Source organism: Crotalus tigris, unplaced genomic scaffold (genome assembly GCF_016545835.1).
Source record: "Crotalus tigris isolate CLP2741 ecotype Arizona unplaced genomic scaffold, ASM1654583v1 scf7180000018291.410847, whole genome shotgun sequence".
Classification (NCBI taxonomy): domain Eukaryota; kingdom Metazoa; phylum Chordata; class Lepidosauria; order Squamata; family Viperidae; genus Crotalus; species Crotalus tigris.
This window is the reverse complement of record NW_024096925.1, coordinates 159,953-279,593: the sequence shown is the minus strand read 5'-3', so window position 1 is coordinate 279,593 and position 119,641 is coordinate 159,953. Positions and strand designations below refer to the sequence as shown.

Sequence of the window (119,641 nt, the reverse complement as noted above, 5' to 3'; positions counted from 1 at the left end):
ACTACTAGCCAGTGGCATTTGATCACAAGGCAAGGAGGCATGGAGAAATGTCACACACACACACACACCCGTTGCATTTGAGCATCCAAGAAGATAGACAGAGATAGAGAAAGGAAAGAGGAAAGAAAAAAGAAAAAAGAAGAAAAGAGGGGGAAGGAAGAAGGAAGAAAGGAGAATAAAGAGGGAAGGAAAAAGAAGAAAAGGGAGGGAGGGAGGGAGGGAGGGGACTACAATGAGAGAGAGGAAGGGTCTGAGGGAAGTGCTGTCTTAGCATTTGGCCACCAGCAGCCCTGTTATCCTTTTGCCATTTCCCCTTGTCTCCTCATCTTGATCTCTCCTGGTGGTCTCCCATCCTATTGCTGAGCCTACTTTAATTACAAAGCCAGGTTTCCCCATATGGAGAGAGAGCGGGCCTCCCTCTGACCCACATACTTTGCCCTCCCACACACATCATGGCCAAGGAGAGCAAGAACAGCAGCAGCAGCTTCGAGGAGGAGACAAGCACAGCAGGGCGCCCTCTTGCGATAGCAGGGCCGGGCTGGGCTGTGGGAGCTTGAGGATTAGACTGGATCCCCCCAGCCCTGCCCAGACCACTCAGGTGCCCCCCAACGCAAGCGATGTTGAGCTGGCCATGCCCACCCTGACCACACCCACCCTGACCACGAATACCCACACACACACACCCCCGAGGTCAACCACAACCCTGATGTGGCCCTCAGTGAAATTGAGTTTGACACCCCTGCCCTATACCATTTCACTGCCGGCTGGGGGAGTCTGGGAGTTGAAGTCCACACATCTTCAACTTGCTAAATTTGAAGAGCACCGGTTTGAACGCAGAGTTGGAAAGATCTACAATGGGATGAGGGCAAAATCTTAGAAGGTTGAGAGGCAGCCTGGTCTGCGATGAAACAGAGAAGCAAGGAATGATGGGAATTTTGCATATTAATTAAGCCACTGAAAACATGACACAAGTGGGCGTTTTTTGCACAGGCCCTGCAGGGCGTAACAGCTGACTGGGATGCACCATTCAGCATATTATTTATTAGCAATAGTGTTTGTTAAATTTATTTGGCCGCCCAGCTTACCACAGGAGAACACTGTGTTGCCAATAAATCTGGTACATGTTGTTATTTCCTCCAACAACCCTCCACCCAGGCATACACACACGCACACACGCACTGCTACAGGTAGCAACGGCTACAATGGAGCCCAAAATTTATGTTGCAAAGTGAGACATTTGTTAAGTGAGTTTGCCTCACTTTATGACTTTTCTCTCCACCATTGTCAATTGCCACAGGTTAAGTTAGTCAAACGGTCGTTAAGTGAATCACGCTTCCCCATCGACTCTGCTAGTTGCAGAAGGGGATTGTCACGTGACCCGGGATTCTGCAACCGTCATAAATATGAATCGGTTGCCGAATGTCTGAATTTTGATCACATGACCACAAGGATGCTGCGACGGTCGTAAGTGTGAAAAACGGTCGTATGGGCCGTCACATTTTTCAGCGATGTTGTAACTTTGAACCATCACTAAATGCGACTTACAATCACTCACTTAGTGGTGGTTTGAAGTTACAAGGTCACTCAAAAAAACGTAACTGATGACCAGTTTCCACGCTTACAACCTTTACAGCCTCCCTATAGTGACGTGATCAAAATTTGGGTGCTCAGCAATTGACTTGTATTTATGATGCTTGTAGCACAGTGTATGTGGGGGGGGGGGCGATGTTTCATCATTTGTAACTTTCTCAACTGGCTTCTGACAAGCAAAGTCATAAATGACTTAGATGAGGGAATTGAAGGGGAACTTGTAAAATTTGCAGATGACACCAAACTGGCAGAAGTAACCAACACCCCAGTAAACAAACTCAGGATTCAAATGGATCTTGACCAACTTGAACAATGGGCCCTATCCAACAAAATGAGTTTCAGCGTGGAGAAAAGCAAAGTTTTACATTCAGGCAGGAGAAACCAAAGGCACAAATACAGATTGGGCAAGACCAGGCTTAAAAACAGCAACTGTGAAAGGGACCTTGGAGTCCTACTGGACGATCACTTGACCACGAACCATCAGTGTGCAGCAGCAGCCAAAAAAGCTAACACAATCCTGGGTTGCATAAAGAGAGGCATAGAATCAAGATCATACGAAGTATTAGTACTGCTTTATAAAACCCTAGTAAGGCCACACCTGGAATGCTGCAGCCAATTTTGGTCACCATACCACAAAAAAGATGTTGAGAGTTTGGGAAAAGTTCAGAGAAGAACAACTAAGGTGATCCAAGCCAAAGATGTTACCCCAAAACTACAAATAGAACTCCAATTGATCAACCTACAAGCCAAAAAACAACAGAAGAGGAACAAATTAATACTAAAGAGGATTCTACACAACTGGACACACAACACATTGAGAACTTTGACAACCAAATACTGATTTCAACTAAAGTACCTGTAACTCCAGAAGCAACAGGAACTGAACAACAAACACAATACATTGAGAACCTAGGCAACCTAGACAATCAATTAACAACTACAACACCGGACATGACTTTTTAGTCTAGTCAGATGAAACTGGAAGAAGAAGAAGACCAGACTGAACTAACAATAAACATTTTAAACCAAACATGGAGATTGGAATTATTAGGGCAAAAACCTAATAATTACAAAGGGGCCAGTTCCTTTGAAAAATTGATAACTGGCTATTCTCCCTTGATTCAAACAATATGTGTAGGAATAAAGGGAGGCCTATTTGAGGATTTAAAGTCACTGGTATGGAAACCTGCCTGGCAAAAAAAGAAAGCCAGAGTTAGGTTTAAAAATGGGACTCTTTTCTTTTGTCTTTTTTCTCTTTTCTTTCTTCTTCTCCTTCCCTTCTTGACTGATGATGAAATAGCTTAAAATTCTATTTAACAGGTTAAGGAGATTTTTAGAGATATTCATTCATTTAATATTTAGGACCTAGATTTATAATGGAAACGAAAATTGTTAAATTATAGTTTTGAATTGTAATATGGAAATGGGTTTGTGACACTGAAAGATATTTTATTAGCAAATAAGGAGCTATCAGGATGAGAAATAGAATATATTTGTGAAATAAAGTAAGAATTTAATTTTTGGAATAATATGTGTATTCTAGACACAATAATTATTTGGTAATGAAATGAAGGAAATTGGGGTTACCCAAAGTTTAATTATTACGGTTATTAATGGCTAAATTGGAACATGGTAATTGGAATCAAGTAAAATTTAAAAAACAGGATTTGGATATGTATAAGTAAAATTTTACTGATAATTCTATTGATTGATTGAGCTCTATCTAGAAATGTATTAATTTGAACATGATATAAAAATTAAGGGAAATAGAGAGGAAACTTTTAATGAGGTAACCTGAGATATATATGAATGATTCTGTTATTGGATTTTTGATTACCCTATCACCACGCTGCTTCCTAATTACTTGGACGTAAAAATTGAAAAATTAATAAAACTGGTTTAAAAAACAACAACAAATGTCTCACTTCGCAACATAAATTTTGGGCTCTGTTGTGGCCATCGCTACCTGTAGCAGTGTGTGTGTGTGTTTGTGTATGTGTGCCTGTGTGGACAGCTTTGAAGAAAATAACAACACGTACCAGATTTATTGGCAACGCAGAGTTCTCCTGTGGTAAGCTGGGCGGCCAAATAAATTTAATAAACACTATTGCTAATAAATAATATGATGAATGGTGCACCTCAATCAGTTGTTATGCCCTGCAGAGCTTCTGCAAAAAACGCCCACTTGTGTCATGTTTTTAGTGGCTTAATTAATATGCAAAAATTCCATCATTCCTTGCTTCTCTGTTTCATCGCAGATCAGGCTGCATCTCAACCTTCTAAGATTTTGCCCTCGTCTTATTGTAGATCTTTCCAACTCAGCGTTTAAACCGGTGCTCTTCAAATTTGGCAAGTTGAAGTTGTGTGGAGTTCAACTCCCAGAATTCCCCAGCCGGCAGTGAAATGCTATAGGCTCTTCTCCTTGAGCAGGGGGTTGGACTAGAAGACCTCCAAAGTCCCTTCCAACTCTGTTGTTCTGTTAAAGCTGTACAAAGGCAGTCACCCAAGTTCAGCTGTCTTGCTAAAGCTTCTTGTGGTTTATTCTGAGTGTTGGCAACTTCCTTATCTTCTCTCTGGATTTAGGGAGAGACTTAATCAAAGTCACCTTAACGCACAAGAAGGCTTAACATAATTAGGATTCACAGAGGAGAGAATGAGAGAGAGAGAGAGAGAGAGCAAAAGAAAGAAAGAAAATGAGAGAGAAAGAAATAAAATGAGAAAGAGAGAGAGAAAGAAAGAAAGAAAGAGAGAGAGAGAGAGAGAGGGAGAGAGAGAAAAAAAGAGAGAGACAGAGTGAGAAAGAAAGAAAGAAGAAAAATAAGAGAGAGAAAGAAAAAGACACAGAGGGAGGGAGAGAAAGAAAGAAAGAAAGAAAGAAAGAAAGAAAGAAAGAAAGAAAGAAAGAAAGAAAGAAAATGAGAAAGGAAGGATGGAAGGAAGGAAGGAAGAAAGAAAGAAAGAAAGAAAGAAAGAAAGAAAGAAAGAAAGAAAGAAAGAAAGAAAGAAAGAAAATGAGAAAGGAAGGAAGGAAGGAAGGAAGGAAGGAAATGAGAAAGGAAGGATGGAAGGAAGGAAGGAAGGAAGGAAGGAAGGAAGGAAGGAAGGAAGGAAGAAAATGAGAAAGGAAGGAAGGAAAAAAGAAAGAAAGAAAGAAAGAAAGAAAGAAAGAAAGAAAGAAAGAAAGAGGAAGGAAGGAAGGAAGGAAGGAAGGGAGAGAGAGAGAAAAGAGAGAGAGAGTGAGAAAGAAAGAAGAAAAATAAGAGAAAGAAAGAAAAAGACAGAGGGAGGGAGAAAGAAAGAAAGAAAGAAAGAAAGAAAGAAAGAAAGAAAGAAAGAAAGAAAGAAAGAAAGAAAGAAAGAACGAGAAAGATGATGACTATACTAAACTGTCCACAAGAAAACCACCAAGCTCAGAGAGCACCAAGGACCCTCAGTTCAGCCCTGGGCTACAAAGATTCTCTTCTACTTCATTCTTCCAGCTGAGGTTTGTTTGTTTGTTTTGTTGAGATGCTGACCCCCTATAATTTCCAAAACATAATATCAGATGAATTGTGTTATTTTCTTCACAAACCCAGGATTCTGAAACCAAGACTCAGAGCTATGCCTGAATGTAGGCTTCCTTCCCCCCTATTTCCAGAAAACCCATAATCATGGTTGAGGTGGCGGTTTTGGTGAAGCTTTTGTCTAATTTTGGAATCCCCCTCCAGAGAGGGGTGTCCCGAACTGCAGGTAAACAAGCTTTCAAGGATACCGGTTGAACCAGATCTGCATAATGGCAACTAAATCATGTGATGAACGGTTGAGGGAGCTAAGTATATCTTGTCTATTGAAGAGAAGGAGTGGAGGGAGCAGGATAGCTGTCTTCCACTACTTGAGGGTGTAGGAAGACAGCTCCTTCCAGAGAAGGAAATAGTTTGGGGGATATCAAAAAAAAGCAGAATATATTTCCCCAAAGGAATAATAGAAAATCTTAGGCAGAAACCACTACCACCTCTCTGCCCCAAGCAGGGGCCAACTCTGTAGAAATGCAGATTTGATCATCCTTTCAGAAAGACTGGAGCCAGGAAGCTTGGAGCTGATGGGATTAAAAAGACAAAGATCCCTAGAACCAACAACCCCTCACCCATCTAAAACAGGACATAGCCATCAGCCACAGCCCCGGGGAAGCAGGACATGACCTTTAAGACATAATAGGATTAACTCACCACCATCAGAATACCAAAAAGGCCACGCTCAAAAGCTCAGGTCAAAGTTCATGCCACAGGAACAACTCCAAACACAAAAGCCCAAGAAGGTATAAAAACCCACCACTCCCAGCACCATGTGGTCAGCTGCTCCAGAGCCACATGTCTTGTGGTTCTGCTCTTCAATAAACTACAACCTTTTTTCTAAAGCAAATTCCATTTTCTTTATTCCCGGCTTGGACTGGACCCTGGTGAAGATTTTTTTTTCAACAAGGAGCTGTCTCAGAGAAGAGGGGATTGACTTATTCTCCAAAGCAGCTGGGCAGGACAAGAAGAAACGGGTGGAAGAGATACAATCTAGAAGTAAGGCAAAATGTCCTGATTGTAAGAACAATCAATCAATAGAATAGCTTGCCTCCTGGATTTGTGGGTGCTCCATCACTGGAAGTTTTCAAAAATAAACTGGACAACCACTTGACCAGAATGTTACAAGATCTCCTACCCTGAGCAGTGGGTTGGATTAGAAGACCTCTGAGGTCTTCCAGTCCTGTGATTCTATGTTGAGATATGCAGAACAGAAGAAACAGTTCTTTGTAGCAATGCCACCCATTAATTACCAATTGTAATTAGAAATTACAATGCCCCGTTGGCTTAAGCCAATCGGGACTATCTCTTGCTTCATCAAAGAAGTGTTGAAGCTGCAGGTGGAGTTCTGCATGAGATCCACCGAGGAATCAAAAAGCTCTCGGAAGAAGCATGGACCGGTCACTTCAGGCAGAGCAAGGACAAGACCAAGCAGGAGAAGAAGCAGAAGCAGAGAGAAGCATCGGTGTGGAACTTCTCTCCTCCAGCTTGCAGATCCAACTCAGGATCTGAACTACATCTCCCCACTCCAGGCAGACCATTGATTTTTTTTGCAACATGTCGGTGTTGATGCTCATCCTATTCTCAGCTTTCTCTTTTGCGGTCGCCTTCACCTTCCTGGATGCTTGGTATCTAATCTACTTTATCATCATATACCTTCGTTACAGATTGGCAGACCCCAAAATCAAAGTGCTGGAAGAAGGACTAAGGTACAGCTGGGTTTTGCCTTCCGATCTGGACATGTTGGGCCACATGAATAACAGCCGCTATGCCCGGGAGGCTGATTTTGCCCGATATCTGTACATGTTCCAATGTAGGCTGTTGCAGACCATCTGGAACTGTAAGTACACCACAGTGCTGGTGGCCTCCTCTTGGCGTTTCCGGCGGTCTTTGAAACTGGGGGAACACTTTGCCATCCGGACACGCATGTTAGGCTGGGACGACCATTCTTTTTACCTGGAGCAACAGTTTATCAGTTGCCAAGATGGGTTCGTTTGTGCCGTTTTGCTGGCTCGCCATCACGTGACCGGCATATCTCCAAGCAAAGTCCTCCAGATTCTTTACGGGAGGCAGGTAAGGCTTCCAAACTTATTGAAAAGGGGGTGTGTGAAGGGTGAACCTCTAGGCGCCTGTCCATCATATGGGCCATCAACTTGGACAGAATTCAGACAGGGTCAGCAGCTAGGAGTTTCTTTCACTTCCTAAAATGGTGAATACGTTCCCGAGCGGAAATGTACAGAAAAATCTGTACAGATTCCGCGAAACCACGTTTTGAAGCTGCTTCTAAGCAGCTTTGAGGAGAGAAGCAACCTAATGAGGAGACATTTAGCCTCCAGTCCCTTGATCATCTTTGTTGCTCTTCTCTGTCCTTTTTCCAGAGTCTCTACTTGGCTTCTACGTGGCTTCTGTTCTTCCAAACAAGACCCATGGAGTCTTCTTTTCCTTTGTTGCAAATTCCAACTCTAAAACGGGGCCAAGAAAGAAGCATAAAGTAGCCGATAATTCTATGGAAAACATGGACGTTTCCCCAGATAGTGAGGAGACATTTCCTGACAGTCAGAACAATGGATCAGTGGAACGGCTTGCCTCCAGAAGTCATGGAGATTTTTAAGAAGTAATTGGACCGCCCTTTGTTTGAAATGGCATAGCGTCTCCTGCTTGAGCACAGGGTTGGATTAGAAGACCCTCAAAGGTCCCATTCAAATTTGTTATCCCGTTATTTTGCTTCCTCCAACTTGGATAGGCATCTCTTGGGCCCCTGAAAACTCTTTTCCTAAGGTTACGTCCATTCCTGACTTGGAGAAAGAGGAGGAGGGAACGGGACTGATCAAAACTGCTTGGGATCTAACCCTGGTTGAGATAGTGAGCTGCCAAGAAGCAGTTTTCAAACCCAACTTGATGTAGGCTGTGCTGACATGGGAAGAAGGCAGAGACAAATGCAGGATTTTTTTCCTAGAAAATAGGCCATAGGGTCAAGCATTAGGAAAGAAGTGGCTTATTTGTAATCATGTATGTATTTACATGCTACTTGCTCAAGAGAATTTTTGGCAGCTAAGAATAATACATCAGATCAGATCCAAAATGTGGAAAACTGATTTCCCAATAGAAGGGAGTTTTCACCTGCTTCCTAAAAGATAAAGGGGAGAGGGAAAAGAGAAGGAGGGAGAGAGAGGGGAGAGAGGCAGGAGAGGGGGCAGAGAGGAGGGAGAGAGGGAGGAGAGAGAGAGGATACAGAGAGGGGAGAGGAGAGGGGGAGAGGAGGGAGAGAGAGGACAGAAAGACAGGAGAAAGATAGCAGTGAGGAGAGAGGGGAGAGAGGCAGGAGAGGGGGCAGAGAGGAGGGAGAGAGGGAGGAGAGAGAGAGGATACAGAGAGGGGAGAGGAGAGGGGGAGAGGAGGGAGAGAGAGGACAGAAAGACAGGAGAAAGATAGCAGTGAGGAGAGAGGGGAGAGAGGCAGGAGAGGGGGCAGAGAGGAGGGAGAGAGGGAGGAGAGAGAGAGGATACAGAGAGGGGAGAGGAGAGGGGGAGAGGAGGGAGAGAGAGGACAGAAAGACAGGAGAAAGATAGCAGTGAGGAGAGAGGGGAGAGAGGCAGGAGAGAGGGCAGAGAGGAGGGAGAGAGGGAGGAGAGAGAGAGGATACAGAGAGGGGAGAGGAGAGGGGGAGAGGAGGGAGAGAGAGGACAGAAAGACAGGAGAAAGATAGCAGTGAGGAGAGAGGGGAGAGAGGCAGGAGAGGGGGCAGAGAGGGGGAGAGGAGAGGGGGAGAGGAGGGAGAGAGAGGACAGAAAGACAGGAGAAAGATAGCAGTGAGGAGAGAGGGGAGAGAGGCAGGAGAGGGGGCAGAGAGGGGGAGAGGAGAGGGGGAGAGGAGGGAGAGAGAGGACAGAAAGACAGGAGAAAGATAGCAGTGAGGAGAGAGGGGAGAGAGGCAGGAGAGGGGGCAGAGAGGAGGGAGAGAGGGAGGAGAGAGAGAGGATACAGAGAGGGGAGAGGAGAGGGGGAGAGGAGGAGAGAGAGAGGACAGAAAGAGAGGAGAAGAGATAGCAGTGAGGAGAGAGAGAGGAGAGATACAGGGAGAGAGGAGGGAGAGAGAGAGGAGGGAGAGGAGGAGAGAGAGAGAGAGAGAGAAAGAGAGGAGACAAGGGAAGAGAGAAGAGAGAGGCAGGAGAAAGGGGAGAGGAGAGAGAGAGGAAGGAGAGAGAGAACACAGAGAGAGAGGAGAAAGGAGAGTGAGGAAAGATATAGGGAAGAGGAGGGAGACAGAAAGAGGAGAGAGAAAGAGGAGACAGAGAGGAGAGGGGGAGCGACGAGAGAGAAGAGAGACAGAGGCAGAGCAATAGAGAGACAGCTAAGCTGTACTACAGTGAGAAGGGCTGCTGCTGTGAAATTCATTTTCCAAGCCCTCTTCTCCCTGATCTTTGTACCGTTATGTGTAAGAGGAATCGTGGACCTCTAGTTAATCACAAGAGCCAGTCACGCCACAGAGCTGCACATAAGGCGAACATGATTTTAGGCTGCCTCGGCTGACATTCGCTTTCATTAAAAAAAAGGACATTTACCATTGCTTGATTCTTCTCATTGGCCAGAATTTCTTTCTGGAATCTGAAAGCAGATTCCAGTCGAACATTAGGAAAGCATTTTCTAATATTATAGCTGGTACAACCTGTGGTTCCTTGTAGAAAATGTGATTTATTTATTTATTTTTGCATCTAGACATTTTTTTATGCCTTCTCTAAAAAGGCCACTTGTTCGTTGGTGGTTACTAAACAATCCATGACTGATTGGGCCATCAGTGCAGAAATATTTCCTTACCGCAATCTTAATGCCTTCAACACAGACAGAACTTCTAATATACTATTTCTAATATACTAATATACTGGGGGGGGGGGAAACGGGATATATTCAGAGATGTATCTGCCTTGAAAATAGCCCAGATTTGGGATGGGTTCTGCAAATTAGAGTTGAGGTCCCTTGGTTTAAAAATCTCTGCTTTCACCCAATTAAAGGTTACAAGAGCAAGAGATTTAATAGTATATAGATTAGCTAGCCCACAAAGTAAAGTATGAATTCTCCTGAGAATGTTTTTGTCTCATTAAATGAAGAACATGAAGACACTTGGTTGCAGTGTAAATGATCTGTTTCCCTGAATCATGCCTGGGAAAAAACACTCCGCCTTCGGATATATTTCTCAAACCTCATTACGCAAAATATTCTAAATTCCCTGTGTATAAAATTTTTTATCATTTAAACTTTGCATGGTGTGTTTTCTTCACTCATTCTTCACCTCAGGTGCTTTGGAGAATAGCTTGACTCCCTCTTCTTTGGGGCAGCCCCTGAGATATTGGAACACTGCTATCATGTCCCCCCTCGTCCTTCTCTTCGTTAAACTAGACATATCCAATTCCAGTCGCCGTTCCTTACATGCTTTAGCCTCCAGTCTCCTGATCATCTTTGTTGCTCTTCTTTGTACTTTTTCTAGAGTCTCTACTTGGCTTCTACATGGCTTCTGTTCTTCCAAACAAGACCCATGGAGTCTTCTTTTCCTTTGTTGCAAATTCCAGCTCTAAAATGGGGCCAAGAAAGAAGCATAAAGTAGCCGATAATTCTATGGAAAACATGGATGTTTCCCCAAATAGTGAGAAGCACCCGGGTTCCAATTTTGCATGCCTCTGCTTAGGTCCTCCTGGCCTCCATTCTCCCTCTCTGCTTAATTTGTGTGATTTGATTGTGTGTTTTAATTGCAGGTAGACTCTCCTGAAATCCCCGAAGATGTCCACTACTGGCTGAAAAGTAACCAAATCAACAGCGAAAGAGTAAAGAAGGAACTCCAGCAAATTAACAAAAACAAGTAGAAGGTTTCTTCAGATCTGCTGATGGGCCATCTTCAGAAATGGTTGGGCAACCTGTTCTTCTGTATAAAGCCAAAGAGATGTTATTCATAACCGTATCTAGTGTTTGTCATGAGTATCCAAGGGATTGGGGAGGGGGCAGGAGGGTCAAGTACACCCACCATGATCACACTATGCAAAGACGGACACAAACTACATAATTTACATCGTTTGAGAAAGGACACTGATGGACTTCCTCATCGTGGTTTCTACCAGATGCCGCCATATTCTGTGGACTGAAAGAACAGCAGGATCAGCCCTAACGAATGGAAGGCTATAGCTCTGAAGAAAAACAAAAGGAACTTTTGATCTGATACCTATAGAAGGTTTAATTAGATTTGAAACTTGCAAAGACACCTCACTGGATCAGTTGGTGCCAACATCATTCCTAGGATGAAGCCCGGGACTGTGTCCTCATCTTACCGCGTTTCCAAACGCTAATTTCATAGAAGGGCAAGTTGCATAAATTGTGGTTAGAACTTTCATCAGAGTTTTTGCAACGCCGTTCTGCAATCAGAGCCGTTGTGCAACGTTGCCTGCAGAGGCAGCCAATACGCACATTTTAAAAGTGGTCACCTTAACCTGCCCAAGTTAGGAGCAGTTGAGTTTGAGGCCTGCTTGGGAGATCGTGGGGTTAATTGTGCAGGATCCAATCTGGGTCGGTTGCTGGGACCAGATGGTTTAGTCTCCTGAGCTTAGAGACGCACGCTGGAGCCCATCCTCAAGGAACTTCCTTCTAGCAGAGTGTGTGCTGCTCTCTGTGTGGTATTTATATGGTGTATGTGGATTTTTAGACGTTGATTGATGTGTGTTTATGGCTGGCTTTTAAGTGGTTGGCTGTCATTCGCTTGTGCTGCCCAGCCCCCATCTTCTAAGTATTTGATAAGCTGGTGGTAAATCAGTACTCCTATTGCCCTTCAAGGGGCCCATTTCCCAGGCTTCAATCACTTCCCCTGGCTGCTTTTGTGCCTGCTCGACCAACAATCTTAGTAGCTTATTGCCCCATCAATATGTTCCTCCTTTGAAGCCCAGTTGAAATAATTTCCCTGTCTGTTTTTGTACCTGCTTGGCCAACAATCTTAGTAGCTTATTGCCCCATCAATATGTTCCTCCTTTGAAAGCCCAGTTGAATTAATTTCCCTGGCTGTTTTTCTGCCTGCTCGGCCAACAAACTTAGTAGCTGCAAAATTGAATGTGTGTCCATGCTCATTGTCTCCTTGTCTGACTCTTCGAGGAGACATAAACTCATTAGTAGCCTCACACAGCAATGAACAAGGAAACGTTCAATTTTGCAGCTACTGAGATTGTTGGCCAAGCAGGCACAAAAAAAGCTAGGGAAATTACTTCAACTGGGCTTTCAAAGGAGGAACATATTGATGGGGCAATAAGCTACTAAGATTGTTGGCCGAGCAGGCACAAAAAACAGCTGAGGAAGTGATTGAAGCCTGGGAAATGGGCCCCTTGAAGGGCAATAGGAGTACTGATTTACCACCAGCTTATCCAGCACTTAGAAGGCGAGGGCCAGGCAACACAAGCAAATGACAGTCAACCGCTTAATAGCCAGTCATCAATACACCCAATGAACATCTAAAAATCCACATACAACAGGCACCATATAAATATCACACACAGAACAACACACACACTCTGTTAGAGAGAAGTTCCCTGGAGATGGGCTCCAGCAGAATCTGAAAGCTCAGAAGACAAAACCAACCCAGATTGGATCTTGCAACATTATCCTGGGACGTGTATATTTGCTTTTATTCGTGGGGTTCAATGTGTTGCTTTGCAACCATCAAGGTCTATACTGTGTTGACAAATCAAAACATAATAAAGATTCTCTGGAAATTTTCATGTGTGTGTCTTTGAAACTCAGGATACCAAGTATGTCTTCAAAAATTCAGTCTTGCCCAAGCCTATACAAGTAGTTCTCATCTGACAACCACAACTGGGGGCCAGAATTTCCATTGCTAAGTACAACGGATATTAAGTGGGTCATATCCAATTTTGTAACCCCTTTTTTTCCAAAGAAATCATTGCGGTTGTTAAGGGGATGAAGCATTAGCTCCTGTTGACTTTGCTTGTGCTTATAACCACAATTGACTGCCCCACATTTCCGCTGATAAGCCAGACAGTTTTTAAGCCAGTTGTACCCCATTTTACAACCTTTCTTGGTGCAGTTGTTAAAGCGATCCCTGCCGTTCTTAAGTGAATGAAGCAGTCATTAAGCGAATCCAGCTTCCCCCATTGACTTCATTTGTAGATTTCCTGAATTTTGATCACGTGACCATAGGGATTCAGCAATGGTTGTTAGTGGGAGGTCAGGTCATAACTTGGCTATAAATTTAGGGAGTCAAGCTATTCTACAAAGAAAAAACAATGGTTGGAAACTAATCAAGGAGAGAAGCAACCTGGAATTAAGGAGAAACTTCCTGACAGTGAGGACAATCAACCAGTGGAACAGCTTGCCACCAGAAATTGCGGGTGCTCCATCACTGGAGATTTTTAAGAAGAGACTGGACAGTCACCTGTCTGAGATGGTATAGGTTCTCCAGGTTGGGTAGGGGGCTGGACTAGAAGACCTCCAGGATCCCTTCCAGATTCTATTCAATTCTATTCAATTCTATTCTATTCTATTCTATTCTATTCTACTCTACTCTACTCTACTCTACTCTACTCTACTCTACTCTACTCTATTCCTATTCTATTCCTATTCTATTCTATTCTATTCTATTCTATTTCACTCCACTCCACTCCACTCCACTCCACTCCACTCCACTCCATTCCATTCCATTCCATTCCATTCCAGTCCATTCCATTCCATTCTATTCTATTCTATTCTATTCTATTCTATTCTATTCTATTCTATTCTATTCTACTCTATTCTACTCTATTCCAGGTTGTCTTGCTTGAGCAGGGGGTTGGACAAGAAGACCTCCAAGGTCCCTTCCAACTCTAGCTATTCTGATATCCCAGAATTCCCCAGCTGGCTGGAAAATTCTGGCCGTGAGTTGAAGTCCACAGCTGTTCAAGTCGGCAAGGTTGAGCAATATTAACCTAAAGCATGTGATGAGCTGGTTAAAATCCAGAGTATGTCTCTGTATTTCCACTGAGAATGAAGGATAGCGCCTGTAGGTCAGGTCCCCTGAAACAGCCATAAATCCCGTAGAGAAGCTTTTAAAGCCCATGGGGCTTATGTTGAGCACGCTTCAAAATTTAATTCATGGAAAGCAGCTTTTCAGATATGGCTGAACTGTGATTCTGGCTAGCTCTCACAAGCATAGTTTGCAGTGATCTGAGACCAGGGATACATACCTTGGTGTGCACTCTTATGGTTTCTGAGTCACCCATTGGAATTTACCAGTTAGTAAAGTTCATGGTTTTTAATTTGGTTTTTTTCAATTCCTTTTCTTCCCAGATACAAATGTTATTTGTCTGGTTTTATCTATTTCTTAAGAAATGTAAAAGCGTGAGATGGCTCTAGTTTAACAAAGAGAAGGACGAGGCGGGACAGGATAGCCATGTTCCAGTATCTCAGGGACTGCCGCAAAGAAGAGGCAGTCAAGCTATTCTCCAAAGCCCCTGAAGGCAGGACAAGAAGCAACGGAGGGAAACTCATCAAGGAGAGAAGCAACCTAGAACTAAGGAGAAGCTTCCTGACAGAACAATTAATCAGTGGAACAACCTGCCTCCAGAAGCGGTGAATGCTCCAACACTGGAAGTTTTTAAGAAGAGACTGGACAGCCATTTGTCTGAAATGGTGTAGGGTTTCCTGCCTGAGCAGGGGGTTGGACTAGATGACCTCCAAGGTCCCTTCCAACTTTATTATTATTATTATTATTATGGTGGATCATCGCACAGTCAGCCAGATGTTCAGACTGGATTTGGCATTTTGTCTACCTATCGAGTCCTTACCCAGGACCTGGGATAGGCAGATGTGGATGTTTGATGGTATTACAGGTATCGTCGCAGGATGGAAGCAGTTCCTACTAAGGCCGCCTTTTGCAATTGATTAATAGCGAATTTGTCAATACCAATGGTGTTCAAGTGGTGCTCCAGTTGCTTTGGGATTGCACCCAAGGAGCCTATTACTATTGGTACTACCCTTGCTTGCTTTTGCCACAGTCTTTCTATTTCTATTTGTAGGTCTTTGTATTTTGTTATCTTCCCCAGTTCTTTCTCGTCTATTCTGCTGTCCTCCAGGCACTGCCACGTCCACTATCCAGACTTTTTTGTCTTTCTTATCGACAATTGTTAAGTCTGGGGTGTTATGTTGCAGGTGCTTGTCTGTTTGAATTCTGAAGTCCCAGAGCAGTTTAATTTTATCATTTTCTATGACTTTCTCTATTTTATGATCCCACCAGTTTTTGCTTACAGGCAAATGATATTTTTTGCAGATCTTCCAATGCACCATTGTTGCTACTTTGTCATGCCGCTGCTTGTAATCAGTCTGTGCAATCTTCTTGCAACAGCTTACCAAGTGGTCCACTGTTTCTTCAGCTTCTTTGCATAGGCGGCACTTACTGTCTGTTGCTGTCTTCTCAATTTTGACTTTGTATGCATTTGTCCTTAAGGCTTGGTCTTGTGCAGCCAGAATTAGTCCCTCGGTCTCTTTCTTCAATTTTCCTGCTCTTAGCCATTGCCAGGTTTTATTATTATCTGCTTTCCCAGCTATTTTTTTCATGTATTGGCCATGTAGTGCTTTGTCTTCCCATGCCTCTATTCTGTTCTTCATTTGGTCTTTCTTGTAGGCCAGTTTGGTCTCTCCAGTAGTTAGTAAGCCTTCCTGATATACTAATTTCAGTGCATCTTCATCATTGTTCTTCAGATATTCTTCCAAAGCCATTTTTTCTTCTTCAACCATCTGATGTACTTGTAGCATTCCACGCCCACCTATTTGCCTTGGTAGATAAAGTCTATCAATGTCACTGCGTGGATGAAGGGCGTGATTCATTGTCATTATTTTTCTGGTCTGCCTATCCATTGCTTTTAGTTCTGCTTGAGTCCAGTCCACTATTCCAGCTGTGTACCTAATGACTGGGATTGCCCAGGTGTTGATTGCCTTTATGGTATTTCCTCCATTGAGTTTGGACTTTAAGATCTTCTTCACTCTCTTGATGTATTCACCTCTAATCTTTTTCTTGACTTCAGTGTGCTTGATGTTGTCAGCTTGAAGGATACCCAAGTATTTGTAGTACTCTTCCTCATCCAGACTCTTAATGTTATTTTCGTGGGGCATCTTGATTCCTTCAGTTTTCACTATTTTTCCTTGTTTGATAGTAAGTGTGGCACATTTGTCCAAGCCAAACTCCATTACAATATCTTGGCTATATATACGGACAGTGTTGAGCAGCGATTCTATTTCAGATGATGTTTTTCCATACAGCTTCAGATCATCCATGTAAAGGAGGTGGGATAGTCTAGCAGATGTTTTTGATGTTTGATAACCATGTCCTGAGTTATTCAGTATTGTTGACAGAGGAAACAGTGCAATAACAAATAGTAATGGTGATAATGAATCTCCTTGAAATATTCCTCTCTTGATATTAACCTCTCCCAGCTTCTCACCATTGATCTGCAACTGTGTCTTCCATTGTGCCATCGATCTTTGCACAAATTTTCTGATGTTTCTACTGACTCCTGTTATTTCTAGGCACTTGATTATCCAATCATGTGGCAGAGAGTCAAATGCCTTTTTGTAGTCAATCCATGCCACATTCAGGTTGGTCTTCCTTCTCTTGCAGTTTTCCAAGATCATTTTGTCTATTAGGAGTTGATCTTTTGTTCCTCTGCTATTGGGGCGGTTTCCTTTCTGCTCAGGTGGAAAGAGATTGTTTTCAACTAGATGCTGTTGTACTGCATCAGCTACCACACCAGTTAGTAATTTGAAAGTTGTTGGTAAGCAGGTAATTGGCCTGTAGTTACCTGGTGTTGCCCCTTTTGCTGGATTTTTCATTATTAGGTAGGTTTTCCCAGTTGTTAGCCACTTTTCAATTTCTCCTCCTTGTAGTATATTGTTGAACTGCTTGGCAATGAGTGGGTGTATAACAGTTAGATGTTTCAACCAAAACCCATGCAGTTCATCTTCACCTGGTGCTGACCAATTTTTGATTTTCCTTGCTCTTTTTTCTACCATTTTTGTTGTTATTACTAGTTCTTTCATTTCAACTTCTGTTTTATTTGCATCCACCTCTTTTAACCAAGCCGCATCCTTGTTGTATTTCTTTGGGTTATCCCATATCTGCTTCCAGAACTGCACTGTTTCTTCCTTGTCAGGTACTGACTGATTCCTTGCAGTTTCTCCATTGATGGATTGGTAGAAACGTTTCTGATTGGATTGAAATTGGAGGTTCTGCCTATAGTTTGCAATTCGAGCTTCATATCTACTGATTTTCCTGGCTATAGCTGTTATTTGTTGCTTTATTATTTCCAATGCTTCCTTGATCTTCCTTGTTTCTAAGTGGTATTTCTTGATTAGGTATTCTTTGGTCTTCTTGTTCTTCAGCTTCTTTTCTTTCATCTGTTCTAGCTTGCTTGCATGTGATCTTAACTTGCTGATCTTATTTTCTAGTCTAACCTTCCATTTTTCTGGTGTACTGTTTGTTTGTTTTTCTTTTTTGTTGATTTTACATCCCAGGTATTCTGTTATAACTGCAGCTGTGCTGTACATTAGTTGGTATTATTATTATTATTATTATTATTATGGATCATCGCACAGTCAGCCAGATGTTCAGACTGGATTTGGCATTTTGTCTACCTCTCGAGTCCTTACCCAGGACCTGGGATAGGCAGATGTGGATGTTTGATGGTATTACAGATCTTGTCGCAGGATGGAAACAGTTCCTAGTAAGGCCGCCTTTTGCAATTGACTAATGACTATTATTGTTGTTGTTGTTGTTGTTGTTGTTATTATTATAAAACTGGGATTAAATGGTCATAGGGATGAAAGCCAGGGCCACTACCATCAACACATATTCTTAACAAGCATCCAGGAAAGTAACCATGAATAACCCACAAACAGCATATGCTTATTTAATGAGGTGATCAAACTAACTACTAAAATTATTGCGTTTATGTGGAACTCTCTGTCTGCAATTGTGATTCTTTCTTGTTTTCCCCTATCTTTCCCTTTTCTGAATAAATTCTTTTCTATCCTTGTTAATGTATCTGCCTTCATTGATCTCAGAATGGAATTTCCCAGCAAAATCTCTCTCTTAGGAAGATGGACAGTTTCACAGGTACCTCATTATCTTTCTGGATTCTGAATAAGGTCCTGCATTCCTGGGCTGTCAGGAAGGGAGGGGAAGGAGGTGGTGGTGGTGGTGGTGGAGGAGGAGGAGGAGCAGGAGGAGGAGCAGGAGGAGCAGGAGGAGGAGGATTGTGGGATCCTTGGTGCTCCTGAGCTTGGTTATTTTTGTGCAGATGTTTTAGTACCCAACTAGGTAACATCATCAGTGCTAGAAGGGAGTGGGGTGTGGGGAGAGGAGGAGGAGGGTGGAGGAAGAAGAGGAGGATTGTGGTGTGCTTGATCTTCACTGGGCTTGGTTGTTTTTGTGTAGATGTTTCATTACCCAACTAGGTAACATCATCAGTGCTAGAAATGAGTGGGGTTTGTGGAGAGGGAGAGGAAGAGGAGGGGGAGGAGGAGATGGATCGTTGGTAGTGTCTGAGCTTGATTGTTTTTGTGTAGATGTTTCATTACCCAACTAGGTAACATCATCAGTACTAGAAGCAAGTGGAGCTTGCATAGAGGAGGGGGAGGGAGGAGGAGGAGGAGGAGGAGGAGAGGAGGAGGAGGAGGAAGGAGGAAGAGGAAGAGGAGGACGGTGGGGCCCTTGGGGCTCTCTGAGCTTGGTTATTTTTGTGCAGATGTTTCAGTACCCAACTAGGTAACATCATCAGTGCTAGAAATGAGTGGGGTTTGTGGAGAGGGAGAGGAAGGGGAGTGGGGAGGAGGAGGAGGAGGAGGAGGAGGAGGAGGAGGAGGAGGAGGAGGAAGAGGATAACGACTATGGAGTCCTTGATGCTCTCTGAACTTGGTTGCTTTTGTGCAGACATTTCATTACCCAACTAAGTAACATCATCAGTTGGCCCTCGGCTTACAATCCTTTGTTTAGGCTCTGTGCCACAACCTTCACCCCAACCCCCGTTTGGTAGTGTGCTTTGTAATAGATTGTCTATCCGTTCAGTCAATCTGTGCTCCAGTCTTGACTGGAAGACGGATTGAGCAGGACCTGGGCACAATTCCAGAGATTGCAATTTGGGATTCAGACAGCAGGACCAGTCCAGGAAAGGTAGTTTGACTTCTGTCTTTCTCACACCCAAGATTGCTTGAGCAATGGCTAGAGGCAACTGAGGGAAACCAGAAAGACAGGCTGAGCACACAAAGGCAGTCAGAAAACCAAGGCAGAGAGGATAGGGATAAATAAGGAGCAAATCAAGAAAACAGTAACCCTTAGCTTCAATATAAACTGTCATGTTTTTTTTCTCTCAAAGCCAAAGGGCGTACTACCTCATACTTCATCTACACCAAAATAACAAGCACAAAAACAAGCACAAAGAGCCAGAAAAAAGGACAGCAAAATAGGCAAAATCACCCAGAACAGAGAAACTAGAAACAAGGCTAACAGCAAAGCACATCCACCAACCAAAAAGAGGGACTATCAATCAACAAACTCACGGAACAGGTGACTGATACTATTGCGGTATGCAATACACATTCCATGTATGATTCCCAAAGAACATCCAAACTATACATGCATCAGATGATGATGATGATGATAGTAATCATAATAATAGTAAGCATAATAGTAATAATAATAATAATAATAATAATAAAAGCAATGGATAGGAAGACCAGAAAAATAATGACAATGAATCATGCCCTTCATCCACGGAGTGACATTGACAGACTTTATCTACCAAGGCAAATAGGTGGGCGTGGAATGCTGCAAATACATCAGATGGTTGAAGAAGAAAAAATTGCTTTGGAAGAATATCTGAAGAACAATGATGAAGATGCACTGAAATTAGTATATCAGGAAGGCTTACTGACTACTGGAGAGACCAAACTGGCCTATAAAAGACCAAATGAAGAACAAAATAGGGGCATGGGAAGACAAAGCACGACATGGCCAGTACATTAAAAAAAACAGCTGGGAAAGCAGATAATAACAAGACCTGGCAATGTCTAAGAGCAGGAAAATTGAAGAAAGAGACCGAGGGACTAATTCTGGCTGCACAAGACCAAGCCTTAAGGACAAATGCATACAAAGTCAAAATTGAGAAGACAGCAACAGACAGTAAGTGCCGCCTATGCAAAGAAGCTGAAGAAACAGTGGACCACTTGGTAAGCAGCTGCAAGAAGATCACACAGACTGACTACAAGCAGCGGCATGACAAAGTAGCAACAATGGTGCATTGGAAGATCTGCAAGAAATATCATTTGCCTGTAAGCAAGAACTAGTGGGATCATAAAATAGAGAAAGTCATAGAAAATGATAAAATTAAACTGCTTTGGGAGTTCAGAATTCAAACAGACAAGCACCTGCAACATAACACCCTGGATTTAACAATTGTCGATAAGAAAGACAAAAATGTCTGGATTATGGACATGGACAGCAGAATAGACGAGAAAGAACTGGAGAAGATAACAAAATACAAATACCTACAAATAGAAATAGAAAGACTGTGGCAAAAGCAAGCAAGGGTAGTACCAATAGTAATAAGTGCCTTGGGTGCAATCCCAAAACAACTGGAGCACCACTTGAACACCATTGACATTGACAAATTCGCCATTAGTCAATTGCAAAAGGCAGCCTTACTAGGAACTGCTTCCATCCTGCGACAATATCTGTAATACCATCAAACATCCACATCTGCCTATCTCAGGTCCTTGGGAAGGATTCGATAGATAGACAAAAATGCCAAATCCAATCTGAACATCTGGCTGACTGTGCAATGATTAATAACAACAACAACAACAACAGTAATAATAACAGTAATAATAATAATAACAGTAATAATAATAATAACAATAATAATAATAACAATAAAAATAATAATAACAATAATAAAATCAAACTGCTCTGGGACTTCAGAATTCAAACAGACAAGTACCTGCAACATAACACCCCAGACTTAACAATTGTCGATAACAAAGACAAAAAAGTCTGGATAGTGGACGTGGCAGTGCCTGGAGACAGCAGAACAGATGAGAAAGAACTGGAGAAGATAACAAAATACAAAGACCTACAAACAGAAATAGAAAGACTGTGGCAAAAGCAAGCAAGGGTAGTACCAATAGTAATAGGCTCCTTGGGTGCAATCCCAAAACAACTGGGGCACCACTTGAACACCATCATCGGCATTGACAAATCCACCATTAGTCAATTGCAAAAGGCGGCCTTACTAGGAACTGCTTCCATCCTGTGACGATACCTGTAATACCATCAAACATCCACATCTGCCTATCCCAGGTCCTGGGTAAGGACTCGATAGGTTGACAAAATGCCAAATCCAGTCTGAACATCTGGCTGACTGTGCGATGATCCATAACAGTAATAGCAACAACAACAACAACAATAATAATAATAATATTGGAAGGGACCTTGGAGGTCATCTAGTCCAACCCCCTGCTCAGGCAGGAAACCCTACACCATTTCAGACAAATGGCTATCTAATCTCGTCTTTAAAAACTTCCAGTGTTGGAGCATTCACTGCTTCTGGAGGCAGGTTGTTCCACTGGTTAATTGTTCTAATTGTCAGGAAATTTATCCTTAGTTCTCGGTTGCTTCTCTCCTTGATGAGTTTCCATCCGTTGCTTCTTGCCCTGCCTTCTGGTGTGTTGAAGGAAAAGTCTTCATCATGGTTCAGTCCAAGCTGGGAATAAACAACATGGCAACTGCTTTCGAAAGCACCCCAGACTGCAGCCCCCCCCCAAAAAAGAAAGGAGAGTTTTGGTAATAGGATACTCTATCCTCAAAGGAGCGGAATCATCCATCTGCAGGCCAGATATACAATCCAGGGAGGTATGTTCTCACCCTGGAGCAAAATTCTAAGACGTGGCTGAGAACCTAACCAAAATAATTAGGCCCACAGATTACTACCCCTTCCTCCTCCTCCACTTTGGGACAAATGACACAACAAACAAGCTGAGTACAATAGTTGTTGTTGTTGTTAGTTGCAAAGTCGTGTCCGACCCATCGCGACCCCATGGACAATGTTCCTCCAGGCCTTCCTGTCCTCTGCCATCTTCTGGAGTCCATTGAAGCTCACGTCTCTTGCTTCAGGGACTCCATCCAGCCACCTCCTTCTCTGTTATCCCCTTCTTCTCTTGCCCTCCATCTTTCCCAGCATCAGGCTCTTCTCCAGTGAGTCCTTCCTTCTCATTAGGTGGCCAAAGGACTTGAGTACAATAGTGAGAGATTACGAACAACTAGGCAACAAAGTTAAAAAAGCTAGGAGCACAAGTAGTGTTCTCATCTGTTTACGAGAAACAACCAAGCTCAGAAAGCACCAAGGACCCCACAGTTGTTGTTGTCCTCATCCTCCTCATCCTCTTCTTTTTCCTCCTCCTTCTCTTTTCCTCCATTCCTCAAATCCTACTCCTTTCTAGCACTGATGATGTTACCTAGTTGGGTGATGAAACATCTGTAAGAAAACAACCATGTTCAAAAAGCACCAAGGACTCCTCCTTCCCTTCTCCTCCCCTCCCCTCCACAAACCCCACTCTCTTCTAGCACAGATGGTGTTACCTAGTTGCACATTGAAATGTCTTCAAGAAAACAACCCAGTTCAGAGAGCACCAAGGACCCCACAGTCCTCCTCCGCCTCCCTTTCTCTCTCTCTCTCTCTCTTGGACTCCACAAACCCCACTCCCTACTAGCACTGATGATGTTGCCTAGTTTGGTAATGAAATGTCTGCAAGAAAACAATCCAGCTCGGAGAGCACCAAGGACTCCTCCTTCCCTTCTGCTCCTCCTTCCCTTCTCCTGCTCCTTCTCTTCCCCTCCACTCCACAAACCCCATTCTCTTCTAGCACTGATGATAATCCTGACAGTCAGAACAATTAACCAGTGGAACAACCTGCCTCCAGAAGCGGTGAATGCTCCAACACTGGAAGTTTTTAAGAAGAGACTGGAGAGCCATTTGTCTGAAATGGTGTAAGGTTTCCTGCCTGAGCAGGGGGTTGGACTTGATGACCTCCAAGGTCCCTTCCAACTTTATTATTATTATTATTATTATTATTATTATTATTATTATTATTATTATTAATATTAATATTATTATGGATCATCGCACAGTCAGCCAGATGTTCAGACTGGATTTGGCATTTTGTCTACCTATCGAGTCCTTACCCAGGACCTGGGATAGGCAGATGTGGATGTTTGACGGTATTACAGATATCGTCGCAGGATGGAAGCAGTTCCTAATAAGGCCGCCTTTTGCAATTGACTAATAGCGAATTTGTCAATGCCGATGGTGTTCAAGTGGTGCTCCAGTTGTTTAGGGATTATTATTATTATTATTATTATTATTATTATTATTATTATTTTGCCTACTTTCACTTTCAAATGTCTTCAAGAAAACAACCCAGCTCAGAGAACACCAAGGACCCCACAGTTCAGCCCTGAGCTACAAATATTCTTTTCCATTTATGTTTGCAGTAACTTTCAGACCGTTTCTGTTCCCATTTTCTTTATTTGAGACAAACAGGTGTCCAGGAATAGGAAGAGAAGACAACCCATCGTTGAACCCATGTTCTAGGAAAGTGAAGTAGGCTCTCTGCCAAATCATGGAGAAATTCAGTCTCAGCTGAGGAAGAGGAAGAAAGAAGCCAGAATTCCCCCCAACAGGGTGTAGCTGATCTCTAGCCAGGAGGCCCCATCATGGTTGCAGAGGTTGGTGTGGCAACAGGTCACCAGACGCGTGGAACCAATTTCATCTATCTCGGAAAGGTTGCACGACCGAGAACAAGACCGTGTGACGGTGAGTTCACCCACAAAAGGGTAGACTGCCAAACAACAACAAACAAACAGAAATTTCAGAGAATTTGGGCATTTCTTTATGGCACATGCCCACAGAGACCCATGTATCATGCTAAAATTGATCCCATGTCCTCCAATGTCTTCTAATAAATTATCTGAAAAAAACTCAGAGAACAGCAACTAAGATGCTCCAAGGCCTGGAGACCAAAACATACGAACAACGGCTGCAGGACTTGGGTTTGGCTAGTCTAAAGAAAAGAAGAAATAGGGGAGACATGATAGCAGCATTCCAGTATTTGAGGGGCTACCACAAGGCAGAGGGCGGTCAGGTTGGTCACCAAAGCACCAGAGGGCAGGACAAGAAACAATGGTTGGAAACTGATCAAGAAATTAAAGAGAAAGTTCCTGACAGTGAAGACAATCAATCATGGATGCTCCATCACTGGAGATTTTTAAGAAGAGACTAGACCAACGGTTCTCAACCTGTGGGTCGGGACCCCATTTGGGGTCGAACGACCATTTCACGGGGGTCACCAAACAACGCAGTCCGCCATTTTTTTCCCCTTTTCCTTAGCTGTGCTACTCCCTTTTATTCTATTGGCTTTTGAAAGCCAATAGAATAGACTCTCTTGAATAGAGTCTAATTCCATTGGCTTTCAAAAGCCAATAGGAATTGTCCAGGCTGTCTCTGCCCTGCTGAGCCTGCCAAAAGTCCCATTCTGCAAACGGTGCTGCACCCGTTGAGTAGTCCTCGACTTACGACCGGTTGAGTGGTCCTAGACATACGACCGGTTGGGGGTCATGGCATTAAAAAAGTTGAGAACCACTGGACTAGACAGTCACTTGTCTGAGATGGTATCGGTTCTCCTGCTTGAGCAGGAGGCTGGACTAGAAGACCTCCAAGGTCCCTTCCAGCTCTATTTTATTCTAAATAATTTCTGGACCACCTTGGAAGGATGAGAACTGTAGGACATCTTCTCTGATGGATACTCAGATTAGGGGAAACCTAACGAACAGAGGCTTAAAATTATAGAGATCCATTCAGGTATTGCTTAGGGGGGTTGACTCCAATTCACCACCGCCAACTTACAGGAGCCAACTTGCCATGGTCAACTCGCTGCAAGAAAAAAACTAGCTGTGGGACAACCATTTCACTAATATCAAAGACATAGTGGAATAGAATCATTAAAGAAAGGATGCAAAAGGAGGGTAAGAATGAAGTGTGAATGACAAAAATTAACATATTTTTTAATTTACTTTAAATAATTAAATAGAACTGTCCAATTGTCCTGCAGCATCCAGTTTTGGTCACCACGGTGTAAAAAAAGATGTGGAGACTCTAAAAAAGAGCACAGAGAAGAGCAACAAAGATGATCAGGAGACTGGAGGCTAAAACATATAAAGGTTTCTGGAGGCCAGTTGTTCCACTGGTTAATTGTCTTCGCTGTTAGGAATGTTCTCCTTAATTCCAAGTTTCTTCTCTCTTTGATCAGTTTCCAACTACTGTTTCTCATCCTGCCTCTGATGCTTTGGTGAATAATGTGACCCCCTCTTCTTTGTGGCAGCCCCCCAAATACTGGAACACTGCTATCATGTCACCCCTATTTCTTCTTTTCTTTAGACTAGCCAAACCCAAGTCCTGCAGCCGTTCTTCGTAAGTTTTAGTCTCCAGACCTTGGATCACCTTAGTTACCCTTCTCTGAATTTTTTCCAAACTCTCAACATCTTTTTTGTGATATGGGGATCAAAATTGGTTGCAGTATTCCAAGTGTGGCCTCACCTGGGTTTTATAAAGTGGTACTAATACTTCGTGTGATCTTGATACTATGCCTCTATACAACCCAGGATTGTGTTAGCTTGTTTGGCTGCTGCTGAGGAAGTGAAGGTGGATCTGTGGGTCTTCTTCTGGGGAGGATTGGGCACACCTGGGCCCTCAAGGCTCATTCTGAGCTGACTTCCTCAAGACTTTGCAGGTGGACGGACAGATTTCCTGTTTGGAGTTCCCCCTGCCCCCCAACTGATACTTCCAGATGTGGCTTCCCACCCAGGTGGCCCAGCTTCTTCTAACACGCTCACTAGGTTTCCTCTTTCTGTTCCCACTGTTGGAAAACGTCTATTTCTCCCAAATGCGCTTTTTTTCAGGAGGCAACTGGACTTTCTTGTTTTTAGCTTCTTGTTAGCTTCTTCAGTTCCGACTGGATGGATGAGAAGCGAAAGGTCTTCAAAGAAAAAACAAAGGAAGTCTAGTTGCCTCCTGAAAAAGCACCTTTGGGACAATTTGGGACAATTCTCTATAGAGAATCTCCATAGACATTTATCCTGACGATAAGGAGAAAAACCATCCACTCAATTTTCCGGCTCACCAACCTGAAAAAAAAAATTTTAATTTTTTTTTTAATTTTATTAAGTACAAAGAAAAGAAAAGATTAAAAACATTGAACATGGTAAATTGTCTTTGACTGACATCTCAGTCCATATTGTACCTTAATTACATATAAAATACCTATATACAACTATACATTTCTAGTCTCCGTCTCAGTGTATCTCTTTACTGTGACCTCCATTTTTCTTTCCCTCCATCTATAAAATTTATTCCATATTCGATAAAGTTCTGTTTCTTCCTGATTTTTTTATCTTTTAGTTATCCTATCTAGTTCTGCGCAATACATAATTTTCTTTATTAGTGCTTCCCCACTCGGCACTTCCATTGCTTTCCACTTTTGAGCAAATAGTATCCTTGCTGCTGTGACCACATGGATAATTAAATATATGTCCTCTTTATTTACATTTTTCTCTAGTATTCCTAATAGTAGTGTCTCCGGTTTGTATTGAATGTTTTGCCTAGTCATTTCTATTGCCCAATCCCAGACCATACGCCAGTACATCTGTGCTTCTCTACATGTCCATCATACACGAAAAAAGGTGCCCTTTTCTTTTTTACATTTCCAACACATAGACGAATATCCGTTATACATTTTGGCTAATCTGGCTGGAGGGAGATGCCATCTGTAAACCATCTTATACAGGTTTTCTTTATATGATGTCGCCACTGTGATTTTGTTATTTCGCTCCATACTTGCTGCCATTGATCCATATTTATATTATATCCTAGATCAGGGTTAGGCAACCTTGGCTCTTTTATGACTGGTGGACTTCAACTCCCAGAATTCCTGAGCCTGCATGGCTAAGCATGGAAACATCTCCCTTTCCCCTCAGCATGGCTGGCTCAGGAATTCTGGGAGTTGAAGTCCACGAGTCATAAAAGAGCCACGGTCGCCTACCCCTGTCCTAGATCTATTGCCCATGTCACCATTGTTTCTTTAACCTGCTCCTCATATAGCTTATATTCCAACAGACCAACCTGGAAATGTTTGAAAAGACAGGTGGGCCTACTTCTGCACTGTATGCTGCGTTAAATTTGTGTCCTGTACCATATTTTTTTAAAAAATATATGATATTTCTCGCATGAGAAAAGCACATCTTCCTTCCCCTGTCCTGGCCACTTTCTACAGGAGGACATTTGAGAACATCCTGTCCTACAGCATCACAGTCTGGTTTGGAAGCATCCCTGCTTCAGAAAGGAAGGCGGTGCAGAGAGTGGTGAGGACGGCAGAAAAGATCATTGGCAGTTCCTTCCCTCCCATTCAGGACATAGCACAGAAGCGTTGATTGGGCTGGGTCCATAAGATTCTCTGCAAAGGATCGACACATTTTGTCGTGTCCAGGCTCGAAGGGTATGTGAGGATGATCCAGAGGCACACATTTTTAATCACTTTTTTTTCTTAGAATGAGGAGCGAGGAGGAAGAGGAGGAAAAGGCTACTCCATTTGATCTTGACCTGCAGAAATTGAGACTTGGGTTAATTTTGCCCTACCACCTCACCTTCTTCAAGAGAGTGCATGATCGTCATACACATGGTTTGGTTCGGCATACACTTAGCCACACTTAGGCATTTCTCCGGTCTGGTGGGCTCCCGGCAGAAGAAACATTGAAGCGTTTGGGCTGTTGTGAAAAAAAAAGAATTACATATAAGTACCTAGCACAGGGGTAGGCAACCTTGGCTCTTTTATGACTCATGGACTTCAGCTTCCAGAGTTCCTGAGCCAGCATGGGGGAAACTATGGCCCCTTCATGACTCGTGGACTTCAACTCCCAGAATTCCTGAGCCAGCCTGGCTCAGCTTGGAAACCTCTCCCTTTCCCCTCAGCGTGGCTGGCTCAGGAATTCTGGGAGTTGAAGTCCACGAGTCATAAAAGAGCCAAGGTTGCCTACCCCTGATCTAGAAGTATTAAAAGAGGAGAGAGAGAGAGAGAGAGAGAGAGAGAGAGAGAGAGAGAGAGAGAGAGAGAGATGCAACTGGATTAATGTTCATTTAATCTTCCTTAGATAGGACACAGAACAAAAGGGTTGGAAGGGACCTTGAAGGTCATCAAGTCCAACCCCCTGCTCAGGCAGGAAACCCTATACCATTTCAGACAAATGGCTGTCCAGCCTCTTCTTCAAAACTTCCAGTGTTGGAGCACTCACACCTTCTGGAGGCAGGTCATTCCACTGGTTAATTGTTCTAACTGTCAGGAAGTTTCTCCTTAGTTCTAGGTTGCTTCTCTCCTTGGTTAGTTTCCATGCATGACTTTTTGTCTTACACTCTGTAAAGCAGTGGTTCTCAACCTGTGGGTCGGGACCCCATTTGGGGTTGAACGACCATTTCATGGAGGTCGCCAAACAACGCAGTCCGCCATTTTTTCCCCCTTTTCCTTAGCTGTGCTACTCCCTTTTATTCTATTGGCTTTTGAAAGCCAATAGAAGAGACTCTCTTGAATAGAGTCTAATTCTATTGGCTTTCAAAAGCCAATAGGAATTGTCCAGGCTGTCTCTGCCCTGCTGAGCTCGCCAAAAGTCCCATTCTGCAAACGGTGCTGCACCAGTTGAATAGTCCTCAACTTACGACCGGTTGAGTAGTCCTCAACGTACGACCGGTTGGGGTTCGCGGCATTAAAAAGGTTAAGAACCACTGCTGTAAAGAAAGGGGGAAAAGGGAAAGGGAAGGGGAAAGGGGAAAGGGGGAAAGGGGGAAGCGGAAAGGAGAAGAGGAAAAGGGGAGAGGGGAAGGGGAAGGGGAAAGAGAAAAAAGAAGGGGAGAGGGAGAGGGGGAGGGGGAAGGAGAAGAGGAAAAGGGGAAGGGGGGGAAAGGAAGGGGAAAGGGGAAAGGAGGGGGAAGGGGAAGGGGGGGAAAGGAAGGGGAAAGGGGGAAGGAGAAGGGGGAAGGGGGAAGGGGTTGGTGCATTAAGGGGATTCCCTATGGAAATTCTCAGTCATCCAAGTCCTGGCTGTCTCAAATGTGCTTTTGCAAAAGGCAACTGGAACTGGGTTTTTGTTTGTTTGTTTGTTTTTGAGGAGGAAGAAGAAGTCATTTCACTTCGCATCCAAGGAGCTTCTTCAGTTCTGACTGAAGATGGTTGGGATGATGGAGAAGGATTAGTTCTGACCAACTAATGTCAGAACTAACCCTTCCATTCTCCATTCTCCCCCTTCCCCCTCTCCCTCCCCTCCCTACCATCCAGTCAGAACTGAAGAAGCCTCAGTTAGGTGGGAAGTGAAAGGTCTTCAAGGAATAACCAAGAAAGCCCACCTCCGTTTGGGAAATGCCCCGTTGAGATATTAAAGGGGGGGGGTGTTAATTTCTAATAGACCTGTTGTCATTCAGCGAGGGGGTGGATCTGACCTCTGAGAACAGAGCTTGAAGCTACTCGTCTACACAATGGTTTCTTTCATCTTTTATCAGTGTGTGTATCAATCACTGCACCCTTCTCACAAGGCTAAGATAGGACGCAAAAAACTTGTGGTCTGTAATTATTGTCAACAGCGAATCACATAAATGTGTCAATGCCAAATCTGGCTCCAGGTGGAATTTGCAAACAGAGAGCCAGATCTGAAATGACCACAAGCCGGTAAAAATTTCAAGGCCAACACCACAACTTCCAAGATGTGAAGTTTACGTTTTGAAGAACTGGAGCATTCTTGATGGTTTTGACTGTCTTGGGGTTTGGTGAAACCCTGGGAAGGTCAAGGATGTAGCCAGATTGTCCATGCAATTTTCTTGTGGTTATGTATGGTCAGGATTCAGTGTAAGATCCTCCCAACACCCTTATCTAAATCAGGGACAAGCCAAATACACCAACATATTATTAAGGAAGGGTGTCACCGCTGCTAACATCGGATGTTTTGCATAGACAACAGATGGAAATGTAGCCATCTTTTTCCCCTTTCACTTTTAGAGTTAGATGATGCTGGGGGGGGGGTGTAATGTGAATGAGAGTCTAGCTCAGTGGTTCTCAACCTTTCTAATGCCGCGACCCCATAATACAGTTCCCCATGTTGTGGTGACCCCCAACCACTTATACATCACTGGGTGCCAGGGGCGTGGCCAAAGAAAAGGGGGGAAAATGGCGGACAGCCTTGTTTGGCGACCCCTGTGAAATGGTCGTTCGACCCCAAATGGGGTCCCGACCCACAGGTTGAGAACCACTGGTCTAGCTAGACATAACAACACTAAACTTAGCATGAGAATCAAGGTTACTGTAGCCAGAGCTGATAAAGAATTGGCTGGAGAGCTGGAGAGGAAGCCCGAGCTTCAAGCTAATTGGGGAATGTGATTTATGACTGTTAATTGGGGGAGGGAATTATGCTTTGATACTAGGTGCCCGGGGGGAGGGAATTCAGTTTTTGGGTTTGATTATGCAGTGCCGATATTATGCTACTCGAATAAAAGATTCTTTAAGGTAAACAATGCCTCGAAGTTCTTTTGAAGAGTGTCATCTGTCAGAACCATGACATTGGGCTTGGAAGTTAAAATTTGCTGTCCCAAAGGTGCTTTTTTTTCCCCAAAAAGGCAACTGGACTTTCTCTGTTTTTATTTGAAGGCATTTCCACTTCTCATCTAAGAAGTTTCATTCAGAACTGAAGAAGCTTCTTGGATGAGAAGTGAAACATCTTCAAGGAAAAAAAGAGAAGGTCCAGTTGCCTTTGGGATAACCATGACCTGGATGACTTCCATAGATATTAACCTTTGCTGTTGATTTAACAGCTAACTACTCTCTTTTTATATATAGTAGGTAGAGGAATCAGCATCAGAATAGAGCTGGAAGGGACCTTAGAGGTCTTCTAGTCTAACCCCCTGGTCAAGCAGGAGACCCTACACCATCTCAGACAAGTGGCTGTCCAGTCTCTTCTTTAAAACCTCCAGTGATGAAGCACGCACAACGTCTGAAGACAACTTCTATTCCACTGGTTAATTGTCCTCGCTGTTAGGAAGTTTCTCCCTAATTCCAGGTTGCTTCTTCCTTTGATCAGTTTCCAACCGTTGTTTCTTCTCCTGCCTTCTGATGCTTTGGTGAATAATGTGACCCCCTCTTCTTTGTGGCAGCCTCTCAAATACTGGAATATTTGGGTATGGAATTGGGTATGTCTAGTTTAATAAAGAGAAGGACAAGGGGTGACATGATAGCAGTCTTCCAATATCTCAGGGGCTGCCCCAAAGAAGAGGCAGTCAAGCTCTTCTCCAAAGCACCTGAAGGCAGGACAAGAAGCAACGGATGGAGACTAACCAAAGAGAGATCCAATCTAGAACTAAGGAGAAATTTCCTGACAGTAAGAACAATCAACCAGTGGAACTACGTGCCTCCAGAAGTTGTGGGTACTTCATCACTGGAGGTCTCCAAGAAGAGATTGGACAGCTATTTGTCTGAAATGATCTAGGGTTTTCTTCCTGAGCAGAGGGTTGGACTAGAAGACCTCCAAAATCCCTTCCAACTCTCTATTCTATCCTATCCTATCCTATCCTATCCTATCCTATCCTATACTATTCCATTCCATTCTATTCTATTCTATTCTATTCTATTCTATTCTATTCTACATTCCATTCCATTCCATTCCATTATATTCTATTCCATTCCATTCCATCCCATCCCATCCCATTCTATTCTATTCTATTCTATTCTATTCTATTCTATTCTATTCTATTCTATTCTATTCTACATTCCATTCTATTCTATTCTATTCTATTCTATTCTATTCTATTCTATTCTATTCTATTCTGCATTCTATTCTGCATTCTATTCTATTCTATTTCAACAAGGCCATCTCAAAGTAGCCATGGGACAGCTTGCCATGGAAAATTCCACACAGGATAACTCAATGTTATCCACCACTGATTCTTGGACATAATTTCCATGTGGGCAGGGAGGGAATGATATTTACCACACTGAGTTACCCCACATGGAATTTTCTTTGACCAGTTGTCCCAGGGCGAGTTGGTCATAGTGAGATGGCTGTGGTGAATTGTTCTAAACCCATAGTGTCTAGTAGCACTTTTCATCTCCTCTCAACCTTGGCAACAATTTTAAGGTATGTGGACTTGAGCTTCCAAAATTCTCCATGAAATTCTTGGTGCTCTCTGAGCTTCATAGTTTTCTTGCAGGCATTTCATTACACAACTAGGTACAGTAGTGGCCAAAATTGTGAAAACCATTTGGGAAAAGTGTATTTTTGAGATCGGATGGCTAATAACACCACTTTTTTGGGGGGGAGTAGTGCCGTAAAATTATATATCAATGGAAAGATAATGTAATCAAGAATGTAATGCAACATAGTTTATTCAATTATCTGTATTGTATTCTATGAAAAGTTATAGCCAAATAACCAGGAAAAAGGAAGCACAACTTGCTTAGGTTGATCTCAGGTAGCTTTCCTTCATCTGATTGTAGCCAATGAGCCTGAGTGTTTAGAGAGCCAATCGGGTGTTATCTTGTTTTAATAATAATAATAGTAGTAGTAGTAGTAAAGTTGGAAGGGACCTTGGAGGTCATCTAGTCCAACCCCCTGCTCGGGCAGGAAACCCTACACCATTTCGGACAAATGGCTGTCCAGTCTCTTCTTAAAAACTTCCAGTGTTGGAGCATTTACTGCTTCTGGAGGCAGGCTGTTCCACTGATTAATTGTTCTCACTGTCAGGAAGTTTCTCCTTAGTTCTACGTTGCTTCTCTCCTTGATTAGTTTCCACCCGTTGCTTCTTGTCCTGCCTTCAGGTGCTTTGGAAAATAGCTTAATTCCCTCTTCTTTATGTCAGCCCCTGAGATATTGGAATACTGCTATCATGTCCCCCCTTATCCTTCTCTTCGTTAAACTAGACATACCCAATTCTAGCAACCGTTCCTTATATGTTTTAGCCTCCAGTCCCCTAATCATCTTTGTTGCTCTTCTCTGTACTCTTTCTAGAGTCTGAACCTCTTTTTTACATCGTGGTGACCAAAACTGGATGCAGTATTCCAAGTGTGGCCTTACCAAGGCATTGAAGAGTGGTATTAATACTTCACGTGATCTTGATTCTATCCCTCTGTTAATGCAGCCTAGCACTGTGTTGGCCTTTTTGGCAGCTGCAGCACACTGCTGGCTCATATTTAAGTGATTGTCTACTAGGACTCCGAGGTCCCTCTCACAGTTACTACTATTGAGCATGGTGCCACCTATGCTGTACTTGTGCATTTGGTTTTTCTTGCCTAAATGTAGAACCTTGCTTTTTTCACCATTGAATTTCATTTTGTTAGTTACTGCCCAGTGTTCAAGTCTGTCCAGATCCTTCTGTATCTGAAGCCTGTCTTCTGGAGTGTTGGCTATTCCTGCCAGCTTGGTGTCGTCTGCAAATTTGATGAGTTCCCCATCTATCCCTTCATCCAAAGTTTTGGCCATGAGCCAATCAGATCACAGTAGGATCCAGTGATTGATGTCACGTATTGAAGCTGAGGGGAGGACATTGCTCAGTGTGTTGTGTGATCAAAACTGGACGCGCTATTTCAAAGGTTGTCTTCAAAAGTGGTAGTAATATTTCTCCTGACTGCAACTCAGCCACAAGACCTTGCAGATTCTGCGCCGATAAAACCTTTGCATTGGGATCAGTCTTGTTCGCCCGTGATACGAAATAAACATTTTTTATTTATTTTTTTGGGCAACTTTCCTTTCTCCCCGACAGTGTTTATTTCCTGCAATTTGATCTTCCCTGTTCCTGGTCCATTCTTTAGCGATTAGCTGCTCTGTTAACCAAGTTTTTTTGTTGACCTAACTTAAGGGATTGCAACAGCTCTTTAGAGCTCCACTTGCGTAAGAGACGATAGGTGCAGAAATTCTTAACGATTTAAGCTGGCAGTTCTCAAGGGAAGATTTTAATCCTGGGATTATTGGGAGCTTAGAAGGTAGAAATGGAAGCATTTAGTGACCGTTCGAAGTCACAACGGGACTGAAAATCGGGACTGGTGACTGTTTTTCCCACTTATGACCATTGCAGCGTCCCCACAGTCATAATGATAATAATAAAATTGGAAGGGACCTTGGTGGTCATCTAGTCCAACCCCCTGCTCAGGCAGGAAAGCCTTCTGGAGGCAAGTTGTTTGATTGTTAAAACAGGAAGTTTCTCCTTAGTTCTAGGTTGCTTCTCTCCTTGATTAGTTTCCATCCGTTGCTTCTCGTCCTGCCTTCAGGCGCTTTGGAGAATAGCTTGACTCCCTCTTCTTTGGGGCAGCCCCTGAGATGTTGGAACACTGCTATCATATCCCCCCTCATCCTTCTCTTCATTAAATTAGACATACCCAATTCCAGCAGCCTTTCCTTATATGCTTTGGCCTCCAGTCCCCTAATCATCTTTGTTGCTCTTCTCTGTACTCTTTCTAGAGTCTCAACCTCTTTTTTACATCGTGGTGACCAAAACTGGATGCACTATTCCAAATATGGCCTTACCAAGGCCTTGTAAAGTGGTATTAATACTTCACGTGATCTTGATTCTATCCCTCTATTAATGCTGCCCAGCACTGTGTTGGCCTTTTTGGCAGCTGCAGCACACGGCTAGCTCATATTTAAGTGATTCTGGATACTGGAAGGCTGCTATCATGTCCCCCCTCATCCTTCTCTTTGTTAAATTAGACATACCCAATTCCAGCAACCGTTCCTTATGTGATCAAAATTCGGACACTCAGCAAGTGACTCATATTTATGACATTGCAGTGTTCTGGGGTCCTGTGATCCCCTTTTGCGACTACCTGGGTAGGGCATAACATTTATCTTTTGGTGTCCCAGAGGATGATCCAATCTGAACTGCAAAACCTAGGGCAGCCCATTCCTTGAGTGTGTAGCTCTCTGTTGCTCTCTAGTGATGTTTACAGCTCAGTTTTGGTAGCTGTAGAAGAGTGTTTGTCAACCGTGGGACGTTCAAGTTGGATAGACTCCAAATCCAAGAATTCATCAGCCAGCCAAAAGAATTCTGGGAGTTGAAGTCCACCCAGCTTAAAGTTGCCGAGGTTGGCAAACACTGTCCTAAATAAAATAAGTAGAATTTAGAGATAACTGTGTCTACAGGAAAAACATTCTTAAGGCATTTAATTGTTGTATTAAGGGGTCATCATTGGTGCTCTCTGAGCTTGGTTGTTTATTTGCAGATGATCCATGACCCAACTAGGTAACATCATCAGTGCTAGAAGGGAGTGGGGTTTGCAGGAGGGAGGAGGAGGAGGAGGAGGAGGAGGAGGAGGGGAATTATGGAGGCCTTGATGCTTTCTGAAGTTGGTTGTTTTCTTGCAGACGTTTCTTTATCAAACCCTACTCCTTACTAGTACTGATGATATTACTTAGTTGGGCAATGACAGGTCTGCAAGAAAACAACGAGAGAGAGAGAGAGAGAGAGAGAGAGAGAGAGAGAGAGAGAGAGAGAGAGAGAGAGAGAGAGGGAGGGAGGGAGGGAGGGAGGGAGAAGGAGAAAGAAAGAAAGAAAGAAAGAAAGGGAGAGAGAGAGAGAGAGAAAAGAGAGAGAGAGTGAAAAAGAAAGAAGAAAAATAAGAGAGAAAGAAAAAGACATAGAGGGAGGGAGGGAGGGAGGGAGGGAGGGAGAAAGAGAGAAAGAAAGAAAGAAAGAAAGAAAGAAAGAAAGAAAGAAAGAAAGAAAGAAAGGAAGGGAGAGAGAGAGAAAAGAGAGAGAGAGTGAGAAAGAAAGAAGAAAAATAAGAGAGAGAAAGAAAAAGACACAGAGGGAGGGAGAGAGAAAGAAAGAAAAAAAGAAAGAAAGAAAGAAAGAAAGAAAGAAAGAAAGAAAGAAAGAAAGAAAGGAAAAAGAGGGAAAGAGAGAGAAAAAAGAGAGAGACAGAGTGAGAAAGAAAGAAGAAAAATAAGGGAGAAAGAAAAAGACACAGAGGGAGGGAGAGAAAGAAAGAAAGAAAGAAAGAAAGAAAGAAAGAGAAAGAAAAGAAAGAAAGAAAATGAGAAAGGAAGGAAGGAAGGAAGGAAGGAAGAAAGAAAGAAAGAAAGAAAGAGGGAGAGAGAGAGAGAGAAAAGAGAGAGACAGAGTGAGAAAGAAAGAAGAAAAATAAGAGAGAGAAAGAAAAAGACACAGAGGGAGGGAGAGAAAGAAAGGAAGGAAGAAAGGAAGAAAGAAAGAAAGAAAGAAAGAAAGAAAGAAAGAAAGAAAGAAAGAAAGAAAGAAAGAAAGAAAGAACGAGAAAGATGATGACTATACTAAACTGTCCACAAGAAAACCACCAAGCTCAGAGAGCACCAAGGACCCTCAGTTCAGCCCTGGGCTACAAAGATTCTCTTTTATGAGACAGCGTACTTCATTCTTCCAGCTGAGGATTGTTTGTTTGTTTTGTTGAGATGCTGACCCCCTATAATTTCCAAAACATAATATCAGATGAATTGTGTTATTTTCTTCACAAACCCGGGATTCTGAAGCCAAGACTCAGAGCTATGCCTGAATGTAGGCTTCCTTCCCCCCTATTTCCAGAAAACCCATAATCATGATTGAGGTGGCAGTTTTGGTGAAGCTTTTGTCTAATTTTGGAATCCCCCTCCAGAGAGGGGTGTCCCGAACTGCAGGTAAACAAGCTTCAAGGATACCGGTTGAGCCAGATCTGCATAATGGCAACTAAATCATGTGATGAACGGTTGAGGGAGCTAAGTATATCTTGTCTATTGAAGAGAAGGAGTGGAGGGAGCAGGATAGCTGAGAGAGAGGGGGGGGGAGATGGATGTGTCTGTGGAGTTTCTGAGTCATCTAGCTCATAGTTGTCTCAAAGCTGGGGTGAGATTCAAATACGTGAATAACCGGTTCTCTGTATGGATGTCACTTCCGGAAGTCCATTCAGGGCCTGGGCAACAAAAAATTAGCTACCCAAGATTGTGGAAGACACAGACCAACTGTAGGGATGAGAATAGGATTTTTATCTGTCTGTCTATCTCTCTCTACTCTATCTCTATTTCTCTATCCCAAGAATGACATCTTTGTCCCAAAAAATGCAGTGCCAGGAAGAGCTAAAATTCTGCGGACAATCCTCAAACTCTCATGGTTCTGACTGAGGTAGACACAGGAATTGGATATGTCTAGTCTAATGAAGAGAAGGATGAGGAGTGACATGATAGCAGCGTTCCAGTATCTCAGGGGTTGCCCCAAAGAAGAGGGAGTCAAGCTATTCTCCAAAGCACAGGCAGGACAAGAAGCAACAGATGAAAACTGATCAAGGAGAGAAGCAACCTGGAAATAAAGAGTGCAGAGGAGAGAAACAAGGTTGATGAGGGGACTGGAGACTAAAACAACAACAACAACAACAATAATAATAATAAAGTTGGAAGGGACCTTGGAGGTCTTCTAGTCCAACCCCTTGCTCAAGCAGGAGAACCTATACCATCTCAGACAGGTGAATGTCCAATCTTTTCTTAAAAATCTCCAGTATGGAGCGCCCACGATTTCTGGTGGCAAGCTGTTCCACTGGTTGATTGTCCTCACTGTCAGGAAGTTTCTCCTTAATTCCAGGTTGCTTCTCTCCTTGATCAGTTTCCAACCATTGTTTCTCTTTGGAGAATAGCTTGACTCCCTCTTCTTTGCGGGCGCCCCTGAGATATTGGAACACGGCTGTCATGTCACTCTTCGTCCTTCTCTTCATTAAACTAGACATCCCCAATTCCAGCGACCATTCCTTGTTTGTTTTACCCCCCCAGTCCCCGGGTGATCTTTCTTGCTCTTCTCTGTACTCTTTCTAGTGTCTCAATGTCAGGAACAGTTGCAGGAATTGGGAATGTCTAGTCTAACAAAGACAAGGATTAAGGAGGACATAATAGTAGCAGTCTTCCATTATTTGAAGGGCTGTCACAGAGAAAAGAAGCTTCTTGGAGAAGAAGCGAAAACATCTTCAAAGAAAACCAAGAAAGTCCAGTTACCTCTTGAAAAAGCACCTTTGGGACAGCCAAGACTGGGATGACTGAGAATCTCCATAAACAAATGCATCGGCATAGGTTACGTGGTACCTGGCTCAACAGTAGTAATTCTAAGAAGGCTCTTGGATCCTAGTGGGACAATCTGTAAGGACCCACCCCACTTTGCAACTTAAGAAGACAGAACTCTTGGAATAGTTCTTCCAACAGGCATCCTTTATTAAGAGAAAATGGTTGCAGGCGTTCTAGACAAGACTTGGGGTCCAAGCTCTCCCATTCAAGGTTTTAAGGGGGTCCCCAGTAGCCCCACCCAATCACCCCCTTCTTCCAGCGACAGTCTCAGGCATTACACTCCCACCCCCTTTTCCTTACTGCTGGCTGGATGGAGACTTCAGAGAGAACTACATGAAAGGTAATAGCCCCCTTTGTTATGGTTAGTCCTTTTGGTGCTATCCATATCCAGTCCCTTTGAAGTGTACTGAAGGAAGTGAGAGCCATAAAGCCCCTTTGTTCACCCCCCTTCCCTTCATCGTATGACAGAATCCAGAGAAGGCAGAAATGGGGTTTTCTATAGTTGATAACTAGAGATGAAATATAATTGGATTCTGACACAATCACTGAAACATGAGCCAGCCACATGCTGCAGCTGCCAAAAATGCCAGTGCATTAACAGAGGGACAGAATCAATATCACGCAAACAATTAATACCATTTTATAAGGCCTTGGTAAGGCCACACTTCCAGATCCTGAAGTCGAAACTCAAATACTTTGGCCACCTAATGAGAAGGAAGGACTCACTGGAGAAGAGCCTGATGCTGGGAAAGATTGAGGGCAATAGAAGAAGGGGATGATAGAGAATGAGGTGGCTGGATAGAGTCACTGAAGCAGGAGGCGTGAGCTTCAATGGACTCCAGAAGATGGTAGAGGACAGGAAGACCTGGAGGAACGTTGTCCATGGGGTTGCGATGGGTCGGACACGACTTTGCAATTAACAACAACAACAACAAAGGCCATACTTGGAATACAGCATCCAGTTTTACTCACCACTGCATTAAACAGAGGGATAGAATCAAGATCACACGAAGTGTTAGTACCAGTTTATAATGCCTTGGTAAGGCCACACTTGGAATATTGCATCCAGTAAAGGTTGCCAGGATATAAATAAAGATATTGAAACTCTAGAAAGAGTGCAGAGAAGAACAGTTGATTAGGAAGGCTAAAACACTGAAGAACGGTTGTAGGAATTGGGAATGTCTAGTTTAACGAAAAGGACGAGGGGGGACAGGATAGCAGTCTTCCAATATTTGAGGAGCTACCATAAAGAAGAGGGAGTCAAGCTATTCTCCAAAGCCCCTGAAGGCAGGACAAGAAGCAACGGATGGAAACCAATCAAGGAGAGAAGCAACCTAGAACTAAGGAGAAACTTCCTGACAGTGAGGACAATTAACCAGTGGAACAACCTGCCTCCAGAAGCGGTGAATGCTCCATCACTGGAAGTTTTTAAGAAGAGACTGGACAGCCATTTGTCCGAAATGGTATAGGGTTTCCTGCCTGAGCAGGGGGTTGGACTAGATGACCTCCAAGGTCCCTTCCAACTCTGTTAGTCTGTTAGTCTGTAATTTTGAAGGGAAGATTATGCTTCTCCTACTTGATCTCCTGTTTACACCTCTCTCACCTTTTCCCAGATTTTAAGTGCACCTCTGTTTTACGATGATCAATTCTCATTCCAGTTCTGCCAGTCACTACATTGCCAAGCGGTGGTGGTGAATCGGTTCCATTGCCCGAGCAAAATGACTAGAGACCTCATTGACAAGGGACAGTGCAGTGTACTTGCAACGGCCCAGAGTAACAACAGAATAAAATATTTGTCTCTCAGGGTTGAACTGCAGGGTCCTTGGTGCTCTCTGAGTTTGGCGGTTTTGTTGAGGACGTTTCATGATCCAACTAGGCAACATCTTCAATGCCAGGAGGGGGTGGTGCTGACTCTCTCGGTGTGTGTGGGAGTGTTCTTGGTGGTTCCTTGATTGAACTTGATTACTGTTGATTATTGATTAAGCAATAGATATCAGCCTAATCAAGGAACAATGAACAATAAACAGAGATCAAATCCCCAGTCCCTTCCAGCACTGATGATGTTAGCTAGTTGTGTAATGAAATGCCTGCAAGAAAACTGTCAAGCTCAGAGAGCACCAAGGACTTCTTGACCTGCCTCCAGGTGCTTTGCAGAATAGGTTGACTCCCTCTTCTTTGGGGCAGTCCCTGAGACACTGGAATGCTGCTATCATGTCATCCCTCGTCCTTCTCTTCATTAGACTAGACATTGCCAATTTCTAGGAGAGATCTGTATCTACCTCAGTCAGAGCCATGAGAGTTTGAGGATTGTCCGCAGGATTTTTGCTATTCCTGGCACTGCATTTTTGGGGGGACAAAGTCAAAGATAAAAATCCTATTCTCACCCTTATGGTTGGAGAAATTTCCTGACAGTGAGGACAATTAATCAGTGGAACTCCTTGCCTCCAGAAGCTGTGAATGCTCCAACACTTGAAGCTTTGAAGAAGAGACTGGACAACCATTTGTCTGAAATGCCATAGGGCAGTGGTTCTCAACCTGTGGATCGGGACCCCATTTGGGGTCGAACGACCATTTCACGGGGGTCGCCAAACAACGCAGTCCGCCATTTTTTCCCCCTTTTCCTTAGCTGTGCTACTCCCTTTTATTCTATTGGCTTTTGAAAGCCAATAGAATAGACTCTCTTGAATAGAGTCTAATTCTATTGGCTTTCAAAAGCCAATAGGAATTGTCCAGGCTGTCTCTGCCCTGCTGAGCCCGCCAAAAGTCCCATTCTGCAAACGGTGCTGCACCAGTTGAGTAGTCCTCGACTTACAACTGGTTGGGGGTCGCGGCATTAAAAAGGTTGAGAACCACTGCCATAGGGTTTCCTGCCTGAGCAGGGGGTTGGACTAGATGACCTCCAAGGTCCCTTCCAACTCTATTATCCTATGTTATCTATGTTCTATGAGTGAGAAGAAGTTGAGAAGTTCTCTGTTTTCTTGATTACAATTCCCAGCATTCAAAGTGCCTTAAAGTCTCCAGATCTTCAATGTTTGATGCAGCTTTAGAAGATGGGAGAATTCTGGAAAGCAAGTAGGCTTTCCATGAGTGTTTTATCTGGAATATCTTTCCATCTTCTAGATCAAGGAACTTGCAGACTGGGAGATCAAACGGTGACGTGTTGCAAGTCCCTTAGAGTTACTTCAACTTGGGCTATGGCCGCAATACATTCCATCTGGATGGAGAAATGGTCAAATGCTTCCTCGTAATCCAATCAGTCCAAACTAATGTACAGTTTGGTAATTGAAGTTGCCAACACATCTTTCCCTTTGTGTCCTAATGTAACTCCTAAGCACCAAGCCTGGTAAAGAATTCTTTCCTTTGGGAAAAAAATGCTCCCTCTACCCAGATGTCTCCTAACTGGAGGTTTTCCAGAAGAGACTGGACAGCCACTGCTCCAGGATGCTATAGGGTCTTCTACCATGGACCCAGGGGTTGGACTAGAAGACCTCCAATGTCCCTTCCATTCCTATGGTTCGATGTTCTTCTGGTGTGCCTTGTGATCTTCTCTGTGAACTTTGCCAACTTTAGCTCTGAAACGTCTTCACAAAAGAAGAACCTTGGAAGTATATCTCATTTTTCTTTCCAATGCTGCTACAAATGCAATAGAAGGCCATCTCGTATTTCTTCTTCCTAATCAGAAAAGGAGCGATTGATTTAAATAAAAAGTTCTTACCGAACTCCGCAAACAAAACAGCTGTCAGCAGAACGGTCACCACCACCACCCTGCCTCTCGTACGGGTCTTCACCATCTTAGATTCCAGTTTGCTGCCCACCGATCTTCAGGCTGTACAGTCCCAATCCTTTGTTCTTCTCCCTTGCAAATGAATTCCCCTTGTGATACACAAATACTGTGCAGTGGGGGAAAAAGTTGTTTTTCAGTCTGGAAGGATTAGATGATCCAAAACCAAACAGACACACCTTCTCTCTTTGTTCCCTAGTCACTCTTGTGCAAAAAACATTGGTTAAGATTTCTACACTGTTCACAAATGATCCGTTCTTTCTGTCCTCATCAACCTCATCATGTATTGCTATTTACCCAATGAATTATCTGATCATGTTTTGCAATTTTGACTATTCGATATTTCTCAAGGATCTTCTAAGGAAATTAAAGATGTTATCGTAATATACAATACAATGTTTTGTAGTTGATGAGTTGAGATTCTATCTGTTCCTGTTGGCTCCTGGTACTTTTCAGAGCTTTTGAGATGGCACCAAGTGTAGTAACCTTTAGTAGATTTACTACAACTGTCTTTCAATGTATCTGTTCCTGTTGGGTCCTGGTACTTTTCAGAGCTTTTGAGATGGCACCAAGTGTAGTAACCTCTAATAGATTTACTACAACAGTCTTTCAATGTATCTGTTCCTGTTGGGTCCTGGTACGCTTCAGAGCTTTTGAGATGGCACCAAGTGTAGTAACTTCTAGTAGATTTACTACAACTGTCTTTCAATGTATCTGTTCCTGTTGATTTCTGGTAGTTTTCAGAGTTTTTGAGATGGCACCAAGTGTAGTAACCTCTGGTAGATTTACTACAACTGTCTTTCAACATATCTGTTCCTGTTGATTTCTGGTAGTTTTCAGAGTTTTTGAGATGGCACCAAGTGTAGTAACCTCTGGTAGATTTACTACAACTGTCTTTCAATGTATCTGTTCCTGTTGTGTCCTGGTACATTTCAGAGTTTTTGAGATGGCACCAAGTGTAGTAACCTCTGGTAGATTTGCTACAACTGTCTTCCAATGTATCTGTTCCTGTTGGGTCCTGGTACGCTTCAGAGCTTTTGAGATGGCACCAAGTGTAGTAACTTCTAGTAGATTTACTACAACTGTCTTTCAATGTATCTGTTCCTGTTGTGTCCTGGTAGTTTTCAGAGTTTTTGAGATGGCACCAAGTGTAGTAACCTCTGGTAGATTTCTACAACTGTCTTCAATGTATCTGTTCCTGTTGTGTCCTGGTACTTTTCAGAGTTTTTGATGGCACCAGTGTAGTAACTTCTAGTAGATTTACTACAACTGTCTTTCAATGTATCTGTTCCTGTTGATTTCTGGTAGTTTTCAGAGTTTTTGAGATGGCACCAAGTGTAGTAACCTCTGGTAGATTTACTACAACTGTCTTTCAACATATCTGTTCCTGTTGTGTCCTGGTACATTTCAGAGTTTTTGAGATGGCACCAAGTGTAGTAACCTCTGGTAGATTTACTACAACTGTCTTTCAACATATCTGTTCCTGTTGATTTCTGGTAGTTTTCAGAGTTTTTGAGATGGCACCAAGTGTAGTAACCTCTGGTAGATTTACTACAACTGTCTTTCAATGTATCTGTTCCTGTTGGGTCCTGGTACATTTCAGAGTTTTTGAGATGGCACCAAGTGTAGTAACCTCTGGTAGATTTGCTACAACTGTCTTCCAATGTATCTGTTCCTGTTGGGTCCTGGTACGCTTCAGAGCTTTTGAGATGGCACCAAGTGTAGTAACTTCTAGTAGATTTACTACAACTGTCTTTCAATGTATCTGTTCCTGTTGTGTCCTGGTAGTTTTCAGAGTTTTTGAGATGGCACCAAGTGTAGTAACCTCTGGTAGATTTGCTACAACTGTCTTTCAATGTATCTGTTCCTGTTGTGTCCTGGTACTTTTCAGAGTTTTTGAGATGGCACCAAGTGTAGTAACTTCTAGTAGATTTACTACAACTGTCTTTCAATGTATCTGTTCCTGTTGATTTCTGGTAGTTTTCAGAGTTTTTGAGATGGCACCAAGTGTAGTAACCTCTGGTAGATTTACTACAACTGTCTTTCAACATATCTGTTCCTGTTGTGTCCTGGTACATTTCAGAGTTTTTGAGATGGCACCAAGTGTAGTAACCTCTGATAGATTTGCTACAACTGTCTTTCAACATATCTGTTCCTGTTGTGTCCTGGTAGTTTTCAGAGTTTTTGAGATGGTACCAAGTGTAGTAACCTCTGGTAGATTTACTACAACTGTCTTCCAATGTATCTGTTCCTGTTGGGTCCTGGTACATTTCAGAGTTTTTGAGATGGCACCAAGTGTAGTAACCTCTGGTAGATTTGCTACAACTGTCTTCCAATGTTTCGTCCATTTTATTTGAAGGTGTGTTTCTCCAACAGTTTTTTTCCTTATTTTTTTCTCATTTAATTCTTCTATCTCCAGCTACTATGGTGTTAATTATCCACACTTGCTTCTTTGTAACTACAATCATATATGGTTTATTAATGTTTATTGACTGTTTATCAATCTGCACCTGGAAATCCCTTTGGGATCGTGTAAAAAAAAGGTTCAATCAATCAATTTCAACTTCTCGCAAAGTTGGATTTGATTGACTGAACTTTTTAGTCCCACCCAGTCTGCCGTTACCACTGAAGCCACGCCCACCCAATGGGCCATGCAATTTGGGCACTCGGTCTCTAGAAGGTTTGCCATCACTACCCTATACTATACCTGTACATTTGTTTTTTCTTGCCTAAGTATAGAACCTTACTTTTTTCACCCTTGAATTTCATTTTGTTACATAGCGCCCAGTGTCCAAGTCTGTCCAGATCCTTCTGTATCTTAAGCCTGTCTTCTGGAGTGTTGGCTACTCCTGCCAGCTTGGTGTCGCCTGCAAATTTGATGAGTTCCCCATCTATCCCCTCATCCAAATCATTGATGAAGATGTTGAAGAGCACTGGGCCCAGGACAGAGCCCTGGGGCACCCCACTACACACCCTTTGGTTCTTGATCACTTTTTCCATATTGTGATTCTACCAATTCTCCACTGCTGGTAAGTTATAATTCTAAAATTCCAGTCCAACGGCCACTGTGTTGTGTCTTTCCAAATATACCATTTGGTCAATCATTTTACATTGCTATCTTCTTAAAGTATTATTTTTAATCACTAGATAGATAGATGACAAATGGGACTTTTCCAAAGCGCCTGAAGGCAGGACAAGAAGCAGTGGGTGGAAACTAGCCAAAGAGAGAAGCAACCTGGAACTAAGGAGAAACTTCCTGACAGTTAAAACAATTAATCAGTGGAACAACTTGCCTCCAGAAGCAGTGAATCTCCAACACTGGAAGTTTTTAAGAAGAAAGTGGACAGCCATATGTCCAAAATGGTATATGTTTTCCTGCCTGAGCAGGGGGTTGGACTAGATGACCTCCAAGGTCCCTTCCAACTTTATCATTATTATTATCTATCTATCTATCTATCTATCTATCTATCTATCTATCTATCTATCTATCTACATTTTTAATTGTACCCATTGTACATTTTAACACACACACTCACATATAGCAAAGTATATAAAATACATGTATGTGTGTGTTCGTATGCGTCTATCTATCTATCTATCTATCTATCTATCTATCTATCTATCTATCTCATTGTGCCCATTTACACTTTAATACACACACAAATATATAGTATTTTTGTTTGTTTGTTTTATGTGTGTGTTTATCTATCTAATTGTATCTATTGTACACTTTAATACACACACACACACATATACATTAAAGTTCACAATGGATACAATTCACACACACACATATCTTAACAAGCTCTCTCTCTCTCTCTCTCTCTCTTTCTCTCTCTCTCTCTCTTTCTCCCTCCCTCCTTCTTCTCTCTCTCTCTTTCTCTCTCTCTCTGTTTCCCCCTAAGCAAATAAATGGTTGATATATTGCATGCATTCAGCTGGAGTGATTCAGAAGGAATTGCTCAAACAAACCAATCCAGGTATGTCTTATGCTTTGATTCTTCAACTCAAACCACAAGGCATTGCAACCTCAGGTGTGGAGGCCGATTTGCTCAGAGAACTTTCAAAATTCTCGTTGCATGAAGATGTTCTAGCACTTTGCTCCAGGGTAAGTTTTGAGTTTGGGCCAGAATACAAGATGTGGACATAAACATGATCAAACCTCATTTATAAGCCCAAGAAGGCAGCTAGTCACAGTTGGTATCAAACTACCTGATGGCAAACTTTAGTAAGTAGGTAGACCTAGGTGAAACACAACATTAAAAAAAAAAAAAACTAAGATTCTGTCCCCAAGGTAATTTTCAGGAGGCAACTGGACTCCTTTCTTTTTCTTTCAAGAAGTTCAAAGCTGAAGAGCCGAAGAAGCTTCTTGGATGAGAAACGAGGTGTCTTCAAAGAAAAACAAGGAAATCCAGTGACCTCCTGAAAAAGCACTTTTGGGACAACCGAGACCTGGATGACTGAGAATCTCCATAGATATTTAGCTATGCATTTTGGGATGGATGGACCCCTTTTAAATGGTGCGGAAGGATGAACGGATCTCCAGAAAGTATTGCAGGCTACAGGAACCATTTGTGCTTCAGTTTGAGATGCAGACAACACATTGGCGCTTGTCTTCAACCATGAAGGGCCCCAAGGCAGAAAACATTCTGCAGCCAGGAAGGCTCCACACCCATGTAATAATTACTAGGAACTGCTTCCATCCTGCGACGATATCTGTAATAACATCAAACATCCACGTCTGCCTATCCCAGGTCCTGGGTAAGGACTCGATAGGTAGACAAAATGCCAAATCCAGTCTGAACATCTGGCTGACTGTGCGATGATCAATAATAATAATAATAATAATAATAATAATAATAATAATAGTAGTAGTAGTAGTAGTAGTAGTAGTAGTAGTAATGAAACTCAAATACTTTGGCCACCTAATGAGAAGGAAGGACTCACTGGAGAAGGGCCTAATGCTGGGAAAGATGAGGGCAATAGAAGAAGGGGACGACAGAGAATGAGATGGCTGGATGGAGTCACTGAAGCAGTAGGTGTGAACTTAAATGGACTCCAGAAGATGGTAGAGGACAGGAAGACCTGGAGGAACGTTGTCCATGGGGTCGCGATGGGTCGGACACGACTTTGCAATTAACAACAACAACAATAGTAGTAGTAGTAAAGTTGGAAGGGACCTTGGAGGTCATCTAGTCCAACCCCCTGCTCAGGCAGGAAACCCTACACCATTTCGGACAAATGGCTGTCCAGTCTCTTCTTAAAAACTTCCAGTGTTGAAGCATTTACCACTTCTGGAGGCAGGTTGTTCCATTGGTTAATTGTTGTGTCAGGAAATTCCTCCTTAGTTCCAGGTTGTTTCTCTCCTTGGTTAGTTTCCATCCGTTGCTTCTTGCCCTGCCTTCAGGTGCTTTGGAGAATAGCTTGATTCCCTCTTCTTTATGGCAGCCCCTGAGATATGTATAATAAACTAAATAAATAATATGTACAATAAACTAACTAAATAAAATTCCCTAGGATACTGTAGATTCATGCCTGATCTCCACGTTATTTCCTCTTTTTCCCCTTCCAGGGTTTCCCTCAGTGCGAGGGACTATTTAAATACAGATTATTTTTCTGACTCTACCAAGTGCCATGGACGTGACTGACGGTCCAGTGGAACCGAATCAATCAAAAGAGCTATTTTTTTTTGTCTTCTCCAACTGGGTCTTCTTCAGCAAGGAAAAAAAGCAACAAGATGACCAGTTCTTGCCCCTCAAAGGGCCTCTCCTGTTCTTCAAACAATAAGACAAGGAATCTTAGTTGAGCAATAGACAACTTGGTTACTGGAGAAGCCAGCTCAGATTCTCTTAGCAAGAAAAGAGAGGACAACCTGGCCCCTTTGCGGTCAGTTGATGAAAACAATAAAGAAGGATCTAATTTCCAAACAGTTTGAATGAATCATCTGAGACCATTCCAGACAAACCACCTTCTTCTAAACAAAGGTCTCTCTGATGGTTCATTAAACCTGAAAAGCCAAGACTTCATGTGTGTTACAAAAGTTTTTTTTCACTTCTCTGAGATTATCCCATCATCCTTTGACCAGTTTGAGCCTACTTCAACTTTTCCGGCCAACAGCCCAGAGGAGCCTTGGAAAGATCTCCTTGGATATGCCAGCTAGGGAAGATGGGAATTGTGGTCCAAATGCCCCTGGAAGGAGAGAAACTTTTGGACATGTTGGCTAGGGAAGATGGAAATTGTGGTCCAAATGCCCCTGGAGAAAGCTTTGGACATGTTGGCTAAGGAAGATGGGAATTGGGATCGAAACACCCCAGGAAGGAGAGAAATCTTTGGACATGTTGGCTAGAGAAGATGGGAATTGTGGTCCAAATGCCCCTGGAGAAAGCTTTGGACATGTTGGCTAAGGAAGATGGGAATTGGGATCGAAACACCCCAGGAAGGAGAGAAATCTTTGGACATGTTGGCGAAGAAAGATGGGAATTGGCATCCAAATGCCCCTGGAAGGAGAGAACTCTTTGGACATGTTGGCTAGAGAAGATGGGAATTGTGGTCCAAATGCCCCTGGAGAAAGCTTTGGACATGTTGGCTAAGGAAGATGGGGGCTCGAAAACCCAAGGAGAGAAATCTTTGGACATGTTGGCTAGGGAAGATGGAAATTGTGGCCCAAATACTAGTGGAAGGAGAGAAACCTTTGGACATGTTGGCAAAAGAAGATGGGAATTGGGATCCAAATACCCCAGGAAAGAGAGAAACCTTTAGACATGCTGATTAGGAAAGATGGAGGTTGTGGTCCAAATGCCCCTGAAAGTTCAGGAAGACTGGATTAGCCCTCAACTGTATTCTTAAACAGCCCTACTTTTGCCCCACACAGATCCCAACTAGACATGACACTCACAAAGCTGGCTGGTGTGGCAGTACTGAATGTCAGGAGGTGCCATTTCATAACAAAAAGTCAATAAGTTCCAACTAGATACTGAATCCACAACCTAAGCCTAACCCGTGTAATGTATACCTCTGTGACTCTGTAACCTCAATAAAATTTGTCATGATTATTTCAGAATAAAGAAGGATACTTGTACTTCCGCAGGTCAAAATATTGTTGAAAGGTGTAGAGGCTTTGAGGAAGACTAAACAAGAATAGATGTTTACTACAAAGCACCTGAAGGCAGGACAGGAAGCAACAGATGGAAACTAATGGAGAGAACCAACCTAGAACTAAGGAGAAGTTTCTGGACAGTGAGAACAATCAGTGGAACAGCTTGCCTCCAGAAGTTGCGGGTGCTCCAGCATTGGAGGTTCCAACAAAAGATTGGACAATCATTTGTCTGAAATGGTATGGCGTTTCCTGCTTAAGCAGGAGGTTGGACTAGAAGACCTCCAAGGTCCCTTCCAACTCTTATTCAGTTATTCTATTAATATAAATTGAGTTCTCCCTTTGATGGGTCCTTTTTAGGAGAACATCTCACTTATCCTGAGTGAACTCCTAATTTTCTTCTAGATTCTTTCCAGCTAGACCTTATTCCTCAAGAATAAATCACTACCTTAGTATATTTCTTATGATAGGACCCATATTTATCTGCTAACAAATTGCTATGCTATTCTTGTAGGGAGGCTTCACCGTTTCAGGAAGCAAAATTACTCCTGCCAACCATTGTTTTCTTAACATCCCTTCTTTTTCTCCTTCCATTCAACCATTTCTGATTCTTAGAGTCAAATCCCTGCAATTTCCTTGGCAAGGCTTTTCAGAGGTAGTTTGCCATTGCCTCCTTCTCGGGGCTGAGAGAAAGTGACTAGCTCAAGGATATCCGGCTGGCTTTGAGCATAAGGCAGGACTAGAACTCACCATCTCCTGGTGATTGCCCCAAAGTCACCCACCATCTCCAGCTGGCTTTCATGCTTAAGGCAGGACTTGAACTATAATAATAATAATAATGATGATGATAATAATAATAATAATAATAGTAGTAGTAGTAAAGTTGGAAGGGACCTTGGAGGTCATCTAGTCCAACCCCCTGATCAGGCAGGAAACCCTACACCATTTCGGACAAATGACTGTCCAGTCTCTTCTTAAAAACTTCCAGTGTTGGAGCATTTACTACTTCTGGAGGCAGGTTATTCCACTGATTAATTGTTCTCACTGTCAGGAAGTTTCTCCGTAGTTCTAGGTTGCTTCTCTCCTTGATTAGTTTCCACCCGTTGCTTCTTGTCCTGCCTTCAGGTGCTTTGGAAAATAGCTTGATTCCCTCTTCTTTGGGGCAGCCCCTGATATATTGGCAGACTGCTATCATGTCCCCCCTTGTCCTTCTCTTAGTTAAACTAGACATACCCAAATTCTAGCAACCGTTCCTTATATGTTTTAGCCTCCAGTGTCTCTTGGTGATTGGCTGAAAAAAAAATCACACAGCTGGTTTTCATGCCTAAGGCAGGGCTAGAACTCTCAGGGGGTTGGACTAGATGACCTCCAAGGTCCCTACCAGCCCCTGTATTCTATGATTCTATTGTGGTCCACAATCCTCCGTGCCGTGAAATTCTCAATCCCCTTTTTAATTATGAAGGCACAACTGTGACTTCTGTTCCAGCCTGGCTTTTCCTGAGAAAATTATCTATGGACGTTGCCGATGGGGCCTGCCTGTCCATCACACCTCATTTCCACTTTGTCAGCTTTCAGAAAACCACACGAAAATGAGATGGTTACCCGCATCAAATTCCTGGGTGTGCAGCTAACGAACAGGCTGACTTGGTCACTCAACAGTGAGAAATTGGCGAAGCGGGCACAGCAGCGCCTGCATTTTCTGCATCACACGAGAAAAGCACAGCTTTCTTCCCCTGTCCTGACCACCTTCTACAGGGGGACGATTGAGAACATCCTGTCCTATAGCATCACAGTCTGGTTTGGAGGCATCCCTGCTTCAGACAGGAAGGCGGTGCAAAGAGTGGTGAGGACAGCTGGAAAGATCATTGGCAGCTCCCTCCCTCCCATCCAGGACATAGCACAGAAGCGTTGCTTGAGCAGGGTCCGCAAGATTGTCTGGGACATGACACATCCTCTTCACGACCTGTTTTCCTTGTTCTCTTCTGGGAGGAGGGGGCTTCGTGGTATCCGTAGCAGAACATCCAGATTCAGCCATAGTTTCCTTCCATACAACATTAATCTTGTGAACTCTCAAGCTTCCTCTTTCCGTTATATATTCAAGATGGACAGTATTTAATATTTATTTGCTACGTATATATAGGGGTGAAGGTCTATACATATGTTTAAGTGTGTGTCATGTATGTGTTTCACTCTGAGAGCAGGCAACTAAATTTCATTTTTGATGTGAGCCGTTGTGCCCACAGTAAAATAATGACAATAAAGGTTATCTTATCTAAATAAAGAAATAAGTGTTTATTTTCAGGAAATGGGTTATCTCCTCATGGGTCCATCAGCAACAACAGGACAGAGGTTTTGGCAGAAATGCCAAAGACCCACATTTAATTTTATATTTCATGTGGACGTTTTTTTAGTGTTTGCGTTGGTTCGACTGGGCTTTTTATTGTTTTAAAGTGTTTTTAATATTTCTAACCATAATATATATATATATTAAAAAAAACTATAAGCCTCGCAGAATCCTTGACTGAGAATGGACGACTGTAGAAACTGAATGAGTGAGAGCAGGAATGAATAAACAAACAAACAAATAAACGGGGAAGTAGTCTGTGCCCCCATCAGAGTTCCAGATCAATCAAGGCTCCGAAAACAAGGGTTACTGCTAACACAGACTTGGAGCACCTTACGACCGTCATACGGTTGCACCTGTCCTCCTGACAGCAGGTTAAGGTATACAGCGATGGCCAGCTGTTTTTCATGATGGGACAGTGGACTGCACAACCTTTTTGAAGCAGGAATCCAGACAAAGAAGTCGCTAAACAGGAAAGGAAACACACAACAGGTTAAACGAGGCGCCCCTCTGCTTTTTCCTTGAGGCCGGAGTTACAGTTAGTCAACTATTCCCCCACCCAGTGGGGCAGTGATGTCATCTCCCATTATCCCACAGAAGGGAAACACCTGAATGTGCTGTGTGTGTGTGTGTGTGTGTGTGTGTGTGTGTGTGTGTGTGTTAAGAGAGGTGAAAAGGTCCCTCCTGTGTCTGTATGGGGGGGCCTTCATGCTGCTCTCCTATAACTGGTGCACTAGAAGAGAATCTTGGGGTCCATGGTGCTCTCCAAGATTGAGGAGGAGGAGGTGGTGGAGGAGGAGGAGGAGGAGGAGGAGGAGGAGGAGTAGTAAAACTGTAGGGGCCTTGGTGTTCTCTGAACCTGGTTGCTTTCTTACAGACATTTCATTACCAAACTAGGTAACATCATCCGTGCTAGAAGGGAGTGGGGTTTGTGGAGGAGGAGGAGGAGGAGGAGGAGGAGGAGGAGGAGGAGGAGGAGGAGGAGGAGGAGGAGGAGGAGGAGGAAAACTATGGGGTCCTTGGTGTTCTCTGAACCTGGTTGCTTTCTTGCAGACATTTCATTACCAAACTAGGTAACATCATCCAGGCTAGAAGGGAGTGGGGTTTGTGGAGAGGAGGAGGAGGAGGAGGAGGAGGAGGAGGAGGAGGAGGAGGAGGAGGAGGAGGAGGAGGAGGAAAACTGTAGGGGCCTTGGTGTTCTCTGAACCTGGTTGCTTTCTTGCAGACATTTCATTATCAAACTAGGTAACATCATCAGTGCTAGAAGGGAGTGGGGCTTGTGGAGAAGAGGAGGAGGAGGAGGAGGACTAACTGCACACACGTACAGACAGGCCTTTGGTCGTGCGTGCTGCATGCTTACCTGTATACCTTGTGCAGAAATGCTCATGGTGAGAACAGTTCTTAATTTTTGTACACCCAGAGTAGGTTGTCTGATTGCAAGCGTAGCATTCCAGCGAAGGAACTGCGTAGGAAAATGGAATGGGGTTGGCATGAGTTCGGGATCCTGAAACCGAAAGTCTTAGGAGGGAAGTGGTGAGCAGACAGTTAAAGGTCTTTCCTTTAGTACAGTTACTTTTTAAACTTCCAGGTAATACTGAAATGACTTATGATTGGTCCTTGCACTTACAACGGTCTCTGTTTTATCCTCCTCCTCCTGGTCTTTGCAAGCCCTGCTCCCTCCTAGCACTGATGATGTTACCTAGTTGGGTAATGAAACACAGTCCGCCTCCTCCTCCCCCTCCTCTTCTCCACAAACCCCACTCCCTTCTAGCACTGATAGTGTTAAATAGTTGGTAATGAAACGTCTGCAAGAAAACCACCCAGCTCAGAGAGCACCAAGGATTCTACAGTCCTCCTCCTGCTCCTCTCCCCACACCTCACTCCCTTCTAGCACTGATGATGTTACCTAGTTGGGTAATGAAACATCTGCACAAAAACAACCAAGCTCAGAGAGCACCAAGGACCCATCCTTCTCCTTCTCCTCCTCCTCCTCCTCCTTCTCCTCCTCTCCCTCTTCCTCTTCCTCCTCCTCCTCCTCCTCTCTGGAATCTCAACTTCTTTCTAGCACTGATGATATTACCTATTTGGGTCATGAAAGGTCTGAAAGAAAACCACCAAGCTCAGAGAGCACCAAGAACCCCATAGCCCTCTCCTCCTCCTCCTCCTCCTCCTCCTCCTCCTCCTCCTCCTCCTCCTCCTCCTCCTCCTCCTCCTCCTCCTCCTCTTCCTGCTGCTCCTCTCTGGAAACTCAACTTCTTTCTAGCACTGATGATATTACCTAGTTGGGTCATGAAACGTCTGCAGGAAAACCACCAAGCTCAGAGAGCACCAAGGACCCCATAGCCCTCCTCCTCCTCCTCCTCCTCCTCCTCCTCCTCCTCCACCACCACCACCACCTCTTCCTCCTTCTCCTCCTCCTCCTCCTCCTCCTTCTTCTCCCTGCAAACCCCACTCCCTTCTATGATTGATGATGTTACCTAGTTGGGTCATGAAACGTCTGCAGGAAAACCACCAAGCTCAGAGAGCACTAAAGACCCCATAGCCTCCCCTCTTCCTCCTCCTCCTCCTCCTCCTCCTCCTTCTCCCTCTCCTCCTCCTCCTCCTCCCACAAAGAGTACATTTAAGGCCCACGTTCCTGCCACCTAAGCAGGAAAAAAGGGCTCCAGCAATGCTTGTGATCCTGACTTGGACAGAGGGAGAGATGGGACAAAAACGTCAAGCAACTTTGCTTCCTCCTTCTTTGTTTTGATGGCTTCCATCCAAAGGTCCTGAAATATTAGGAGCTTGGCAGGACAACAGGTCTTGCGATTGGTTATGAAATCCAGAAAGAGACAAGCCTGAACAGGAACCCTCGAAATACAGGCAGCACCAAGACTGAGTCAACAAATCTTGAAGAAGCACAACAGTTGCGTTAAAGAAGCTCACAACGGAACAGAATTAGCCAGCTGACGGAGAATCGGCAAGAAAATCTGAGGTCTCCCATATTATGTTACTTCTCCTGCTATATAAACGTGTGTGTTTGTGTGTGTGAAGTAGAGAGAGAGAGGCGAGTGAGTCACACTCCTGGCAAGAAGAAGAACAGGTCTGCGCAATTTGCCAGTTAATCTTTCTGAAAGTGATTTGATCTTGCGTTCCTTGGGTCTTTTAGCATCAAACTAGGATTAGAATTCTAGTTTCACACTCCTAGACCAACACTTTACCGGCTTACATAGAGAATGGCTGATATACATTGTCCCAGTGTAAATGAAAACCTATCTACAGAGGAAGGTCTGGAGGCACAATAACAGAATGATAGAGCTGGAAGGGACCTTAGAGGTCTTCTAGTCCAACCCCCTGTGCATGGCAGGAGATCCTATACTATTCTGGATTTTCTTTGGGCTTGATGGGAGGGATACACACAGTGGTTCTCAACCTGTGGGTTGGGACCCCATTTGGGGTCGAACGACCATTTCACGGGGGTCGCCAAACAACGCAGTCCGCCATTTTTTCCCCCTTTTCCTTAGCTGTGCTACTCCCTTTTATTCTATTGGCTTTTGAAAGCCAATAGAATAGACTCTCTTGAATAGAGTCTCATTCTATTGGCTTTCAAAAGCCAATAGGAATTGTCCAGGCTGTTTCTGCCCTGCTGAACCGGCCAAAAGTCCCAGTCTGCAAACGGTACTGCACCAGTTGAGTAGTCCTCGACTTACGACCGGTTGAGTAGTCCTCGACTTATGACCGGTTGGGGGTTGCGGCATTAAAAAGGTTGAGAACCACTGTTATAGAAAGAATAACAGAACAGAACAACCGAGTTGGAAGGGACCTTGGAGGTCTTCTAGTCCAACCCCCTGCTCAAAGCAGGAGACCAAATAGAGATTGGGCGAATCTAGCTTAAAAACAATAACTGTGAGAGGGACATTTGAGTCCTGGTGGACGATCATTTGACTGTGAGGCAGCAGTGTGCAGCAGCAACCAAAAAAAGCTAATACAATCCTGGTTTGTATAAACAGAGGCATAGAATCAAGATCACGCAAAGTATTAGTACCACTTTATAAAACCCTAGTGTGGAAAGTCACCCCCCCAGAGAAAGAAATACTTTTGAAAATATTTAAAAAGCAGAATATATTTTCCTAAAGGATTTTAAAAGCAGAAACCAATCCCGCCCCCTAAGTTTCTCTGTCTGTAGAATTGCAGATGTGATAATCTTGTCAGAAAGACTGGAGTCAGGAAACTGAGATTAGGAAGAAAGATCCCTAGAATCAACACACCAAAAATCTAAGAGTCATCAGCCACAGTCCCAGGGAAGCAGGATTGACCTTTGGAACATAATAGGATTAACCCACCACCATCAGAATACCAGGAAGGCACACTCAGACTCAGGTCAAAGTTCATGCCACAGGAACAACTCCAAACAAAAGGCTCAAGGAGGTATAAAAACCCACTCCCTACATGTGCTCACTCTCTTTTCTTTCAGAGCCATCTTTCCGTCTGGCTCTCCTCTTTAATAAACTGCAATCTTCTTTCTAAAGCAGTCGCCATGTTGTTTATTCCCGGCTTGGACTGAACCACGATGAAGACTTTTCCTTCAACACTAGAGAGGCAACACCTGGAATACCTCAAACAATGTTGGTCACTGTACTACAAAAAAGATGTTGAGGCTTTGGAAAAAGTTCAGAGAAGAGCAACTAAGATGATCAAAGGAGACTGGAGACTAAAACATACAAAGAACGGCTGCAGGACTTGGCTTTGGCTAGTCTAAAGAAAAGAAGAAACAGGAGAGACATGATAGCAGTGTTCCAGTATCTGCCACAAAGAAGAAGAGGTCAAGTTATTCTCCAAAGCACCAGAGAGAAGGACGAGAAACAATGGTTGGAAACTGATCAAAGAGAGAAGCAACCTGGAATTAAGGAGAAACTTCTTAACAGTGAGGACAATTAACCAGCGGAACAGCTTGCCTCCAGAAATTGTGGGCGCTCCATCACTGGAGATTTTTAAGAAGAGACTAGACAGTCACTTGTCTGAAATGGTATAGGTTCTCCTGCTTGAGCAGAGGGTTGGACTACAAGACCTCCAAGGTCCCTTCCAGCTCTATTCTATTCTATTCTTCCTTGGTTTTTCCTTGAAGAGCTGAAGAAGGTCCACAGATGAGAAGCAAAATGTCTTCAAGGAAAAACGAAGAAAAAGCACCTTGGAGACACTCAACATAGGATGTCACTTTGCAGGATTGCTATAGAGAGGTCCTTCAGAAAGAAGGAAGACAAATTCAAGAAGAGACTGGACAACCATTGGACCAAGATGATATAAGGTCCCATTCTCCTGAGGCAGCACACTGGATGGATAATCAAAGGAAATGAATTTTGCTTTGCTTTTTTATTTTATCATTTGAAATAGTACTACCTCTTTATATTACTTTTGTAAGATCACATTTGAAACACCGCATACAGTTTTGGTCGCCACAATACAAAAAAAGATATTGAGACTCTACAAAGAGCGGAGGGAAGAGCAACAAAGACAATCAGGGGACGGGAGGCTAAAACATATAAAAAACGGTTGCAGGAATTGGGTATGTCTACTTTAATGAAAAGAAGGACGAGGGGTGACACGTAAGTATGGAGCTGCTCTTCGTAAAGAGATCTCTTGAGCCCTTAGATTCAAATCTACAGAGTAGCAGATAAGACCATTGTCAGGTCTGCCATCAGATCTGTCAGCTGCCCCAGAACTGGATGCTGTTGTTGGTTTTGCTCATCATTCAACCTTCTTTCCTAAGCAGCCAGCCTCCATTTTATTTACTCCCAGCTTGGAACCGGACCTGATTTTTCTTCTTACAGCTGTAACCACGTGGCTTCAGTAAAAGTATCCCTTTCACTACAAATGGAGTTGAGGTTCTTTCTTTCCTGAATATCCAAGCTGGGATAGGCCTGACAATCATATCAAATCAAACACTTGGACAATGAAATCAAGTATGGTAGCTGTCTAACTAGAAAGTTACAGAGCCCAGCTACTTGAGGTTCAGAAAGCTCCATCTAGGACAGATTGCTATTAGCCATTCATGCAAGGACTATTACATCCAGATGTTTCTCAAATGACACATGCTTCAGCCCTGAGGCGTCTGGGCTCAGATTTACACAACTACCAATTTGAATGCGTTTTTTTTTTAATACGAATGAGTGAATGACACAAGAGGAGCTCAAAACATCACAGTATTTATGCTTAAGGCCTACGCAATCTAGACTCTCAAATTGTGGAGAAGATACAAGGAGCAACTATCTGAAGTCCAACCATATGCAGTCAGGGGTTTGTGCCTATTTTTAATTTATATGGGGACTACGCAGATATAGGCCATCTGTTCCAAATCTGCAGAACATCCGTCTTAGTGAATGAGGTAGATGTATTTTGCTTTCTACAGCTGAATATGTTTCCTTGTTTGTTTACAGCCAATAGCCAACAAACAAGGCTTTGCAAATACAGATATTCCTCAACTTACAAACATAATTGAGGCTGTCAATTACAGTTATAAGTTTGCTTTCACAGCTAAGGTGGGACTAGAACTCACCATCTCCTGGTGATTGGCCCACCCAGCTGGCTTTCATGGCTAAGCTGAGACTAGAACTCATACTCTCCTGGTGATTGGCCCAAAGTCACCCAGCTGGCTTTCATGTCTAAAGTGGGTTTAGAACTCACCATCTCTTGCTGATTGGCCCAAAGTCACTTAGCAAGCTTTCATGACTAAGGGGAGACTAAAACTCACAGTCTCCTGGTGATTGGCCCAAAGTCAACCAATCGGCTCTCATGGCTAAGGGGAGACTAGAACTCATGGTCTCTTGGTGATTAGCCCAAAGTAACCAGGTTAGCTTTCATGCCTAAAACAAGATTAGAACTCACTGTTTCCTGGTGATTGGGCCAAATTCACCCGGCCAGCATTCATGCCTAAAGTGGGACTAGAATTCACCATCTCCCGGTGATTGGGCCAAAATCACCCAGTTGACTTCCATGCCTAAGGGAGGACTAGAACTCACCATCTCCCACTTTCTAGCTTGGAGCCTTGACCACTAGCTCAGGGCTAGGCAACCTATGCTCTTTTATGACTTGTGGACTTCCCCTCCCAGAATTCCTGAGCCAACCATGCTGAGGGGAAAGGGAGAGGTTTCCATGCTGAGCCATGCTGGCTCAGGAATTCTGGGAGTTGAAGTCCACAAGTCATGAAGGGGCCATAGTTCCCTCATGCTGGCTCAGGAATTCTGGGAGTTGAAGTCCACAAGTCATGAAGGGGCCATAGTTCCCTCATGCTGGCTCAGGAATTCTGGGAGTTGAAGTCCACAAGTCATAAAGCAGCCTAGGCCTAGGCTAGAGGTAGGCCACCTTGGCTCTTTTATGACTCGTGGACTTCAACTCCCAGAATTCCTGAGCCAGCCATGCTGAGGGGAAAGGGAGAGGTTTCCAAGCTGAGTCATGCCGGCTCAGGAATTCTGGGAGTTGAAGTCCATGAGTCATGAAGGGGCCAAGGTTGCCTAGCCCTGCACTAGTTCAAACTGGTTCTTTTTATTCAGCATCCCGAAAGGGGGGTAAAAAATTATGACTGCCCACTGTACCAAAGCTGCTCACCTTTCTTGACGTGCAAGATAATGGTCAACAAGACAACCAGAAGATGTCTCTTCATTCCTTTCCGAGCTTCATCCACCACCACGAAGCCACCAGGTTTCAAGGTCCCCTTTTGGTTTTGGTGCAGAAAAGCATTGGATCGCTACGGGAGCTTACGAAAGGCCTCTTTTCACACCCAAGGAACTGAGACAAAAGAGAAACCGTGTTGTTCAGCCAAGGAGATAAATAGGGAGGTGCCCATTTGAGTGTAGGAGACCACGTTAAAGCCTTTGCTTTGCAGGAAAGCTCCTTCAGATGTTGGAAGAATTTTAACGCGGGGAGGAATCGAGGGGAAAAAACTGTTGTGTGCATAACGCAAAGCTGCTTTTTTCCAAAAGACAATGGGACTTTCTTGGGGTTAGGCTAAAGCATATAAGGAATGGCTGCTGGAATTGGGTATGTCTAATTTAATGACGAGAAGGACGAGGGGGGACATGATAGCCGTGTTCCAGTATGTCAGGGGCTGCCCCAAAGAAGAGGGAGTCAAGCTATTCTCCAAAGCACCTGAAGGCATGACAAGAAGCCATGGATAGAAACTGATCAAGGAGAGAAGCAACCTAGAACTAAGGAGAAACTTCCTGACAGAACAATTAACCAGTGGAACAATCTGCCTCCATAAGTGGTGAATGCTCCAACACTGGAAGTTTTTAAGAAGAGACTGGTCAGCCATTTGTCCGAAATTGTATAGGAATTCCTGCTTGAGCAGGGGGTTGGACTAGATGACCTCCAACAATGATGTTCAGACTGGATTTGGCATTTTTGTCTACCTATCGAGTCCTTACCCAGGACCTGGGATAGGCATTATTATTATTACTATTATTATTGTGGATCATTGCACAGTCAGCCAGATGTTCAGACTGGATTTGGCATTTTGTCTACCTACCATCAAACGTGTGGATGTTTGATGGTATTACAGATATCGTTGCAGGATGGAAGCGATTCCTAGTCAGGCCACCTTTTGCAATTGATTAATAGCAAATTTGTCAATGCCAATGGTGTTCAAGTGGTGCTCCAGTTGTTTTGGGATTGCACCCAAGGAGCCTATGACTATTGGTACTACCCTTGCTTGCTTTTGCCACAGTCTTTCCATTTCTATTTGGAGGTCTTTGTATTTTGTTATCTTCTCCAGTTCTTTCTCATCTATTCTGCTGCCTCCAGGCACTGCCAGATCCACTATCCAGACATCATCATCAATAATAATAATACGAAGAAGAAGAAGAAGAGGAAGAAGAAGAAGAAGAAGAAGAAGGAGAAGGAGAAGGAGAGGAGGAGGAGGAGGAGGAGGAGGAGGAGAAGGAGGAGAAGAAGAAGAAGAAGAAGAAGAAGAAGAAGAAGAAGAAGAAGAAGAAGAAGAAGAAGAAGAAGAAGAAGAAGAAGAAGAAGAAGAAGAAGAAGAAGAAGAAGGAAGAAGAAGAAGAAGAAGAAGAAGAAGAAGAAGAAGAAGAAGAAGAAGAAGAAGAAGAAGAAGAAGAAGAAGAAGAAGAAGAAGAAGAAGAAGAAGTCCATTTGCCTTTTGAAAAACACTTTTGGGGAAAACCACAATCTGGATGACTGAGAATCTCCAAAGACAAATGGGTGAGATGGAAAAAGTGGTCCCACCCTATAGACCAGCCCGGTTCTTCTCCTCCACTTTGATTATATCCCCTTTTCCAGCTTGCACTTCACTGGACCACATGTTCAAAGAGGGACTTCAGAAATTTCAGGAGAACAGCTCATCCAACAGGAGGAAAATAGCACCATCTAACGTCCACCTTGGTATTTCCACCATTACCCTAATTGTTCTCTTGCCTTGAGTTATTGGATTAATAGAGCTCTAGGTTTTCCTACTCAGGCTTGTAGTTGTTCAACAGTTCTGACAATCTTTAAGGGATGAGGGGAGGACAAAGATCCCATCTTTCTCCCTTTTATCCTCAGAGGCTAAAACATACAAGGAACAGTTGCTGGAATTGGATATGTCTAGTTCAGTGAAGAGAAGGACGAGGGGGGGGGGCAGGATAGCAGTGTTCCAGTATCTCAGGGGCTGCCCCAAAGAAGAGGGAGTCAAGCTATTCTCCAAAGGACCTAAAGGCAGGACAAGAAGCAACGGAGGGAAACTAATCAAGGAGAGAAGCAACCTAGAACTAAGGAGAAATTTCCTGAAGTGTGAGAACAATTAATCAGTGGAACAACCTGCCTCCAGAAGTAGTGAATGCTCCAACACTGGAGGTTTTTAAGAAGAGATTGGACAACTATTTGTCTGAAATGGTATAGTGTTTCCTGCCTGAGCAGGGGGTTGGACTAAAAGACCTCCAAGATCCCTTCCAACTCTTTTCTTCGGTTATATGTGTTTCACTTTGAGAGCGGGCAACTAAATTTCATTTTTGATGTGTGCCGTTGTGCCCACAGTAAAAAAATGACAATAAAGCTTAGCTTAGCTTAGCTTAGTTTAGTTTAGCTTAGCTTATCTTAGCTTAGTTTAACTTAGTTTAGCTTAGCTTAGCTTAGCTTAATTTAGCTTAGTTTAGCTTAGCTTAGCTTAGCTTAGTTTAGCTTAGTTTTATCTTATCTCAGCTCAGTTCATCTCAGCTCAGCTTAACTCAGCTCAGCTCAGCTCAGCTTAGTTTAGCTTAGTTTAGCTTAGTTTATTCCTTCTGGAAATATGGCTATCCAATCTCTTTTAGACATCCTCCAGTGATGGACACCCACAACTCCTGAAGGCAAGTTATACCACTGATTAATTGTTCTCACTGTCAGGAAATTTCTCCTTAATTCTAGGTTGCTTCTCTTCCCGATTACTTTCCATCCATTGCTTCTTGTCCCAACGGCTTTAAACCTAACTTGGAGTTCCTTCTTTAAAGCACAAGAAGGACACTGAAGTACTGGGGAGAATGCCGAAGGGACAGGCAGGCCAAACCTTATGAAGAACAGTGAAAATTGGGTACATTAAGCATAAAGAAGAGTAGGTTAAGGGGAGACATGACAGCAATCTTCGAAAATTTGAAAGCTTGCCAAAGAGAAGAGGAACTGAGTTCATTCTCCACAGATAGGACAAGAAACAATGGATGGAAGCGTAATGAGAAGATATCCAAACTCAAACTACGGAGGAATTTCTGGAGCATGATTAGGAAATTAGGACATTGAATTAATAGTGGAACTGAATCAAGATCACGTGAAGTATTAATACCACTCTTCAATGCCTTGGTAAGGCCACACTTGGAATACGGCATCCAGTTTTGGTCACCACGATGTAAAAAAGATGTTGAGACTCTAAAAAGAGTGCAGAGAAGAGCAACAAAGATGATCAGGGGACTGAAGGCTAAAACATATAAGGAACAGTTGCTGGAATTGGGTATGTCTAGTTTAACAAAGAGAAGGATGAGGGGGGACATGATAGCAGTGTTCCAATATCTCAGGGGTGGCCACAAAGAAGAGGGAGTCAAGCTATTCTCCAAAGCATCTGAAGGCAGGACAAGAAACAACGGGTGGAAGCTAATCAAGGAGAGAAGCAACCTAGAACTAAGGAGAAACTTCCTGACAGTGAGAACAATTAATCAGTGGAACAGCCTGCCTCCAGAAGCAGTGAATGCTCCAACACTGGAAGTTTTTAAGAAGAGACTGGTCAGCCATTTGTCCGAAATGGTGTAGGGTTTCCTGCCTGAGCAGGGGGTTGGAGTAGATGACCTCCAAGGTCCCTTCCAACTTTACTACTATTACTAAATAACAGGGGAGATTTTTAAACCAAGGTTGGACAACCATGAATCTAGGATGGTTGGAAGATGCTTCCCTTGGGCAGGGGGTTGGTCTGGACAGGTCCCAACAGGCAATCAACCTACAATGTTCCAGTCCAATGTTTCTATGGTAAATTTAAAAGAAACCTGAAAACCGAGTTTTGTTAAGGTCAGCTTACTGTCAGCTTACTGTATTTTTTTATTTTGCTTTCTTGTTACCATTTGTTCTTTCAATCAATGGAACAATGGTTACATTGTTGACGCATTGATTTATAAATTTCGGCAGTCTGTGAAAATAACCGTGCAGTTATTTATTTATTATTTATTATTAAAATTTATAGACCGCCCCACACCCGCAGGACTCCGGGCGGCTAACAATAAAAACACATAAAACATAACAAAACAAACAGTACAAGAACGGTCATCCAGGGGTCAGGTTTTATAAACCCCAGGCCTGCCGGAAAAGCCAGGTCTTAAGCAGCTTACGGAAAACCAACAGGGTGGGAGCGGTCCTAATCTCCGGGGGGAGCTGGTTCCAAGACGTGGGCGCCATCACAGAGAAGACCCTCCTCCGCGGCCCTGCCAAATGGCACTGCTTGGCCAACAAGACCTGAAGGCGGCCCAGCCTGTGGGATCTAACCGGATGAAGGGAACTATGAGGTAGTATGCGGTCTCGCAAATAGCCTGGCCCTGAGCCATATAGGGCTTTAAAGGTAATGACCAACACCTTGAATTGGACCCGGAGACCAATAGGCAACCAGTGCAGCTCAGGGAGGATAGGTGTAACGTGGGTGTATCGAGGAGCACCCACTATCACTCGCGCGGCTGCATTCTGGACCAACTGTAGTCTCCAAATATTTCAAGGGTAGCCCCATGTAGAGCGCATTGCAGTAGTCCAGGCGTGAGGTGACAAGGGCATGAGTGACTGTAAGGAGATCCTCCCGGTCCAGGTAGGGTCGCAACTAGTGCAACAGTTAAGCATGTGTCTCAGCATTGCGATGTGGCTAAATCCATGGCCAGTTACCCTCAGCCCCAACTCCAGGGCGATGGTCCCTTACCTGCTCTTCAGCTGCACCTGTGCCTTGCTCAAATAGACCCCCTTAATATATTCTTGCCGTCACGCCAAGCCTTTATGACAGGTGTACAGCCTGCAAACTGCCATGGAAGAGGCTATTGTTGAACGCTTAGCATTCCGTTGGTGTCAGAAGTATCCAGAGTCTTCTGATTAGTGATCTTCCCAATCAAGGAACTATGGACTCCATCCAACTCAACGTATCTCCACCATGGCAACTTGAAGACACACGGACTTCAAGTGCCAGAATCCCCCAGTCAGCAAAGCTCTGGGCTTCTGGCCCGGGCACACAACCAAGACTTGTGAAAATTCGACAGAGCTGAGGTCATCCTGATCTCTGAAGGGAAAATATTCCAGAAGAGAGAGGCTACACCAGAGAACGTATTTATTTCCTGCCAGGCAACATTCCTTGGCTGAGGACCCATAAGATGTACCCCCTACTAGACCAGGGGTAGGCAACTAGACAACTAGACAAAACTAGATGGGAGAAATGACAGGAAGAAAACTATCCAGAAGATTCAGTATACTTTTATCACATGGGAAAATGTTCACCAATGGCTAGAAAAACGAGCTGGAGAGAAAGGAATGTGATATGTACTATGTAACATTAAATATGTAATACTAATAATAGTAGTAAAGTTGGAAGGGACCTTGGAGGTCATCTAGTCCAACCCCCTGCTCAGGCAGGAAACCCTACACCATTTCGGACAAATGGCTGTCCAGTGTCTTCTTAAAAACTTCCAGTGTTGGAGTATTTACTGCTTCTGGAGGCAGGCTGTTCCACTGATTAATTGTTCTCACTGTCAGGAAGTTTCTCCTTAGTTCTAGGTTGCTTCTCTCCTTGATTAGTTTCCACCCATTGCTTCTTGTCCTGCCTTCAGGTGCTTTGGAAAATAGCTTGATTCCCTCTTCTTTATGGCAGCCCCTGAGATATTGGAATACTGCTATCATGTCCCCCCTTTTCCTTCTCTTCGTTAAACTAGACATACCCAATTCCAGCAGCCGTTCCTTATATGCTTTAGCCTCCAGTCCCCTAATCATCTTTGTTGCTCTTCTCTGTACTCTTTCTAGAGTCTCAACATCTTTTTTACATCGTGGTGACCAATACTGGATGCAGTATTCCAAGTGTGGCCTTACCAAGGCATTGAAGAGTGGTATTAATACTTCACGTGATCTTGATTCTATCCCTCTGTTAATGCAGCCTAGCACTGTGTTGGCCTTTTTGGCAGCTGCAGCACACTGCTGGCTCATATTTAGGTGATTGTCTACTAGGACTCCGAGGTCCCTCTCACAGTTACTACTATTGAGCATGGTGCCACCTATGCTGTACTTGTGCATTTGGTTTTCCTTGCCTAAATGTAGAACCTTGCTTTTTTCACCATTGAATTTCATTTTGTTAGTTAGTGCCCATTGTTCAAGTCTGTCCAGATCCTTCTGTATCATAAGCTTGTCTTCTGGAGTGTTGGCTATTCCTGCCAGCTTGGTGTATTAGTATTAGTAAGAAGAAGACCACCAGGTGAAGTGAAGATGTGAGAAATATATCGTTAACTAATATATTGAGTATGAAAATATAGAAACTATGACTGATTGTTTTTTAAGCACATGGATCCAGACAACATGCTGTTTGCTAAATGTTAAAGAATGTTCTCTTCTAAAAATTAATAAAATATAATAAAAAAGCTACCCCATGGGTAACCTGGCCCATGAATGTCTTTAAAGGTGATAACCAGCATTTTGAATTGCACCTGGAAACATACTGGCAATCCATACAGCTCATGAGAAACTCAGGAGAGTCCGTTTGAGTGAGTGGTTAAGACACCAGGCTAGAAAGCAAGAGATGGTGAGTTATAGTCCCGCCTGGGGCATGGAGGCCAGCTGGGTGACTTTGGGCCAATCACCAGGAGACAGCGAATTCTAGTCCCAGCTTAGCCATAATAGTCATCTGGGTGACTTTGGGCCAATCACCAGGAGGCGGTGAGTTCTAGTCCCAGCTTAGCCATGAAAGCCACCTGGGTGTCTTTGGGCAAATCACCAGGAGATGGTGAGTTCTAGTCCCAGCTTAGCCATGAAAGCCAGCTTGGTGTCTTTTGGCCAATCATCAGGAGATGGTGAGTTCTAGTCCCAGCTTAGCCATAATAGTCATCTGGGTGTCTTTGGGCCAATCACCAGGAGATTGTGAGTTCTAGTCCCAGCTTAGCCATAATAGTCATCTGGGTGTCTTTGGGCCAATCACCAGGAGATTGTGAGTTCTAGTCCCAGCTTAGCCATGAAAGCCAGCTGGGTGACTTTGGGCCAATCACCAGGAGACAGTGAATTCTAGTCCTAGCTTAGCCATAATAGTCATCTGCGTGACTTTGGGCCAATCACCAGGAGACTGTGAGTTCTAGTCCCAGTTTAGCCATGAAAGCCAGCTGGGTGTCTTTGGGCCAATCACCAGGAGACAGCAAATTCTAGTCCTAGCTTAGCCATAATAGTTATCTGGGTGTCTTTGGGCGAATCACCAGGAGACAGTGAGTTCTAGTCCCAGCTTAGCCATGAAAGCCAGCTGGGTGTCTTTGGGCCAATCACCAGGAGATTGGGAGTTCTAGTCCCAGCTTAGCCATGAAAGCCAGCTGGGTGCTTTCCAAATGACAAAGTCCAGCTTTAGCCATGCTGGTGTCTTTGGGCCAATCACCAGAGAGATTGGGAGTTCTAGTCCCAGCTTAGCCATGAAAGCCAGCTGGGTGTCTTTGGACAAATCACCAGGAGACAGTGAGTTCTAGTCCCAGCTTAGCCATGAAAGCCAGCTGGGTGTCTTTGGGCGAATCACCAGGAGATTGGGAGTTCTAGTCCCAGTTTAGCCATGAAAGCCAACTGGGTGACTTTGGGCCAGTCACTCCCTCTCAGTCCAGCTCACCTCACAAGGTTGCTGTTGTGAGGATAACAGGAAGAAGGTGCTGGATATGTTCCCTACCTTGAATTATTTGTAAAAATAATAAAGGCGGGATACAAATCGATAAAATGCAGTAGTCCTCAAATTACGACCCGCAATTTTTCTCGCTAAGTGAAACATTTGCTCAGTGGGTTTCGCCCCATTTTACGACCTTTCTTGCCACAGTCGTCAAGTGATTCACTGCAGTGGTTCAGTTAGTAACAGGGTTGTTAACTGAATCTAGCTTCCCCGTTGTCTTTGCTTATCAGGTCGCAAAAGGGGGATCATGTGACCCCTGAGACACTGCGACCGTCATAAATATGAGTCAGTTGCCAAATGTCTGAATTTTGATCATGTGACTATGGGGATGATACGATGGTCACTAAGTGAGAAAACCAGTCACAAGTCACTTTTTTTCAGTGCTGTTGTAACTTTGACTGGTCCCTAAATGAACGACTGTAAAATAAAAATACAGTAGTAGCGTGACATGTGTCGAATATCTTTGCTAGCCACGCCACTGTACACTGCATAAGTTGAAACTTCTGAATGCTCTCCAAGGTCAGCCCCATGTAGAGTGTATTGCAGTAGTCTAGACCAGTGGTTCTTAACCTTTTTGAACGAATCACCCCCTTGAGCCAATGAGGAAGTTGTCATCGCCCCCCTCCTCCAACACAACCTCTCAATCACAACATAAGAAATAATTCTTCGATTTATGCAAACACTTTTTTTTTGTTTTCTTTAAAATTGTCATCAGGACGTATCGATGCAAATAATTTATTTCCAGTCTTTTCCCCATATCTCCCATATTCTGGCCAATGGCACGCGACTGTATGGGTAGAGGCTGCTGCGCAACGCCCATGAAGATAAGCGATGCGCCTTCACATATGTACGGCGTTCTGTACTGAAGCTAGCTGGAGGAACTTTTGAAAACACAATTCAATCCACTAAGAGCGAGCGATCTGATGTTTTTGTACGACAGATATACAGCGATTCACTGTACGAAAAAGGCTCAAAAGTGTCCCCAAAACGTCTCGCTTCATCGCCCCCATATCGCCCCCCTTTTCGTTCCTTCGCCCCCCTGAAAAATGAAATCGCCCCCGGGGGGCAATATTGTCCAGGTTAAGAACCACTGGTCTAGACAACCAGTCACAAGAGGATTGATGGCGAGGGAGCAAAGCTTTTCTATCCTCCACCATACCACATATATTGTCCCTCCACCCACGGGTCATACACACAAGCAGTCCATGAAGATCTTTCCCTTCCCCACCATCCAGTCAGAGCTGAAGAAGCTTCTTGGATGAGAAGCCAAATGTCTTCAAAGAAAAACAAGAAAGTCCAGTTGCCTCCCCCTTGGGACGTCCATCACTGGAGGTTCTCAAAAATAGACTGGATAAACATTTGACCAGCAGGGTGTAAGATCTCCTAGCTCAGCTGTTCTCAACCTGTGGGTCGCGACCCCATTTGGGGTCGCCAAACAACTGCAGTCTACCATTTTTTTTCCCCTTTTCCTTAGCTATGCTACTCCCTTTTATTCTCTTGGCTTTTGAAAGCCAATGGAATAGACTCTCTTGAATAGAGTCTAATTCTCTTGGCTTTCCAAAGCCAATAGGAATTGTCCAGGCTGTCTCTGCCCTGCTGAGCCCGCCAAAAGTCCCATTCTGCAAACGGTGCTGCAAGTTGTCTGCAGCGAAGGTGAGCTGTCTGGAAGTTTCCACCCCTCCCTGCTGAGCAACTACTAAAAATGTAAGTAAAAGAGGGCCAGGGGTGGGAGGTGGGAGGCCGGTGGGCGCAGGGAGGGTTGCTGGCACGCGTGGGGCCCGGCGGGTGCCTTACTTCCCTTGGGCTGGGCCAGCTGGTGACCCAGCCGGTGGTCACCCTGTGCCATCTCTTCCGCTTGCTAGCTACGCCTCGGCCTGCGCAGGGGGCGGTACCATGCATGCGCGGCGCTCCCGGGCAGGGAAAGTCCTCAACTTACGACCGGTTGGGTAGTCCTCAACTTATGACCAGTTGGGGGTCACGGTTTTAAAAAGGTTAAGAACCACTGTCCTAGCTTGAGCAAGGGGTTGGACAAGAAGACCACCAAGGTCCGTTCCAGCCCTATGGTCCTATGTAACTGTGTCTCATTTGATTTTTGACGGGGCTGAACCGGGAACAGGCCCTCCGATAAAAAAAAAAATCGAATAAACAGCACCCTAAATAAAATACGGTCCTGAAAAATCATAATGGGACACGGCGAGGAAAGGAAGGAGAAACGAGAAAGGGAATGGTTATGAATCAAAATGTTTATTCCATTCAAAAAGCCCACGGCGCCGCCCCACAATCGTGCTTAGTGTAAAATGTAATATATTTTAACGAGTTCACAGAGTGAATGTAACAGACGAAGCGCATTTGCAAAACAGACCTTCATCCAAAGCTGCATCTTCTCACCCAAGCAAAAACATTTTAAGGCCTCTGTAATGATTTCAAACTTTGCCACAGAGTAGTATTTGAGCAGTATTTCTAGATCTCATTGATGTTAAGATGTGTGGACTTCAAGTCCCAGAATTCCCCAGCCAGCGTAGCTCCATGGAGGAATTCTGGGAGTTGAAGTCCACATAGCTTAAAAAAGTTGACTTGAGAAGTTGTGGCCCAAAAGCTTCTCTCTCTCTCTCTTTTTTTTTTTTTTTTTTGGCTATGCTTCCATCTCCTGACAACACCAAGCAATGCTAGAAAACACCCCATACCCCAAAAGAAAGAAAAGAATCACCATAAATCTAGTAAAATCTCAGATTAAAAAAAAGAACAGTCGAATGGCATTCTCAAGAAACAATTTCTGGACCACGTTCGGCCACTCGATGCCGCCGGAGGAGATGCATCTCCATCACAGCCTGGGTCCAAAGAGATAGAACAAACTGGCAAGGGTAGCCAAGGCCAACAGCAGGTGGTTGATATGGATGCTGTTGGCCCCGCTGATATTGCACAAGAACGAGGAACAGCAGTGGATCGACATGGCCGCGATGCCAATATTGACCCCGACTTCGGGGCAAACCGGCACACAGCCCTTGCTGATTGACTGTGAAGAATATCCACCTGGCCGGAAGAGAAACAAAAATAAATAAATAGGATGTTTATGAAAGAGCAGAAGACATTTGTGGACTTTCTGAGAGTTAAATACAACAATAGGTTTTTAACAGAGAGCTTTCAGGTTTAGCCTCGTGGTCAGTGATGGGATTCAGCCGGTTCACAACAGTTCGGCAGAACCGGTAGCTAATTTTTGTTGAGTTCGGAGAACCGGCTGAATGCACACTGCTTTCCGGAAGTCTGCTTGAGGTCTAGGAGGCCTCCTCTAGGCCTCCCAGGCCTAGAACAGCCCGCCGGAAGTGCGGGGATGCCACTTCCGGAAGTCCGTTCTAGGCCTCAGACGCCCAGGCCTGCATCCACCCAGAGAACCAGTTGTTCAGGGATTTGAATCCCACCACTGCTCATGGTTGGAACTAATACAGTGGTTCTCAACCTGTGGGTTGGGACCCCATTTGGGGTCGAACGACCATTTCACGGGGGTCGCCAAACAACGCAGTCTGCCATTTTTTTCCCCTTTTCCTTAGCTGTGCTACTCCCTTTTATTCTATTGGCTTTTGAAAGCCAATAGAATAGACTCTCTTGAAGAGAGTCTACTTCTATTGGCTTTCAAAAGCCAATAGGAATTGTCCAGGCTGTCTCTGCCCTGCTGAGCCCGCCAAAAGCCCCAGTCTGCAAACGGTGCTGCACCAGTTGAGTAGTCCTCGACTTACGACCGGTTGAGTAGTCCTCGACTTACGACTTTTGGGGGTCGCGGCATTAAAAAGGTTGAGAACCACTGAACTAATAAGTAGCCCTCAACATGCAGTCCCAATTGAGCCGAAAAGTTCTGTCGGCTTAAGCAAGACAGCAGTTAAAGGGGGTTTTGCCCCATTCTATGACCGTTCTTAGAAGAGTTGTTAAGCGAATGACTCCAGTTCTTACGTTAGTAACATAGTGGTTAAGTGAATCGGGCTTCCTCATTGACTTTGCTTTCCAGAAAGTCACAAAAGGGGATTGCGTGACCCCCCCCAGGACACTGCAACCGTCATTATTTTTTTATTTATGAGACTTATATACCGCTTTAAGTGCAAGCACTCTCTAAGCGGTGTACACCAGTAAGCAATGTATATATATATTTACATTGCCCCCAACAATCTGGGTCCTCATTTTACCTACCTCGGAAGGATGGAAGGCTGAGTCAACCTTGAGCCGGTGAGATTTGAACCGCTGACCTGCTGAACACAGTCAGCTAAAGTGGCCTGCAGTACTGCACTCTAACTGCTGTGCCACCTCGGCTCTTGGTCATAAACATGAGCCAGTGGCCAAGCGTCTGAATTTTGATCTTGTCAGTTTTCTCCCATTTTACGACCTTTCTCACCACAGTGGTTAAGTGAATCTGGCTTCCCCATAGACTTTGCTCGTCAGAAGGTGGCAAAAAAGGAACCAGGTGACCATGGAACGTGTGTATTTACACTGAGGAGAGCAAAAATATTTGGGGGGGAAAAAAATACAGCGTCCCTCAGTTGCAGGTATGATCTAACAGAGCAGGGGTTGGTGGCCTGGCGTGAGAGGAAGAAAGAGAGGATTGTTTTGTGTGAAGGGCAGGTGCACGTGCACTTCGTTGGTGTGAGCAGTGGACGCGCGCAAGTGGGTCTGCGAGCACCAGTGCCCATCACAAATGCAAGCGTGGCTGCGAGGGACAGCACCCAGTGCTCGCATGAATAGGGCTGCGCGTGCACGTGGACACACCAGCCCACCACTCACATGGCCTGGTTGCAAATAGGCCATGGCCCAGCAGTGGGCCATAGCACACAGGCTGGGGAATCCCGATCTACCAGGCCAACCTCTGGAGGAAGTGATATGGTCCTCCTGCCATTTCACCAGGCCAAAGTGAACGTACCAATCCCAGCACCGGTATACGTGGTGGCGCAGTAGTTGTCCTCATCGGAACAGACCTGCATCCTCCAGCAGCCCCAGTTCGATTCGACCCCGTCGCACGACCAGCAGACCAGTGAGTAAACTGGAAGAAAAGATTTCAGAAAGGTGAGATGTGCAGTTTATTTATTTTAACTTGCTTTATTTTTATCCCGTCTTTATTATATTTATAAGTAACTCAAGGTGGTGAACATTGCTAATACTCCTTCCTTCTCCTATTTTCCTTATAAACACCCTGTGAGGTAGGCTGGGCAGAGAGAGAGATGGACTGGCCCAAAGTCATCCACGTTGCTTTAATAGCTAAGGTAGGATAAGAACTCACAGCCACCTGGTGTTTGGCCCAAAGTCACCCAGCTGGCTTAAGGCAGGACTAGAACTCACCACCTCCTAGGACAGTGGTTCTCAACCTTTTTATACAGTGACCCCGGTAATAAGCAGGCGGCGCGCATGTGCGGCGGCGCCCCCTGCGCGGCACACATGTGCGACGGCGCCCCCTGCGCGATGCGCATGCACGACGACGCCCCCTGCACGGTGCGCATGCGCAGCGCCACCCCCGTGCGCCGCCCCCCGTGCGCCGCCCCCTGCGCAGCGCGCATCCACGGCGCGACGCCGCCCCAATGCGCCACCCCAGAAAAAAATGGCGGATCGTGTTGTTTGGCGACCCTCGTGAAATGGTTGTTCGACCCCAAATGGGGTCGCGACCCACATGTTGAGAACCGCTGTCCTAGGAATTGGCCCAGAATCACCCAGCCAGTTGTCATGAATAAGACGGGACTAGAACTCACCACCTCGTGGTGATTGGTCTAGGACCCAACTAGCTTTCATGTTTAAGGTGGGCCAAGAACTCACTGTCTCCTCTAAAAACCAATTGGCTTTCATTTCAGGCATGAAAACCAGCCAGAGGTCTTTGGGCCAGCCAAATTATAAGTGAGTTATTTATTAAAAAAATAATTAAAAGATTTTAAAACAACAAAAAACCAAATCTTTAATACAGATTCCTTCCCCACTTTTCGGTGCATAACTCCATCCATCTGGACTTGCAACCACTGAATTAATAGACAGATAGAACCAAGATCACGTGGAAGTATAAGTACCGCTTGACAAAGCCTTGGTAAGACCACACTTGGAACACTGCATCCAGTTCTAGTCACCACAATATAAAAAAGATGTTGAGAATCTTGAAAGAGTACAGAGAAAAGCAACAAAGATGATTAGGGGACTGGAGGTTAAAAACTTGGGAAATACAGATGCTGGAATTGGGTATGTCTAGTCCAGTGGTTCTCAACCTTTTTAATGCCATGACCCCCCAACCGGTCGTAAGTCGAGGACTACTCAACCAGTCATAAGTCAAGACTACTCAACTGGTGCAGCACCGTTTGCAGAATGGGACTTTTGGCGGGCTCAGCAGGGCAGAGACAGCCTGGACAATTCCTATTGGCTTTTGAAAGCCAATAGAATGAGACTCTATTCAAGAGAGTCTATTCTATTGGCTTTCAAAAGCCAATAGAATAAAAGGGAGTAGCACAGCTAAGGAAAAGGGGGGAAAAAATGGCGGACTGCGTTGTTTGGCGACCCCCGTGAAATGGTCGTTCGACCCCAAATGGGGTCCCGACCCACAGGTTGAGAACCACTGGTCTAGTCTAATGAAGAGAAGGACGAGGGGGGACATGATAGCAGCCTTCTAGTATCTCAGGGGCTGCCCCAAAGAAGAGGGAGTCAAGCTATTCTCTAAAGCGCCTGAAGGGAAGACAAGAAGCAACGGATGGAAAGTGATCAAGGAGAGAAGCAACCTAGAACTAAGGAGAAATTTCCTAATAGTGAGAACAATCAACCAGTGGAACAGAAGTTGCCTTCAGAAGTTGTGGGTGCTCCATTACTGGAGGCTTTCAAAAAGAGACTGGACAGCCACTTGTCTGAAAGGGGTATATAGGGTCTCCTGCTCCAGCAGGGGGTTGGACTAGAAGACCTCCAAGGTCCCTTCCAACTCTCGTTATTCTGTGTTCCATGTTCCACAGCCGTTCTTCGTACGTATTGGTCTCCAGACCTCTGATCATTTACTTTACATGACTTTACATCTACACAAGTACTTTAAAACTTTCACAATAACATCCCACTCAAAGGTAAAAAGATAGAAGAGATTCATACAACATCCCTGCAAAGCTAGAGATTGCCACCTACTGGCCATCAGCTCACACTGCAGGAGATATTGCCCCCTGCTGGCTATCAGCTCACACTGCAGGCCTTCATAAAATCGCAATAAAGAATCCAATTTTTTTTTTACTGTATTTCTCCTTTTATAGAATCAGGGAATGGATGTCAAGTAATTAGATAGTAGCCTATTAAACTGCAGTCTAAAAATTGTACTTAATCTTTGACGCTTTAAAAATTATGATTACTGAAGCTTTGAAAATTATACTTAATCACCGCGGCTGAATTACCATTATATTCATTTTGTCACTCAAAACTCAAAATGGTTGTCCCGTCTCTTTTTGAAAAACGCAACGGAGTGCAGGTGAACAGCTGAATATTCCAAGCAAAGTCCTGAGTCAACATTGTTAAAAAGAGTTGAACTCAAGTTTTATTTGTAGCTTCGGACTCTGGAACTCAGGGACCAGTCATAAGTAGCTTTTAGAGCAGTGGTTCTCAACCTGTGGGTCGGGACCCCATTTGGGGTCGAACGACCATTGCACGGGGGTCGCCAAACAACGCAGTCCGCCATTTTTTCCCCCCTTTTCCTTAGCTGTGCTACTCCCTTTTATTCTATTGGCTTTGGAAAGCCAATAGAATAGACTCTCTTGAATAGGAGTTGTCCAGGCTGTCTCTGCCCTGCTGAGCCCACCAAAAGTCCCAGTCTGCAAACGGTGCTGCACCAGTTGAGTAGTCCTCGACTTACGACCGGTTGGGAGTCGCGGCATTAAAAAGGTTGAGAACCACTGTTTTAGAGGGTCATTTGTAACTCTGAATGGCGGCTAAATGACCCGGTCATTAATTGAGGACTACTTGTAATTCAAAGGAGGTGTTCACATTATATTTATAATCTGGATTCCCCATTGGGTAAAGACGGAGAAATTTCTCTCTAGAGTGGAAATCACGTAAACACTCATACATGGGGTCATGACATCACATCACATCTGGATCTCCCTCTAATTTGAGACTTAACATGGCTTAAGTCCAAAGCCACGGAAGAAACAAGACAGTGGAAAGGATAAGATATCAGATCAACCCCACACCAAAGGATTTTAATTCAAGATTCCTGAGAGCATCAATTAAATCATTATTGCAGTCCAGGCAGTCCTCGGCTTACAACTGTTCATTTAGTGCAGTGGTTCTCAACCTTTTTAATGCCGCGACCCTCAACCGGTCGTAAGTCGAGGACTACTCAACCGGTCGTAAGTCGAGGACTACTCAACTGGTGCAGCACTGTTTGCAGAATGGGACTTTTGGCGGGCTCAGCAGGGCAGAGACAGCCTGGACAATTCCTATTGGCTTTTGAAAGCCAATAGAATTAGACTCTATTCAAGAGAGTCTATTCTATTGGCTTTCAAAAGCCAAGAGAATAAAAGGGAGTAGCACAGCTAAGGAAAAGGGGGGAAAAAATGGCGGACTGCGTTGTTTGGCGACCCCCGTGAAATGGTCGTTCGACCCCAAATGGGGTCCCGACCCACAGGTTGAGAACCACTGATTTAGTGACTGTTCAAAATTACAACGGCACGGGAAAATGTTAACTTACGATGGTTTTTCACAGTTACGACTGTCGTGGAAAAACCCAATGAAAAAGACAAGAGACAGCAGCACAAAACAACAATTCTTACTTTTAAGATTCAGAGGTTTGTTTTGGTAATCATTTGGAACGCAGCAAGCATAATAACACAACAACACTGACATTAACAACCCATTGCAATGAGGTCCACTGGCATAGCAAATTCCAAAGGACAGCTATAGGCCAAGGGCAAATCAATCAGGTCCAGACCCAACTCTTTATACCCTTTTCCGTTCTAAGACTGTAGTCAGATGGTCTGCTGACTTCTGCTGACTTTCTGCTGAACATAACTTTCCACATATAGCCCTGTACACTGGAACCTGCATCCTTCAGCTACTTTCATTTCCCTAATTCTTACTGTTCCAGTCCTTTCAGTTCCCTATTTCTTACTGTTCCAATCTTTTCACTTCCCTCCTCTTCTTATTGTTCCAGTCCTTATGTTCTAAATATATTTGAAACAAGCACGCTTAGCAAAATCATATTAAGTAAAGTACAGTTGCAAACTGCAAAATTAAGCATAGCCCAGACTTTGGTTCAATGCTTTGTCCACAAGGCCTGATATCTCAGGGGATGCCATAAAGAAGAGGGAGTCAAGCTATTCTCCAAAGCGCATGAAGGCAGGAGAAGAAGCAACGGGTGGAAACTAATCAAGGAGAGAAGCAACCTAGAACTAAGGAGAAACTTCCTGACAGTGAGAACAATTAATCAGTGGAACAGCCTGCCTCCAGAAGCAGTAAATGCTCCAACACTGGAAGGAAGAGACTGGACAGCCATTTGTCCGAAATGGTGTAGGGTTTCCTGCCTGAGCAGGGGGTTGGACTAGATGACCTCCAAGGTCCCTTCCAACTTTACTACTATTATTATTACTATAGTTCACCTGGGCCTAAAATCTGCATAAAAGAATAGCCAATATTTTCGTTTTTCCACACGACCTTTGCAAGTATCCCCATGATCGTGTCATTAAAATTCAGATGCTTCGCAACTGGTTCATATTTAGGACCGTTACCAAGTATCTGAATTTGGTCACAATTATTTAAACTAGATTTGTGTATCAATCACTGAACGACGTCTGTAGATGCCATACGCTAAATACAAACTTAATTTAATCAACTCCTTCTACCGAGGTCAGCATATACACGTGCCCATCAAACGTCGCTCTAAAATCAGCATGTATACATTTCCTCACCCCTTAAGACCCCACACCAATTAAGCTACTGTACTTTATAAAAGAGCCTATTTGTGCCTCATTTTTCCTGTAGCTACCTCCACATGCAAACCTTAGGAATAAATAAAATTCTCCTTTCCTCACCAATGTCTGGATTTCATTTTGATTTGTTCTTACTCAATAGTAGTAACTGTGAGAGGGATCTTGGAGTCCTAGTGGACAATCACTTAGATATGAGCCAGCCGTGTGCTGCAGCTGCCAAAAAGGCCAACACAGTGCTGGGCTGCATTAACAGAGGGAGAGAATCAAGATCACGTGAAGGGTTAATACCACTTTACAAGGCCTTGGTAAGGCCACATTTGGAATCCTGCATCCAGTTTTGGTCACCACCATGTAAAAAAGATGTTGAGACTCTAGAAAGAGTGCAGAGAAGAGCAACAAAGATGATCTGGGGACTGGAGGCTAAAACCTATGAAGAACGGTTGCTGGAATTGGGTATGTCCAGTTTAACGAAGAGAAGGACGAAGGGGGACAGGATAGCAGCCTTCCAGTATCTCAGGGGCTGCCCCAAAGAAGAGGGAGTCAAGCTATTCTCCAAAGCACCTGAAGGCAGGACAAGAAGCAACGGATGGAAACTCATCAAGGAGAGAAGCAACCTGGAACTAAGGAGAAACTTCCTGACAGTGAGAACAATTAACCAGTGGAACAACCTGCCTCCAGAAGCTGTGAATGCTCCAACACTGGAAGTTTTTAAGAGGAGACTGGACAGACATTGGTCTGAAATGGTATAGGGTTTCCTGCCTGAGCAGGGCATTGGACTAGATGACCTCCAAGGCCCCTTCCAACATTATCATCATCATCATCACCAACACTACTACTACTACACTGGCTCACGTTGGAACCCCAAATTATTCTTTTGACAGATTGAAGAGAATTTTACTTGACAAAAAGGAAAGCAGTTACTATGGCAGAATAATAGAATAACACAGTTGGAAGGGGACTTAGAGGTCTTCTAGTCCAACCCCCTGCTGAAGCAGGAAATCCTATACCATTCTGGATAAATGGTTGTAAAGTCAAGTCAATGAAATTTATTTTTTTTAAAGTAAAAAGGAAAGGAATTAAGCCTGAGAAGACACATGTGCAAAGTTTGCCCCCAGGCAAGTTTCCATAAAACAATAAAACAACTGTTCTTTCCTCCCCCCCCCCATCTCTTTTTGTTTTATTTGGGTTTCTTTCCAACTGCAAACCCTCCTCCAAAAACACACACAAAACAACAGGATAAAGAGTCTGTAAAATTGCACGTTCCTCATTCCTGCTCATCCAACTTTCTTTTCAAGCTTTTAGCTTTCAATTTCCTAGCGAGGTTTGGATCAAAACAACTTGCAGGGACAGCCTACAAATAAATAAAATAAAAATTTGCCTATTTCTGTTTCTTCCCTACTCAGCTTTCGTTTCAGGTTTTTAACTTTTGATTTCCTAGGCTGGTTTTGTGCAACGGGGTGCAAGGGCAGCTTTCAAAATCCAAAATTGTGTTTCTCTTTCTTGCCTCACACCCGGATTTCCTTTCAGGCTTTTAGCTTTCGATTTCCCAGTTTTGTTAAACAATGGAGAAGGGCAACCGTTTAAAAAAAAAAATGGACTTGGAAAGATGGGAAAGTCTTCAATTATCACTTTTAGGAAGAGTAGTGACGGTTAAGATGAACATTTTACCAAAGCTAATTTTCTTATTTCAAACAGTGCCTGTTAAACTTACTAAGAATTTTTTTGATGATTTAAATGCAATGATTTTAAGATTTATATGGCAAAAAAAAAGAAGGCGAGAATCAAATGTAAATTGTTACAAGAATTTAAGGATAGAGGGGGCTTTGGATTTCCAGATTGGAGACTTTATTATCAAGCAGCTATTTTGCTTTGGCTTAAAGAATGGATTGTACTGAGAAATAAAAGATTGCTTTATTCAGAGGGACAAGACCTTCAGCTAGGTTGGCATGCTTTTATATGGTATAAGAAATCTAAGGCACATAAGTACTTTCAGAATCATGCGATAACGTACTATTTTCAGAATGGGAGAAAATTAAACATAAAATATACATGAAACTGAGTGGCTTTCAACAATGGAAGCATTTGCTTATCCAAATCTGATGAATTATGACAAACTGGTTAGTTATAAAGACATTTTAGATAAAGAGGGAAAACTTAAGGACAGGCAAACTTTACAACTACAAGGTATTGACTTGACATGGTGGTCCTACTTGCAAATTCAAACAAGATACAAAACAAGATATAAAATTGACAGGTTTTTACAAAGAACAGACCCCATTGGATAAAATTTTGTTAAAAACAGATGAGAATTTGATTAGAAAACTCTATAAATTTCTTCTAAACTGGAAGATGGAAGAAGAACAAGTGAAAGAAACAATGATAGTATGGGCAAAGAACGTTGGATATTCTATAGATTTGGAAGACTGGCAAAAACTTTGGGATAAAAACATTAAGCTTACAAAAGCGGTAGCATATAAAGAAAACTTATATAAGATGTTTTATAGATGGCATATGACACCAGTTCGCTTAGCGAAAATGTTTAAAAATGTTTCGGATATTTGCTGGAAATGTAAACCACAGCCAGGCACTTATTACCATGCCTGGTGGACATGCCCTATCGCTAAGAAATATTGGTCTAAGATCCATAGATGGTTGGAAAAGATGATGAAACTACAAACAGAATTTAAACCAGAATTGTTTTTGTTAGGAATATTAAGACCTAATTATGGTAAAGAGAATGACTACTTGATATTGCATGTTTTAACTGCTGCAAGGATAGTATTTGCCCAATTTTGGAAAAATGAGAATCTACCATCTGACCAGATTATTATTACCAAAATTCTAGAGTGTGCAGAAATGGATAGACTAACATTAGAAATGAAAGAAAAAAAGGGCATTTGGATCCCCAAAAGTTGTCCCGCATGTATCCGAATTTACAGCCCAAATGTTGGAGATGTGGAAATTTAGATGCAACTTATTTTCATATTTGGTGGACTTGTAGAGATATTAAAGCTTTTTGGATTAAGATTTGGTGGAATATTCAAAAGATTTTTAAGAGAAAGATAAAGTTTACTCCGCAATTATTTTTGTTGGGTATTATTGTAGATTTGGATGTTAAAGAAACTAATTTCATTAGTTTCATAACTTCATAACTGCTGCAAGATTATTGGTGGGGCAATATTAGAAGAAAAACTTATTTCCTACTTTGGAAGAATGGATACTTAAAGTGTCTAATTTAGCAGAAATGGCAAAAAACTCTGCCTATTTGAAGGATCAATCACAAGAAAAATATATTATGGTTTGGAGAAGATGGACTGATTACATTCAGAAGAAATACGAGATTGAAAAGTATTATTATCTTGCTTTTGAGTAGATTTTAGATAATTATTAATAGTTTTAATTATCTTATTATCTTTGATTTAATTTGTTAATATTTGTTTGGAGAAGGAGTTAAGGTGTGTTATGGTTTTGATTGGTAATATAGTTGGTTTATGTTAGTTAGATTATGTTTGTTTATTTTATTTTTTATCCTGTAATCAAGCTCTGGGAAGTGGGGTAGGGGGGAAGGGGTGGGGGGGTTTATATTGTAATAAATTTATAAAACTTTTAAATAAAAAAAAGAAATGAAAGAAAAAGAGGATTCAATTTATTTTAGAACTTGGGAAAAATTTTAATCAATGGTTAGAAACACATTAGAACTTGAAGGATTTAATATTTTAGAACAGATGACTGATTTTTAATCGAGTTCTAACTAACATTTTGATGATACGATTACTTTTCCTGATTTACTGATTTTCATTTGTTACTTTTGATTGTTAGGATTTATTTTTTTTGTGATTTTATTAGTAGTGTTTACTTAATAGATCAACGTATTTGTTTACTAATTATTTTTAATATGTTACAGTTTAAGCTTTGTTAAAAATGGTTGAATATGATACTTACTCATTATTATGAATCAGACGGTTGCTTTTGTTTGTTGAAATATGTGATTGTACCTATCCTTATTTTAGCCTAATTCCTTATCTCCTTCCCCTCCTCCTTTCCTTTTACCCTTCCCTTTACCATACCTGTATTCTTCCTATTTTTCCTTACCTATATAAATTTAATAAAATTTTGTTAAAATAGAAATTTGCCTATTTCCTTTTCTTCCCTATTCAGCTTTTGTTTCAGGTTTTTAACTTTTGATTTCCTAGGCTGGTTTTGTGGAACGGGGTGCAAGGGCAGCTTTCAAAATCCATAAATTAAAAAAAAATGTTGTGTTTCTCTTTCTTGCCTCACACCCTGCTTTCCTTTTAGGCTTTTAGCTTTCGATTTCCCAGTTTTGTTAAACAATGGAGAAGCGCAACCGTTTAAAAAAAAAAAAAAAAGGAAAGCTAAAAATATGAGGAAAGCCAGTCCAGACAATGGCCAATGTTTATGAGCTGTTCCTTATCGAAAGACCAGGAGAATAATGAAGAAACAACTAGAATAACAGGAGTGGAAATGACGTCTTTTTAGAGGTCTAGTCTAATCTAACCTCAAGCAAGAGATCCCATACTATTTCAGACAAATGGCTGTCCAATTTCTTCTTAAAAACTTCCAGGGTTGCAGCATTCACAACTTCTGGATGCAAGCAGTTCCACTGATTCATTGTTGTAACTGTCAAGAAGTACAGCATAGGGGGCACCTTGTTCAATAGTAGTAACTGTGAGAGGGACCTCGGAGTCCTAGAAGACAATCACCTAAATAGGAGCCAGCCGTGTGCTGCAGCTGCCAAAAAGGCCAACACAGTGCTGGGCTGCATTAACAGAGGGACAGAATCAAGATCACATGAAGTGTTAATACCACTTTACAAGGCCTTGGTAAGGCCACACTTGGAATACTGCATCCAGTTTTGGTCACCACGATGTAAAAAAGACATTGAGACTCTAGAAAGAGTGCAGAGAAGAGCAACAAAGATGATTAGGGGACTGGAGGGTAAAACATACAAAGAACAGTTGCTGGAATTGAGTATGTCTAGTTTAACGACGAGAAGGACGAGGGGGGACAGGATAGCAGCCTTCCAGTATCTCAGGGGCTGCCCCAAAGAAGAGGGAGTCAAGCTATTCTCCAAAGCACCTGAAGGCAGGACAGGAAACAACGGTTGGAAACTAATCAAGGAAAGAAGCAACCTAGAATTAAGGAGAAATTTCCTGACAGTGAGAACAATTAATCAGTGGAACGGGTTGTAAATAGCTTTTGGGGGGGAGGAGGAATCGTAATTTTGAACAGTTGGTAAATGATCGGGGATTACCGATCCCTAGTAGGACTGTCAGTATTAGCTGAGCCTCAGATTCTATGTTTGTTGCAATATTCCTCTATGCACTTCCAACGGGTGGAAACTAATCAAGGAGAGAAGCAACCTAGAATTAAGGAGAAACTTCCTGACAGAACAATTAACCAGTGGAACCACCTGCCTCCAGAAGCGGTGAATGCTCCAACACTGGAAGTTTTTAAGAAGAGACTGGACAGCCATTTGTCCAAAATGGTATAGGGTTTCCTGCCTGAGCAGGGGGTTGGACTAGATGACCTCCAAGGTCCCTTCCAACTTTATTATTATTATTTATTATCATTCATCGCACAGTCAGCCAGATGTTCAGCCTGGATTTGGCATTTTGTCTACCTATCGAGTCCTTACCCAGGACCTGGGATAGGCAGATGTGGATGTTTGATGGTATTACAGGTATCGTCGCAGGATGGAAGCAGTTCCTAATAAGGCCGCCTTTTGCAATTGACTAATAGCAAATTTGTCAATGCCAATGGTGTTCAAGTGGTGCTCCAGTTATTATTATTATTATTATTATTATTATTATTATTATTATTATTATTATTATTATTAAGTTTCTCCTTAATTCCAGCTTGCTTCTTGTCCTGCCTTCAGGGGCTTTGGAGAATAGCTTGACTCCCTCTTCTTTGGGGCAGCCCCTGAGATATTGGAAGACTGCTATCATGTCCCCCCTCGTCCTTCTCTTCATTAAACTAGACAGACCCAATTCCAGCAACCATTCTTCATATATTTTAGCCTCCAGCTCCCTAATCATCTTTGTTGCTCTTCTCCACATTTTTTCTACAGACTCAACATCTTTTTTATATCGGGGAGACCAAAAAAAAAATGGATCCAATATTCCGAGTGGTACTTCATAAGAGAACGTCTTATAAAGAGTCCTTTGAACATGATCAAATCTAGAACTACCCAGTAAGACTTTTATGAAGTCCGTGCTACCACCCACCCACTCCACCTTGAATCTGAGGCAGACTGATCCTCCAAAATTGGGAGTGTCTAGTCTAGTGAAGAGAAGGACGAGGGGGGACATGATAGCAGTGTTCCAGTATTTCAGGGGCTGCCCCAAAGAAGAGGGAGTCAAGCTATTCTCCAAAGCTCCTGAAGGCAGGACAAGAAGAACGGCTGCGGGACTTGGGTTTGGCTAGTCTAAAGAAAATAAGAAATAGAGGAGACATGATAGCAGCGTCCCAGTATCTGAGGGGCTGCCACAAGGAAGAGGGGGGTCACATTATTCTGCAAAGCACCAAAGGGCAGGACAAGAAGCAACAGATGGGAATTAATCAAGGAGAGAAGCAAGCTGGAACTAAGGAGGAATTTGCTGACCGAACAATTAATCAGTGGAACTCCTTGCCTCCAGAAGCTGTGAATGCTCCAACACTGGAAGTTTTTGAGAAGGGACTGGACAGCCATTTGTCTGAAATGGTCTAGGGCAGGATTAGTCAACCTTGGCTCTTTTATGACTCTTGGACTTCAGCTCCCAGAATTCCTGAGTCTGCATGGCTGGTTCAGGAATTCTGGGTATTTAAGTCCACAAGTCATAAAAGAGCCAAAGGTGCCTACCTCCGGTATAGGGTTTCCTGCCTGAGCCAGGGGTTGGACTAGATGACCTCCAAGGTCCCTGCCAACTTTATTATCATTATTAAAGCTGTTTTAAAAGGTTTCCCAGCATGCACACCGCTAGCCGTGTCTTTCAACATGCAGAGATGGCCTGCATAGGGAGTCCTCGTGTTATGGCCGATACAAAGTAATAAGGAAGTCCCAAAAACGGTACTTAGGAGCTAGATTGAAAGTTCTGAGAGCTGCCCCTCCCTCTGGGATCACATGATCACATTTTAGGCCCTGGGCAATCAACCCATGTGTACACACAATTGTGATTTATGACTGGTTTTTTTTGCTGTAAAGTGTATTTGCTTCTTGTTCCTGGCCAATAAAAAAATGCCCATTGAAGACAATGGCTTCACTTAACAATTGCTACGTTCGCTTTGCAACCACCCCCCAAAAAAGTCCTAAAATGTGATGACCTGCTTAACGACCGCAATTCCAGGACTATCTGTATTCATCCTTAATTCCTTTGGCCACCCTGATCAGCTGCTTCTTCTCGGGATGACACCTTCGGGAATGGCCAACAGGTGGTCTTCCAAAGGCTCCTGAACTACAACTCCCAGCATCCCTCTCTACTCCCTTCCTGGATGGGACTCTTGGGAGATGTGGTTCAGCTACTTACTTCTATAACAAAGCAACCCACTGGCTCATTTTTCTCTGGCTCTCTGTGAACTGGAGGCCAGGCTTATATCTCTGAAGGTCTCAAACAACTTGCCTTCTCACCCGCTGGGTCTGACCTTCAATAGTCCACATTCTTTCTTCCTGAGATAAGCGTTCCTGGCAAAGATCCTCCTCCTCTTTTCCCTGTGACTTCAACCCCCAAGATTGCAAAATCCCCCCCCCCCAATCAGGGGTCCATAGAGCAGTGGTTCTCAACCTTTTTAATGCCACGACCCCCAACCGGTCGTAAGTCGAGGACTACTCAACCGGTCGTAAGTCGAGGACTACTCAATTGGTGCGGCACCGTTTGCAGAATGGGACTTTTGGCGGGCTCAGCAGGGCAGAGACAGCCTGGAGAATTCCTATTGGCTTTTGAAAGCCAATAGAATTAGACTTTATTCAAGAGAGTCTATTCTATTGGCTTTCAAAAGCGAATAGAATAAAAGGGAGTAGCACAGCTAAGGAAAAGGGGGAAAAAAGGGCGGACTGCAGTTGTTTGGCGACCCCTGTGAAATGGTCGTTCGACCCCAAATGGGGTCCCGACCCACAGGTTGAGAACCACTGCCATAGAGGAATTCTTAGCTCCTGGATGTAACCATGTTATGAGTGGGCTCCTGTAGTAGAATACCACACGGCTGGTTTGAGAATCCAGAGTTTGGTTGTAGAAAAGCTAGCAAGCTTTTTATTCAAAAACCAACAAACAAGCCAAAAATTACATCTTGGTTTCTGACAAATACGATTCTTCCAAGTAGAATCAGATGATCTTCTCAGCTTCATCTTAATAGAATAGAGCTGGAAGGGACCTTGGAGGTCATCTAGTCCAGCCCCCTGCTCATGCAGGAGAACCTACACCATCTCAGACAAGTGGCTGTCTAGCCCAGAGGTAGACAACCTTGGCTCTTTTATGACTCGTGGACTTCAACTCCCAGAATTCCTGAGCCAGCATGGGGAAACTATGGCCCCCTTCATGACTCGTGGACTTCAACTCCCAGAATTCCTGAGCCAGCATGGCTCAGCTTGGAAACCTCTCCCTTTTCCCTCAGCATGGCTGGCTCAGGAATTCTGGGAGTTGAAGTCCACGAGTCATAAAAGAGCCAAGGTGGCCTACCCCTAGTCTAGCCTCTTTTTTAAAATCTCCAGTGATGGAGCACCCACTATTTCTGGGAGGCAAAGCTGTTCCACTGGTTGATTGTCCTCACTGTCAGGAAGTTTCTCCTTAATTCTAGGTTGCTTCTCTCTTTGGTCAGTTTCCATCCATTGTTTCTCATCCTTCCTTCTGGTGCTTTGGAGAATAATGTAACCCCCTCTTCTTTGTGGCAGCCCCTCAAATACTGGAATACTGCTATTATGTCACCCCTATTTCTTTTTTTCTTTAGACTAGCCAAACCCAAGTCCCACAGCTCTTCTTCATATGCTTTAGTCTCCAGGCCTTGGATCATCTTCGTTGCTCTTCTCTGAATCTTTTCCAAACTCTCAACGTCTTTTTTTTTTTTTTTTTGATACGGGGATCAAAATTGGCTACAGTATTCCAGGTGTGGCCTCACCTGGGTTTTATAAAGCGGTACTAATACTTCGTGTGATCTTGATTCTATGCCTCTATACAACCCAGGATTGTGATAGCTTGTTTGGTTGCTGCTGAGGAAGTGAAGGTGGATCTGTGGGTCTTCTGCTGGGGAGGAGTGGGCACACCTGGGCCCTCAAGGCTCATTCTGAGCCGAGTTCCTCAAGACTTTGCAGGTGGACGGACAGATTTCCTGTTTGGGGTTCCCCCTGCCCCCCAACTGATATTTCCAGATGTGGCCTCCCACCCAGGTGGCCCAGCTTCTTCTAACACCCTCACTAAGTTTCCTCTTTCTGTCCCCACTTTCCTCTCCTCATTTGGGGAAGTTCTTAGTTTTGGATGTGCTGTTCCTGTTCACCCACTCAGGACAGGACAACGTTTGTCAACCATTGTCCAGATTTCTTGGGTCTTCTCAGTTCCTTGGTTGTTCTGTTTTTGGAGGAACCCCAGTGCTGGTTGGAGACGGGCCACCACGAGGGAAGACCTTGGCTGTAGAGCAGTAGCTCCCAACCAAGGCCAGTTGAAGATGGGTGGACTTCAACTCCCAGAATTCCTCATCCAGCTGGGAGTTGAAGTTAACCCACCTTAAGTTTGCCAAGGTTGGCAAATACTGCTCTACAGCCAAGATCTGCCCTCGTGGTGGCCCATCTCCAACCAGCTTTGGGGCTCCTCCAAAAACTGAACAACCAAAAAACTGAGAAGACCCAAGAAACTCAAAGAAGCCTCAAAGGACAGGATGCCACACTCAACCCAACAGACGTTCTTCAACTCTCCAACTTTGAGAAATCCAATGGATTTCTGGTCCATTGTGTGTGGATCAATGCAGCTTATAGATCACTTCCTCATTTTCTGAGAACAAATTTGGAAAAAGGTGAGGGAGATGTTGCATGTTCTGTCCTCAACCTTCCAGCTTTTTTTCATAGAAAGCTAACCTACAAACCTACAAACCTCCACCTCCACAGATCACAACAAACCTTTTCCCATTCAGACAGAATTCCTGCCACCCAAATTTAGCCCAAAAACCAGATCGATATGCCAAGAGGAGGGGAGAAATTTCCGTGCATGCTTCAATTAAATCAGCATTTTTCAAACCTGGGCAACTTTTAAGACCTGTGGACTTCAGCTCCCAGAATTCCTCAGCCAGCATACCAGCAGGGGAATCCTAAGAGCTGAAATTCCTTTATTTATGTATTTATTTATTAAATTTTCATGTGGCCCATCTTAGGGTGAAGGATTAGGTGGTGACAATGCAGAAAGGGGAAAATTTTGACTTCCTATTAAAAGTCCAGACTGTTTAGAGTCCGTTATGAGCTAATTTGCATGTTTTCCCCTCTTTATTGCTAAATAAAGCAGAAGAGATGAATATATATATATATTTTCACACAATTAGACAACTGTGAAAATCTCAGACTTTCGGTTCCCATCTCAAAGTCATGTGCCGGCTTATCATGGTTCAGGTTTTGCTGTCTCATAGCCACAAGCAGAATAAGAGAATAACAGAGTTGAAAGGGACGTTGGAGGTCTTCTAGTTCAACCCCCTGCTCAAGCAGGAGACACTTTCATACGGAATATCAGAATAACAGATTTGAAAGGGGCCTTGGAGGTCTTCTAGTCCTACCCTCTGCTCAAGCAGGAGATCCTATACCATTTTGGACAAATGGTTGTCCAATCTCCTCTTAAAAACTTCCAGTGTTGGAGCATTCACAGCTTCTGGAGGCAAGGAGTTCCACTGATTAATTGTTTTCACTTTTAAGAAATGTTTCCTTAGTTCCAGGTTGCTTCTCTCCTTGATTAGTTTCCATCCGTTGCTTCATCCTGCCTTTGGAGAATACCTTGACTCTCTCTTCTTTGGGGTAGCCCCTGAGATATTGGAACACTGCTATCATGTCCCCCCTGGTTCTTCTTTTCATTAGACCAGACATATTCAATTCCTGCAACCGTTCTTTGTATGTTTTATCCTCCAGCCCCTTAATAATCCTTGTTGGTTCCTTCCAACTCTGTTATTCTAATTCTAATTCATTCCCCACCATCCAGTCAGAGCTGAAGAAGCTTCTTGGATGAGAAGTGAAAGGTCTTCAAAGAAAACAAGAAAGTCCAGTTGAAAAAAGCACCTTTGGGACAAACCAGGACCTGGAGGACAAATTACAGTTTTGACGCCCCACCCACCTGCCATTCACACAAGCCAAACCGCTAACCAAGATTAAGACTGATCAAGTTCCACGTGTTGTTTGAATGCAGCCGTGAAGTTCACGCGAGATCATGCGAAGTATTAATACCACTCTACAAGGCCTTGGTAAGGCCACACTTGGAATACTGTATCCAGTTTTGGTCACTACAATGTAAAAAAGATGTTCAGACTCTGGAAAGAGTGCAGAGAAGAGCAACAAAGATGATTAGAGGACTGGAAGCTAAAACATATAAGGAACGGTTGCTGGAATTGGGTAGGTCTAGTTCAGGGGTAGGCAACCTTGGTTCTTTTATGACTTATGGACTTCAACGCCCAGAATTCCTGAGCCAGCCTGGGAGTTGAAGTCCACAAGTCATAAAAGAGCCAAAGTTGCCTACCCCTGGTCTAGTTTAATGCAGTTTACAATGCCTTGGTAAGGCCACATTTGGAATCCTGCATCCAGTTTTGGTCACCACGATGTAAAAAAGATGTTGAGACTCTAGTAACTACAGTACAGAGAAGAGCAACAAAGATGATCAGGGGACTGGAGGCTAAAACCTGTGAAGAACAGTTGCTAGAATTGGGTATGTCTAGTTTAACGAAGAGAAGGACAAGGGGGGACATGATAGCAGTCTTCCAATCTCTGAGGGGCTGCCACAAAGAAGAGGGAGTCAAGCTCTTCTCCAAAGCGCCTGAAGGCAGAACAAGAAGTGATGGATGGAAACTCATCAAGGAGAGAAGCAAGCTAGAACTAAGGAGAAACTTCCTGACAGTGAGAACAATTAACCAGTGGAACAACTTGCCTCCAGAAGCGGTGAATGCCCCAACACTGGACGTTTTTAAGAAGAGACTGGACAGCCATTTGTCCGAAATGGTATAGGGTTTCCTGCCTGAGCAGGGGGTTGGACTAGATGACCTTCAAGGTCCCAACTCTGTTATTCTATTCTATTCTATTCTATTCTATTCTATTCTATTCTATTCTATTCCATTCCATGCTGATTATTAGCCCAGAGGTTCAGATACATGGACCGTTATCAATAAATCAGTTAATTTTAACATTAATGTGTGGACCTGGTCTTCCACTCCTGATCATTAAAAACATTCTACCTCTGAAGAGGATTCAAACTACATCTCCTTCAGCCCCACGGTGAAGTTTTTTGCCCCACCTTCAATGTAACGTTCTCCAAACGTGGGGGTTTCCAACTTGCAAATTCCCCAGTGGAAACATCTGGAGGGCAGCCAGGGTGGAAGGGAGGGGGGAATCCAAAAGAGAAGGTTTGTGGATTTGGGGTTTTTTTTAAAAAAAAAAAAATAAAACAAAACCAAACACTGTTGAACTATATGATAAATGTGAGATGGAGAAAGACGTGGATCTGAAAATGGATAAAATGGTCAGAGCTAAGGAAAAAGACGCTGCGGGAAGTCAGCCCCCCAGAAAAGGAAATATTAAAAGGGCAGAAAAATATATTTCCTCAAAGGATCATAAAGAGGCAGAAAAGCATGCCCAGTTTTTTTCCTTAATAGCCCCAAGTCTGCCTCCCCCAAGCAGAAACCAGCTCTGTACAAATGCAGATGTAAACCATTCAGGAAGGTTGAAGCTAGGAGATTAAGAAGACAAAGACGCTTAAAATCTGCATACCTCACCCAAACTCTAAGAATCATTAGCCACAGCCCCAGGGAAGCAGGATATGACCTTTGGGACATAATAGGATTAAGCCATCACCATGAGAATACCAAAAGAGCACACTCACATTCAGGTCAAGGTTCATGCCACAGGAACAACTCCAAACAAAAGGCTCCAGAGAGTATAAAGTTTTTAAGAAGAGACTGGACAGCTATCCTGCCTGAGCAGGGGGTTGGACTAGATGACCTCCAAGGTCCCTTCCAACATCATCATCATCATCATCATCATCATTATTATTATTATTATTATTATTATTATGTGAGACCTTTCCTCAAATGATAAGAAACCAACCTGGGACACGCATCATTTGATGGCACTAAAGATTAAAGAATTTGCAACAACAAATGCATCACCATGGGAGAGATCCTGAAGCTTTGCCCTCCTCCCCACCTTCCCTACAGACAGAGACACCCCCCCATCTCCACCTCTGCAAAGTGGGGGGCTCCCCTGCCTTCCATCCCCAGGTGGGGTCCCTCCCCCCCCCAGGAGAAAGACACCAGGCACCCTTCTGCAGGCTGGCCTTGACTAATAAGGAAGGCAACAAAACAGCCCCTTCCCTGTCCAGGACCACCTGCCGTGGGGAACCCCAGCTCTGATTCGGAAGAAGTTCAGCCCCTGACCATGTGCAGAAAGCATTTCTCTTCCTGGCATGGGGGGGGGGGCAGCAACTCCTCCTCCCTCCCCTTTCTCCAGAGAGAAATTCAGCCTCCTTGAAGCTCAACCCTGCAGGGTTTAGAAGGCCGAGAAACGTGGCTGGAGGCAAGGAATGAAGGAAGGAAGCAGGAAGAAAGGAGAGAAAGAAAGGGGAGGGAGGGAAGAATGGAAGGAGAGAGGGAGGGGAAAAGAAAGAAAGGATGAATGGAGGGAGGGAGGAAGAATGAAAGGAGAGAGGGAGGGGAAAAGAAAGAAAGGATGAATGGAGGGAGGGAGGAAGAATGAAAGGAGAGAGGGAGGGGAAAAGAAAGAAAGGATGAATGGAGGGACGGAGGAAGAATGAAAGGAGAGAGGGAGGGGAAAAGGAAAAAAAGGATGAATGGAGGAAGGAGAGGGAGGGGGAAAGGAAGAAAAGGCGAAGGGAGGGAGGGAGGAGGAAGAATGGAAGGAGGGAGGGAAAAGAAAGGATGAATGGAGGGAGGGAGGAAGAATGAAAGGAGAGAGTGAGGGGAAAAGGAAGAAAGGATGGAGGGAGGAAGGAGAGGGAGGAGGAAGAACGGAAGGAGGGAGGGAAAAGAAAGAAAGGATGAAGGGAGGGAGGAAGGGAGGAAGAATGAAAGGAGAGAGGGAGGGGAAAAGGAAAAAAGGATGAATGGAGGGAGGAAGGAGAGGGAGGGGAAAAGGAAGAAAGGACGAAGGGAGGGAGGAAGGAGAGGGAGGAGGAAGAATGGAAGGAGGGAAAAGAAAGAAAGGATGAAGGGAGGAAGGGAGGAAGAATGAAAGGAGAGAGGGAGGGGAAAAGGAAAAAAGGATGAATGGAGGGAGGAAGGAGAGAGGGAGGGGAAAAGGAAGAAAGGATGGAGGGAGGGAGGGAGAAAGAATGGAAGGAGAGAGGGAGGGGAAAAGGAAGAAAGGATGAATGGAGGGAGGGAGGGAGGGAGGAAGAATGGAAGGAGAGAGGAAGGGGAAAAGGAAGAGAATGAATGAAGGGGGGCGGGAGGAAGGAGAGGGAGGAGGAAGAATGAAAGGAGAGAGGGAGGGAAAAAGGAAAAAAGGATGAATGGAGAGAGAGGAGGGAAGTTAGAATGGAAGGAGAGAGCGGGGGAAGAAGGGATGAAGGAAGGGAGGTAGGGGAAGGAGAAAGGAAGGAAGGAAGGAAGGAAGGAAGGAAGGAAGGAAGGAAGGAAGGAAGGAAGGAAAGGCGAGCCATCCCCTCTTGCCCCCCACCCCGAGATTCCTTTTGGGAACTCCGGCATCTGCCCCCGCCGCCGGGCTCCAAACTCGCCCGGGGCGCCAGGCGCGCACCCTGCGCGGGAGGCTGGGGGAGGGCGGAGGTTTCGGCCCGTCCGGGGGCAGAAGGGAAGGCGATTCCCCGCCTGGAAGGGGAGGCTTTGGGGGGGGGCTGGGGGGGCTGCGCAAGAGGCCTCACCACCATCCAGGCAGAAGCAGGAGGTCAGGAGGAGGATGGCCAAGGGCGCCTTCATCTTCCGCGGTGGCGAGGCTGCTGCGCTCCGGAGAAAGGCGATGCCGGCGGCTGGCTGGCTGGCTGGGCTGGGCGACGTCTGGGGGGGAGAGAAGGGGGAGAAGCGGGGCTGGGGAGGGGGCGGCGGGGAGGCGGCCACGTGCGCCCGCTCGGCAAATCCCGCTCGGGCTGGGCGTTGCGCAGCTGGGCTTCTTCCCTCCGCCGAGCTTTCGTTTCTCCCGGCGCGCGTGGGGAGCCCGTGGGGAGGACCGGGAAGGCGGGCAGCGCCCTGGATTGCGTGCCGATGGAGAAGGAGGCTTTCTTTGCAGAAGGCTGGCAGGAGTAGCGGACCCCCCAGGAGACCGACTCAGGATCCAGCGAGATCTTGACCAACGGGAGCAATGCGCCCTCCCTAGCCAACGAAACGCGTTCCAATGTGGAGAAAAAGCAAAGTCAATCCTGGGTTGCGTAAACGGAGGCAGAGCATCAAGATCACGCACCATATTAGCACCGCTTTATAAAACCCTAGCGAGGCCACACCTGGAATGCTGCAGCCAATTGTGGTCACCCGTACCACAAAAAAAGATGTTGGTAGAGTTTGGAAGAAAATTCAGAGAAGAGCAACTAAGATGATCCAAGGCCTGGAGCAGTGGTTCTCAACCTTTTTAATGCCGCGACCCCCCAACTGGTCGTAAGTCAAGGACTACTCAACTGGTCGTAAGTCGAGGACTACTCAACTGGTGCAGCACCGTTTGCAGAATAGGACTTTTGGCGGGCTCAGCAGGGCAGAGACAGCCTGGACAATTCCTATTGGCTTTTGAAAGCCAATAGAATTAGACTCTATTCAAGAGAGTCTATTCTATTGGCTTTCAAAAGCCAATAGAATAAAAGGGAGTAGCACAGCTAAGGAAAAGGGGGAAAAAAATGGCGGACTGCATTGTTTGGCGACCCCCGTGAAATGGTCGTTCGACCCCAAATGGGGTCCCGACCCACAGGTGGAGAACCACTGGCCTGGAGACTAAAACATACGAAGAACCGGCTGTGGGACTTGGGTTTGGCAGCGCCGTGATTTCGTGCCGATGAAGAAGGAGTATTTATTTGCAGATGGCACCGAGCTGGCAGGAGTAGCCGACACCCCAGGAGACCGACTCAAGATCCAGCGAGATCTTGACCAACTGGAGCAATGCGCCCTCCCTAGCCAACAAAACGAGTTCCAATGTGGAGAAAAGCAAAGTTTTTGTTGTTGTTAATTGCAAAGTCGTGTCCGACCCATCGCGACCCCATGGACAACGTTCCTCCAGGTCTTCCTGTCCTCTACCATCTTCTGGAGTCCATTTAAGTTCACACCTACTGCTTCAGGGACTCCATCCAGCCACCTCCTTCTCTGTCGTCCTCTCCTTCTCTTGCCCTCCATATTTCCCAGCATCAGGCTCTTCTCCAGCGAGTCCTTCCTTCTCCTTAGGTGGCCAAAGGACTTGAGTTTCAACCTCAGGATCTGGCCTTCTAAAGAGCAGTCGGGGTTGATCTCCTCCAGGACTGACCAGTTGGATCACCTTGCAGTCCAGGGAACTCGCAGGAGTCTTCTCCAGCACCAGAGTTCAAAGGCCTCCATTCTTTGGCGTTCAGCCTTTCTTATGGTCCACCTTTCGCAGCCATACATTGCAACTGGGAAAACCATGGCCTGGACTATACGCACTTTTGTTGGCAGGGTGATGTCTCTGCTTTTTAGTATGCTGTCTAGATTTGCCAGGCAGGCAAAGCCAAAGGCGCAAATACAGACTGCTATAAAAACAGTCACTGTGAGAGGGACCTTGGAGTCCTCGTGGATGATCACTTGACTATGAGTCAGCCGGGTGCAGCAGCAGCAGCCAAAAAAGCCAACACAATCCTGGGTTGTGTAAACGGAGGCAGAGAATCAAGATCACACACAATATTAGTACTGCTTTATAAAACCCTAGCGAGGCCACACCTGGAATGCTGCAGCCAATTTTGGTCACCCCTACCACAAAAAAATATGTTCAGAGTTTGGAACAAAATTTAGAGAAGAGCAACTAAGATGATCCAAGGCCTGGAGACTAAAACATACAAAGAACCAGCTGTGGGACTTGGGTTTGGCTAGTCTAAAGAAAAGAAGAAATAGGGGAGACATGATAGCAGTGTTCCAGTATTTGAGGGGCTGCCACAAAGAGGAGGGGTCAAACTATTCTGGAATTAAGGAGACATTTCCTGTCAGTAGGGACAATTAACCAGTGGAACAGCTGGCCTCCAGAAATTGTGGGTGTTCCATCACTGGAGGTTTTTAAGAGACTGGACAGTCACTTGTCTGAAATGGTATAGGTTCTCCTGTAGCTGGACTAGAAGACCTCCGAGGTCCCTTCCAGATTCTACACTACACTACACTACGCTCTCCATTCCATTCCACTCCACTCTCCATTCCATTCTATTCCATTCCACTCCGCTCCGCTCTCCATTCCATTTTATTCTATTCCATTCCATTCCACTCTTCATTCCATTCTATTCCATTCCACTCCATTCTCCATTCCATTCTATTCCATTCCATTCCACTCCGCTCTCCATTCTATTCTATTCCATTCCACTCCACTCCACTCTCTATTCCATTCCACTCCACTCCACTCCGTTCTCTAATCTATTCCATTCTATTCCATTCCACTCCACTCCACTTTCCATTCCACTCCACTCCACTCTCCATTCCATTCTATTCCATTCCACTCCGCTCCGCTCTCCATTCCATTTTATTCTATTCCATTCCATTCCATTCTATTCCATTCCACTCCATTCTCCATTCTATTCCATTCCATTCCACTCCGCTCTCCATTCTATTCTATTCCATTCCACTCCACTCCACTCTCTATTCCATTCCACTCCACTCCACTCCGTTCTCTAATCTATTCCATTCTATTCCATTCCACTCCACTCCACTTTCCATTCCACTCCACTCCACTCTCCATTCCATTCTATTCCATTCCACTCCACTCCACTCTCCATTCTATTCCATTCCACTCCACTCCACTTTCCATTCCACTCCACTCCACTCTCCATTCTATTCCATTCCACTCCACTCCACTCTCTATTCCATTCCACTCCACTCCACTCTCCATTCTATTCCATTCCACTCCACTCCGCTCTCCATTCTATTCTATTCCATTCCACTCCACTCCACTCTCTATTCCATTCTATTCCATTCCACTCCACTCCACTCTTCATTCCATTCTATTCCATTCCACTCCACTCCACTCTCCATTCTATTCCATTCCACTCCACTCCACTTTCCATTCCATTCCACTCCACTCCACTCTCCATTCCATTCTATTCCATTCCATTCCACTCCACTCCACTCTCCATTCCATTCTATTCCATTCCACTCCACTCCACTCCACTCTCTATTCCATTCCACTCCACTCCACTCTCCATTCTATTCCATTCCACTCCACTCCGCTCTCCATTCTATTCTATTCCATTCCACTCCACTCCACTCTCTAATCCATTCCACTCCACTCCACTCTGCTCTCCATTCCATTCCACTCCACTCTCTATTCCATTCTATTCCATTCCACTCTCCATTCTATTCTATTCTATTCTATTCTATTCTATTGCACTCCATTCCATATTTTCTATTCTATTCTATTCCATTCCATTCCATTCCATTCCATATTTTCTATTCTATTCTATTCTATTCTATTCTATTCTATTCTATTCTATTCTATTCTATTCTATTCTATTCCACTCCATTCCATTTTTTCTATTCTATTCTATTCTATTCTATTCTATTCTATTCTATTCTATTCTATTCTATTCTATTCTATTCTATTCTATTCCATCTTTATTCTACTCTACTCTACTCTATTCTAAGAATAGGGTTCAAAAACAAAAGAGATCAGTCAATCAATCAATCAATCAATCAGAATAGAGCTAGAAAGGGACCTTGGAGGTCTTCAAGTCCAGCCCCCTGCTCAGGGAGGTAATCCTATACCATTTCGGACAAATGGCTGTCCAGTCTCTTCTTAAAAATGTCCAGTGGTGAAGCACCCACAACTTCTGGAGGCAAGGAGTTCCACTGGTTAATTGCCCTTGTAGTAGAAAAACCTCGATATGTATTCAGAAGACAAGACCACGAAGGGTTGGAGAAACAGGTTTATTTGTGCAAAGGTTCAGAGCATTATCATGACAGATTGTGAACCCTCGGGCTACTCCCAGGGCATTAGTTTTATCCCTTTTACAACCCCAGCCCCGCCTTATCAGCTATACCTTACCTTATCAGCTATAGCAGGAGTGAAGAAAAGGAGAAGTTTATATTATTGGTTATCATACTACATTTCTCTATAAGGATATTATCTTACAGCATCTGAATAGAACTGCTTACTGCTTACACCTTTCTTACAATATGTTCCATTACAGTCAATAACTAGCACACAGGTCACACAGCTCATTGTTACATGAAGGAAAGTTCCCTTTTCCTAAGCCAGTGGTTCTCCACCTGTGGGTCGGGACCCCATTTGGGGTCGAACGACCATTTCACGGGGGTCGTCAAACAACGCAGTCCGCCATTTTTTCCCCCTTTTCCTTAGCTGTGCTACTCCCTTTTATTCTATTGGCTTTTGAAAGCCAATAGAATAGAGTCTCTTGAATAGAGTCTAATTCTATTGGCTTTCAAAAGCCAATAGGAATTGTCCAGGCTGTCTCTGCCCTGCTGAGCCCGCCAAAAGCCCCGTTCTGCAAACGGTGCTGCACCAGTTGAGTAGTCCTCGACTTACGACCGGTTGGGGGTCGCGGCATTAAAAAGGTTGAGAACCACTGGCTTACACCTTTCTTACAATATGTTCCATTACAGTCAATAACTAGCACACAGGTCACACAGCTCATTGTTACATGAAGGAAAGTTCCCTTTTCCTAAAGCTTACAACATCAAAGCAAGGAAGCGTCTACTAAAATGTTCTGCTACTATGAGTACGGTATGTATTCTCCAGTCTGCCTCACCCTCACTGTCAGGAAATTTCTCCTTAATTCCAAGTTGCTTCTCTCCTTGAGGAGTTTCCATCCGTTGCTTCTTGTCCTGCCTTCCGGCGCTTTGGAGAATAGTTTGACCTTCCTCCCTTCTTTGTGGCAGCCCCTGAAATACTGGAAGACTGCCATCCTGTCAGCCCTGTTCCTTGTTTTGTCTAAACTGGCCATTCCCAAACCCTGCCACCTTGGAGAGAAAATCCTTGGTGGTTTCCTTGCCAATGTTTCATTGCCAATCAGCAAAACCAAAGTCTAGGTTTCATTTTCTTTTCATCGCAATCAGCAAAACCAAAGTCAAGGTTTCATTTTCTTTTCATCGCAAGCAGAAAATCCAGAAATGAAAATGAAAATATATTCTCCTCTTGGAATAGAACAGTGGTGGTAAACCTACGGCACGGGTGCCAGAGGCGGCACTCAGAGCCCTCTCTATGGGCACGCGCGCCATCGCCCCAGTCCTAGGCCTTCAGCTGGGTTTCATAAAACCTTTTTGCTTTAGGCCTCCGCCACCGTGTGCAAAAAAAAAAAAGTTCAATCAATCAGTCAATTTCAACTTGTCGCGGGAAAAAAAAGATCTTGCAAAGTTGGAATTGATTGATGGGACTTTTCAGTCCCAACCAGTCTGCCGTTACCACCGCAGCCATGCCCACCCAATGGGCCACGCCCAGCCAATGGGCCACACCCACCCGGCACCCGACGATGCATAAGTGGGTTTTGGGTTGCAGTTTGGGCACTCGGTCTCTAAAAGGTTCACCATCACTGGAATAGAACAATCAATTTAACCATTACTGCTTCATCTTCCTTGCTGTTGAAATAGTATGTATTTCTATCTGCCCTTAATAATCTTTATAATCTATCGCCATTTGTATTAAAAAAAAATGCACTGTATTCTTTGGGATTTTTTAATCTTGAAAGGAATTTTTTGTTTCATCCATTTTAAAACACTAAGCTTTGCTTTAAAAACATTTCTAAAATTGAAACATTCTAATGCATATTTTTTAAAAAAAAATGTCCACTTCGCATACATACTTGAAAGTTCACTTTCAGACCAGTACAATTCCAACTAACTCCAATTAACTCATTAAATTTAGGTCACTCCCTCCAAGTTACCCTCATAGAATATTTTCTTCTTGTTGTTGTATACATCCTTTTCAAGACTCTCGATTTTTCTTTAAGCTAATGCATCTTTTTCTTTAACTTTCAAAAATGAAATTTAGTTGCCCGCTCTCAAAGTGAAACACATACATGACACATACCTAAACATACTATGTACAACATATATATATATATATATATATATATATACCCAAACCCCTACATATACATAGCAAATAAATATTAAATACTGTCCATCTTGAATATATAATGGAAGGAGGAAGCTTGATGGTTCACAAGGTTAATGCTGTATGGAATGAAACATAGTATCAAAGCACAATTCTCTCCTCTAATTTACAGTCATAAATCACATTCTCCAATTACTTTGAAATGCAGGCTCTCCCTCCAGTTCTCCAGCCCACCAATTCTTATCATCCCATATTTATTATTATTATTATTATTATTATTATTAATAATAATAATAATAATAATAATAATAAAGTTGGAAGTGACCTTGGAGGTCATCTAGTCCAACCCCCTGCTCAGGCAGGAAACCCTACACCATTTCGGACAAATTGCTGTCCAGTCTCTTCTTAAAAACTTCCAGTGTTGGTGCATTCACCGCTTCTGGAGGCAGGTTGTTCCACTGGGTAATTGTTCTCACTGTCAGGAAGTTTCTCCTTAGTTCTAAGTTGCTTCTCTCCTTGATCAGTTTCCATCCGTTGCTTTTTGTCCTGCCTTCAGGCACCTTGGAGAATAGCTTGACTCCCTCTTCTTTTGGGCAGCCCGTGAGATACTGGAACACTGCTATCATGTCCCCCCTCGTCCTTCTCTTCGTTAAACTAGACATACCCAATTCCAGCAACTATGTTTTAGCCTCCAGTCCCCCAATCATCTTTGTTGCTCTTCTCTGCACTCTTTCTAGAGTCTCAGCATCTTTTTTACATCGTGGTGACCAAAACTGAATGCCATATTCCAAGTGTGGCCTTACCAAGGCGTTGTAAAGTGGTATTAACACTTCACGTGGTCTTGATTCTATCCTTCTGTTAATGCAGCCTAGCACTGTGTTGGCTTTTTTGGCAGCTGCAGCACACGGCTGGCTCATATTTAGGTGATTGTCTACTAGGACTCCAAGGTCCCTCTCACAGTTACTACTATTGAGCATAGTGCCACCTATGCTGTACTTGTGCATTTGGTTTTTCTTGCCTAAATGTAGAACCTTGCTTTTTTCACCATTGAATTTCATTTTGTTAGTTAGTGCCCAGTGTTCAAGTCTGTCCAGATCCTTCTCTACACTCTTTCTAGAGTCTCAACATGGTGATCAAAACTGGATGCAATATTCCAAGTATGGTTTTACTAAGGCAGAATAACAAAGTTGGAAGGGACCTTGGAGGTCATCTAGTCCAACCCCTTGCTCAAGCAGGAGACTCTATATACCATTTCGGACAAATGGCTGTCCAGTCTCTTCTTAAAAACTTCCAGTGTTGGAACATTCACAACTTCTGGAGGCAGGTTGTTCCACTGGCTAATTGTTCTCACTGTCAGGAAATTTCTCCTTAGTTCTAGGTTGCTTCTCTCGTTGATGAGTTTCCATCCGTTGCTTCTTGTCCTGCCTTCAGGCGCTTTGGAGCTTTCAACCCAACCCATCTCACAGGGTTGGTGTTGTGGGGAAAATAGAAGGACGGGGAGTATTGGGTATGTTCGCCATCTCGAGCTACTTATAAAGCAATAAAGATGGGGTTAAAAAACCTAATAAAATAAAAATATAACCATCTGATGTAAACATCCAAATCTTATGCCTTTTAATAAAATAATAATAGTAGTAATAATAATAATAGTAATAATAATAATATTAGGCACCTTGGGTGCAAATCCCAAAACAGCTGGAGCACCATGTGAACACCATCATCGGCATTGACAAATTCGCCATTAGTCAATTGCAAAAGGCGGCCTTACTAGGAACTGCTTCCATCCTGCAACGATATCTGTAATACCATCAAGCATCCACATCTGCCTATCCCATATAGATAGACAAAAATGCCAAATCCAGTCTGAATATCTGGCTGACTGTGTAATTAATAATAATAATAATAATAATAATAATCAGAATTCAAACAGACAAGCACCTGCAGCATAACACCCCGGACTTAACAATTGTCGATAAGAAAGACAAAAAAGTCTGGCTAGTGAACGTGGCAGTGCCTGGAGACAGCAGAACAGATGAGAAAGAACTGGAGAAGATAACAAAATGCAAAGACCTACAAATAGAAATAGAAAGGCTGTTGCAAAGGCAAGCAAGAGTGGTACCAATAGTAATAGGCGCCTTGGGTGCAATCCCAAAACAACTGGAGCACCACTTGAACACCATTGGCATTGACAAATTCGCTATTAGTTAATTGCAAAAGGCGGCCTTACTAGGAACTGCTTCCATCCTGCGACGATATCTGTAATACCATCAGACATCCACATCTGCCTATCCCAGATAGATAGACAAAAATGCCAAATCCAGTTTGAACATCTGGCTGACTGTGTAATGATTAAGAATAAGAATAATAAGAATAATAATAGTTGGAAGGGACCTTGGAGGTCATCTAGTCCAACCCCCTGCTCAGACAGGAAACCCCTATACCATTTCAAATGTGTTCATTTGAATGAGTGACAGCTCAGCAGCCCAAGTCCTGCTTTTTGCACTGGTTGAAGTTTGAAAGGCAGTTCCAGGAACATCCCCCAGACAAGCTATGTTCACACAATACACTAAGTAAGCCATGACTGATTTAACTGCTTGAATCGATCCAGTTGTCCCGAGTCACAGAACCCAAGAATCACAACCCAATCGGATTCACACAATAAGATGGACTAGTCAAAAATGGGGCAGCAAGGTTTTTCGATGGGGCAATCCCGTGGTTATCTTTCAGGACTGAAAGAGCTGTAATAATGACTGTTTATTTGGGGCACAACCCGTCATTACAAAACCAGCTCTTTGTTTTCTCCTGAGCCAAAGCTTAGAGTTATCCGGTGAGTCACGCATTGTTCAACCTCCTTTTAGTAAATCTGACTTTTCAGGGCCTTGTGAAATATACAGGTAGTCCTCAATTTACAGCTGCTCATTGAGGGAGCGTTCTAAATTCTAAAAAAAAAAAGGGACTCGGTATCATTTTTCACCCTCACGACCGCTGAAGGAATCCGGTGGTCACGTGATCCATTATATAATTACGGGTTTGCACCTTCAATCATCTTTCAGCCAAGGGGCCTGACTTCATATAACTAAGCCCAAGATTAAAAAAAAAGAACTCATGTTAAAACTAAGTTTAGCAAATTCTAATAAGAGAGGAACTAGTCTTGCTAATATTCCCTTCTCCCAGGAGAGCAGAGAAGAGCAGAGCAGAGCAGAACAGAACAGAACAGAACAGAATAGAATAGGAAGGGCCCTTGGAGGTCTTCTAGTCCAGCCCCCCGCTCAAGCAGGAGAACCTATACCATCTCAGACAGGTGACTGTCCAGTCTCTTCTTAAAAATCTCCAATGATGGAGCACCCACGATTTCTGAAGGCTGTTCCACTGGTTGATTGTCCTCACTGTCAGGAATTTTCTCCTTAATTCCAGGTTGCTTCTCTTTGGTCAGTTTCCAGCCATTGTTTCCCCTCCTTGCCTCGGGTGCTCTGGTGAATAACGTGACCCCCTCTTCCTTGTGGCAGCCCCTCAGATACTGGAAGACTGCTATCACGTCTCCCCTATTTCTTCTTTTCTTTAGACTAGCCAAACCCAAGTCCTGCAGCCGTTCTTCGCATGTTTCAGTCTCCAGGCCTTGGATCATTTTTGTTGCGGTTCTCTGATTTTTTTTTTTTTTTTCCAAACTCTCCACATCTTTTTTGTGATAGGGAGACCAAAATTGGCTGCAGTATTCCAGGTGTGGCCTCACTAGTGAAAGGAATAAAGTCTTATTCAGAAATTTCTAATGAAGGTTGATTGAAGAAGCCACCTGAAAGTCATAAAGTCAGACAAGTAAACTATACACAAGTAAGAAAAACAGAAGTTGCTAGCTAACCTAAATCGCAAGCAGAGGAAATACAAAAATAACAATAGGAGCCGAGCTTTGTTAACAGAAAATTAGATGGTGATAGTTAGGATGTACACAAAGGGACAGTGGAACGTGGGAGGGACAGTGCTTTTAGGTGGTCTGGATAGTTTATTGGATGATTAGGAAAGGGGCGTTGAGTGTGATAGGAGAGGGGGAATCTGCGTCGGGGGTAGGATATAAAAATTGTCAAACGGCTCTTTAAGGTGTGGCTGAACTCCTGCGTGTGTTTCAGCTCTCCAGGCGTTTGCAAACGCTTCTTATATAATAATAATAATAATAGTAGTAGTAAAGTTGGAAGGGACCTTGGAGGTCATCTAGTCCAACCCCCTGCTCGGGCAGGAAACCCTACACCATTTCGGACAAATGGCTGTCCAGTCTCTTCTTAAAAACTTCCAGTGTTGGAGCATTTACTGCTTCTGGAGGCAGGCTGTTCCACTGATTAATTGTTGTCACTGTCAGGAAGTTTCTCCTTAGTTCTAGGTTGCTTCTCTCCTTGATTAGTTTCCACCCTTTGCTTCTTGTCCTGCCTTCAGGTGCTTTGGAAAATAGCTTAATTCCCTCTTCTTTATGGCAGCCCCTGAGATATTGGAATACTGCTATCATGTCCCCCCTTGTCCTTCTCTTCGTTAAACTAGACATACCCAATTCTCGCAACCGTTCCTTATATGTTTTAGCCTCCAGTCCCTTCCAGTTCTTTCTGAATAAAACTTTGTCGCTGGAATTCCAGGTGAGTTGGTTTGTTTTGGGATCTTGAGCTACGTTCCAAACAACTTGGGTTTGATAAAGCAGTACTAATACTATGTGTGATCTTGATTCTATGCCTCTATTTATACAACCCAGGATTGTGTTAGCTTTTTTTTTAGCTGCTGCTGCACACCGCTGGCTCACAGTCAAGTGATCGTCCACTAGGACTCACAGTTACTGTTTTTTAAGCCAGGTCTCACCCAATCTGTATTTGTGCCTTTGGTTTCTCCTGCCTAAGTGTCACACTTGGCTTTTCTCCACATTCAAGCTCATTTTGTTAGATAGGGCCCTGTTGTGCAGTGTGTTGCAGCTGGCAAAAAGGCCAACACAGTGCTAGGCTGCATTAACAGAAGGATAGAATAAAGATCACGTGAAGTATTAATACCACTCTACAATGCCTTGGTAAGGCCACACTTGGAATACTGCATCCAGTTTTGGTCACCACGATGTAAAAAAGATGTTGAGACTCTAGAAAGAGTGCAAAGAAGAGCAACAAAGATGATTAGGGGACTGGAGGCTAAAACATATAAGGAACGGTTGCTAGAATTGGGTATGTCTAGTTTACGGAAGAGAAGGACAAGGGGGGACATGATAGCAGTCTTCCAATATCTCAGGGGCTGCCCCAAAGAAGAGGGAGTCAAGCTATTCTCCAAAGGACCTGAAGGCAGGACAAGAAGCAACGGATGGAAACTGATCAAGGAGAGAAGCAACCTAGAACTAAGGAGAAACTTCCTGACAGTGAGAACAATTAATCAGTGGAACAACCTGCCTCCAGAAGCGGTGAATGCTCCAACACTGGAAGTTTTTAAGAAGAGACTGGACGGCCATTTGTCCGAAATGGCGTAGGGTTTCCTGCCTGAGCAGGGGGTTGGACTAGATGACCTCCAAGGTCCCTTCCAACTTTACTACTATTATTATTACTATTATTATTGTGTCCTGAGCCTGCAAAAGTCAGGCTTGGGACATTGCAAGGTTTCCCCGGTAATTGCAAAAGCTGCCCGGGACCAGACTGAGTGGCACCAGCCTAGCGCGCATGCGCAAGGTGCGAAAAGTGCCTAGAGATGTTGCCATTTTGTCCAGGGATTTGGGACGTATAAAAGGAGGCCTGCGTGCCTTTGCTCGTTGATGGAGTTTTGACTAAATGCACAATAAAGAGCTGTTCTATAGACATGTGTCTTCTTCATTCACCATCGCTCCCAGGACTTAACAGGCCCCTTGTTCCAGTTTGTCAAGATCTTTTTGGATCCTGAAGGAATGCATCACCCTTATCTAGGGGACAGCTTGTGCTTGGAGTCAGGGAGAAACAAAACCTTGAGGAGCGGCTCAAGGGAGCCAGTTACCAAAACACGATGCCACCTGCGGATTGGCTGGGAATCGGACAGACCCTGGGACCCTTGGGGGAGGAGTAATAGTAATAGTAATAAAGTTGGAAGGGACCTTGGAGGTCATCTAGTCCAACCCCCTGCTCAGGCAGGAAACCCTACACCATTTCGGACAAATGGCTCTCCAGTCTCTTCTTAAAAACTTCCAGCGTTGGAGCATTTACTGCTTCTGGAGGCAGGTTGTTCCACTGGTTAATTGTTCTCACTGTCAGGAAGTTTCTCCTTAGTTCTAGGTTGCTTCTCTCCTTGATTAGTTTCCATCCGTTGCTTCTTGTCCTGCCTTCAGGTCCTTTGGAGAATAGCTTGACTCCCTCTTCTTTATGGCATCCCCTGAGATATTGGAATACTGCTATCATGTCCCCCCTTGTCCTTCTTTTCGTTAAACTAGACATACCCAATTCTAGCAACCGTTCCTTATATGTTTTAGCCTCCAGTCCCCTAATCATCTTTGTTGCTCTTCTCTGTACTCTTTCTAGAGTCTCAACATCTTTTTTACATCGTGGTGACCAAAAATGGATGCAGTATTCCAAGTGTGGCCTTACCAAGGCATTAAAGAGTGGTATTAATACTTCACGTGATCTTGATTCTATCCCTCTGTTAATGCAGCCTAGCACTGTGTTGGCCTTTTTGTCAGCTGCAGCACACTGCTGGATCATATTTAAGTGATTGTCTACTAGGACTCCGAGGTCCCTCTCACAGTTACTACTATTGAGCATGGTGCCACCTATGCTGTACTTGTGCATTTGGTTTTTCTTGCCTAAATGTAGAACCTTGCTTTTACTATTGCTTTTAATATACTGCTTGCACGGGTTTTTCTCCAGGTCTCCTCTTGTTTTCCTTGCTGCCACTAGATCCCTAATAAAAATTCCCTTTGAGACAATGCCTGTAATGTAGAACAATGAAAAATCACTAAAATAATGATGTGTCTGCATAATTACTGGAATAATGCTGTGTTAGCAATATGTGACTAACCCAGTGGTTCTCAACCTGTGGGTCAGGACCCCATTTGGGGTCGAACGACCATTTCACGGGGGTCGCCAAACAATGCAGTCCGCCATTTTTTCCCCCCTTTTCCTTAGCTGTGCTACTCCCTTTTATTCTATTGGCTTTTGAAAGCCAATAGAAGAGACTCTCTTGAATAGAGTCTAATTCTATTGGCTTTCAAAAGCCAATAGGAATTGTCCAGGCTGTCTCTGCCCTGCTGAGCCCGCCAAAAGTCCCATTTTGCAAATGGCGCTGCACCAGTTGAGTAGTCCAAGACTTATGACCAGTTGAGTAGTCCTCGACTTACGACTGGTTGGGGGTCGCGGCATTAAAAAGGTTGAGAACCACTGGACTAACCAAATGCGCATTGCATTCGGATACAATGCATGTAGCAAATTCTCCGTTGTATGCCTGTGAGAAACGAACCTAATGTTTTACAATGTAGATTTCTATGTGTGTTCCTTTGTTCCTGAGGAAAGGAATGTATAAAACTGTAGTCTGAACCCGCCCTCGGGGTACAGAATTGCTTGTCTCTGGTGCTTCTGAACCTGCACAATAAATCTCTCTGCTAAACCCTCTGGAATTCATAAAAGTCCTTCAGTTTATTCCACAAGACCTGTTTCAAGAGCTCTGCTTTCTTGGGAGGCTTAGATGAGGTATGTCCTTACAGAAGCACCTTTGAGACAAGGATCTAGAACGGGTTCCCAACCGGGGGGTGCGAGGCAATATTCCAGGGGGTGTGAAAACTTGGGTTTTCAAAATTATAGGGCGCATGGATAATTCATTGCCATTATTCTGAACCTTTGTAAGGGGTGCAAGAATATATCAGAACTAAGGAGAAACTTCCTGACAGTTGGAACAATTAACCAGGGGAACTACCTGCCTCCAGAAGCGGGGAATGCTCCAAGACTGGAAGCTTTTAAGAAGAGACTGGACAATGATTTGTCTGAAATGGTATAGGGTTTCCTGCCTGAGCAGGGGGTTTGACCAGATGACCTCCAAGGTCCCTTCCAACTTTATTATTATTATTATGGATCATAGCACAGTTAGCCAGATGTTCAGACTGGATTTGGCATTTTTGTTTACCTATCGAGTCCTCAACAAGGACCTGGGATAGGCAGATGTGGATGTTTGATGGTATTACAGATATCGTCGCAGGATGGAAGCAGTTCCTAGTAAGGCTGCCTTTTGCAATTGACTAATAGCGAATTTGTCAATGCCAATGGTGTTCAAGTGGTGCTCCAGTTGTTTTGGGATTGCACCCAATGAGCCTATGACTATTGGTACTACCCTTGCTTGCTTTTGCCACAGTCTTTCTATTTCTATTTGTAGGTCTTTGTAGTATTATTATTATTATTATTATTATTATTATTATTATTATTATTATTACTATTATCGTTCTAGGGGTGCCTTTGGGAACCGCTGATCTAGAAGTTGCATTTTGGTAATATAATTAAGGAGAGAAGCAACCTAGAACTAAGGAGAAATTTCCCAACAGTGAGAATAATTAAACCAGTAGAACAACCTGCCTCCAGAAGTTGTGGGTGCTCCATCACTGGAGGTTTTTCAAGAAGAGACTGGACAGCCACCGGTCTGAAATGGTAGATAGGTTCTCCTGCTCGAGCAGAGGGTTGGACTTGATGACCTCCAGGGTCCCTTCCAAAAGGTGTTATTTTATTTTCTAAGTTCTATGCTTCAATCGGGCAGCTTCTCGCGAACGGTCTCTGGCTGATCTTACCAAATTGCATTTGCTTTCAGATTCCTTTCTGGGATCGGACAGCCAGCAAGGGCAAAGAAGGCCTTGCAACATTTTATTAAGTCAGCCCCACCTCTGCCTAGGAACTAGGTCAGGGGTAGGCAACCTCTGCTCTTTTATGACTCATGGACTTCAATGCCCAGAATTCCTGAGCCAGCTATGCTGGCTCAGGAATTCTGGGAGTTGAAGTCCATGAGTCATAAAAGAGCCGAGGTTGCCTAGCCCTGAACTAGGTCAACTTGCATTCTCTTAGCCTCCACCCACACGCAGAGTTCCATCACGAAAAGGTCCATCTCAAAAATCTTCTGGAAATTTCACAGGCACGCCCCTGGCGTTTTCCTGGCGGAAGCATCAAAGGGGGATTCGTCCTTGCCATTTCTGGGACTTGGCCAGTCCATCCCAAAGTCCTGGAATTTTTCTATGGGTTCCAGGTCTGAGTCTGTTTTAGCATTTGGGGATCACCCACCTTTGTTTTGGAGGCAGTTTGATGGACCTATACTTGGGGGGGGGGAGACACGATAGCAGAGTTCCAGTATTTGAGGGGCTGCAATAAAGAAGAAGGGGTCAAATTTTGCTCCAAAAGCACCAGAAGACAAGACAAGAAACAATGGATGGAAGCTGATCAAAGAGAGAAGCAACCTGGAACTAAGGAGAAACTTCCTGACAGTGAAGACAATTAACCAGTGGAACAGCTTGCCACCAGACGTTGTGCATACTCCAACACTGGAGGCTTTTAAGAAGTGACTGGACAGCCTTTAAGAAGTGACTGGACAGCCATTTGTTCTGAATTGGAATAGGGTCTCCTTCTTGAGCAGGGGGTTGGACTAGAAGATCTCCAAGGTCCCTTCCACCTTTATTCTATTCTGAAGGCATCAGGCTGGAAACTGAAACTGAACATAGAATAATACGGTTGGAAGGAACATTGGAGGGTTTTTCCAAAGTCAGTAAAATGAGGACTCAGATTGTTGGGGACAATAGGCTGACTCTGTCAACCGCTTAGAGAGGGCTGTAAAAGCACTGTGAAGCAGTATAGAATAGAATAGAACTGGAACGGACCTTGGAGGTCTTCTAGTCTAACCCCCTGCTCAAGCAGGAGAAGCTACACCAGTGATGGCGAACCTTTTAGAGACCGAGTGCCCAAACTGCAACCCAAAAACCACTTATGCATCATTGGGTGCCGGGTGGGCATGGCCCATTGGGTGGGCGTGGTAACGGCAGACTGGGTGGGACTAAAAAGTTCAATCAATCAATTCCAGCTTTTTTTTCCTGCGAGAAGTTGAAATTGACTGATTGATTGAATATTTATTTTTTTTTTGCACACGGCGGCGGAGGCCTAAAGCGAAAAGATTTTATAAAACCCAGCTGAAGGCCTAGGACTGGGGCGACGATGCGCGTGCCCACAAAGAGGGGTGTCACCTCTGGTACCCGTGCCATAGGTTCGCCACCACTGACCTACACCATCTCAGACAGGTGCTTGTCTAGTCTTTTCTTAAAAATCTCCAGTGATGGAACAGCCATGATTTCTGGTTGATTGTCTTCACTGTTAGGAAATTTCTCCTTAATTCCAGCTTGCTTCTCTTCTTGATCAGTTTCCAACCATTGTTTCTTGTCCTTCCCTCTGGTGCTCTGGTGAACAACCTGACCCCCTCTTCCTTGTGGCAGCCCCTCAAATACTGGAACACTGCTATCATGTCTCCCCTATTTCTTCTTTTCTTTAGACTACTAGCCAAACCCAAGTCCTGCAGCCGTTCTTCATGTGTTTTGGTCTCCAGGTCTTGGATCATCTTAGTTGCTCTTCTCTGAATTTTTTCCAAACTCTCAACATCTTTTTTGTGATATGGTGACTAAAATTGGCTGCAATATTCCAGGTGTGGCCTCATTAGGGTTTTATAAAGCGGTACTACTACTACTACTACTACTACTACTACTACTACTACTACTACTACTACTACTACTAATAATAATAATAATAATAATAAAAAATTGGAAGGGACCTTGGAGGTCATCAAGTCCAACCCCCTGCTCAGGCAGGAAACCCTACACCATTTCAGACAAATGGCTGTCCAGTCTCTTCTTAAAAACTTCCAGTGTTGGAGCATTCACTGCTTCTGGAGGCAGATTGTTCCACTGGTTAATTGTTCTCCCTGTCAGGAAATTCCTCCTTAGTTCCAGGTTGCTTCTCTCCTTGATTAGTTTCCATCCGTTGCTTCTTGTCCTGCTTTCAGGAGCTTTGGAGAATAGCTTGACTCCCTCTCCTTTGGGGCAGCCCCTGAGATATTGGAACACTGCTATCATGTCCCCCCTCGTCCTTCTCTTCATTAAACTAGACATTCCCAATTCCAGCCACCGTTCCTTATATGTTTTAGCCTCCTGTCCCCTGATCATCTTTGTTGCTCTTCTCTGTACTCTTTCTAGAGTCTCAACATCTTTTTTATATCGTGGTGACCAAAACTGGATGCCGTATTCCAAGTGTGACTTTACCAAGGCATTGTAAAGAGGTATTAATACTTCACGGGATCTTGATTCTATCCCTCTGTTAATGCAGTCTAGCACTGTGTTGGCTTTTTTGGCAGCTGCTGTATAGAAGTTTACATAGACATCTAAATGCTATTGCTAGCTTAGGCACAAAGCCGGCTGGGTGATCTTGGGCCAGTCACTCTTTCTCAACTTCAGGAATGAGACAATGGCAAAGTCCTTTTGAAAAACCTTGCCAAGAAAACTGCAGGGACTGGTCCAGGCAGTCTTCAAGAATTGAATAGGATGAAACAGAAAGAAAAAGAAAGAAAAATTGGTTTAAAGCTGCCATCTGCTGAGGGAGTTCGGTACTGATTTTTATAAGCCACGTTTTCTCAAATTGTTGTTGAATAAACCAGAGTTTATAAACCAGAGCTCCAGTAAGTCTTGATTCTTTTCTTTGAGTCCTGCATTTGAATGCACATCATGATAAGATAGATAGATAGATAGATAGATAGATGATAGATAGATAGATGATAGATAGATAATTTACAGATGATAAATGGTAGATAGATAGAGATAGTTAGATAGGATAGAAAGATAGGACAGAGAGAGAGAAGAGAGAGAGAGGTAGGATAGACAGCAGCAGGCATATCTGCTTACATGCACAGTTCTATTTACACAGGCAGTGGGTGCATGTGCGCACTGCTTGCAAAACCGGAGCATGAGCTCCTACTGCTTGCAAAACAGGAGCATGAGCTCCTACTGCTCAAGCAAATGCTTCTCCCACTGCTTGCATGGCCTGGTTCTGATTGGGCCACAGGCCGGGTATTTCTAAGATCTGTGGACTTCCGCTCCCAGAATTCTGTTTGGACTTCAGCTCCCAGAATTCTAAGATGCATGGACTTCAACTCCCAGAATTCTGTTTGGACTTCAGCTCCCAGAATTCTAAGATGCATGGACTTCAACTCCCAGAATTCTGTGTTTGGACTTCAGCTCCCAGAATTCTAAGATGCATGGACTTCAACTCCCAGAATTCTGTTTGGACTTCAGCTCCCAGAATTCTAAGATGCATGGACTTCAACTCCCAGAATTCTAAAGTGTTTGGACTTCAACTCCCAGAATTCTGTTTGGACTTCAGCTCCCAGGATTCTGAGATGTGTGGACTTCAATTCCCAGAATTCCCCAGCCAGGTTTGCCAGCTTCAGTTCTGGGACTTGAAGTTCACAGATCTTAAATTTTCTGAGGTTGAAAAACACTAGGTTGACCTGTTGCCTATACTATGAATCTGCAAGAAAGATAAAGGAGTTATCTTTTTCTATTTTTCTATTTTTTTCCCTAAATGTCCCCAAGAGTGTAGATGATATTTTAAAATTCCTTTGCTAGTCATCATAAGCTGGTAACTGTAAAAGCAACCTACATCAAAACAAGGTGGTTGTTTAAAGCTCCACAAGAGAGAGAGAGAGAGAGAGAGAGAGAGAGAGAGAGAGAGAGAGAGAGAGACAAACCACAAGAAAGGTTTAATATTCTTTTTATTATTAACATTATTTAGTTTGGAAAGCATTATGAAAAATACACACTTTACAAGGGTATAGGGAGAGAGAGAGAAAATGCAATTGATTGTTTGAATGGCATTCTTTGAATGGATGCTTTAATTTTAAAGATGCTCACCAAATGTGTCCCAGTGTTGGAAGTGTCCGACTTACTCCTAAGTAAATCTTGAAGTGGTGCATAATGTCACAAAATGATCAGATTCTATTCCATTCCATTCCATTCCACTCCACTCCACTCCACTCCACTCCACTCCACTCCACTCTACTCTACTCTACTCTACTCTACTCTACTCTACTCCATTCCATTCCATATTTTATATTCTATTCTGTTCTGTTCTGTTTTGTTCTTTCTTGTATAGATTCCACCTCTAGAGGAATCTAGAGGGCAGCACCACTAGTGAAAAATATTAACCAAAGTTAATTAATAGTAAGCCAAAATTGGCTTTTGTCAAATAATTTGTGGCCAACTGATTTGGGAAAAAGTTGGCATTGGCGTGTGTGTGTGTGTGTGTGTGTGTGTGTGTGTGTGTGTGTGTAAATAAATATATTTATTAACTTTATATGCTGCCCATCTTACTATTGAGTTTTTTGGGCAATATTGCTGAAAAAAAAAACCTTTTACCTTCTCTAAGTAAAACCAACCCTTATTCAGCCATGAACCCAACCAGCATAAGACCAAACCCAATTCCATAGGGCTGAATGTTGCCTGTAAACCCAATCCTTGTCAACTGTACATCATGTTCTTATGGCCCAGCACATTGTGTGAGTCCAGGCAGTTTAACTAGCAAACCCTGGATTGCATGACACCAGGCATTCATTTCTACACAATTCACCACATGTGAAATATAATTCCTTTATGTTGGAAACAGCCAGCTTATCCACAATTGAGCTTAATAAGGAGGAGGTCCAAGTATAAACCCAAAGGTGCTTTTTTTTTTTCAGGAGACAACTAGACATTCTTGTTTTTCTTTTGAAGACGTTTCGCTTCTCAATCCAAGAAGCTTCTTCAGCTCTGACCGGATGGTGGGGAATGGAAGGATTTATACTCCTTGCAGACAGCCGGTCATTTGCATCTTTTCAGAGAGAGCCGTTGAGGCCACTTGGAGGTTTAGCTGTGCAAATGGGTGTGGAGTCTTCTTGGAACTGCTGTGTTGTGGAGCTGTGTTTTCTGCAGAATGTTTTCTGCCCTGGGTCACTGTGGAAGACAGGCGAAGGCTGTTGGGGATGAGTCCGTGTTGTCCATGTTGTCTGCGTCTCAAACTGAAGCGCAAATGGTTCCCAGTTTCCATTTGCACCACTCACTGAGGACACAGATAAACCTCCAGGTGGCCTCAATGACTCTCTAAAAGAAGGCAAATGACCAACTGTCTTCAGGGAGTATAAATCCTTCCATTCCCCACCCTTCAGTCGGAGCTGAAGAAGCTTCTTGGAGGAGAAGCGAAATGTCTTCAAAGGAAAAACAAGAAAGTCTAGATGCCTCTTGAAAAAGCAGCTTTGGGACAGCCGTGGCCTGGATGACTGAGAATCTCCACAGATGTCCAAGTGTAAAGTAAGCCCTAAGTAGATTTCCTTGCAAACAAGGTTGTTGTCAACGCTGCAAATATTATATATTCTTGCTTTATGACAATATGAATTGTCTGGTAATTATGGGGTTAATACAGAGCAGAAGGGGCGTTGGGGGTAAAGCCCAGGAAAGAAAGAGGAAGAAAACCTTTGACCTTCACACTAATTGGATAATGTGAGATATGACTGCTCAGAGGAAGAGAACTTAGATCCTAGCATCCCTCCGTTGTGCCTGTGCTGACATTTTGTAACAATAAAAGACTTTTAGGAAAATAAATGCCTGGAAGTTCTTTGGAATGTTTCATTAGCAGGAACCACAACAGTTGTTTCAAGCAAGAAGGAAGGCTTGGAGTTCTTCTCCTGGGAGGAGTAAACCACCACCCAGAGGGCTATTTCTCAACTCTGCAGCAACGCATCTTGCGATCCGCTGCGCACAACCTTGGTCACTCCTGTGGGCTGGCGTTTGCAAGGAGCAATTGCAAAGGAATCACAAACATCTGCAAAATCATGACTGGGGAGGAAAGGAGAATCAGGCCCTTGACCCAAGAAAAGGTCCATGTAGGTCGGACACAACCGAGGTGTTCCCAGAACTAGGCTGGACTATTAGTTGAAAGTATTGATGCAGAGTCAAGAAGCAAGAGAGAAATTCTTTTTAACCTACAATTTTCCAGGATCGGTTGGAGACCTCCCTGGGGGAGCTACCACGAGCTCATGCAGTCTCTCATCACAGCTTGGCTCCCAGGATGTAGAAGATACTGACCAAGGTGCCCACCAGCAGCAACAAGGAGCTGGTCTTCACACCGACAGCACCACTTACGTTGCAGAAGGACTGATCACAGCATTTCATTGAGAAAGCCATCATACCGACATCAAACTGTACATCGGGGCACGTGGCAGAACACCCTTTGGAGATCAATTGCTTGTGATTGTCACCTGCAGGTCAGGAAGAAAATTAACACGATTATTTTGTCTCCATCATTTATACTTTTTTTTCCTCCCCATGAGTGGCTGATTGAAATAATAAGACTGGCTGTTCTAAAAGAACGAAAAGGAAGGAATACACAGTTGGCTTATTTGATCAAAGTTGAAATAAGACTCTTGGGGGGGGCAGTTTTGGCAACCCTTTATCGATATTTTGATGGCACCAGTATTGAAAAATTGATGTTTTATGGCTTAGCTTATAGATCAATGGGATATGGAATGAAGAGATATCTGTTTAACTTTATAAGGGGTGAACAGTTATTAACTTTGCTTATAGTTGCTCTGATGAAGATTGGAACTCATAGATGATAGATAGATAGATAGATAGATAGATAGATAGATAGATAGATAGATAGATAGATAGATAGATAGATAGATAGATATAGAGGTAGGTAGGTAGGTAGGTAGGTAGGTAGGTAGGTAGGTAGATAAGATAGATAGATAGATAGATAGATAGATAGATAGATAGATAGATAGATAGATAGATAGATAGATAGATTAGATAGATAGATAGATAGATAGATAGATAGATAGATAGATAGATAGATAGATAGATAGATAGATAGATAAACCCGAATAACCAAAGACATACATACATACATACATACATACATACATACATACAAAAATAATGTCTTGACATATTTGGGTCTTTTCCCATGTAAGATTGAGAGTATGATTGGTGATGTTTCGACTAGGTCCCACTCGTCATCTTCAGGTTGGGGTCTTCGGCTTCGTGCTTGTGTGAGCAAAGTGTGATCGGAGCTGCTGTCTCTCTATAAATATTGGTGGGGGTGTGTGTGGAGTGCTGGCTCAGTTGCTGTGGGTGGGTTGGTTGGCTGTGTTGGAGTTATCGTTTGTGGATTGTTTGGCTGTTTCATAACATCCTGAGTAGCTGAGGTGCTGGCTGTGTGCCCATTAGTCTTTTGTGTTGTAACGACCTGGGTAATGGGTTGTGTGATGGCATCCTGAGATCTGGTGTAGTGATATCCTGAGTTCTGTATTGCAACGTCCTGGGTGGTTGGCTGTGTTGTAACATCCTGAGCTTTAGCCAACACAGCCAACCACCCAGGATGCTGCAACACAAAATACACAGCATACGTTTATTAATCTCCAACGGATTCCAAAGAAATACTATTACCAACCTAATCCAAAGGGAAACACCCCCCAAGAACCGAGACATAGACCAGTACAATGACATTGCCCTTCTCCCCTACATCAAAGGGAGCACAGATAAAATCAGCAAAATTCTCCACAAACACAATATCAAGACAGCCTTCAGCACCAACCAAAAAATAGCCAACATCTTAAGAAACCCCAAAGACATGATCCAGCTAGAAAACCAAGAAGTCTATGAAATACCATGCAAAATCTGCCCAGCCAGATACACTGGACAAACTAACAGGAGAATAAATGCACGCATCACAGAACACAAGAACGCAGTCAGAAAAGAAGAAAAAACTTCCTCCCTCTTCCAGCACCTTAAAGCTACAGGACATGAAATTGATTTTGAAGGAACCAAACTAATCTCCAAAACTGAATACCACAACAGGAGAATAATTATGGAAATCGAAATAGAAAAACATCCCCACAACATGAATAAACGTGACGATACCTCCCGCCTACCAGACACCTGGAAACTAGCCCTAATCAACAAACGAGTCTTAGCCATGAAAACTGACACTGGACCCAGAACTACACAGCACGCCACCACCATTCACCCTCACCAGACCCAAACCCAAGCCCAAACCCATCCCTCAGATGAAATGCAACCACCATCCAGAAGCCAAACCATGATGACATCACCAGCTGCTACACCTCCATCCAACCCCCACACAAAGCAAACAGACACATGCCATGAACACAGAGCTAGATCGCAAACTCAGAGCCAAACCAAAGCCCGATATGTTACATCACAGCCTTCTACTCTGGACATCACATCACAGAACTCAGGAGGTTACAATGCTAAAGCTCAGGATGTTACAACACAGTCAACCACCCAGGATGTTGCAACACAGAACTCAGGATATCACTACACTAGATCTCAGGATGTCATCACACAGCCCATTACCCAGGTCATTACAACACAAAAGACTAATGGGCACACAGCCAGCACCTCAGCTACTCAGGATGTTGCAAAACAGCCAAACAATCTGCAAACAATAACTCCAACACAGCCAACCAACCCATCTACAGCAACTAAGCCAGCACTCCACACACACCCCACCAATATTTATAGAGAGACAGCAGCTCCGATCACACTTTGCTCGCACAAGCATGAAGCCAAAGACCCCACCCTGAAGATGATGAGTGGGACCTAGTAGAAACGTCGCCAAGACACTCTCAATCTTACACGGGAAAAAACCCGAATACGCCAAGACATTATTTTTGTATGTATGTATGTACGTATGTATGTATGTATGTATGTATGTCTTTGGTTATCCGGGTTTTCTCCCGTGTAAAATTGGAAGTGTCTTGGTGACGTTTTGACGAAGTCCCATTTGTCATCTTCAGGCTGGTGTTTTCAGCTTCATGTTTCTAGGAGCAATGTGTGATCGTAGCTGTTTCTTCCTTTTAACTGCCAGTGGGGTGTGTGAACTGATTGGGTGGGAGCTTGGCTGTGTTCTGATTGGGTGGAGGAGTGTTCTGATTGGTTAGGGGCTTGACTGTGCTCTGATTGGATGGGGTTTGGCTGTGCTCTGATTGGATGGGGGAGTGTTCTGTTTGGGTGGGGGCTTTGTTGTGCTTGGGTTAGTCTGAGTTGCAGGGGGGTTTAAAATGATGAGCTGCGTTGCTGTTGTTTGGCTTTGCATTCGTGGTCATGCCTCATCTTCATGGTGAGTGTCAGTTTGCTTCGTGTATGGATTAGAGGGGTTTAAAGTGGCTAATGATGCAGTTGTGGTCTGGATTCTGGTTTGTGGTCGTGCCTCATCATCGGTGTGGGTTTGGGTTTGCTTTTTGCATGAATGTATGGTGGTGACATCCTGTGTGGTTTTCGTGAGTGTGGGTCTGGTATCATTCTTTGTGTTAGGGACTCGTTTGTCAATAAGGGCAGGTTTCCAAATGGCTGGTAGGCGGGAGGTATCATCTTGTTTATTCATGCTGTGTGGGCGTTTTTCTATCTCGATGGCTTCTCTGATTATTCTTTTATTAAAGTGTTCAGTTTTAGCGATAGTTCTGGTCTTTTTAAAGTCAATTTCATGTCCTGTGGCTTTAAGGCGTTGGACCAGGGAAGAAGTTGGTTCCTCTTTTTTGACTGAGTTCTTATGTTCTTCAATGCGTACACTTATTCTTCTGTTGGTTTGTCCGATGTATGTGGTGGGACAAGCGGTGCATTGGATTTCATATACTCCTTGGTTTTCTAACTCAATTTTGTCTTTGGGGTTTCTTAGGATGGTGGATATTTTTCTGTTTGTGCAGAATGCTGTCTCGATGTTGTGTTTGTGGAGGATCTTGCTGATTCTGTCTGTGGTGCCTTTTATGTATGGGAGGAGGGCTTTGATATCAATCAAAGCACATATTTTTTAAAATTGGTAAATCAATTTGCTTATCAAAAATATGAGCTTTGATTGATTTACCAATTTAAAAACTATGTGCTTTGATTGATTTAATTTTTGATAAGCAAAAAGATGTGCTTTGTTAACCCAAGAAACTTCTAAGAATCTGTTTTGAAAGACCACCTCTTGCAGAATGAAGATTGCAATGCTGAATGAAACAACAGTAAAGTAAAAAAAAAGTAGAACTTTTTGGCACAGCAATCAAACAAGGCAGACACAGACTTCAACGGATAATTAGAACTTTAAGAAAAAACAATTGCTACCAGCCTACCTTCCATTGAGGATCCATATATTGCACGGGTCAGAAAGAGGGCTGAGAAAATAACTACAGACCCCTCACCAGTGGTGGAATTCCGCCGGTTCGCACCACTTCGGCAGAACTGGTAGCTAATTTTTTGTTGCCCAGGCCCAGAATGGATGTCCGGAAGTGGCATCCATGCAGAGAACCGGTTGTTCATCTATTTGAATCCAGTGGTGGAATTCAAATATGTGAACAACCGGTTCTCTGTAGGGATGCTACTTCCAGAAGTCCACTCTGGGCCTAGGCAACAAAAAATTAGTTACCAGTTCTGCCGAAATGGGATGAATTGGCTGAATCCCACCATTGTTTGAATCCCACCACTGCCCCTCATATCCTGGAGATAATTGTTCCAACTTCTGCCCTTGATATCAAACCTATAGGGCATGGCAGGCCAAAACAACTAGACACAAGGACAGTTTCCCCCCCCCATGCTATTACTCTGCTAAACAACTAATTCTCACAACACTGTCAAACTATGTACTAAGGCTATATTACTATTATCCTTATCTTCTTATGGCTATAACTTTCTGGCTTGTATCTTACAATTTATATTGTTTTATTTAGTAACCTAGTATGATTTATGTTGTTTGCTTATTTATATCCTATGACTATCACTGAGTGTTGTATCTTATGATTTAGGATGAATGTAGTTTTATGATGATTATTTATCACTTGTTGCTTTTATACACAGACTGAGAGTTACCCACCGGACAAAAATTCCTTGTGTGTCCAATCACACTTGGTCAATAAAAAATATTCTATTCTATTCTATTCCATTCCATTCTAGTCCAGTCCATATTTTCTTTTCTATTCTATTCCATATTTTCTATTCTATTCTATTCTGTTCTGTTCTGTTCTGTTCTGTTCTGCTCTGCTCTGCTGTGCTCCGTTCAGTCATGTCCTGTCATGTCCTGTTCTGTTTGGTCCTGTCCTGTCCTGTCATGTCCTATTCCAGTCCAGTCCAGTCCAGTCCAGTTCAGTGTAGTCCAGTCCGTATTTTCTATTCTATTCTATTCTATTCTATTCTATTCTATTCTATTCTATTCTATTCTATTCATTCCATATTTTCTATTCTATTCTATTCATTCCATATTTTCTATTCTATTCTATTCTATTCATTCCATATTTTCTATTCTATTCTATTCTATTCTATTCTATTCTATTCTATTCTATTCTATTCATTCCATTCTATTCTTTTCCAATCCATATTTTCTTTTCTATTCTATTCCATTCTATTCCATATTTTCTATTCTATTCTATTCTATTCTATTCTATTCTATTCTGTTCTGTTCTGTTCTACTCTGCTCTGCTCTGTTCAGTCATGTCCTGTCATGTCCTATTCCAGTAGAGTCCAGTTCAGTTCAGTGTAATCCAGTCCATATTTTCTATTCTATTCTATTCTATTCTATTCTATTCTATTCTATTCTATTCTATTCTACTCATTCCATATTTTCTATTCTATTCTATTCTATTCTATTCTATTCTATTCTATTCTATTCTATTCTATTCTATTCTTCCATTCCACTCCACTCCATATATACTATTCTATTCTATTCATTCCATATTTTCTATTCTATTCTATTCTATTCTATTCTATTCTATTCTATTCTATTCTATTCTATTCTATTCTATTCTATTCTAGTGTAGTCTAGTTAATCTATTCTAGTCTATTCTAGTCTATTCTATTCTAGAATGAAAAGTTCCCAGAGGGCTGCATCCACTTACCTTTACCTCCACCAAAATATTTTGTTGTGCAATGTCGCTGGTCTTCACCACAGCTCTCCACATGATAGCATTGCGCGTTATCTTCCACTTTGTCGCACTTGAAGCAGTAGAGCGAAGACACTGCAAAGCGCCGCATAGAAGCAAACACAGAGACACACAGGCATTAGAACAATGTCATGAAATGGAGAGAGATCCTGGCAATTTTGCAGGCCTTATCAGCATCCTAAAATAAAAGCAAAAAACAGGAATACAGGTAGCCCTCGACTTACCGCAATGGGAACCCACACAAGTTCCGTTGCTAAACGAGATATTCGTTCAGTGGGTTTTGCCCCGTTTGATGACCTTTCCTTTCACAGTTGTTAAGTGAATCATGACAGATGTTAAGTTAGTCAGAAAGTCAGAAACTCACAAAAGAGGATCCCCTGACCCCGGGACACTGCAATCATCATCAATGTGAGTCAGCTGTCAAGCGTCTGAATTTTGATCACGTTGACTGTGGGGATATGGCATCAAGTCGCAGTTGTGAAAAAGAGATCATAAATCACTATCTTAGTGCTGCTGTTT

The 119,641-nt window shown here is 43.7% G+C and overlaps 4 protein-coding genes and 1 long non-coding RNA gene across 6 annotated transcripts in view; 1 reads left to right on the top strand and 4 right to left on the bottom strand.

Moving 5' to 3' along the window:
• The first annotated feature begins 6,130 nt into the window (after positions 1-6,130).
• LOC120310760 (protein THEM6-like) lies at positions 6,131-13,224 on the top strand. 2 transcript variants are annotated; one of them, XM_039349530.1, is made up of 2 exons: positions 6,131-7,211; positions 7,517-8,317. In XM_039349530.1, exons 1-2 carry the CDS (start codon positions 6,696-6,698, stop codon positions 7,631-7,633), a joined length of 633 nt encoding a protein of 210 aa, XP_039205464.1. In that variant the 5' UTR covers positions 6,131-6,695; the 3' UTR covers positions 7,634-8,317. The 2 variants fall into 2 exon arrangements, with proteins under 2 accessions (XP_039205464.1, XP_039205465.1); XM_039349531.1 differs by lacking the exon at positions 7,517-8,317 and adding an exon at positions 10,886-13,224 and having other exon boundaries at positions 6,134-7,211.
• Positions 13,225-23,711: 10,487 nt separating this feature from the next.
• On the bottom strand, positions 23,712-42,228 carry LOC120310759 (ly6/PLAUR domain-containing protein 2-like). Its single transcript, XM_039349529.1, has 3 exons — positions 42,047-42,228; positions 27,901-28,020; positions 23,712-24,044 (listed from the first exon to the last, which is right to left on the bottom strand). Exons 1-3 carry the CDS (start codon positions 42,120-42,122, stop codon positions 23,842-23,844), a joined length of 399 nt encoding a protein of 132 aa, XP_039205463.1. The 5' UTR covers positions 42,123-42,228; the 3' UTR covers positions 23,712-23,841.
• A 9,240-nt stretch (positions 42,229-51,468) lies between these two features.
• Positions 51,469-64,029, bottom strand: LOC120310766. Its single transcript, XR_005557465.1, has 4 exons — positions 63,932-64,029; positions 59,131-59,310; positions 52,910-53,011; positions 51,469-52,014 (listed from the first exon to the last, which is right to left on the bottom strand). It is a non-coding gene; the product is annotated as an uncharacterized LOC120310766 (long non-coding RNA).
• Positions 64,030-69,119: 5,090 nt separating this feature from the next.
• LOC120310758 (lymphocyte antigen 6E-like) lies at positions 69,120-92,012 on the bottom strand. Its single transcript, XM_039349528.1, has 3 exons — positions 91,857-92,012; positions 71,796-71,915; positions 69,120-69,925 (listed from the first exon to the last, which is right to left on the bottom strand). The coding sequence occupies exons 1-3, from the start codon at positions 91,909-91,911 to the stop codon at positions 69,717-69,719; spliced, it is 384 nt and encodes a 127-aa protein (XP_039205462.1). The 5' UTR covers positions 91,912-92,012; the 3' UTR covers positions 69,120-69,716.
• A 20,689-nt stretch (positions 92,013-112,701) lies between these two features.
• LOC120310765 (lymphocyte antigen 6E-like) overlaps positions 112,702-119,641 on the bottom strand; it is a 17,025-nt gene continuing 10,085 nt past the window's right edge. Inside the window, exons 2-3 of the mRNA XM_039349534.1 lie at positions 119,078-119,197; positions 112,702-113,446 (exon numbers count right to left, since the gene is read on the bottom strand). Of these exons, the coding sequence (XP_039205468.1) occupies positions 113,238-113,446; positions 119,078-119,197 (329 nt within the window). The 3' untranslated portion in view covers positions 112,702-113,237. The remainder of the gene's footprint in view (positions 113,447-119,077; positions 119,198-119,641) is intronic.

Excerpts from the sequence above, each read along its gene's own strand:
- LOC120310759 (XM_039349529.1), bottom strand. The coding sequence starts at position 42,122 with ATGGTGAAGACCCGTACGAGAGGCAGGGTGGTGGTGGTGACCGTTCTG. Across the intron at positions 28,021-42,046 it reads TGTTTTGTTTGCGGAGTTCG|CCCAAACGCTTCAATGTTTC; the intron begins GTAAGAACTTTT and ends TTTTCACAACAG. Across the intron at positions 24,045-27,900 it reads CATGCACTCTCTTGAAGAAG|TCTACCCTTTTGTGGGTGAA; the intron begins GTGAGGTGGTAG and ends GTTGTTTGGCAG.
- LOC120310758 (XM_039349528.1), bottom strand. The coding sequence starts at position 91,911 with ATGAAGGCGCCCTTGGCCATCCTCCTCCTGACCTCCTGCTTCTGCCTG. Across the intron at positions 71,916-91,856 it reads CTGCTTCTGCCTGGATGGTG|TTTACTCACTGGTCTGCTGG; the intron begins GTGAGGCCTCTT and ends CTTTTCTTCCAG. Across the intron at positions 69,926-71,795 it reads GTATACCGGTGCTGGGATTG|GTGGATATTCTTCACAGTCA; the intron begins GTACGTTCACTT and ends TCTTCCGGCCAG.
- LOC120310760 (XM_039349530.1), top strand. The coding sequence starts at position 6,696 with ATGTCGGTGTTGATGCTCATCCTATTCTCAGCTTTCTCTTTTGCGGTC. Across the intron at positions 7,212-7,516 it reads AGATTCTTTACGGGAGGCAG|AGTCTCTACTTGGCTTCTAC; the intron begins GTAAGGCTTCCA and ends TCCTTTTTCCAG.